The sequence below is a fragment of the Cimex lectularius genome, unplaced genomic scaffold (genome assembly GCF_000648675.2).
Source record: "Cimex lectularius strain Harlan isolate CLEC.00 unplaced genomic scaffold, Clec_2.1 scaffold298, whole genome shotgun sequence".
Classification (NCBI taxonomy): domain Eukaryota; kingdom Metazoa; phylum Arthropoda; class Insecta; order Hemiptera; family Cimicidae; genus Cimex; species Cimex lectularius.
Window position 1 is genome coordinate 2048 of NW_019392861.1, and position 125094 is coordinate 127141.

The 125094-nt window shown below is 35.3% G+C and overlaps 12 protein-coding genes, 3 long non-coding RNA genes and 1 other non-coding gene across 20 annotated transcripts; 10 read left to right on the forward strand and 6 right to left on the reverse strand.

The window, feature by feature from the left end:
- The first annotated feature begins 6946 nt into the window (after positions 1-6946).
- LOC106665176 (general odorant-binding protein 56d-like) lies at positions 6947-31001 on the forward strand. 2 transcript variants are annotated; one of them, XM_024228795.1, is made up of 8 exons: positions 6947-7048; positions 8311-8362; positions 27137-27215; positions 27285-27340; positions 27426-27461; positions 27536-27647; positions 30697-30761; positions 30821-31001. In XM_024228795.1, exons 1-8 carry the CDS (start codon positions 6951-6953, stop codon positions 30836-30838), a joined length of 516 nt encoding a protein of 171 aa, XP_024084563.1. In that variant the 5' UTR covers positions 6947-6950; the 3' UTR covers positions 30839-31001. The 2 variants fall into 2 exon arrangements, with proteins under 2 accessions (XP_024084563.1, XP_024084564.1); XM_024228796.1 differs by lacking the exons at positions 6947-7048; positions 8311-8362 and adding an exon at positions 22740-22894.
- On the reverse strand, positions 15506-21926 carry LOC106665171 (dynein intermediate chain 2, axonemal-like). The gene is made up of 12 exons (XM_014391416.1): positions 21683-21926; positions 21492-21611; positions 21276-21437; positions 20944-21211; positions 20772-20881; positions 20559-20702; positions 20350-20493; positions 20085-20293; positions 17665-17800; positions 16016-16162; positions 15787-15948; positions 15506-15730 (listed from the first exon to the last, which is right to left on the reverse strand). The coding sequence occupies exons 1-12, from the start codon at positions 21833-21835 to the stop codon at positions 15590-15592; spliced, it is 1896 nt and encodes a 631-aa protein (XP_014246902.1). The 5' UTR covers positions 21836-21926; the 3' UTR covers positions 15506-15589.
- A 149-nt stretch (positions 31002-31150) lies between the features above and the next one.
- On the forward strand, positions 31151-32628 carry LOC106665175 (general odorant-binding protein 19d-like). Its single transcript, XM_024228797.1, has 7 exons — positions 31151-31747; positions 31817-31880; positions 31941-31993; positions 32057-32092; positions 32149-32269; positions 32349-32425; positions 32514-32628. Exons 1-7 carry the CDS (start codon positions 31694-31696, stop codon positions 32544-32546), a joined length of 438 nt encoding a protein of 145 aa, XP_024084565.1. The 5' UTR covers positions 31151-31693; the 3' UTR covers positions 32547-32628.
- Positions 32629-34908: 2280 nt separating this feature from the next.
- Positions 34909-45882, forward strand: LOC106665174 (general odorant-binding protein 19d-like). 2 transcript variants are annotated; one of them, XM_014391420.2, is made up of 7 exons: positions 34909-35015; positions 45100-45166; positions 45250-45302; positions 45361-45396; positions 45452-45572; positions 45629-45720; positions 45781-45882. In XM_014391420.2, the coding sequence occupies exons 1-7, from the start codon at positions 34932-34934 to the stop codon at positions 45808-45810; spliced, it is 483 nt and encodes a 160-aa protein (XP_014246906.1). In that variant the 5' UTR covers positions 34909-34931; the 3' UTR covers positions 45811-45882. The 2 variants fall into 2 exon arrangements, with proteins under 2 accessions (XP_014246906.1, XP_014246907.1); XM_014391421.2 differs by lacking the exon at positions 34909-35015 and adding an exon at positions 35269-35340.
- A 1318-nt stretch (positions 45883-47200) lies between these two features.
- Positions 47201-47860, reverse strand: LOC106665177. Its single transcript, XR_001340275.2, has 2 exons — positions 47443-47860; positions 47201-47287 (listed from the first exon to the last, which is right to left on the reverse strand). It is a non-coding gene; the product is annotated as an uncharacterized LOC106665177 (long non-coding RNA).
- Positions 47840-67514, forward strand: LOC106665169. Its single transcript, XM_014391406.2, has 2 exons — positions 47840-52609; positions 66744-67514. The coding sequence occupies exon 1, from the start codon at positions 47853-47855 to the stop codon at positions 52569-52571; it is 4719 nt and encodes a 1572-aa protein (XP_014246892.1). The 5' UTR covers positions 47840-47852; the 3' UTR covers positions 52572-52609; positions 66744-67514.
- Positions 58014-58701, reverse strand: LOC106665178. The gene is made up of 2 exons (XR_001340276.1): positions 58237-58701; positions 58014-58097 (listed from the first exon to the last, which is right to left on the reverse strand). It is a non-coding gene; the product is annotated as an uncharacterized LOC106665178 (long non-coding RNA).
- LOC106665168 lies at positions 58695-65208 on the forward strand. Its single transcript, XM_024228789.1, has 2 exons — positions 58695-60318; positions 60355-65208. Exons 1-2 carry the CDS (start codon positions 58785-58787, stop codon positions 65142-65144), a joined length of 6324 nt encoding a protein of 2107 aa, XP_024084557.1. The 5' UTR covers positions 58695-58784; the 3' UTR covers positions 65145-65208.
- Positions 67515-68444: 930 nt separating the features above from the next.
- On the reverse strand, positions 68445-68517 carry Trnav-aac. Its single transcript has one exon. It is a non-coding gene; the product is annotated as a tRNA-Val (tRNA).
- A 4678-nt stretch (positions 68518-73195) lies between these two features.
- LOC106665300 lies at positions 73196-74475 on the forward strand. Its single transcript, XM_014391627.2, has 7 exons — positions 73196-73308; positions 73383-73455; positions 73527-73582; positions 73644-73679; positions 73949-74063; positions 74141-74217; positions 74312-74475. Exons 1-7 carry the CDS (start codon positions 73249-73251, stop codon positions 74348-74350), a joined length of 456 nt encoding a protein of 151 aa, XP_014247113.1. The 5' UTR covers positions 73196-73248; the 3' UTR covers positions 74351-74475.
- A 2895-nt stretch (positions 74476-77370) lies between these two features.
- LOC106665306 lies at positions 77371-78961 on the forward strand. Of its 2 annotated transcripts, none has more exons than XM_014391634.2 (7): positions 77371-77478; positions 77549-77621; positions 77696-77751; positions 77852-77887; positions 78502-78616; positions 78674-78750; positions 78808-78961. In XM_014391634.2, exons 1-7 carry the CDS (start codon positions 77419-77421, stop codon positions 78835-78837), a joined length of 447 nt encoding a protein of 148 aa, XP_014247120.1. In that variant the 5' UTR covers positions 77371-77418; the 3' UTR covers positions 78838-78961. The 2 variants fall into 2 exon arrangements, with proteins under 2 accessions (XP_014247120.1, XP_014247121.1); XM_014391635.2 differs by having other exon boundaries at positions 77699-77751.
- A 3288-nt stretch (positions 78962-82249) lies between these two features.
- Positions 82250-88088, forward strand: LOC106665193. The gene is made up of 7 exons (XM_014391452.2): positions 82250-82354; positions 85405-85477; positions 87429-87484; positions 87546-87581; positions 87641-87755; positions 87819-87889; positions 87973-88088. Exons 1-7 carry the CDS (start codon positions 82295-82297, stop codon positions 88000-88002), a joined length of 441 nt encoding a protein of 146 aa, XP_014246938.1. The 5' UTR covers positions 82250-82294; the 3' UTR covers positions 88003-88088.
- Positions 88089-99386: 11298 nt separating this feature from the next.
- LOC106665283 lies at positions 99387-100548 on the reverse strand. The gene is made up of 7 exons (XM_014391607.1): positions 100439-100548; positions 100133-100208; positions 100009-100064; positions 99913-99948; positions 99737-99854; positions 99591-99661; positions 99387-99531 (listed from the first exon to the last, which is right to left on the reverse strand). Exons 1-7 carry the CDS (start codon positions 100499-100501, stop codon positions 99487-99489), a joined length of 465 nt encoding a protein of 154 aa, XP_014247093.1. The 5' UTR covers positions 100502-100548; the 3' UTR covers positions 99387-99486.
- A 5313-nt stretch (positions 100549-105861) lies between these two features.
- Positions 105862-107014, forward strand: LOC112127609. Its single transcript, XR_002910650.1, has 2 exons — positions 105862-105941; positions 106018-107014. It is a non-coding gene; the product is annotated as an uncharacterized LOC112127609 (long non-coding RNA).
- Positions 107015-110260: 3246 nt separating this feature from the next.
- Positions 110261-112999, forward strand: LOC106665202. 2 transcript variants are annotated; one of them, XM_014391460.2, is made up of 7 exons: positions 110261-110338; positions 110394-110475; positions 110535-110590; positions 112014-112049; positions 112448-112562; positions 112620-112693; positions 112747-112999. In XM_014391460.2, exons 1-7 carry the CDS (start codon positions 110282-110284, stop codon positions 112789-112791), a joined length of 465 nt encoding a protein of 154 aa, XP_014246946.1. In that variant the 5' UTR covers positions 110261-110281; the 3' UTR covers positions 112792-112999. The 2 variants fall into 2 exon arrangements, with proteins under 2 accessions (XP_014246946.1, XP_014246947.1); XM_014391461.2 differs by having other exon boundaries at positions 110394-110466.
- A 6217-nt stretch (positions 113000-119216) lies between these two features.
- LOC106665299 (probable protein disulfide-isomerase ER-60) lies at positions 119217-120680 on the reverse strand. Its single transcript, XM_014391626.2, has one exon. The coding sequence runs from the start codon at positions 120678-120680 to the stop codon at positions 119217-119219; it is 1464 nt and encodes a 487-aa protein (XP_014247112.1).
- Positions 120681-125094: the final 4414 nt, after the last annotated feature.

Sequence of the window (125094 nt, forward strand, 5' to 3'; positions counted from 1 at the left end):
TAATAAGAGTTGGATTCGATAGCAAATAATATCATTTAAATTGAAACGTTTTGTATTTATATTGAACTAACATCAGTTCCTTCAACTTTGCTTAATAATAGATAAAATCAAATTTCTAGCACTGATTATCCGAGCAAAACCGTGTCTCGTTAGGTCTAGAACACAAACAAAATTAAATAATGAAATAAGATGTTCAGAACCCAAAGTGTTTCATACACAGGAAATGTATTTAATTGCATTCATCCCCCAGTCATAACTCACAGACTCAGAAAGGGATGGGCCATTTTAGCAAACAATGGAAACTGAGTGAAGAAGTACAGGCAGATGCCAATCAATGCCACTACTCCAAAATATAACTTTACTCAAAAGTACAAGGAACTGATGCCAGAACGATACGAGTGGGCCTAAGGAACACCTCTAAGGGCTAATTCCTACTGGCACACTGACGGCTCAAAAACTGATAAGAATACGGGATCTAGAGTCTTCGGGATGAATCCGAAAGCTGAACTGATTTAAACTTAGTTTTCAGTCAGCTACAGTTTTTCAGTCTGAAATCAGAGCAATTGAACACTGCTCCAGAGAAATAAAAAGACTAGGGACACATTCCATTGTCTTGAGAGCCATCTTCTCTGACAGTCAGGCAGCACTTAAGACTGTACCTCATCCGAAGTGAAGGCAAAATTGTATGGAAACTTATGGAAGCCCTGGCAACAGTCAGTGGCACAAATGGTCTGACCCCTGGCATGGGTCCTGGGGCATAAGGCCATATAGCCATAGATTATACATAGGTAAGTGTAGGTACACTTGCAACCAGGAGCAGAAAAGCCGCAAGCAAGACTATCCCTCTAAGGAGACACTCTGCCCAAAAAAGGAGTCAATATGAAATTCTCTAGGCTCTGAACTACTTGGCCTTATCCCAAAATTATTGCCACATCCAAAAAAAAGGATCCTTTCTGAGTCCAAAACCTGGTGTAAAATCCCCCAAGAATGAGGTTCCCGAGAGATTCATAGAAGGGCGACCTGCATACCTTACAAAGAACAAATAAGTCTTATAAAAAGATAGTTCCTACTCACAGTTGTTTTTAACGACCCGGATTTCAAGCTTCTAGCTTATTTTATTACAGTACTTACTAATATAATATTTAGTTGTGTTATAATTCCCGCGTTTCGCAAAATTGAGCGGCATTAAAAATCAGCTTTTCATTGGAACGTCACCGTTGGCGAGGGTTCGGCGGGTTCACTCGCGTCGGGAGACATGGTTGCAAATTCCTTCAACCTGATGATGCTTGAAATCCGGATCGATGAAAACAACTAACTGTGAGTAGGTACTATATTGTTATAAAGAAAAAAGACAGACCCAGGATTCTGGTTGGACTCCTAACAGGGCACTGCCCCCTAAGAAGACGGAAAGGACTTCAGACAGAAGAAATACTGCCAAATCAGAGCAGATACTGCCAGGAAGAAGAGGAAACCGTGAAAGAAGCCTTGTATTTTTGTGAAGGTCTATGTAAGTGTAGACTCTTGCAATCCAGGAGATGAAAAACAAGACATCGCCTCTAAGGTGCGACAGGTAATGCTATGGAGGCTGATTAACAACCTGAAGCTGGCCAGTGAGTCATAAAAATTAGGGGAGGACAATAAATATATTTAGGTCGAGGTGCAGAAGGCCCTGTGGCCGTGTCTTTTATCCCTATCCCTATCTCCACTTATAAGGGTAAACGATAATAAGAATCCTTGAAAATTTTAATCTTAAGATTGTCGAGTAATCTTAAGTGCCATTTAGAAACTCAACATCACTGTCAAAGGAGCAAACTGCAAATAATTCAATTTATCAGTTGTCTACATACGATCCAAACGAGATAAACTAAGATGTAATAATAATACAGAACTGAATAATACATCTCAGAAGCCAGAATATGCAAGAAGTTGTTTTTTTTTAACCAAGGAAAATGTAATGTTAAATCAGATTTTCTAGTAGGCTAATAGGCCAATTTGCTTTTTTGTTTGCATCAGAATCAAGAGCATAAAGTAGTTTCCCAAATGGAAACTACATATTTTCGGATGGAATGGTTACTGCTAAAGGGTTGGCTACAATCCAAAAATATCCTAGATCAGTGCATTGATCCAAATAAGTTTACAATATATGCAGCGGAACATACTGAGATAAAGGCTCTGGAATGTGATATCACGAATAGAGAAAGTTAAGTAATGAAATAGCAGGAAGTAACACTATCTTCATCGCTGGCCATACAGGTTGTGTGTACTACGGGTTGTGCAAGAAATGCAATCATCCGGTCAAGAGGTTTCTGCGGTATGGATTCAATCCCGTGTGGGTATGAGTGGAAATGAAACGACTAGCAAAGAAGCAACAGATTCTGGGGGTTTTGTCTTAACTAGTACCGAAGTCTGATCTTAAAAGGCGATGAAAATCACGCTGCCCATTGACTGGCAATTTTCAAATACATCTTCAGGGGCGGGACAGTTTCCTCTATTAGTATAAGACTGGATTTTGTGATAGAGCTCAGGCAGCGGTTATTAACAGGCTACTTACAAATCATGATGTTTGAGGAAAGTATCTGCGCAATGTGGGTAAAAAGGATACCTCTATATAGAACTGTCGATTATCTCTCTCTGATGAATTATGGAATTGTAAACGCCAATATGAAGAAAGGATTTCTATCTTATCAAAAGAGAAAAGCAATTTCAGTTACCTACTATCCCAATAGTAAAACATACTAATTTGAAAAAAAAATGGAAATTTTCGTACTTTTTTTTAATAAAAATTTTTTTTTTAAGTTCTCGAAGCGTGTACTCGTAAAGGAAATTTATCGCTCTTTTCAAGGCTTTTTTGGATCTCAAAAAACAAATAGTTCAACAGCTACGAATAAATTTATGACGAAAACCGTAGATAGTAGAAAAAAACGTAAAATGTTGAATATATGGGAATGGGTTGAGAATCGGACCATTACGTATTTTTTCGACACTGGAGGTGTAAAATTCGTTGGTAATCCTGACACTGAATATTATACATAAACAAATTTAACGATTTCAAAAAATAAATTGGTATAAATAACGAGTGAAATCTGTAAATGAAAGTATAATCAAAAGACAAACTTCAAAATATCCCATTTTGTAGATTATGATAAATTAATATTGGGGACAGATTAGTAACCAAACAATCGAAAAAACTAGCACCTTATTTAAGCAATAAACAATTGTAAGTCTGCGTACTTTTAATTATTTTTCTCTTTTAATCAATGTTAACGCGTTCAAATTCCAAAACATTTCAGCTTCAGGTTAATAAATGCAAGCCGTAGCTGAAAAAATGAATTTTGAGGGCAGGTGAGTCACAATTGTAAATACAGAATACAACAAGGAACAAAAACGTAAAATTAATAATAGTAAGAATAATAATATAAACAGCCGTGTACCGTTTATTTGGAAACAAAAATAACCAATTTAATGTATCATATTTGCGGTAAATCGGTCGATTTAATTAGTAAATAATCAATTATTAACATAACGCAAATAGTAGGAATAAAAAGGTCTAAATTAAAACTCCAAATCTTTCCAGTTTCAGATCAATAAATGTAAGTCATTGCAAATCAATCAAATTTTCCAATAAATCGATCGTTTTAATAAGTGAAATGTCAACAGTCGATTAACAATAATATATAAATTACAGGAATGTCAAAGGACTAAGTTCAAACTCCAAAACTTAAGTCAAATCTCAATAGTCAATTACCAACACAATGCAAAGTACAGGAATGTAGGTCTAAGTTCAAACTCCAAAACTTTTCGGTTTCAGGTTAATAAATGGAAGTCCTCCCATACAAAATTATAATAAATCGATCGTTTAAATAAATGACATATCAACAGTCGATTACTAGTAAAATATAAATTACTGGAAACAAGGACTAAGTACAAACACCAAAACTTTCAGTTTGAGTTCAGTTCGCATAAAAAAATTATATTTTGCAGTAAATCGATTGTTTTTAACGGAGGTAAGTAATAAGTTAAATGCTTATAATCAATTAACATAACAACAGATAGAAAAACTATTATTCAACTAAAAAACTACTTTATCTAGAAAAATATTATTTAAAATATATAGTAATAATTCAATATAAATGGTTGACTAGTAGGCCTACTAATGTAAACGAGGTTAACTCTAAGATAAACATATAAATAATCAATTAAGACCATAAGGCGAATTCTATCAAAATCAAAGCTCCAAATTTGTTTTTAGGTCAATAAATGCACGTCTTTAAAACAAAAGCGAATATTGAGGACTGGTTAATATAACAGTTGAAAAATGATGTAACTAGTTAGAAAAACTTGAATTATTCCAAGAATTATAATAATAATTAGAAGAAAAGTCTGGGTAGCGTGTGGGAAAAGTTATTTTTGTAAAATATAGAAATCTTTAATAATTTTACCAAATTGCACAGTGGATCTACCCAGTTTTGAATGGGGTATTTTTAGACAAATTTTGGATTATTAGTTTGTTTAAAAAGGCGAAATACCTGGAGTTGGATTGCGCAAAAGATGTAACAGGTGATCCGCTGAAGCAACAGGTTGCATTCAAATACCTGATATTTCAAAGTATCCAAACAGCGTCTGAGAACATTCCCGTTGAAAATCACACTCTTTGTAAATTTTCCAAACACAATTTGAACAAACTGGGGAAAAATGAACTTTTTCGAAAGGGAAAAATCACAGAAATCTCGTGGGATCGTACCGTTCTCGGTTGGTTTTCGTTCTAAACTGTTAAGTCCCGTAATGTCTAGTCCCGGAGGCGAACTTAGTGCCGGTGCCGTGTTCTGCGGCTTTATCGAGCCGATTGTCGTCAACTTGACACGATGACAGTTGGCGCGGATGGTAAACAAAGGTTGCGACGATCGCCAACAGCAGAAGAAGGTTAAACACTGACAACATGGCGAGGCGGAGCCATGGGCGAAACGACAGACCAGATGGAGCCACCGCGCGGAGCCACACTTTCACCACGGTTCCCTGCAGTTAGAACTATCTCTAGTTCCCTACCACTCTGATTAACAGAAAACTGTTGCCCAGTCTTTAAAATTTCAGTCGGTTTAGAAGAAAAAAGGGTTAAAACCACTAGAAATAAGATATGTTTTTCAGTACACAGACATTATTTTTAATACAAAGATTTATTACTTTGATTATGATTTTGTTTTTTATGTAATATAGTTATAATGTTTTATATGAATTTCAAATTCAATTCGAATCAATCAAAAATGACAGTCAGTCAATTTTTCATTGATTCGAATTTATATATATATATACTTTGCACTTTCTGTTTTATTTGCAATGAAACCAGAGTTGACTTACCATTTTGGTCACAAAATGGTTATATTTTTCCCCTTAAATGTTTCAACTCAATGGAAATATAGCAACATTTGTGAGGTACCTAGTCACTGTAACCTAGCAGATGCCGAACAGACTGGTTTACATAATAACATATAAAATAACCAGCTTTTGAAGAATTTATTCCTTTATGTTAAATCAGAGTTATGGGAACCATAGATAAAGGTAATAAAAAACATAGGATCAACGATTGTAGAATTCAAAAAGGAAGAACGTTTCTTGTAAGAATCGGAATAGGTCAAAAATAACTCACAGAGAGGAATTTAGTGTGTCAGGATTCTCCCTTGATTTGTGAAAGGTGCAATGAGCCTCTTACAATTAAATCTATATTTACCTTGTGTAACTTATAAAAAGCATGCACGTAATATTTTTTAGGTTGTAAATGGTAAAACAATGGGGTTAAAAATTAGAAAATCCAGGAAGGCAGAGTCTGTCCTTGCAAGAAATAGAATAGGCCAAACATGACTCACAGATAGGCATGTAATGTGTCAAGATATTTTCCCAATATTTAATAGGTGTAATGAGCTTCTTATAATTAAATATACCTTTACCTCATGTGTTTTATATAAGGAACATAAAAAATCTTTGCTTTGGTAAATGGTTTAGAAAGAGTAGAGGTTAGATGGGTAGGTTACATGATGAGGGCCTATAAAATTAACAAGTTTTTTTATTTAAAATAAAAGAGGCCACCTAGATTTTTAATTTCAGAACAATGAACAAATGTAATTTTGCCAGCTTTTTCCTCCTCCTGTTTGATGACACAACGGTAGTTTTAGTTTTTATTACTTCTTTACACACCCCATGTTCATTTGTGTTTCTAACCTTTGTCGTTACATCAATGTTATTAAAAAGTATCTATATAATAACTAATTGCTGATAATAACTGATTATCATTAAATTTAATGCAGCACATTGAGAATTGTGTTTATTCTCCACTTTTGAAAAAAAATTGAAACAAAAAATGTATTTATATGAAATTATGTTATAGTTGTACATCATATATTAGTTCGTCGGTTGTGATAAATATTTTTATATGAAGTACATTTAATTTAAAATATATTTCATATATTCATTGCATTTTTATTTTCCGGGAGGTTATGAGCAGTACGTCATCCCTCCCATTTATTGAAATAATAAAAGTTGGGTGAGTATGTAGATTGATTTTTGTAAAAGGTGGTTCTACTCACAGTTTGTTGTTTCCAGCTAGTCGGATTTTGAGCTTAAAGCTCATCTTCGGGTTGAACAAAGTTACAAGCACTAAGCTGTAAGCAGTAAGCACGCCTCTCGACACGAATTGTAAAAACGAACCCGCCAATTCATCGCCAACGCCTTCCAATGAAAATTCCCTCCCTTTTACACTGTTGTATTTAAGATTTAAATTGTGTTCTGGTTCATTTAGATGGCCCTTAAATTCCAAAAATTTGTTCGATTTAGGAAACTATTCTTTAACATTTTAATTTCTCTGCCTCTTTCTCCTATATATTTAATATCGCAATCATTACAATTAAGTTTGAAAATCCCGCCTTTTGACAAGTTGTCAACCCTGTCTGGAGTTTGACAGTATGTTTCTAAGTGAACGCGTAAAAAGCAACTCTAAACCTTTAAGTTTAAGAATTTTACATACTTTTTCTGATAGTTCACCAATACTGATTCAATATTGGTAAGGTGGCCGAGTCCAATAGCTGTTCCTTTTAAATAATTATTCAGAGATCGTGAGATGCGGTCTGATGTGATGTAGGTTTCAGAAAAACATTTTTTTTACGTGCCACGTTTCGATCTTTATTGAGATCATCTTCAGGGCCTGGGATTTACAAACATTGTTTACATTTAATAAATACATGTAGAATGTGGAAAAAAGTGAATTTATACAATGCAAAAATGTATTTGTTAAATTAAACAATGTTTGTAAATCCCAGATCCTGAAGATGATCTCAATAAAGATCGAAACATTGGCACGATAAAGAAAATGTTTTTCTGAAACCTACATCACACCAGACCGCATCTCACAATCTCTGAATAATTATCGATTAACAGTCACTAATCGCTCCACGTTTCTTTTAAAGTTAATTTTTTTAAATTTTTACTAGCAAATTATCAATAATTCTCTTGATCCTATACTATATCTTGATATCACATAGTTTTTAGCTAAGCTATAAATTAAGGTGGTCCTAAACTCTTGATCGGCAGTTTAGCTGCTTCTCACCTCTGCTGGTAGTCAGTTTAGGACACATGCTAACATTAACACAACACTCCAGCATTTTAACTCATTTAATTTTGGTTTAATCCTTTCTGTTACTTTTACAACCCCCTCGCCACAAGCACAAACAACCAATAAAATTTAATCTATAATTAATTAGTCTTTTTTAAGATAGTTCCTACTCACACTTGTTTTCAACGATCTGGATTTCAAGCATATAGCTACATGAATTCATGTCGAGAGACGTGGTTGTAGAAATCCTTCATCATTATGATGAGCTATAACCTTGAAATCCGGATCGTTGAAAACAACTTACTGTGAGTAGAAACTATTTTTTTAAAGATTGAACAACTCACTCACTCCACCATTTATCATTTCTATTAATTAATTAGTCTACACTACTTTGAAAACAGTATTTTTTCTTAACTTCAACATTTTTAGGTTATTTCTCTTCCACCCATTTCTGTGGGGTGTAATTTATTTCCAATTTTTACGCGAAGATGATTGAAAAGAAAAATTAGTGTCACGAACGGGATTCGAGCCCACGAGCCCAAGGTGACCAGCAGCTAAAGGTCGTGGGTTTGAAACACGCTAGTGACAGTAATTTTTCTTCTCAACTGTCTTTGCATATAAATTGGAAATAATATTAATAATAATAAACAGATAACTAATTATATGAATATAATTTAAAAAGTGTGCAAAGTTATTCCACGAGTGTTAAACAGTTTAGCAGATTCATCATCCCTGTTTTACCAAGAGAATTGCTGTCTTCAGAAGGTAAATTTCATTTAAATAAAACATTCTGTTTACATGTTTGTTTTCTACCATTTAACTTAATAATATTGCAATAAATTGGGTTAAATTTATGTTATTCATTACATAACTTTTTCATCTCAACCATGACCTTACATAAAATAATTAATTGAAATAAGTATTTCAATTAACTATTTCATAACAATTATGATACTTCTTCAGGTTTTATATTTAGTTTAGAAACTAGGTATCTAATGATTTTTTCCCTTTACATAGCTATTTTTGCAATAATAGAGGTCCCATATTGGGCAATTTTATTCCAGTACTCGTCAATTATCAAAATACATAAAACATATATGTACTCATATATTTCAATGCTCGGGACCATGGTAGCTGAGTGGTTAGTGTGAGAGACTCTCTGCTCGTAAACCCCCATTTCATGGGTTCAATTTTCACAGTTGCCTCTGGCCCTTTTTTTCACAATCCCCCTCCCCCAATATGTATACGGATAATAATCATCTCAGACCTTGGCTAATCTTAGATCATAAGGCCATTAAAAAATATATGTATATTTAAATATTTAAAGTAATATTATATCACCTGATTAGATTATTTAATTCTAATTGTGTCATAACACAATATTTTAAAGATTTAATCACTATGTACACTTTTAAGTCTTCTGCAAATAATTTAATCTGCTAAAAAATTGTTTTATGTCATGTATAAATGTGTTAAACATAAGGGGTGGCAGGTGCCGACCTTGTGGTACACCAGGTGTCACTGGGATGCATATCGAAAGACATTTGTTTATAATTAATATTTGTACTCTATTTATGAGGTAGTCAGCCAACCATTTCAATTCACTTCCTCTTATTCCTATTACTTTAGATTTGAAATAAGGGTGTAGTGATCTACTTTCTCAAATGCTTTTCTTAAACTTGTACAAATTGCATCTATTTGATATGAATCTTAACAAAATAACTGGTTGAAAATTATTTGGTTTCTTAAAGTAGATTTTTTTAAAAATAAATTCTTGTTGTTCCGCAGTAAGAACATTTGTAAACAGAGGCTTTATTTTATAACAAATCAGTAGTAAGTTATTTCTTTTTATACTTTTATGATACAAATGACAACAATTGATTTTTCACTAGTTCAGAAATTTACCAAGCCTCATAGAGATAGAAAATATGTAATATATTGGTTTAGTTACACAGATGGACTAATGGTGCATTCGATTTGTTCCATTATTTCCAGTATATCTTCCTTATTAATATTTAGATTTGACAGATCATCTGTGTTATTGTAGATGGTTCATATTGCTCAGATATTAATGAATAGAACGCATAGAAATTTGTTATAGTACTTGGCACATATGAGAATCTTTCTTTATATTGCAAGGAAGAAGAGAGTTTGATCCTTTTTTCTTGAGCATGTAAGCTCTAAACGCTATAGGGTTAGAAAGAAGTTGATTTTCAGTCTGTTATAAAAATTCCCTGATAAGAGTTTTGTCAATTGATTGTAGAATAGTATGAATCGTTTATAATTGTTTTTTGACTGTGATTTTTTATATTTTTTTATTTACACAAAATTATTCAACCTTGTTTTATTTCCAACAAAGCATTGCAATAGTACAACATAAGTACACCTTTCAAATACTAAGTACAGTATTTGGTAAAGAATTTTGGTCATGGCTAAATTGCTTCGTACTGGTGTTATTTTTGCTTTGAGCAATAAATAATTCATATTTAGTGTACTTTTTCCCATAAAACTAAGTTGAGCGATTCGAAATCTCGGTGAAAAAGATACAGCCACTTCATTTCAGACAACATCCCTGATCCAAATTGTTAATCATTGATGGTGAATAATTCTCCATGTAGTACAACTTTAACTTAAGATTGATGGATTTGAATGTTATGTAAATATAAGTCCTGCAGGCTTTGTTCTTGTTGAAATTAAAGTTGCAATTGAAATTAAGCCCTGTTTTTATGTTTTTGATTGTATCACTAAGAGTACATTACAAATTTTTAGTTCATAGCATGCACCCTGCATTGAATATTAGATTAGATTTATGTAGGTTCAAATCCACATGTGAATGTGCATACACACAAGTGCCAAGTTGAGCCTATTCACTTCTAATAATCCACTGGCAATTCCAGCTTTTGCTACTTACAGTAAATTTCCAGTAGACTCGAGAATCTACCCGTTTATCCACCCAACCACCTTGGCTGGGTTCTGGGGGGGGGGGTCAACAACTAGGTCAATTCAGCACCCAACTCATGCAGTTCCAAACCCATTCGTACTTATGTTCATTCTTGAATACATTCACTCCTACATACCATTAATTCAATTAGGGTAGTGGAGTATTCTATATTTCTCCATTGAGCCTCTCACATCACACATTCACGCTAGTAAATACATTCATTCTTCAAACAAGCAAGATATACACAACTATCATTACTGTATACAATAGAACAACCCTTTTTCCACATCCCCACGGTGGGGCACATCGAGTAACCTTTCTCTGGCTTTGGCCCAAAAATAAGTGTTTATGTGACAACCTTGCCATGGCTTATTCTTAATAGGGAGAGGATGACCCTTCTTGTATGATTAAGATCGCTCGAGGGCCACCCACCGACAATGCTCTTGATATGTCTTCTTTTAATCGAGTTTTTCCATTGTATTGTTAGCGTGAGAGGGCCAAAATATTAAGTTATCTTAAATAAATAATTAATTTATGTGAATTAATAACGACGTCATATATCGGAAAGTTTAGCTTATCCTTATGTATTTGAATTTGTCTCAAAATTAAACTATTTTAAAACTTTTATACTATTAAAATTGTCCTAGGTTGTGTCATTGTAGCAAAAACTGTTCAAAACCTAATAACCATATGATTTAGACTAGTGTGAAATTAGAATTCAAGCCATGACCTTTTTATGCTGTTATTATAGTTATGCTTCTTAGCAATGTTCTAATAATATATTTTTGTGTTTACATTTTGTGTGAACATTTCTCTATAAATTGTCAATATATGAAATTTGTGTTCTGTGCATTCATGTTCAAAACATAAATCAATTGTACAATCAACCTTGTTTCTTTAGTATTTGTCTTTGATTACTCAGGAGTCTTTTTTTGCATAAGATGGTTCAAAGTAAAAAAATTGGAAAAATTGCCAGTGTCATTAGATCTTCATCCAAGTGAATCTTGACAAGAATGGACCAGTAAATAATTCATGGATTAGGTGCCGCCACTCTGGGTATGAGGGCTTGTGTGAGGTCAAAGATCACTGCCTAAGGAAGAGTATCCTCTGTACAATTTTGATGTACCTAGACTGGAAAGACATCAACAAGAAACAATGGTTGATGAACAAAGGTGCTGAGTGAACATTAAAAATAAGAAGCAGAAAAAATTTTCACAAAAAACAAATAATAAAATGTTGAATTTTCATGTTTGCTTCATTGATTGTCACAAGTACATATACAATTTCAAAGATAGCTTGAAACCGCGATATATATATTATTTTTGTAAAGCCTGATGAAATTATTCTCTTAAAAATGATAAAATAAAAATAATAATAAAAAAAGATAAAAGATAAAAATAATAAAATGACTGATAGTTTGTCTAATTTTATCGAAAATATTGCTTTTGTTTATTTTAACATGTAATATATGATAATGTGTGGTATGTAGTGACCATTAATTAATGATTATTTGGAGATCGTGAGATGTGGTCTGGTGTGACATAGTTTAGAAAAACATTTTCTTTATAGTGCCACCGTTTCGATCTTTATTGAGATCATATTCGGGGCTCAAGGTGTTTGTTTTTGTGCAGTAGTGTCATTACTGTGTGTCATGTTAAGAGTGCCAGTGAGATATTGATTTTTTTCTGAGGTATTTATGTGAGACATGAGGTTATGAACCAGTTGATTGATCGTCTCCAAACATTTTGATCTGCCTATTTTTTCTGGTTACCCAGGAAGTCAAAACTGTACTATAATGCACTTTTTCATGTTTTACGTTAACTAAACAAATAGGTAAAATGAAATACAAATCTTGCAATTTATCTGAATTCTGTTTTCTCTGCTATGTCTTGTTAGTGTATGCGACAGTGTAGGTTGGGTAAGTTGACTAAACAAAGGAATGGTTTTATCTTTCCATCAGGTTTTCTTAATACTGTTCATTTTAGTTTGACTATTCTAATTAATTTAGAAATTAATTAAAACTATTAATTAAAACCATTTTTATGATGTAACTAATGCCAATTTGGCTTCAGGCCCATGCATTCTACTTGCATGTAGCTGGCCAGAGATGCTCCATAATTTTAATGTAAAAAAAAGCAAACGGTATTGGTACTTATTCACATGGAGAAAACGTTTGACTTGTTTGGCACATAGGTCTCATATTTTAACTCATGTCATACCAATTTCCTAATGATCTAATACATTTAATTAGTAATTACCTAACCAACAGGAAATTCTTTGTACAAATTATTGGCTTGAGGTCACCTTTATGAAGTATAAAAGCTGGAGGTTCCTCAAGGGTCTATTCTTGCATCAACCTTATTTAACATCATTACCAATGACCTTTGCAAGCTAAAACTCACAGCTGACCTGGCTCTCTTTGCTGGTGATATGGCGTTTATAAGAGTCTCCTATAGGGTTGATTCCATCTTCAGAGAATTATCAATGACTGGATATAGTTATTATAAATATTTGAAAAATGGAGAATCAGGCCTAATGTTAACAAGAGTAATGCAATACTGTTTACAAGGACAACACATTGCCATCATGTCAAAATACATAGCTCGCCAATAGCATGGGCTAAAAATCCTTGGAATGTATCTGGATTTCAGACTTAATTTTAATTACCACATTAATTTAAGTGCCATTTAATTACTTCAAAACTACCACATTGCTACTACTAGAGTGCATTCTGAGGAAGCTAAAGGCCATCTTTCCATTTACACATTACCTTATCCTCCAATCTTTCCTAACAAACTTATACTTTCAAGTAACCCAAGGCACTTCTTCCTCTTCTATTTTTCCCATTTTAGCCAGTATCCCTCAGGGAAATATACTTGCTCCCTTATTTTACTCCTTCTTTAAAGCTGATCTCCCATTACATTCAGAAACCTTAACTTTCATATACTCCGATGACATGGCAATCAGTCTCCAAACACCTATTCTGTTACTTTTATTTCCAACCTCCAATCCCATTCAAGCAAAAAAAAAAAAAAAAAAAAAAAAAAAAAAAAAAAAAAAAAAATATATATATATATATATACGGGTCAGCCAAGTGTTCCAATCTTAACTAAATCATTCCGATCTCAACATACCCTACATACCAAATCTGGCCCCCTCCCACTACAATAAATTTCATGCCAAACTATCCTCTCTTGACAACCCATTGATCGCAAACTGTCAAGCCCAACTCTTCCTTCTAACCATCTTGGAAGACTGAAGCGCAGGTGGCCTCGCCTAGGTTAGGTAATTACTAATTAAATGTACCTGGTTTAACCAATTGCTGTGATAAGAAGTGTAAATAGATGTTAAATCCATATCTGTTTAGTTAGTTTTGTATAGCACGTACTTGAATATTATTGTCTTATTTATTTATTGAATTCATGTACGTAACTATTGTTTTCCATATGTCTGGATTTTTTGTTGTATATTTTCCCCTAACTATTTTATGTTTAATGTATATTTTAACATTAAATGCTTCTTATATTCAATGTAGACTAGATGAAGAAGGTGTAAATTAAAAATTATATGAAATGATTTATTTGGAAACTTGAAAATTTGTTTATTTTTCGTCCTCTAGTTCTAAATTAATATCTTGCTATTTGTCAGGTCATAAACAAGTTGTCAAACTTCCTAATAACAAACTCTCATCTGGCCTTTCTGTTAAATTTGGCCTTCCCCGAGGTGAAATTTTAAGTCCCTTATTGTGTTCAGTGTTAATTATTGACCTTCCTTCTTGTTTAAATTACTCCACATTTCACATATATGCTGACAATATCTGAATCTATAGACAGTATCATCCTCATTTAATCCCTGATTCCATTCACCTAATTAACAAAGACCTTTCTATCTTCGTAAATTGGGCTTCAAACAATGGTCTTAAACTTAACCCACTCAAATCTCAATTGATAATTATTTACAATGCACATCTGCCAACTGAGGATTTACCTTGCATTACTCTTGGTGGCTCTTTAATATCCTCCTATAACCAGGTAAAAAACCTTGGTGTGACTTTTAATACCAGATTATTTTGGCATGTTTATTTAGGCTTTGTTGCTAGAAGGGTGAATGGGAATTGAAATTCACTTTGGAAATATCATATTGATTACCTTAAACTGCGATATCTTATTTACTTGTTTAAAATAAAAAATAAGCTTTGCCCATCATACTTATTCATTATATTCGACTTTAATTCTTCCCATAGTTTAAATATTATAAAAAGCTTGCGTCACAGGGCGAATTTCTGTGGAATTCTCTTCATTGGCATTATTCCTCGGTACCCCCTTCGGGTTTTCAGGCATGAATCTTTCAACTTTTTGCAAACAATCGATGATTTGATCAAACTAACAAGATTTAACATGATTCTATTGAGTTGCTATTCACTTTTCTTCTCTCTTTTACACTTTTCCTTTATACCTACTTCTCTCCTTCATTCATATTCAACTATATTAATATCATTCATATTTTGTTTATTAATTATTATTTCTTGCACCTTTTTGATAATTATATTTCCTACTTACTGTGGCCCTAATGTGAAAATGTTTTTTTGTTAAATATATTTCTATAAATAAAAGTTTACATATATCGTTACATACATGATGTAAATTATTGCTGGGTGTAACTGATTCGAGATGTCAATTTCTTTAATTTTCCCCTTTTTCCGACTCCCAGCTTTTGATATAATTTACAACAATAATCCGTACAGAATGAAGCAATTTGGCACTAAACTAGAATTGTGTTCACGTAATGAAATCTACCGACTTTGGAAGAAAGCCAAGGGCCGAAAGTCCTCTTTCGGGCTGACTTCGCAAACTTGCTGAGGTGCGTCGGCCGAATAACGGCCGATCTGAAGAAATTGGATTAGTACTGCCCCATAGGAGATTAAATCAAATCGGCAAAGCAATCACCGTACAGAAGAAAACCCTCGATTTATGAGTAGAGTTTTATTTTCACTTCTTATTGGGATAGGACAAGGGATTTCTGTTCTGTCCATTCATGAGATCGTCGCCTCTTCATGCAGACGTGGTGGATGGAAATGATTTATCGGCACCGATGGAGATCGATCTATCACCGATCGTCGACGATTTCTCATGAATGTTAACACTACTCATATCCATGTTGCTCGCAATGCGACTATTCAAATCCATTTCAAACTGAAAACAATATTTTTAATTAATGACTTATTGCTTTTATTGTGATAAAAGAGTACTTTTTCCAAGCGTTGATTAAATTCGACGAAAGCGTTGGTTCTCATTTCCATAATCGGCATTTTCGGTTTTTCTGTTTCCTCGCCAGCAGTCCTCGCTCTTAATCTGACTTCTCTGTTCTTCGCCTCGATCAACTTCTCCCTATGTCCTTCCAGGTCAAAGTACTGCAAGAATTATTAGAGAGATTGTTACATGCCTTTTTTCTGGAACAATTTCTTAATCTAAACTCACCCCGTTGATATGTGCCCTATCGGCTTTGTCCATTTCTGTAAAATGGTCAGACATTTCGACGAGATTAGTGTTGCCATTTTCGTCGCCGATGGCCAAATGGGTCCCATCTTCGTTTTCTTTGAGACAAGTGAAAGGCACAGTTCCTAACTGAAACAGAAAAACCAAAACATTGCTACAGCTGAAGAAACCTAGATATTGGCTGTGGCCATGTAAAGACGCGTTTTGATGATTCAACTTTACAATTAGTGTTGTTGTTCTACTTTTGTTTATAAAATAGACAAAAAGAACCTTTATTGCAAAAATGAGTAGAATTTTATCCTAAGCATTACTATCTTTGGAACTGCCGAAATTGTTATTGCAAAATTAAGTCGTTTGCCTTTTTGCAATTACCGAGCGATGCCATGTGGCGAGAATTTAATTCTAAATTTCTTCTTTTTTGAAAATTGAAGAGAATTTTCCCGAAATTTATGATTTACGGAGCCCGCGGTCTTATGACGACGCGACTTGATCAGTACTGATCATATAACAGAAAACGTATTGAGTAATACCGTAAAAGAAATTGAAATTGCCTGACTTAATTGTTCATTAGAAAAACGAAATTCTGTTGTTGGTCGGTTGGAAACATGTATAAGAAGGGATATTCAATGCAAAATCAAAAGTTGATCAATTTTTATTAAAACGTGTGAACAAAAACTGAATGAAGCCGAACAACAAAAGTAGAATCGTGAGAACGCGCCATAAATGGAACTTTTTGGTCTGTTTAGTCACGCTATAACTACATAGCCATCGTTCCAGGAGGGAAAAAAGCCAAAGCAGCCTAACAGATTAATTTTTTCTTTCAATCTTCTTTCGTACCCACACAAATCTTAAACAAAAAATTGTAAAATACAAACATCTCACAATCATCACAAATCTTTACAAAGTTATTCAGATATCGTGAGATGCGGTCGGGTGTGATGTAGGTTTCAGAAAAACATTTTCTTTATCGTGCCAACGTTTCAATCTTTTATTGAAATCATCTTCAGGGCCTGGGATTTACAAACAATGTTTACATTTAACAAATACATTTAGGAGAAGAGAATTTATACAATGCAAAATAGAATTTATATTCAAACAAAGTATTTCTACTCACTCAAAGTGTGTCTTCTGTGTAATTGTGCCATCCTTGCATGTCGTGTTGAGAGTGCCAGTGAGATTTAGCTGTTTTATGTTTATATATGTTTGGTTTTGAAGGGGTGGGGAAGGAAGTCGGTATACAAAAGACAATTTTGTGTAAGGCGTCGGCTTCTTTCAAGTGAAAAAAGAAATACTTTGTTTGAATATAAAATATATTTTGCATTGTATAAATTCACTTTTCCACATCCTAAATGTATTTGTTAAATGTAAACATTGTTTGTAAATCCCAGGCCCTGAAGATGGTCTCAATAAAAGATCGAAACGTTGGCACGATAAAGAAAATGTTTTTTCTGAAACCTACATCACACCCGACCGCATCTCACGATATCTGAATAACTATCGATTAACGGTCACTAATCTCTACACAAATCTTTACAAATATTAAATTTTAAAATTAGGTAAAGTTGTTAATTTAAAGTTACTTTGAAGATTACTATCACATATAAATAACTAGAAGTAACGTCTGCATTTACTTTATGAGTTATCATAGGTACATCTGTCTTGTACAACAGGTCCCACACGTCTAACGACGCATCTTTTTTGGCCACGTAAAAGACAGACCCTCGATTAGGAGCCCATGTACAACCAGCAATCTGAGTAGTTTCATACCTAAAATAGAATAATATTTTTGTAATACTTGTCAGTTATGTTAAATAAATTATATTATAAAAGGTAAACGTGTCGAATGCAGATAGCCAAAGTTTCAAAACAGGTCATAAAATAGCGTTATCCTGGGTCACTGACCTCAGTGAATTGGGAATACAGATATAGACTTAAACTTTGATAATGCGAATGATTGGCTGATAGTGTTTAATAACTTATATAAGGGTATACTTGGGAGGTACAGACAAGAACTGATAAATGATATTCAGTCAAATGAAAAATATCTATCTTATAAATAATTAATTATATTTCAGATAAAGATTACTTACGTAAACATTTTACTCTAAACTCTATGAGATGGATAATGAAAATAAATGGTAAAGCGTTGAAATGATTAACCCTTCTAACCCTTATAGTCCTTCTTATTTGAGTAAAAATTAATTGTGACCGATTTGTACATGGTTTATGCAAAACTTATACCATTTTATCGCTATATGCCTTCGGTTTTCAGAAGGGTAAAGTGGCTAGGCTCAAATCAGCTTACTTTTTATTTTTTTGATTTATTTAAATTTAATATATTTATTACAATCTATATACATTCCAATTAATTATTCTTTTTATTTAAGGTTTTTGGCTGAGATGAGCAATTAGTGTCACAAGCGGGATGCGAATCCACAACCTTCGACCCAATACTCCGCTGCTCTAACCACTTGAGCTTTTGGGATTCCAAACCCCTCGGACACTAATTTTTCACCACAGTCAAAAACCCTAGTTAAAAAGAATAATTAATGTAGGAAAATTACGACCATTAAGCAAATATGGATTAACTTATATACGCTTTGTAATGAGCTAGTTTCATAAATGGCATAGTTCATGTGGAGGTAGTTAATAAGCATTGTTGTTCTCCCAATTATACGCGAGGACTAACTTTCGTTTAGTAGGTCACAAGGCCATCTCCTTTTCAGTCATCTGATAGCATGATAAGGTTGGTTTCTATTGGAAAAGGATCGGATTATGGAAAGTGGAAAATGTTTCGGGGATTAGTTTTTGCACGGGAGGGATTTTGAGGATGTTGGAGACGTAGTAAGGAGCATCGACTATGGTTCTGAGGATTTTGGATTGTAAGTTCTGTATTCGTTCGATGTTGGAAGGTTTAGCAGTGCCCCACAGTCCTAGCCCATTCAGATTGGTTTTATTAATATCTTGTAGATTGCCAGGTTGTTTTTTGTTGAAACCTTAGATTTGTGTGATTGCATTCTGTAAAGTTGTTCTGAAATGTTTGTTTAATCCCTGTCGTTTAGTCATGTGTGTTGGTTCCAGGTTAGTCTTGCGTAGTCCGTTTTTGGTATGGGAGTATTATTGAGGAATATTCACACTTCGATTTGCTTCGAAGTGTGAACGATATGGGTGCTTTTGATTCGTTTAAACTTTATACGCAATATATTGTTTGCTACATTCGGCTATTCGGAGGACATGTACCTGCCTGCTCCTCCGAAGCAATTGTGGAATCGGGATCAGAGCAGCAGATAGCACAGCAAGGTATGCAAGCATGGTGGCGGAGGAAGTTATTGATAGCTACGGTTTAGAGGAGGTAAAGGATCGGAAGTAAGATCTGAGGTACTCCTGCTCCCAGAGGACATAGGCTACTTATTGGTCCGTCTTTTTTGGAATTACTCAAGTGGACGGACCCAATAGCTAACCCAGTGTCGGTTCAACATGTGTACACCGACTTGCAGATCTATACTCACCATCATCGTTAGAGAAGAAATGTTTTTTTTTTAGTATCTCTTCAAACAAAAGGACGTTTGAGAAATTTTTGTTGATTTTACCCTTATTTTTCTTAATTATAATGACGTTGAGATATTCTTTAAGTTATTATTTATCATTGTTAAAAAAAAATCTACTGAGATCATCACAACTTGTATGGACGTAAAAAACAATTTTTGGTTATTTTGGATAGTTTATTATGTAAGTTAAAATATAAATTATAATGTAATACAAATTAGTTGCCAAATGTTCAAGTTCTGCTCAACTTAAAGTAAATCAAGATTCCTCATACGGTTTAAAACCATAGAGATGTCATTAAACTATTATTTAATATTATATTTTACATTATGTATCATTCATAAAAATAATGAAACTATCAAATAAGAAAGTCCAAGGTTGAATTTAAAGTTTGAAAACAGAAATTAATAACAAACAAGAGGGCGAAGGAAGAAGATGCGGATTGGACAAATATTCAAGAGTTAGAAAGCTGGGGTTTAAATTTAAATAATGTGATTTGGCGTACCTAGTTGAAAATATTTCTTGCTCTTTGCAATCTTCTGACCAAATCTTCACTCTCCAATCACCAGCAGTCATAAAGATTTTCAGATATCCTGGATTCCTTTTGCAAGCTCTGATTGGAGTGTGGTGGCAGTTGAAAATCGTTCCGACTTTTTCATTAAGGGTTTTACCCTTCCTGTTCAACACGACTAAACTCCCGTTTTCTGTGCCTGCCTGAAAGATGGAAAATATTTGGTAAAATGTTTCTAAACCGCTTTTGTCTTAGTTACCATGAATTTGTTTGGCATGGTGTGTTCGTATCCGAGTTTCGAAATGCCAGTGGCTCGTGGGAACAACTGTTCATCTGATTTTGATAGATCCAAAAGCAATTTGTCTATGGGTTCTTTCAAGCTTCTCGTGTCCCACCAAAGCACCTGTTCAACCGTTCCGCTAAGTTCACTCACTCACGAAGAGTTATTGTAATCGTTAAAAATTTCACCTGACCGTCACTCGCCGATGAGAAACATTCAGTTCCCGTTTTAGAATTAATCCATAAAACACATGTCGGTATGTCTCGGAATGATTCGTAAATGTTACTGAACGCTACGGGCTTCGACCCTTTCCTCGTGTCCCAGAAGCACATCTGTAATAGAACAATTTGCCATTATAAAAAATGGAGTTTTCGTGTATAATTAATAAGACCGAAAAGAACCTGCCCGGAACAAAGCCCTCCGCAGATTATCCGCTTTTCTTTTGGGTTAAATTCAAGGCAGGACGTCTGCATACCAGCGTCGAGAACCAACTCCGGCCTGTTCGGATTCACTGTCAACCAAAATAAAGCGTTTCAGCAACATAAATTATAAAGAATTCTCGTTTTAACTAACTTAGGTTCCAAACGTAGGAGTAGGTGTCTCTCGTGTAATCGACTCTACCGAAATCGAGCACGCAGTGTGCCGAAGCTAGTCGGACCTCGCTCCCTGGCTCCCAAGCGACGTCCACAGTGGGCCGAAAAGGCGTCATGGGGTCTTTAAACGTGTACACAGTTTTCACTTTCAGAGGACGATTCGGAGCTTCCTCCTCGAAATGCGGAGGTGTGAAATACCGTTCATACAAATCCGTGGAATTGTTTTGATTCAGGCACCTTTCCATCCTCTAATAATGACATTATTGGGTTAAAATATTGTCATTTGCTTTAGACCATGTTCAACATGCTTACTCCTATAAGAATAGGTAAGACTCTGAAGAGCTCTTCTCCTTTTCCCTGTTTCTTTTGGTACCTAACGACCATGTCCAAGTCGGCCGTGTTGACTTCGATCGGATAGCCTCCCTCGACGTGTTTTTGTGTTCTTCTCGTGTAAGGAGTCGCTTGAGCATCTACCTGTTACTAATTATCGTTATATAACGGAAAAGATAGAATTTGATAAATACCCACCTCGTGAGCGGACATTTGAAGTTCGACCTGCGTGCTGATCGGAGCAGGTTCCAGTCTGATGTGCAGCTCCTTCAGTTCATCGTTCGGGGGCATCTGGACCAGAAATTTCGGCGCCATGGGCTACAGAAACCGGAGGAAATATCGACATGTTCACCCTTTTATAAACAAAAACGTTAGATAGTTAAACTTACAGTGAGTCGCAACGGGCGTCCGAAATTTTTCCTAACTCTCGTGTAGACGTAACTTATTTCCAACCTGAAAGGCCGGTCTTCTCCTGCATCCGGCAGTGAAGTCGTTTCAAGTTTAGTTTCCGCATGCTTTTCCTCACTTTCTTCGCCCTCCATTTTCGTCCCAAAATCCCTATCGATTCTATTCTACGAACAGTAATATCTAAGGTACCAACTAACAAACATATGATTTTTAAAATTATTTATTCACCCAGTCTATAATCGATTTATGTAAATGGGATTTGCAAACCGGTAAGTAATTAATTACATTTCAAACTTCTCCATTTACAAACATATCTATTTGAAATCCATTTTATATTAAGGGTTCTTTAGTAGAAATGCACTTCTTCAGCTGAATCATTAAATAAACACTACAGTTCCTTGTATTGTATATTTGCGTACAATGCGGTTTAGTTTTTATTAGAAGTCAATAATTTCAATTGTAAATTGAACTCAGTTCTTACTAACTTAATCCACTAAATCGACCACAGACTATCTCCCATTATTAAATTTGGTTGAGCCACAGATTTATCTCACAGTTGTCACTTTAAAACAAATATATTTTCGGAAAAGGCTTTGGTTGAGTTTGAATTGCATTTACATGATAGTCAAATAAACTTGAACTTACCTGAAAAATTGTTCCATAGAACTGTGCTCGTGTAAAAATAATTGAAACAACTGGTTCATCATCCTCCATGGGGGAAAACTAACCGTTTATCTAAAAATTTGGCTTGCCGTTTGTTTTCTTGTATCAAAACTTGAAAGAGAAAATAATTGGCTTAAAAAAGCTAGACAATAGAGCCACATTTCCTGTTGTTCTCAACACGGGTTACCACCCTAATTGGCAAAGTACACATTCAACTAAAAAGTTCTAATCATCAATTTGCAAAATTCTGTAATTCTGGATAGGACATAAAATGAATGTTTCCTCAGTACGAGTAAAAACAATGTAAAGAAGGCGGTCATTAGATAAATTAATTGTATACAAGCTTTGGGAGTTGTGGGCACGACCTTGCAGTCCTTTTTGATACCTGTGTTTAAGAGTTAATGCCTGGACAAAGGGTAATCTATAAAGGATTCGCTGTCATCGCTGACAGTTTAGACATGGATCTGCAATGGAGGTGCCTACTGCTTCTGGGGCTTACGATTTACCTCCTAGTCCCTTATACCGAAGCCGTAAGTTTTAAAACTATAAAGTAGACTAGTGCTTAAGACCAATAGTGTCCATTCAAGAAAAACAAATTCTGGATAAATACTACGATAATGAACTTGTGTTGTTACGTTGAATGTAGAACATATTAGCTTAACATCGCAGTAAATAATTTCTAGGCTTTTGTAAAAAGCCCATTCTCCAGAAAAATTCAAATATCTGAAGGAAAAATTATCAAGGTCCTTTTAAAACGATTACTGTCATATGTGACACCAAATTTCTGCGCTAATTTTCCAACGACAATTGTACTTTTTAAAAGTGAAGGATGACACCGTCTATTAAGACATACAAGCTAACTCCAAACTGTTCAGCCCAACCGAAGGGTTTTATGAGAGTGTTCGTTTTGGCCATTCTTATTGTCCCCTCATCACTAAGGGGCTCATCACCCTTTGATCGTACATCCACTTTCAATCCAGGGCCATCAGGCCAATAGGAATTACTTAGGAATTTCTGTAGGAACTTCGGCTAAAGAACTATAACTGAACCAGCAGTCGGGGTGGTAAAGTGATACTAAGAGTTATATTAGTTTGTGTAATTTTATACCACCATTTTTCTAATCCTAAATTGTTTATTTATGAAAATTTATCTAAGACAGTTTCAAGTCGATAACAGATTATGTAACATTTTACTTTTTTTAAATTAACTTCACATTCGTTTTACTAAAATATATTATTTGTTTAAAAATGTAACTAATAATAATAAAGCCCGCGCAGGTGGCACTTGTGCAGAGAAAGGTTGCTCGATGTATCCCATATAATAGAGGCGTGTTATGCCTTGGCTCCATACAGAGAGCGTGTAGGTATGCCGCCGGATTTAAGAATGGTTCACGGACACGTAGCGAGTTTCAGGGTTTCCTGTTCTGCTTTTTAGGGGAATTGGGAATTTTTTATTATATATAGCCATCTGTGCCTTTGTTCGTTTTGCCGCCCCTAAGCCATATGTGGCTCTTTGAAGCTTGTTGGCTTCCGCTGCTGGGTAACTTTTTGGATTAGCTATGTTCTCTCTTGTGAATATTGGACTCTAATCTCTACTCCATCTGATGAACTCTTTGTCACAGTTTTTTATTCCATCCGGGACGGGCCTCGCGGAGCCGGCTCGCTCAGGATATTCAGGTGGAAGAGGTATAGGTCTTATTTCTCTAATTTTATTTGTACTTTCAGACATGTCTGCCATCCTTTCTGCCTCATTACGCTTTTCCACATCTTTAGCGTTGCGTTGAAACCCGCCCGAGGGCGATCGCTGCTCTGAGGGCCTCCACGGTTGCTGTTTGCTCATTAATCTCAAAGAGGCAGCTTACACGAGGAACGATGTGGTTTTCGCATCTAAATACGAAACGTTTTTATTGTATATAGCCGTCAAAATATGTGTTTTGTATGAGTGAGTGTATTTATTAGAGTGAATGGGGAGGGGCTGATGGTGAAATAGCATCCCATCACCCCTCGACCTGTGTACGTGATTTGGGTCGATGGCGGAATTTTTATAAAAGTATCCTATCGGCCCCAATTAGATTAGTTTGTTATTGTATGCAGGATGATGGAGGAATATTGTGTATTCCATCTACCAAACAGAATGTAAATAGGTGTGAATGTATTTATTTGTATGAATGCGTTTTGAATGTGTGGTTATATTTCGCATGCGCTCGGAGCTGAAATGGCCAAGCTGTCTGATGGTTTTAAAAATAATATTTAAAACTTTTTGCTTTTTATAATACTATCACTTGTACTGTAGATTGTTGAACAATATACTGCAACACGGAATATTCTTTCTTAAAAGAATATTTTCGACTGACTTGAATCCTCTTCAATGTTAATTATATTTGGATATCCTGTGGACTTCACAACAATGTATGCATTTATTATTTGTCTAGTTTCTCAGTAACTTAAAAGTTTTGATCTAACTCTCCAGCATAACGTGACGCGGATATGAATTTAACTATTTCCAATAGGCAAAATAACTTCAGCACCAGGTTGAATCGCGCTTTAATGAGCTACATCCAATGCGTCCAGTTAATCAATGTTATTTAAGAAAATTGTTGCGAAATTATTTGTTTAGATACCATAAGCAAGTTATTTACTATCAATTGAAATGATAAATAAATAATTTTATGATTGGTTGAAGAAGTTGGAGGTGATTTCAAGAAGCAAAGGAATTTTGGCGAATAAATTGAGAACGGTTGCTTCAAATAAAAACCGTTTAGACCGTAGAATTCAGCCTCAAAGCCCATTTTGAAAAATGTATATTGAGGAGTACGTTGTCATTTGAAATAATTAAGTCCCTATTTGTTTGTTTCATGAGAAAGAAGAGAAAAAATAAAGTTTACGCGTCCAGGATTCCCTCCCCCCCCAAAAAAAAACAGAAAACAACGCCCTAATAAACAAAATATAAGGGGGCAGAAGTTAACACACCTATCTTTTACGTGAAACAATTGTTATATTTGTATCATTATAACAAACATTCGTATGTTTTACTTTTTTTTTAAATATAACAATTTTTTACTGATTTATGTAAGTTCAAATATACATACGCTTGTACACACTTGTGTGCACAGTTGAACCTATCACTTCTCGCCACATTGGTTTAAATAATTATTTGATCTGGAACATCTGTCGTTGTTAACTGACGTGTTCTTTCTGATGCAACGAGGTCGACTTTTTTGATATTATAATGCAGTAAACGTTTTGTACGTACATTTAACATTTAAAAAAATATTATGAATAATGAATTTGGACTGAACCAGCGTTGGGTCACTTGTTTGTTGAATTACTCAAACGCGTTTTGACATTGCACAATCTTCAATGAGGAACTGTCAGCCACTTTGTCCTAGTAGGACTTACATATATGTCGTTAGGGCAGAATCAACTCTAATAACGAATATGTGATATTTTAACAAAAAATATCTTAACATATCTTAAGATGATTGGTTGGAAATAAATAGTCTTATCCACAGGCATTTATTTCGTCAGACGGGTTTCCATCACATGTAGACCATCTTCAGTNAGGTTAGCTATATCTCTTCTGAGTGCTATAAAGCTCTGACTCCAAACATTCACTCGTAAACTAATTTATCCTTATCATTTATATTATTTATATATAATATTATATATATTATATACCAATTATATGTTTTTATTAATACCATAATATTCATTGTACCAAATCCCCGATTACACCAAATATAGGGATATATATTGCGGCCACAAGGTCTATTGCATCTCGACCTGAATCGATCTCCTCCAACAGTGCTTAAAATATATACATATTCACTTATATGTTCACTTTAATTTTACAATCGGTAATTCTTGATGGAAAAAAAAACAAATTCAAACGTTACTTTCCAAGCTTTGTCATCATCTGGGCAAAATAATCTGAAATATGTCTAAAAATTGACATAATTAAAGTTTTTAATAGATGGTTTCAAATTTCTTTGAAGAACGATTCCCTCTTAACAATGCAAAGGATTCTCAATTTTAATAATTAAATCTAATTAATTAATAATACAGTTTAATAATTTTACAATGATTTCATAATGACAATAATGCCTAAAAGGAAATTAAGAGGCTGACAAATAAGCTGCGACGACGCCGCTTGACCGGGGCACCCAGTCAAATCCCGCGGCGTAACCCATTGAAAAGATTAAGCTGCAATGACTGTCAAGTCGGCTGGACTGATACGAAAGAAAGGCTATATTTAGCGGAACTTTTGGTCCAGGAAAACATGAAAACGAGAGAAAAAAATTCTCCTGTGATTGATTATACCTCACGTACTTGCGAAATTATATGGTTTCTAATATAAAGAATGCGTGCAGTGTGCTAGGATGGCTAGTCATCAGCATAGTATCAAATACCCTAGTACCTCCCTAATTTTAATTGCACATCCGGCCTGGATCTGGAAGGATGAATTTATTTGCGTAAGAGCTAACGTGCCCCCCCCCAAAAAAATTTAAAATAATAAATATTAATAATGCGCAATGGCTCTTAAAGGTTCTAAATTCTTTTATGAAGAGTGTATGTGAAAAGGATTGAAATATGGAATACCGTTCATGACATAGGTCAAGAATACGTCTCAGGCATTATTTTTTAAACAATTTTTTAAAGTTTTATGAACTGTCCGACTTATGAACTTACTCATCATACCTCGCTCTTCAAAATTAATAATTTTAATAAAGTGAAAAAGACTAACAAACATAACATTGTTTTATTTGTTAACAGTACATGACCCAGGCGCAAATGAAACAGGCGATGAAGACAGTCAGGAACGTTTGCCTGCCTAAGTCTGGTGTCAGTAAAGGTAAAAGCGAACTAGTTCAGAAATTACTATTTTTTCACAATCTCTCAACATGATTTATTTATTTTTCAGATGCATTGGCAAAAATGTTAACAGGTGAATTTGATGCAGAAGATAGAAAATTGAAAGTAAGTTGGTCGATACGAAAGTATCCAATTTACAGAGTTTCAAGGTTGAACGAAAATTTAGAAAATTATTAACTTTTTGTTCTAGTGTTATTTGGGCTGCGTACTTGGCATGATGCAGGCTGTTAGTCCCGATTTTTTTTTCTTACTTTGGTTAAAATAAATTCATCATAAGTTGATTAATAACGCGATTTTTAGGTTAAAAACAACAAAGTAAGCCTAAATATGATCAGGAACCAGGTGACCAAGATGTTAGCACCGGACGTGAGCAAAAAAATAATGGCTGCATTCGAAAGCTGCGAGGGATCAAGTATGATGATTACTTTTTTAATGCTTACATATTAAGAACGGATTCTTCAAATCGGAAGTTAAGAACATGTATGAGTACTGATGTTGTATTGGATCTTCTTGAGGTCATTTTACAGGTGAATAAGGAACATCACTATTGGGTTTCACCAAGCTTTCGGCGATTGTTCCGCCATCTTCATGGCTTTACCCAGCCGATGTGTCTCAATTTTCGTCAAGTTCCTTGTACATAGTTGTAGATAATTAAATTATAATTTTAAGTTAAAAACAGTTTAGAAGTTGTATATATATATATACGCACACACATCTTAAGAAACCAAAACGCACACGCAATACGGTATATATATATATATATATATATATATAACGTATCTGTGANGAGAGAGAGAGAGAGAGAGAGAGAGAGAGAGAGAGAGAGAGAGAGAGAGAGTGTGATCTTGATCGAGTGGCATACACATCTAAACAACACACCACAGCGCAAATCGCGTGCAGACATACATTTTCCCAAAACAGCTACTACACAGAACACGAAACGTACACATGTAACCCGCACACACATCTTAAGAAACCAAAACGCACACGCAATACGGTATATATATAACCTCATAACTCTCATGAACGAAAACAAAGCCTAAAGCATAAACATATAACACGACATGCAGCTTGCATCGCGCATTAAAAAAAAATCGCTTACATACAATGCGACAAACGTAACACACATATCTCCACAAGCGACAACACATTCACCCAAGAATTATGGTAGTAACGAGAAAACGAACCCTCTTTATTAACGAGAAAAATGATATTTAATGCAAGACTTAAACGTAAATACTTCCTTATATTTTATTTAAACCAATACTGCACATTTATTGCAAATAGCACCCCAATCATTTTAATATTATGGTTTATAATCTTTTATTTAACGAATTTCATTTCTGAGGTAATTTGAAAAATAACTTTAACTTTTATGAATGCTTCGTTAGATTAACATCTGCAATTTGCGGATGAGGAAATAATTATTGTTTTCAATCTGGAGCGAAGTGGGGCTAAAGGAACTAATGACAGGTTGACATCCGGTTTGTGTCTGCCGGGAAAGTCAAGGTGATCATAAGGTCGTTTTTATTTTGTTATAAAACTTATTCAGTAAATTTGAACTATGGCGTACTTACGAACGAACGATTGAACGTTTCGACTTTAACGATAAAATTGTATGTCCATTTACGTTAAAAAGCCGGGGTTTTGGGAGAAATATCGAATGATGACGATGTTGAGGAGGAATGTCAATACTTAAGTCAGGGCTTCCCAGACTTTCTAGCCAGCGGACCCTTTTCATTCAAGTATTTAAAATTAGATACTTATAGTATATGTGAAATCAATTATAAATTAGCCAGACCATTCCTAATTACATGACGGAGGGGATATCACAATGAAAACAACTTTTGATTGACATACTTAACTTTATATACAAAATCCGGAACACGAAAATCAAATTGGACAGAACGGAATCAATAGTCATGTAAAACTCGAGCCAATTTCAAAAGTAATAATTTGAACATTAATGAATAATGTATTAGTTAGTTTTAGCCTGTACAATTGGGAAATGTTGAGTTTAATTTTTGATAGCTGGAGAGGGATGTCCGGTTCAGCATCTAGACAGCTTCGGTATTTAAGTTTGGTTACTGTACAGAAATACAAACCAGATTCGCATAGGTAATTTGTGGCAAATTGAAGAAGAAAACTTTTGGCTTTTTCAACGATGGTTGAAATTTTTTGTTTTCCAGACGGAGTAAAAAATAGGAGCAAGAATCGAACTCGAAAGTAGATTTCAAGGTGGAGTCTGAAGTAATATCTATAAAACATTTAGTTTAAAACATTTAGATAGATATTTTTTCGAAACAGAAAACGGTTGGATCACTCATTCATGGTCTTGCAGGATTTTATCTCGAGCTGTTGGGAAGCAGTGCTCAAAGGACATCTCCAAACTTTAAAAGTGTTCACATATTTCATAAATCAGCGTGTCGTTCGCAAGCACCAGTTTGTTTTCTTTTAAAAAATCATTTAACACAGGAAAATACTCCACCTCCATCCCAACAGATCAAACCCAAAACTGGATGTTTCTTTTGAAGGCGCTATCTTTGTCATTAGCATGAAAAGTGGTGATACTCTTCTCTTGCAAAGAAAGACTAATCTCATTCATTTTCATGAAAATATCTGATAATACGACGATACACATTGTTTCTCATAATTGCAAAATCACTGAAAACTTTGGCCAATTTAACGTTGAGGTCTATCAACGGAGATAATAGTTCAGAACGTATTTTCTGTAACCAGGAAAGCGCTTTCTCACCTCACTTATGTCTTGAGAAGCAGGGGATGGTGAAGTTTTCTCATATCGTCACTTAAGTAGTATTGTAAAAAGTCTTGACTTAAGTGACCGCGACTTGATATTTTAATTTTTAATTTTTTTTAAATTTATTCATTCTACGTTTATTTTTGAAATTATTAATTTTTCTCAGTTCGCCGCGGATCCACTAATCAGGGTCGGAGGGCCCAAGGGACCATAGTTTGGGAAGCCCCAACTTAGGTTATTCTGCTCTCTTATTAGAAAAAAAAATCATTTGTCTTTACTAGAATAAGCAACTTATATTTTTGTGTTTTGCTAACTGCCTTTAAGTTAAGAAGTTTCTATTTGAAGTATTAGGGTAAGTACTGACATGATCAAACTCACAACCTTGCTTACTGAAAAATTTTCAGTCATCGTTGTTATTGAGAGTAAATAAAACGTTACTTGGGACAATTGGTCAGAATAGCTTAAAAATATAAAATAAGTAGTAAATCTAGGGAGAAAAGTCGGAAATACACTTGACCTCAATGAAAGGAAGCTCAACGCACAAGGAAACAAATGAAGGCTGAGGTTTAAATCCTGTCATAAGACTTTGCAATTTAAAGTCTCCCAACAATTAAGCTCATTATCTAATTTAAAATGAAAAAATAACCTCTCTGAAAATTGTTTTATACTTAATTGATATATTTATATATTTAATTTTTTTCAGCTGGCGAGGACAATTGTGACCTAGCATTCAACTTCGCGAAATGTGTTTACGATGCGGACCCAGAGGTAAAGGAAGCCCACATTAGCAGAATAATTAATTGACTCATCTTTAACGTTTATTGCAGAACTTCTTTGTACCCTGAAACCCTAGCTGAAAAGACGACAAGAATTGCAGGAGACGCAGCCAAATTAAATTGCTAAGCTTAGGATTAGAGTTTTTGTAAATATTTTTTTAAAGGAAAATTTAAATCAATGTCTGTTGTTTCACCTATACGAAAGAAAACAATAAATACTCTTTTTCCTGCATGTATTTTATCAATGGAATATAATAACGTTTTTTTTTTATAGAACGTCATATTGAGCTTTTTTGACTTCTTGTTTAGAAAAGTCCAAGTTTCCCAAACTCCACTCAACTCGTTCTAATTTTTTGTTTATAATTATCAAGAATTTTAAACATATTTTTGTATGTTACGGCGGTATCACCTATTAAGGATTATCTCAACTTAAATACTAACAGAATATGAAATGTACAGCGAAGATACGAGGTCCGATTGTCTCATTTTTCTACTCTAAAAATAAACCATAAGCACACTTTATAGAGAAAAGAATATTTCCTGTTTTAAGCAACAACATGATGTTTTACGCAATGATCGCATGACGTTTGTAGAATAAGATTGATAACCTTTGTATTTTCAACCGAATAAACTGTTAATCGAAAATTATAATATAGAAAAGATCGTATTGCTTGATTGACAATTATTACATAGATTATAGTTAAAAGGTTTTTTCAAAAGTAATTACTGCGTTTTAGTAGGTTGACGTTTTCACAATTTAAAAATTATAGAATGGTCCATCGCATAATTCTGTCAGCAAATTAGACTAGGAAGTAACAGAGAGCATGCGATATGCATCTGAAAAGGTATAAAACCGATTACATTGTGTCCAGCCGCCTTTATATATAATTTCACAAGAATACCCGTCCAATATTTTCGATTGGAATGGACAAAGCGGTCGCTTTTTTGTACGTGGCAGTAGCTACTATCGGGGCAATTGTAAACATTTATCTTTTCTTTTCGACATATTACGAGCTTTATGGTTAATGAATGGTGTCACGTTTCTAGAGTGTTCCGTTCAGCAAAGAAATGGCTGTGCTAGAGTGTAAATCGCATTTCGCCGTTACAAAAAGTAAGCTTCAGATCTATTTCGATAAATTAGAATAATTTTTAAATGTATTGTGTTTTACAGACGACGTAGAACTCATACGGAACCGTAGGATGCCCGAATCTCAAGAAGGAAAGGTATCAAATAATAATACACAATCATTTCAAAAAAAGAAAACTAAGTAAACAATTTATTTATAGTGTATGATGGCCTGTGTGATGAAGAAAATGAAAATTGTAAGTATTAACTGTTGATCTTTCGTGATCAATAATGACTTCTTTGGGTTTTATAGATGAACAAGCATGGTCAGTTTGACCTTCCACGTGTCAAGAAATGGATGCGCAATACTTACAAAGGAGACACAGCCAAATTAACGAAGGCTACCATGATCGCTGATGAATGCGCAAAAGAATGTAATATCTGTTCCCTCAATTAAGACAGTCTTGAGTCTTAAGACAGCAAAAAAACAAACAAAAAAACTTTTATTTTCAGTAATGACTGCCACTGCTTTAGATGAATGCGATATGGCCGTACAGATTATGAATTGTACGAAGAAGAAGGCTAAGCTTGTAAGTATAACTACGATTTATCATATATATATATGTTTATACAGTACATTTTTTTAATAATTTGAAACAAATTATGATTTATTTTTAGGCAAAAAAAGCAAGTGCTGATGTTCGAAAGTAATCTCTAATTACCTACAAACCACTCATTATTATATTCAATATCTGCATTGTAAAATTTTACGTCAAATATAAATTTAACTATATTTTCGACGTCTAACGAAATTTTATGAAGTTTGTCCTGTGAAAAATAAGTCGTACTAGTGACTCTAAATAGTAGTGAAAATGCTGAAATAGTCTGTCCCAGTGAAAACTGATGTGTGATATAGATCCCAGTGATATAGTTTGTACGACAGTTTTTGAGTATTATGAACTAGCAAGAAGTCATGGGCGGCTTCTTTGTGCTCCTAAAATTAGTTGGATTTGGTTTGTATCATAAATTTGGAGAAGGTATTGACCAAGTGTTATTCAACGAAAAAAAAGGAAAAACATTTGCCCGGCAAAAAAATGTCCAGTACAATTTGTATGACCGTCTAAACATGTTATTCAGGTGATTCAAGTTAAAAATAATTCACTAGTTTCGTGGTCCGCTTGACCAATTAATATCTTACAATTAATTAAGGTTTTCAGTTGAGATAAAAAATGTCAATGGCACGAGGGGGATTCGAACCCACGATATTCGGCTAGATACGCTGCTGCTCTACCACTTGAGCTATCGTGACCTCGATCCATCCAGTTAGTGTCCGAGTGGATCGAGGTAACGGTAGCTGAAGTGGTAGAGCAACGGCGTATCTAGCCGAAGATCGTGGGTTCGAATCTCGCTCGTGCCATTGACTTTTTTATCTCAACTGAAAACCTTAATTAATTGTTAAAAATAATTGTAATCGAATTGCTTTCTTTGTGCCTGTTTTGTCGTGCAATGGTTTGAACTTTTTCCTTTAAAAACAATTCGGAATGGGGACGAATTTAATCGCGAAAGGATAAAACAATTGTTTCCTGGGATAGCATAATGTTCAAAATATTTTCTACGATCTTCTAAACTTTTATCGTTTTATTTTGACTCATTTGCGTTACATTCTTTTTTGGGCCCCTTTGAACTGAAATTTGTTGGATTTCACCCTGCAAGAATTAGTCACAACATGGCAGGTTCTTGATGAATTTTAATCCAAGGAAAAAGGCAAAAATATATGGTGCCAGTGAGAAAAAATCTCTGTATTTTTATTTCAAAAATTCGAAAATTGGGGTCCTAATGAGTTTTAATCGAAAAAGAAGAAACAGTACGTCCCTCAGATAACATGTTCAATATATTTTTTATAACCGTCAAAAGTTGTTATATTTGAGTGATGTGAGTTATGTTCCTTTTGAACTATAAAAACTGCTGCATTTTTTCCGCAAAAAAGCCTAAGTTCTGGGCTCGGTATTTAATGCATTTTAGTGGTGGAAAAAGATACAAAAATATTTTATCGCAGCAAGGCAAAATGTCCAGTACAATTCTTTATGACCGTCAAAAGTTTTTATACTTGGGTGATGTGAGTTAAAGCGTTTTTTCTGCCAGGTTTGAACAGAAATTGGTTGGATTTTGTCTGTAAAATAAGCTTAAATTTGGAACAAGGTACATAATGAATCTTAATCGAGGAGAAAGACAAAAATATTCGATCCCAGCAAGAAAATATCCAATACAATTTGCATATGACCATCTCAACTCGTAATTTTTTGAATAATTTGAGTCATAAAAGGGTCGTGGGTGAATTATTTTCTTTGAGCCTGTTTTCTACTACAATTTGGCAGTGGGATGATTAATTATAATCGAGAAAGGAGAAAAGATTTGTCAGGATAACGTATTGCTCAGTATATTTAAATTTATATTTTAAGTGAGTTTTTGTGCTCATTTTTCACTGAAATTTTACCTATAAAAATTACTCAAACTTTGTGAGGAGGTATTTGATGAATCCGATTTTGACCAGTACTACAGCATTCATAATTTTGCAATTTAAAAAAAATCTTAAAATATTCATGAGTTGCATGTTGGTAATAGCTTAATGCTAGGAAGAATGTTCAGTATAGCCATATATTTGTTATGTTCTATTAAGCATATAAATATGAAGTAATTGTTTTAATTTGGTGTGCTTGATTAAAAATAAAAAATGGACAACAAAAACCTCAACACTGCTAAAAATTTTGTCTGATATTTGTCAATTAAATTTTAAAAACACTAGTATCTTTGGTAAGATTCAACAAAACTATTTTTTTAGTCGCAGTCAGACAGTTTTTGTTCAAATTGCTATGCAATGGAGTTAATATATCCGATTCTCACGCCGACAGGCTTGTCATTTTAACAATTAAAAAAAACCGCTTCATTTTTGTTGTATGACCCAAGGTTTTCCCTTTATTGTAAAATTTCGCACGACTCAACCGGATGGAATTATCATCCGCACTACTTCCGACTGTCTTTCCGGAAGTGTAACCTTTTTTATAAAATAGGACCGGTAAGGATTTTAACAATTAATTCATGTTAAAATTTGTGCAAATCATAAGCATCATGAAGTCTGCCGTCATAGCAAGCATATTCCTTGCTTTGAGCCATTTCTCTCAGGTAAGTTTTTTATTTTTACTATGTAATATTACATCATTGTTTCGTTAAAGTTGACTAATATTTAAAAACTTACATAATGAAAAATTAATTGAAAGAAGTAACTTGGTCAATTAGGCCACCAGTGGTCCGCTTGACCAATTAATATCTTACAATTAATTAAGGTTTTCAGTTGAGATAAAAAAGTCAATGGCACGAGCAGGATTCGAACCCACGATCTTCGGCTTGATACGCCGCTGCTCTACCACTTGAGCTNCGGATTTGCTCCGGGTTGAGGCCTTAGCTGAATGAATCCGAAATCCCGGCTCCTTTGTCGCAAAAGCGGAAGGCAAGTGTTTTATTTTATGAAACGATTTTTTTTCTTTTCTTTCTTCAATTTCAGTTGCCACACATACAAAAAGAAAATGGACAGTTTCGGAAAACACTGAACCCGACGCTTTTCGGACGAGTGGCTTTGCGTCGAGAAAGAAACTCCAGTTTGCCATCGCAAAGCAAGTAATCAAATCTTCTCGTCGATTGTATTCCCAGTAGGTGGCGAAAGGAGAGAGCGCCGGACGTGTACAATGCAAAAAATGGCCTAGGAATTTCGTACCGTTCTGAAAAGGTGAATAACAAATGATAACGTGTGAGAAATGCTGCGCTTAATTGAAATAAATCATTTGTTCGAAATCGAATCAACTGTTTCAATAAAGCAGCAATGGGCCATTTTAATATTCACGTCTACATGTCGAAATATTAAAAAATATACTGATGGGTTCTAAGAAAAGTGTGCTGAAAAATAATCAAACCATTTTAGATAAAAACGCCAAAAAGACTATTAAAAATGTCTTCACAAAAGTTAAGCGTGTTTTTAAGCAAAATATTCCTGATAAACCTTTCGAAAGAGAGAACGAAAAAGCCCATAAGAATGATGGCAGTTTCAGTAAAAGCCCTGTCCAACTGAAAGACAATAGCATAACTCCTGTATACCGTATAAAAGATAATAAAACCGGTAACCGTAAAGTTTGTGAACACCTATACTACGAAACGGTATATGGAGATGAAATAATAAATTATTTAAAAGAGCAACCTGAAAAACAATGCGGCTCTAAGAGTTGTACTAATATCATTGCAGCGAATAAAACAAATAGTCAAAGCATTCAAATTTCTGAACCCTCTCGTAGAAAGAATCATCGAACCGTTTTGACTTACGACGGGGATGCTACAGAACGTACAGACTCAGTGCCGTACAGTTGTGATAATGATTTGTCAGACATTGATATCGACGCACCCAACCAGTTTAATCTTGACGACGAATTTTGTTATTTGATTGGTGAAAATTTCAGCGTCTATCAACATCCCTTTACAGAATGTCTTACTCTCACACTTAGTGAAGAAATATTGAATTACATGGAAAATAATCAAAGGTTTGTTACGGACGACGAAGTCGGCGGGACGGCTAATAAAGATATTGTGGAAAGCTGGTTTCAAAATAGCAATACTAAAATGATTAATCGGTACGACCTTTTAGACAAAGCCTGTTCGACGAATCCGGCTTCGGATATTATCGGTCCTGACAGTCTAAACGTGGCATTCGTTAAAGGAATGATTTACAGAAGGGAACTGTATGGTCCCCCTATCGAACAGGCCGGTCAAGCGGGACCGAGCCAGCCGCCAGTTCCATTCGGTACTGAAGAATACGTGATAACGAAACGATACAACTACGGCAGAGATGATCCCCAAACATCAATGCCAACTATTAACAAAGGGTTTGGATGCACATGTGTACAGTCGTGGAGTAACAATTTTGGACTATGCCCACCAACTTCTTCAAATCATTTACCTCTATCTAACCAACCGCTAAAGAAATTAGACAACAGTAAAAATGATATAGGACCAGAAAAAAAGGTCAAACCTAAAAATAAATTAAAATTGTCGGGAAAAAATAATAAGAAAATGGGACCTGTGAAAAAACCCGCAGTAAAAAAGGTAATTTCAAAAAAGGGCAATGCGAAAAAACGGGCGCCTTCAGCTAAACCAAACTCACCCGCTTCGCAGAAAATAAATTCGACCAAACCCGCAGGAGCGGGGAAAAAGCTTGTTAAAAAAGGACCAAAAACGGTAAAAAATCATATGGCGAGGAGGAGCAGCCGAGTGAGTTTGTTACCTATCGAAAGTACGGAAGAACTTCCTCCCATAATGGAAAATTGGAAACAATCGGAAAAAGTCAGTAATAACATGATCTTTGGGAAAAATAAACCACCTGTAGTAAGGTTGTCACGAATTTCCTTAATTGAAAATTTGCCAATAAGGAAAAGAAGTTCAATTAAGATTATTGAAAAGGACGCGAATACGATTAAAAAGCTGGCAAAGAAGAATTCTAGTAGACGTAAAAAAACTTCAATAGAAAGTGACGATGGTGAGCTTCCTTCCACGTCTAAATCAACATTTAAAACTAAAGTAAAACAGGATGTTAACGCAGACAACAGTAATAAAAAAATTTTGTCGGAAAAAGAGGGACCTTCGAATATCAGAATAGGCGTTTCAAGACCTGATGATTCAGGTTACGATATAATGTTCAGTGACAAAGGAGATATGAAAGTTACAGTGGAACAAGTCGTTTCTGGGAAGAATAGGGTATTTACCTACAATTCAGGCAATGAAGCTGCCATCGCGGTAAAGGATATCGAAGAAGACCCGAGAGAGGTAAAAACCGCTAAAACGGAACCATTCCAAAAGATCAACAGTAAAAGCCCGGGGATGGAGAATTCAAAAAGTCAAAAGAAAAAACCGATTAAACTTGGAGTAAAAATCCCAAAACCTTTGGATAAACCAAAGAAAATTACAAAGGGTAGGTCTATAGACAGTGGCATTATGAAATCTAGCTTTCTTGTGCCGAACACCCCAGCCGAATCTTCTTTTGTGCATCCTAGCGCTCCGGCAGCTCACAGCAATAAAGATGATATTGCGAATAAACAGGATCACAGAAGGAAAGACGCAAACATAAGTTTCGAAGAACATGCAAAACCACATCATAATTCAGAAGTACGGAAACTGAGTCCCTCAATGGTTCAGGAAAGTCTTCACCCCATTCTTGAAAAGTTCCACCCAAGTGATTCGGGTTCGCCTGAAGAACCCAAATACACAGCTGAGGTTCAAACAGACAAATGCATTATGGAAGGGAACAAAATAGAATGTTTAACGTCAATTCCTCACGTTAAGGTAGTTTTTGACATTCCAGGTACTCCTGGAAACAAAATTGAAACACACACTACAAAGACGAAAATTGCTTCTTTGCCGAACGACATCCACGTTGACGTTGGGCTCGACCGAATTGGTCCAAAATTTTTAGACTCGATCAGCCAAAAAGGAGTTCGATATGACTCTTTAGTGTCTAACGAAAATGTATTGACTAAAGATTCTCAATTTACTTTTCGCAAGATGGAGCAATTAGATGATGGGGGTCACAAAATACAACCAAAAATCTCTCAATATATGCAGTCAATGGCTTCAGTTCATTCCGTTGAATCGAACGTAATTAATACCGATTTGACAGACAAAAAGAAACAACTAAATGAACCGAATAAATTCAAATCAAAACTATACGATGCCAACACATTGTTTGAAATTAAAGAATGTCTTTCTAAGATGAAGCTAGAATTAAGAAACGATTGTCCCTGCATGGCAAGCCGCTTTCAGGACAGATTGGACAACGAAGATAAAAACGTAAGAACGGATCGAGTGATTATTATTCGCACAAAAAGAAGAGATGGAAGTCAATGTAGTGACGATTCTGACAGTAGCTATCAGAAAGAGACAGCAGATCGTCTTCAGAGGTTGGCGAACGAAATGTTGGAAAGCAATCAAAAAAGCAAAAAACCCATATTAACTAAAGAAGACGTGCAAAATAATGAGGAAAAAGATGAAGAGCAAGAATCTCATCCTGATGCAGAAAAAATCAAACACGTAGAAGAAAGTAATAAAAAAAAGTTGCGGAAGCAACACGAGCGGCAAAAATCAGTTCGAGGTTCGGATGACGAAGCGTTGAACCATCCAGAGGTGAGTGATCGTCGCTACCAAGCGAATCCACCAAACGATGAAGAATCATTTTACGCAAATAGAATCAGGAGGAAGAAAACTTTAAGCAATGAAAATGGTCGTTCTGTATTGAGCCATCCCGAGAGTACAGTAATGGAGAGTGACGCCTTAATGTCGAAAACTATCAGGAAAACTGCTTTGGCATCATTTAAAAATACTCAAATTGAGGATAGTCACGTTGGTTTTAAGAATGTCACTCCTGAAACAGAAGTGGAGGAAGAAGAATTGACATTGCGCATGAGAAATCCAACTGGTATATATTTTCAAGGGCAGAACCTTTTGAAGAGAACGATTACTGATAACGACTCATCTTCCACATCGGATGAAATGGACAACAGCAAAATCGAGATTTCCGAACCTGGAGCAATGAACGAAACAATCGATACGAGCGAAGGGTTCGATGAGAGACAAGGGCCTTCTTCTATGCAAGAAAAAGACTTCTACCAGTCTGAAAACTGGGAAATGGATCATCCTAACAGTTCTGTACCAAACCACAGCCCTTTACGGGAAAAAAATGAACAAGAATCCACTTTAGGTTACAAAGAATCGGTTGAAAACATGTCACATGATGGACACGTTAATTTTATTAACGTAGAAAGTAGCCCATCTAATTCAATACATGAGAGACCGTCGATTCGACCGAGAAGCTCAACTGGTATTTATTATGAAGGGCAGAACCTTTTAAAGGCAAATATTTCGGACGAAGACACGCTTTCACAAAATTACGAAGAGGACTATGAAGAAAATAACATCTCCGAACTTGACACAAAGAACGAGTTCAGATCTAAAAAAGAAGGATATAAGAATGGCGTAGAACCATCTTCTGCGCGTGATAGGGGCGTCTACAAGATGATAAACGTAGAACACAGTGTGAATTTCTCAAACATAAGTTCGACCCAAAACGATCGGGAGCCAGTACGAGATTCTAATGGAATATCCGAAGGGACACGTTCTAGCAATAAAAAAGATTCAGGTAGAATAAAATCAGATGGAGCTTATAAACAACTAGATGGTGGAGAAGAAGGACATAAAAAAACGTCAACGAGAGAATCAGAAAAATCTGTAAAAAAAATCGAAAACAATCGAGAACAAGCCGACGTAGAACATGAACTATTGACCGACCGACAAAGGTCTTTTCGAGAGAAGGATTACGATGACTCATTGAACCATCCGGAATTGAGTGAGCGCAGCCTCCACATAAGTGGCCAAAACGGGGAAGAAGCCTATCTACAAGATAAAGGCAGAAGAAAGAGGATATACCGAGAAGAAAGTGGACGTCCGGTATGGGATCATCCCGATAGTTCGGTAACAGAGATAGACGCCTTAATGACGAAAACTATAAGAAAAGGGTCTATCGTACAGAAATTATCGAATAAAAAGAAAATAGGTGGCAATGGACGAATTGGTTTGAGAAAAGTGGGTAATTTCTCACCTGAATCTAAAGATAATAGACCATCATTGCAGACGAGAAGTCCAACTGTTTTATACAGAGAGGACGGCATAAAAAATAAAATTAAGGAACATGGTACAATGAAGGAAAAATCACGTGTAAAAGATGAATACGACAAACACTTAAAACTGCCTTCTGTACCTCATAAGAATGTATACCAAAATATAAACGTAGAATCGAGTGAGGATCTGATAGACGGAAGTTGTATAGGAAGCATGGCTCAGCCTGTACGAGATGATGTAAAACAGAAAAAGTATGAAACCGGTTCAAGCAAAAAACGAAAGAGCGACGAGGCCAAAGCAGGTTCATCAGTAAATCGGCCCAAGATTGTAACAAAACATGACTCTACAATGGCGAATACTGTAAGAAAATCTTCTTTCGATCACAACGCACTGAATGAAAACGTGTCAAATGACGATGGAAAAGTTGTTTACAAGAGTTCTGGTAATTCCCATTTTATGTCCAATGGAGATAGATCATCAATTCGTACGACAAGTTCAACTCGAATTTTTTATGATGATCAGGACCTTTTAAAAGGAACGTTTGTTAATGAAGATTCGTCTTCCCAAATGTACGAAGTGGACAGCAATGATAAAAAGTTAGCTAGAAAAGAAGGACCGTCCGCTGTACCTCGTGAGGACGTAACCGAGAATCTGTCAGACGGAAGTTATACAGAAAGCGTCGGTCAGGGTACACAAGCTGATGCGGTTCAAACGATATCCTCTGAGACCGGCTCAACCGAAAAGCCGAGCGAGGAAGAAGATCATCCGGAAATAAACAAGTCCGACAGTCCTGTAGTAGATCATGAAACTTCAATAACGGGGCTTATAAAAGATTCTGATTCCGATCACAAAGAATTAGATGTGAGCATGCCAATTGAAAACGAACGCGTTTCTGACAAGAGTGCAGGTAATTCCTTATCTACGTCAATTGAGGATAGATCATCAATTCAAACAACGAATTCAACTCGCGTTTTTTATGATGAACCGAACCTTTCAAAGGGGCCTTTTGTTAATGAAGATTCAACTTCACAAATGTACGAAATGGGTAGCAGCGTAAATAAGATGTACGGACGCGGTGTAAAGAAGGAACAATTATCAAGAAAAATAGAATATGACAAGAGGTTAAAAACGTCTTCTGTACGTGGTAAAGACATATACCAGACCAGTAGGAACAAAAACCAGATCGAGGCTAAAGGCCGTTCGGTCATTCAGCCCAAGAGTACTGTAACAAAGCATGGCGCAGTGAAAAACATAAAACAAACGACTTTGGATTACAAAGTAGAGGATAAAAACAAGCCAAATGAAGAAGGATACTTTGATTTTAAGTACGTAGGGGTGAATTCCCAAACTAAGCCCAATGAGGATAGAACATCAATTCGAACGGCGAGTTCCGCTCGTGATTTCAATGACGAACAGAAACTTTTTAAGGGAAAGATTGTTGAAGAAGTCGAAGATATGCCTTCTCATACGAACGAAGAGGAGTGCGACAAATACGTATCCGAACCTGGCGCAAGTAATGAGATAGTCTATAGAAAAGAAGAAAATGTCAAGGGACTAAAACCGTCTTCTCTACATGATAAGGTCGTTCCCAAGACAATTATCGAAGAAGCGAGTGAGAATGTTTCAAAGGTAAGTTCAACCCGAAGCGGCGGCCAACCGAGAGATTATGCGAATAGAACACCCAACGAGCAAAGTTCAACAGAAAAACAACATTCGAGAAGAAACAGCATATCAGATGAAGCATATCAATCGTCTGATCGCCAAAACAAGAGTAAAATCCGAGAAACGGAACGAAAAAAAGAAAATGGAACAAAAAAGGAACTCTCCCCTCCAGGCGTTGCTATGAGGTGCTGCTGTGGCACTGTCTGCCCACCGCGGAGTGCCGATCTTCAGCAACGCCGTTCCTCTTCGCGAAACTGGGACAAATGAAATCGAAACCGGCAAACAGTTTAAACAAACATGTAAATACATTTTTGGACGGTTTTTGGTTTATTATTTCGAATTACAGACTAGTAAATATTTTTTGAAGTTTTGATGTTTTTTTTGTCTAGTAGTACCAGGTTTTTACCCGCGCCTTTGTCTACGGGGGACTCTGTTTTAATGTACCTTTCTAATGCGATGCAGAGTGCTAAAATGGGTTCTAAATATCGTTTCTGAAATTTTTCCTCATCCAGTTCACTTGGGTCTACAGCGGTAAAAAATCGTCCATATGATCCCTCAGGGATGGAATTTCAAAAATCCTTTCTTAGCGGTTATCCATGTATATAGGAATGCACTGTCGAAATTTCAGCCCTTTAGATCCAAAGGTTTGGTCTGTGCGTTGTCTGTCAGTCACGGAACTGTTTTATACATGGTGTTACAGGTTTAAATGTCTATATTGTCATGATGGATTCACTAAATGAAACAGTTCAGTGCCGCCAGAACAAGGTTTCTATCTTGTCTCTTTCCTGAGATATTAACATTTTTGTGACTTTAGTCTAAAATCAGATTTTTTTTTAAACATAAAATCGTAATTTCTCAACTTCAGCGTCATTAAAATACAAATCTGACATGGCCCATGTATGAATTATTTTTATGAAGTATGAAGGTGGTATAATGAACCGAATAGCCCTTTACATGTGAGTGAACAGTTTGTTGTGTAGAGTGGAAAATTTTCTTGTGTAATATTTTTTTAGGAAAAGGATGTTTCTGTATATGGTGATTAATGAGTACTCACTTGCCTTCGTTGAATAAACAGTAAAGTAAGGGTGCTAATTGAGAACTAGTACTTAGTAATGAGTATAAAAGATAAACAAAGAATCCTAGCACAGTGTTGGAATAATCACCCAATGTAACGCATCTGTACTGAAGAGGGCACGAGTAAAGGATTCGAATATATTTTGAACATTTTCTTTGTAATCATTATTATTTTATTTGTAGAAATTCGTACATAATGCAAATGTGATTGAAAAACTTTTTTTTTACACGGTCACAACACTAACACTAATGCCACAGCGCTGCACCCGTAGGACATATGCCTTGAGAAACCAGGTAATCGACGTGGCGGGTTGAATGTGTAGCGGGGGTTCGGGCAGTAGGGTGAGGATAGGATGGATCGAGAGGTTGGTGTGAAACTTTCGGAATCGGGAACGGATTCGTTCGTTGACAAAAGGATTGTTGTGGATAATTAGATTAGAGATTATTAATAAGGAGCTTTGACACTTTGTCTGAGAACTTTTCATCGAAATGATTGGATGCGCTGGATGTTGGGTGGCTTGGCAGAATCCCACAGCTACATTCCAAAGTGGTCGCAGTAAAGTTTTGTATAACGTGAGTTCAGTTTTAACGGTCAAGGCAGATTTTGGTCCTAGAAGTCTTCGTAGTTGTCAAAGTTTTCTGTTGAGTCGTTGTCTCCTGTCTAGGTACCGAAGTATTTGACTTGAATGGAAGTCGGTATCTCTTAGTTGTTGATATACAATGGAGGGCAAGACTGTTTTTTCAATATGAACGTACATTTTTCTTCATTAAGTCTTGTCCTCCACTTTTTGCACCAGTCTTGCTTAAGCTTAAGTCAACCTTGGATGTTGGAGGTAACTTGAATAAGATTAACAGTAGAGGACAAATTTGCGGTATCGTCCGCGTAGGTGGTGATGACGGTATTAGGGTGTATAGGTAGGACAGCAGTATAAAGGATGGGACCGAAACTGCTCCCTTGTGGGACGCCGGCTTGTATATGTCTGACTTCCGAGACCTTGTTTTGAAAGTAAAACACTAGTTATCTCAACGAGCCAGGTCGTTCACTGTCAAGAATATCAACACTTCCAAAAATAAAGAAATATTAAAGTCTAAATTAAAACCAAACTAAAAAATAACTAAATAAAATAAAAAAAAACCAAACTCTAAATTAGATATGCTAAATTAAATTATGAATTTAGGATAATTAATCTTAAATAAAATCAAATAGATAAAATGTTCATTTAAAAGGTAATATAATGTTCCTGTTCCATGAAACATAATAGCACTAGAGTGTGAAGAATCCACCCAGTGGTGACCATTCCCAATATCATCAGGTGGCAAGGCCACTGCCGATTTAAATTCCCGGGATGTTTATTGGCTTAATTGACTTTTGGATCCACTAATTCCGTCTGTAAAAGAAGGAGAATGTTTCATCGACAAATAAATCAAACTCCGTGATTAGATCTCGCTGGAAAAGCGCGGACTTTGCAGGAGGCCACCGTAGACCTAGGTGACCACTTGTATCATCAAGTATTTGGTCCGGGTCTGGAAATGTGTTGCTTCACTTTTTTAAAGTTCCTTCTAGCTCAATCATCGTGCAAGAGGCAGTCAATTTGGTGTCCTGTGACTGTACCGGTCCTTCATATCCTTCAAACGATTGTCCAGCAGGACACAGATTGTTCGAGCATTGTACATTTTTACATACAAAATTTTATAGAAATAAATATTATTTTTCTCTAACCACCATCTTATGTGTTTCTTTTTTCTGGAACGATACTGCCAACTTGCAGGTTAAAAAATAAATAACCGAAATCAAGATTACATGTGAAAATTTTCATTGCAGGCGTCTTTATTTGATAACATGATGGACGACATTGCTGAATGTAAGAACTCGACTAACATTTCTGACGGTAAGTTTATTTCTCCATATTCTCTTTATAATTACACGAAACAATCCACTAAACGAGAGGAGTTGCGCCGTTTTATCTGTCAGATGAGATGACACGAATTGCCGAAAAGAAGCTGCCAGAGACACCCGAGGGAAAAGTGAGAATTATGCTCTTTTCCCCGGCGAACCTTTTCTAATCACTTTTTTCTCTTTTAGTGTATGATATTTTGCATCATGCAGAAATTCGACTTGGTATGAAAACAGTAATTTGATCGTTTTTCCTCGTTAAACACATTTTTCTCTTCAGGTCGATGAAGAAGGCAAGATGAACGTCGCGGGTATGAAAGCGATGTCTCAAGAAACCCCAGGAATGACGAAAGATGACTTACCGAAGCTTGATGCCGTCATGGACCAGTGTGATGCCGAGGGTATAATTTGAAATAAAAACTTAAAAATATATTCGACGTCGTCAATTTTTTTACAGTGGCTACGAAATACAAACCTGTTGTTGAGGATGTCGATAAGTGCGAAAACGCCTGCACAGTGTCTGAATGCGTTGTACGGAAATCCAAAGAGGTGCATGGCATAATTACGCCATCGACGACATTTGGTTAACTACTTTTATGCTTTTTTCAGGCCGGAATCAAAGATCCTACTGCATCTTAAGACGTGTTAAACCCGGCTCGACTGCAAACTGTAAAATCACAAATACATATTATGTTCTTATGTACAACTATACAACTGCTATTTTTAATACCAATTTCCAACTTTCTAGAATTAAGCTTAGCAAACCGATCTCTCCATTATTTTATAAATTAGTGCAATGGCTATCAAGAGACAAGTTGTAAAAATTAATCTGCTTGAAACATAATCCAAGGTACAGTTCAATGATTAACTCAATGTATGTTACCAGTAATTCTTGTAATAAAAAAATGACATTTATTTATTTTACGGTTTCCCAGTTTGGAATATATACAATAAAACTATAAAGATTATAACTGTACATAAATTTAGAAGTGTCTATGATAAAAAACAAAACAGTAACAAACAATTTAAAATTAATTGAATCAATTTAAATGAATTAAAACTATGTAATTATTAATTATAACAAAAATCAATATTAATTAGATACATTAATGGTACAATATTTAATTTTCTAATGATAAAACGTGCTTAAATTTACTTAAACTGTCATTAAATGTTATGGGCCTCTCCGTGTTTTCCTTCTTTTTCTCTTCTTTCGCGCATATTTTATTTTAAACTTTGAGCCTCTCGATCTGGTTACTGACTCTCTGATTTCAAATATATACTACGTTGATATCCTAGAATGCTAGTCTCTCGTTTGTACCTCAGGTTGTCAAATACAGAATAAGAGCAAAAAATACAATTTATATATAAATCACCTCAAACATAGATGTCTGGTAACATTCACTCCCCCAGATTATTCGATATTCCTCGGTGCGGGGTTATAAGCAACCCCTTCCTTTCACGCTAATAAATTACTAATAAATTTAATGGCACGAGAGGGATTCGAACCCACGGCCTTCGGCTAGATACGCCGCTGCTCTACCACCTGAGCTATCGTGACCTGGATCCACTCGGACATCAACTCCCCATCTCAACCCCACCTTATGAGTTTTCCCTCCCTAATCCAAACCGATTACACGACATTTGAAAAATGGCAAAAGGAGGGATAACTCATAAGGTGGGGTTGAGATAGGAAGTTGATGTCCGAGTGGATCGAGGTCACGATAGCTCAGGTGGTAGAGCAGCAGCGTATCTAGCCGAAGGTCGTGGGTTCGAATCCCTCTCGTGCCATTAACTTTTTTTATCTCAACTAAAAACCTTAATTAAGTGGGAACATAGTTTAGAGGAATATTGAGCACCCATCGACTCTTACTCTTATCCATGTTAATTGCAAAACTGTTTTCAAACATTATCAATATTAGTTAAACCATAGTAGGATTAGTTAAATATTAGTTAAATAACAAAAGAAGACGTTAAGTCAGACAGACATAGTATTCTTCAATTAAACAAAAATTAAATCAAGGCAGCATATGAATAATTGTTATTTATTGTATTTCCAAATATATGTGGTTGACAATTCTTCCTCCTTTAAGTTCATTCGTTACATATGGTGTCCCTGAAATGGAACAAAAGTGGGATTTATGCATTTTTGTTAATATTTCATATGTGAAGGTACAAAAAAAATCAGCCCATCAAAATGTAGTCACATTTGTTACACCTAAATTTAAAAAACAACAAAAAAAAAAACGCAAACATCTAAATTCGATTTACCTGCTGGTGCAGCATGGCCCACCGAGAGGAGGACGTTCGCCACGACGGGTCTCGGATTTGCTCCGGGTTGAGGCCTTAGCTGAATGAATCCGAAATCCCGGCTCCTTTGTCGCAAAAGCGGAAGGCAAGTGTTTTATTTTATGAAACGACTTTTTTCTTTTCCTTCTTCAATTTAAGTTGCCACACAAACAAAAAGAAAATGGACAGTTTCGGAAAACACTGAACCCGACGCTTTTCGGACGAGTGGCTTCGCATCGAGAAAGAAACACCAGTTTGCCATCGCAAAGCAAGAAATCAAATCTTCTCGATTGTTTCCCCGGTAGGTGACGAAAGGAGAGAGTGCTCAACGTGTACAATTTAAAAAGAAATAGTCTGGAAATTTTGAACCGTTTCGAAAAAGTGAATAACAAATGATTACGTGTGAGAAATTTTGTCAATTTGAAATAAATCATTTGTTCGAAATCGAATCAACTGTTTCAATAAACCATCTATGGGCCATTATAATCTTCATATGTACACGTCGATATATTAAAAATATAACACTAATGGGTTCGAAGAATAGCGTGTTGAAAAATAATAACACACCCTCCGGAAAAAATGAAGGAAACACTATTCAACACGTATTCAAAAAAGGATACCCCGTTAGTAGTCCAAATATTCCTGAAAAACCTTTCGTACCAAATTGTAAGGTGAACGAAAAAAGCCACGAAAACGTTGGCAGTTTCAGCGAAAAATCATTCCACATAAAAGATAGTAACGTTTCGAATATTAACCTTAAAGATTGTGGAAATCTTGTTTCTGAAGTCGGATTTGGAGGTGACATAATAAATATGAAAAAACCCACAAAAAAACATGGCTCTAAAAGTCGTTCTCAAATCAGTGCTACGAATAAAGGAAATGTTCATATTTCTAAACCATCTATAAATAATCCTCAAAAAGTTTTGGCAAACAACGGGGATACTACAGGAAATAAATATGGAACTGAAGAAGAAAAAGAACCGCCCAGTTGTAACACTGATTCGTCGGACCTAGAAGCCGATGAACTTGATGACGAATTATATTATTTGATATTTGGTGAACATTTCAACAGCTGCCAACATCCAAAGACAGAATGTCTTCCTCTTAGTCTTAGCGAAGAAATATTAAATTACATAGATAAAAATCAACGGTTCGTTAACGATGATGAATGCGGGTTTGTTAAGAAATGTTTTATGGAAAACAAGTTCGGAAAGAGCAACAATAGAATGATTAACCGGACCGACGTTTTAGACAAAGCCTGTTCGACGAATCCGGCTTCGGATATTATCCGTCCTAACAGTCTAAACGTGGCATTCATTAAAGGAATGATTTACAGAAGGGAACTGTATGGTCCCCCTATCGAACAGGTTGGTCAAGCGGGGCCGAGCCAGCCGCAAGTTCCATTCGGTACTCAAGAATACGTGATAACGAAACGATACAATTACGGCAGAGACGATCCCCAAACATCAATGCCAGGTAACAGAAATTTTGGGTGCTCGTGTGCAGGGTCGTGTAATAACGATTTTGGAATGCGACTACCACCAACTACAAATCAATTGTCTCTATTTGACCAATCTCCAATGGAAGATCACAGCAGTAAAAATGCTGTAAAACTAGAGGATGTCACCGAAAAGAAAATTTTTAAACTCAACCAGTCCAACAAAACTTCTAATAAAAAGGTATCTGGTAAAAAGAGGAGCTTAGTGAAAAAGGTCATTTCCAAAAAGGGCATCGGGAAAAAGACTACTACCGCACTAAAACCAAAGCCACTCGCTTCACAAAAAGGAACCGAGAGAAACATTAAAAGAAAACAGTTTACAAAGAATGCCACCTCGGCAAAAAAACCGACAAAGAAAACTAAGAATTATAGTCGAGCTAAAAACGTGGTTTCTGACAAAAGTGTCGACGATGAGCTTCCATCCACTAGCAACAATTTGTGCGGATGCAAATGTGAATGGCCTTGGGGTAACGATTTTGGACAGTGCCCTCCATGCCCTCCAAATCATTTATCTTTATTTAAGCAACGATTTATGAAAGAGGAAAATTGTAAAAACATAATAGCACGAGAGAAACAGAATGAAGCTGACGATGAAAAGAAGAATTTTGACTCGGTCAAAGGTTATAAGAAAAAGTCTAGTCGAACTATGATTGAGGAACCTAGCAGAATTGACGACGAAGTGGTAAATTTGGAACAGTTGGACAAAGTTAGTAAGAAAAAAGCCGATAGAGAAAAGAAACCCGCTACAGCGATGTCAGAGTCACGAGCTTCAAAGAAAAAAAAATCTAGCAAAACTACAAGAAAACAAGGTGAAATAGACGAGAATGCGTTTATAAAGTTTAAAAAGAAGTCTAGAAAATCAAAGGAATCGTCTCCAAGCAAGATTGAGGATGATGAGCTTCGTTCCATGTCTAAATCATCATTAAAAACTAAAGTAAAACCTGTCAGCATACCAAACAATAATGTTGTTGATCTTATTAACAAAAATGATTATGGCAAATCAGAAAAAGAGGGGATATCAAACAGAGTTGGTGCCACAAAAACTGATGATTTGAAGTACGATATATTGTTTAGAGACGATGGAAATATAAAAGTTAAAGTGGAAAAATTTATTTCTGGAAAGAGTAGGGTATTCACCTACAATTCAGGAAACGACTGCGAGGAAAAGTCAAAAGAAGAAAAAACCAACCAAACATTGCCGCCTCAACAGAACACCAAAATATCCGAAATTGCGGATTCACAAAAACCAGCGAAAAAATTAAATCTTCAAGTTACAATCCCTAAAAGTCTATTCAAGCAAAAGAATATTACGAAAGTTAGGTCTATTGACAATAGCATAAAGAAATCCAGTTTGGGTCTATCGAACAGTTCAGCCGTATCCAACGATTCTTCTTTACTTCATCCGAAGGCTACAACGACGCTCAACAAACCTGCTTTTGTGCATCCTAGCGCTCTGGCCGCTCACACAGATAAAGATGATGCTGCGAATAAACGGGATCAAAGAAGGAAAGACACAAACATAAGTTTCGAAGAACATGTAAAACCACATCATGATTCAGAAGTGCGTAAATTGAGTCCCTCAATGTTTTACGAAAGTCTTCACCCCATTCTTGAAGAGTACCACTCAAGGGATGTGGGTCCGCATGAAGATCCAAATTACACAGCTGAGGTCCATACAGAAAAATGCGTTGTGGAAGGGAACAAAATAGAATGTTTAACATCAATTCCTCACGTTAGGGCCGTTTTTGAAATACCAGGCACCCATGCAAAAAAAACTGAAACATACATTGCCACGCCGAAAATTGCTCCTTCGCAAAACGACATCCATGTTGACGTTGGGCTAGACAGAGTGGGTCCAAAATTTTTGGAACAAATGGGACATAAAGGAGTTCCATACGGCTCTATAAAATCCAACGAAAACGTATTGGTTAAGGGAGATTCACACAATTTTGTCCCTAAGCCGGATCATATGGAGGATGAACACTACAAAAGGCCCCTTAAAGTTCTCCAATATAGGCCTTCACTACATTCCGTTGAATCGTCACAAATGAATACCGTGTTTACAGAGAAAAAGGACCAACTAAATGAGCCGAATAAATTGAACTCAAAACTATACGATGCCAACAAATTGTATGAAATTCAAGAATGCCTTTCTAAAATGAAATTAGAATTAAGAAACGATTGTCCTTGCTTGGCAAGCAGCTATGAAGTCACAAGGAAAAACATAGATAAAGATTCAAAAAGAAAGAACGGAAGCAAGGAATGGTATACCGAGTCCGATAGCGGCAGTGACAAGAAAAAAGGAGATCTTCATAAGCTGGCCACCGAAATGTTGGAAAATAAACAAAACCAAAGTAAAAAGAATATCTCCATAATTGAAAATGAAGAAGGAAAAAAATATCTTGAAGATCGAGATCCGAACCTAAAGCAAAAATATTTTTCTGGTTCAAAACAACCCCATGACGATTCCTTGGACTCAGAAAATATCAAGCGGAAAAAATATGTTCAGTCGATAAATGATAAATCGAAACTTCGCGAGAGTAATGTAGCTAACTCGAAATCTTTAAAGAAACCTAGTCTTGATCAAAATAAACCGAATGATTACGTTACTTTCAAGAATGCAAGTAATGGTATTAAAGATGCCGACGGAAAAAAAAAATTAAAATTTCGGAAGAGACAACCAACTGGTATATTTTTTCAAGAGCTGAACCTTTTGAAAAGATCGATTCTTGATGACGACTCTGTTTCCACAACAAACGAAGAGAACAGCAGAAGATATAAAAGGTCTGAACTCTCGGGTGTGAATAAAAATGGATCATATGGGACGCGTATAAATAGAAAAATCAGCAAAGGCCGTTCGACAATGAATCATCCGAAGAGTACTGTAACAGATATAAAGTCATTCGGTAAGAAAACGTCGGGTAAAAAGAAGCCAAGAAAAGATGAACGCGTTGCTGAAAGTGATTCCACATCTGACGACGATGAGCATATTCTGTCATTTCGGAAGAGACAGCCGGCAGGTGTTTATCATCAAGGTAGGAACCTTCGAAAGGGAGCGACCTCTTATAACGATTCACGCAAGTATAAAGCCAAAACAATAAAAGATATAAATGAAGGGTACTCCTCGACTAGCCGATTAAATACAAGAAAAAAGAAAGAATATTCCAATACAACGTTTGAAAAAGAAATACCTCGTTATTCAAGTAGAGTGCAAAGGAAGACAGAAAGAAAGAAATTTTCTAAATTTCTCGATATGTCAAACGCTGATACATTAAACTCTTCGGATTCAACAACTGGTAGTAGAAAGCTTGCCAAAGTTGGTCGATTAAAAAAAGGCAAAACAGCTGAAAGCAAACTAAGAACTCCGTCTGCTCGTCCCAGAAAAATGAGTCAGGAAAAGAATAGGTCCAATGGGGTTACCGTCGACAAATTATGGGCCGATCATAGATTAGAGAAATCGATTCTTACTGAAAGATTCAACCAAACCAAAAGAATATTAAACTCGAAATGCCCTTCTCCGGACATGGCGATGAAGTGCTGCTGTAGCCCAGTGTGCCCGCCGAAGGTTTTGATATGCCAGTACCGCTGTCCTTCGTCATACAGGCCGCCCTAATGAAATCGTCACCGGCTACCAATTTAAACAATGCACATGTAAATACATTTTTAGATGGTTTGTATTTATTTTAAATTATACATTCTTAAAGGTTATTTGGCTTAAGCTACAACTTCACTCTAATTGCCGTGGTAATTTTGTTTTATATTCATAAATTTAGATAAATCCACACACGGTTCAATAATTGTTTGGTTATTTAAAAACGTCGTGGAAAAAAGAATTTTTTATATAGCTAATTAACTAATTAATAATTTATAACAACAGTGCAACTAAGTAATAATGAATTGTGTAAAGATAAAAAGTCAATGGCACGAGCGGGATTCGAACCCACGATCTTCGGCTTGATACGCCGCTGCTTTACCACTTGAGCTATCGTGACCTCAATCCACTCGGACACTAACTTCCCATCTCAACCACACCTTTTGAGTTTTCCCTCCTTTTTGCCATTTTCCAACCTTAATTAATCGTATGATATTAATTGGTCAAGTGGACCACGAAACTAGTGAATTTAATGAATTAACTATGTTGATCGATTAGAACGAGGATATGTAAAATTCGAAGCAATCGAGGCAAGGAAGACACAAGATGTGTCTTTCATGGACGCTAGAGGATCTCCTCCAAAGAAAAGAAATGCAATGGGTAGTTGTTGCCACGATGAAGAAAGCCCCAGCCTAGGGAGTTTGCAAAAGGTGGGTGCTACCAAAAGCACACCGGGCAGCCAGTACTAAGTAGATGAGTTGAATTGACACTGATCAGTTGGCCACGAGTCAGTTACAGTTTAGAGTTTGGAGTTACTGATCAGTTAGAAATCGGATATGAATGCGACAGTTATTGATAGCAAAACGGGAGAGGAGTGTTGCCAATGACTTTGGTGTGAACCAATAATTGCACAGACTTTCCGTAAAGATGTACTTTATTTACTCAAGTGAATATATTTACACTGATTGCACTCGGGCAAATGTTACTTAGTTCACAATCACAGGAGATCAAGCTCCCCTCTGGTGCCGAGTGAAGAACGAAGGCTCGACAAAAGATGCTGTTGTCGCCAGGTCAAAAAAGAAGAACTTGGCCAGAATGCCCACAACGGAAATAGTATTTTTAAGCTTATCCTTAACATCCGCTCTGTTATATTTTTCTGGAGTAACGTTAATAACATCAACTTAACACTATTTCTGACCATTTTTTCTCGTGCTACTTCCAACTCATCTTGACGTCTATCAATTTAGCTGTATCATTATATGGATGGTATAATTGCTCAATCAACGGTACAAGTAGAGATTTGAGATAGCCTTTTGATAGATTCTGTAAGAATGGTCGTTGCTCGGTGCTGTTAATATCGCCGCTATATCAACACCCATTTTCGGAAAATCACTAGTATATAGCAAGTGAATTATAGGATCTAGTATGCTTCTTTTAGACACCATCGTATTTATTTTTCTTAGTCCTTAATATTAATCTTTTATACCCCTAACAAACCTGTCAATTTTCACGGATGGCTCAAAGACAATGTATGGCACGAAGTATGATCTCCAGCAAGAAAAAAAAACAAAATGTATAAAGTTCCGTTAAATTTGAGCAGTTTTTCAGCTAACATAGCAATTTATAAAGCTATTTAATATGAAAATCAAAACAACGTGAATTGCTAAAAGATTTTAATAATGTCAGACTCGAGTAGCGCGGTGGACGGTTTGAAAAATGTAAATTTTTTTATGGTGTCCATAATAAGATGATGGGTATGAAATAATCTTTTCCACAGTAGATGTAAAAGAGAATTTATTTCCTACCCATCATCATATAGATATTAAATTTGTGAACAGTTATTTCATCACAACAAATATTATTTTTTCGTTTTGGAAAAAATAAAGGAATAAAAATTACATTATTTTGGGTGAGAGGACACTCGGGTGTCTAAGAAGGGTAGTATCTTACTATTCCTATCCCTTTTCAAGACGAAAAAGCATCGGGTTAAGATCAAAGTACCTCCATAAACCCTAATACTAACAGGATCCCTGGTTCCACTGTTGCGGCATGACAAAAAGGACTGCATAATAAATAACAAGGCTCAGAGCAAATCAGTGGGGTGTATCTATACGAAATCAGGCAGAGCGATGATAAAAAAATGTGATAGAGGATGATTCCGGAAGTGCTGGAAGACATAATATTTTGTTCAAGACATACAGGTCAGAGAGAAAATTGGTTTGAGAGAATGTTCTGAAAGAGGAGCGGTCAGAAACTTTTCATTTATAAAAGCTTTGCTAGCAACAAATGATCGAGAAATATATCGTTGTACGTTGGATTTTATATACTGGTGCGCGCGCGATAGTGATTTGATATAGTTCTGAAATGTTTTCTTGTTTTACATTTGTAGGCCCTAAACCTTGCGTTGAGGGGAGGTCTTCGGGAGGGTGTCTGGGGGGCGGTCTGTCTGGCGGTTTCCTTTTTGGCCGGGGGAAGAGTCTCCAGAAGGAGTTTTGTTCCGGGTCTCCACATTAATTCAATGTTGGTGGTTTTATTCAATTTTATTAACTTACGTAAGACCCTCGTTACGCAAACAAGAAAGAGATTGATTATATTTCTTCAATGAACGGCAGTCCCGTTGATCCTGTCGGCTAGGTAGGTGTCTCATTGGAAGTCTAGTCGTTTTCATCCTCTCATTTGTTTAAAAAAATTAATATATTTTTAGATTTGATTAAAGTATTGTTAGTTTGTTGGTTGATAGTTGCTGCTTTATATCCAGTGACTAATATGGTAGCAATAAAATAACAAAAATACTATTATAAAACAGAGTAAATAATATCAACTGAGAAAATATTCTTATTACGTTATCTATAAAAATAAGAAAAAAATTTTAATGAAACTTTCTCCACAAAGAAAAAGAAAAATTAGTATTGAGTAAGTGAACTAAATAGATTTTTTTAAATTATCTAATAAGTAGACCACCAGGTGAAGCGTCACGGATGTAGGCCAAACATTTTTAGTCATCAAACACTCCAAAATATCGGACACTAGTTTCACCAATAAAATTGAACATTGAAATTTCCTGTTGTTTAATATTTTATTTATTTCGCCGTTCTACTTGCTCAAATGAACTTTGAGAATATATCATTTTACAGCATTTTTTATCTAGGTTGCAATATTAATACAGTAAAAGTTATCAAAGTTTATCAATAACAAAAAATTCTAAAAACCAAATATTTTTCAAGTAAACTAAACCATCCAATTTCTTCGTTAAACTAATATGAAGTTTCGTTTTAGCACTTCTAAGAGACCTCTAAATATAAAGTTTTAATTGAATTTAAATTTATCGATTTTTGATCCTTAAAAATTTTCCGACTAGCCAGTCCTAGTGCAAGCATCATTTTTCTCAAAAGCTAGTGAACCAATTTTCATGGTTGATAATTTGTTTAAAAAAATTCCTGTGTATTTTATTACTGTATCAAACATTAAAAACGGGGTTAATTTCTGACAAATAATTTTGCTATTATGTGAATTTTCTAATAGAAATATTTTATGTATTTTTATGGTACATACATCGTCAAAAAGCTATTACTTTTCTTTCAAATGCTCCGTTTGACGTTAAAATCCTTTTAGGAATTTTTGAAATATAGTTTATTCATTCAATCAAATATTCCATCGACGACTTCAAAAAAATCGAAAAAAAATTCAGAAGTAAAAAAGTCGATAAATTTAACTTTAAACAAAAATTTATATTATCTGTAGAGGTGCTAAAACGAAATTTCATATTAGTTCCAGGAAAAGACGGGTCTGGACAGCGTCGCCGTACTCGAGGGGTTAGAAGGGATGATGCTTGGCCGGGTGTCGAGCAGAGTTGGGCAAAATCTAACTAATTCAATCATGATTAAGAATTTTGATTGAAGTTTAATCATGATTGAATTAGTCATGAGTAAATTAATCATTATATGATTTAATCATAATTAATTCAATCATGAGGTCTGACTAAATCATATAATGATTAATTTACTCATGACTAATTCAATCATGATTAAACTTCAATCAAAATACTTAATCATGATTGAATTAGTTTGATTTTGCCCAACTCTGGCTACAATGACCAACTTACCAAATTCCAACCTACTCCGGATAAAAATTTTGAGATGAGAGTCGTGCTCAAGGCCAACCTTCAAAAATTGTTATCATAGACGAAAACCAAAGTTACATAATTATTCTACATGTCTATTTTATTACGATCAAGACCCCTAGATGGAGTATTTTCCAAATAATGTAGAAATCTCTCCTTTTAAGTGGAATAAATTTTAATTCAAAAAAATATTTTTTCCATTGATCGGTTATGTAAACATATTTAATTTTCAAAGCGTAGCTTGTTATAGGATTTTTTTATTTTATTATTATTATTATCATTATTTTTTGGCTTTTCATAACGACGAAGTTTTACTTATAATTGGAAGATTGATTTTTGTTAAATAAGATGTTGAAGGATTTTCGTTTTGATGAAATCAATTTCTGTTATAAAATTTTTTAAAAGTGATGAAGTGTATTTTTCATTTTTTGAGCACCCATTTGAACATGATTTATCGAAATTTAGTCATGACTAACTATATTGTGACTAAATTAGTCATGCCTCGTATTTAATTACTAGTCATGACTAATTTAGTCATCAATCACATATGGCGACTAATGACTAAATTAGTCACTTACTACAAATCATGACTAACGGTCTGAGTGATCAATCATTAATCATTTGACATGACTAATTTTTGCCCAACACTGGTGTCGAGGCTGGGCCTCAAGCCTCGATAGAAAATGGACCTGGTCAGGGGATATATGATTCCGAGGAGGCTCTACCGTCTGGTGAGACGATACCCGTCTATCACTGCGGTGCCTAAGCTCGCTGGGGTCATTCGGCATTGCGTGAAGGAGAACTTTCATCTGCGACCCACTCCGAATGACCTCATATACGCCAGCAGCAAAGACGGCTGGCGCACGCGGTCCCTGTGTCACATCTACCCGCCGGCCTGCCTCTTGTTGACAGTTCTGACCGATAATATAACAATTTATTTCAGGGCTTTGATCATAAAATTTAACTAATAATTTATTACATTGTTTTGCTCATAAAATTACACCATTTTCGAGTAGCGTCAGAACCGGACACATATTTTTTGTAGTTGTTTTCAAACTATGTATATGTAATTTCGTGGTTATATTAATTACAACAAGCTTATTTTAATGTAAACCAAATTAAACAAGATCAAAAATTCATGAGTTTTTATAAAAATTATTTAATTATGTCGGTTAGGAAGAAAATTTTTCAAAACATCGGAATAACTTTATTTAAACCAATTAAATTTAACTAACAATTTAATATATTGTTGTGCTAAATAAGGGTTGTTATATTCAACTAATGTTGTTCATACAGTTGCGATTAGATTTAGCAATCTTAAAGCAGTGAAAAAACTAGAAAACGGATGTGTAATTAGAATTTATTGTATTTTAAAATGTGCTTGACAACTCTTCCTCCATTAAATTCATTCGTTACATGTGGTGTTACTGAAATTGAATAAAATTGGATTTATACATGTTAGTTTTGTTCATATGTGAAGGTACAAAAAATCAGCCCGTCAAAATGTAGTCACATTTGCCACACCTAAATTTAAAAAAACAACACAAGCATCTAAATTCAATTTACCTGCTGGTGCAGCATGGCCCACCGAGAGGAAGACGTTCGCCACGACGGGTCTCGGATTTTCTCCGGGCTGAGGCCTTAGCTGAATGAATCCGAAATCCCAGCTCCTTTGTCACAAAAGCGGAAGGCAAGTGTTTTATTTTATGAAACGATTTTTTCTTTTCCTTCTTCAATTTCAGATGCCACACAAACAAAAAGAAAATTGGCAGTTTCGGAAAACACTGAACCCGACGCTTTTCGGACGAGTGGCTACGCATCGAGAAAGAAAATAGTTTGCCATCGCAAAGCAAAAAGTCAAATCGTCTCGATTGTTCCCCGGTAGGTGTCGAAAGAAGAGATCGACGGACGCGTACAATTTATATAAAAAATGGCCTATAAATTTTGAACCGTTTCGAAAATGGGACTAACAAATGAATAAGTGCGAAAATAAAATGCTGCCGTCTATTTAAAATAAATCATTTGTTCGAATTCGAATCAACTGTTTCAATAAAGCGTCAATGGTCCATTTTAATATTTACGTGTACATGACGATATATTAGACAAAAATTCAAATGGGTTCGAAAAATAGTGTGCTTAAAAGAAATAAAAAAACCTCCGAACAAAATGGGGAAAACACTATTAAAAATGTATTTTTAAAAAGGAACCCTGTTCGTACAGAAAAGGTTCATGAAGATCCTTTGGTACCAAATTGTGGGGAGAACGAACAAGCCCACGAGAGCGTTAGCCGGTGTGGGAAAACTCCGCCAGAAGTACATGACAATTGTATAAACTCTGAAATCCTTTCAAAAGATAAAGTGTCCGATGCCGACCTTACGATTTGTAGAAATTCAATCTCCGAATCTAGATTTAGAGATGAAATAATAAATGATCTAAAAACGCCAGCAGAAAAACCTGAGCGTTCCAAAAGTTGTTCTCAGATCATTGCTACGGATACAACCAACGATCAAAATGTTAAAACTTTAGAGCCTTCCTCTAGAAGTAGTATTCAAATAGTTTTGGCGAACAACAGGGACACCTCAGAAAGCCAATATGGCACTGAGGAAGAACCCCAACCGACCGGTAGTGAGACTGATATGTCTGAGGTGGATGTCGATCCGTCCAACCCGTTCGATCTTGACGACGAATTATATTTTTTAATTGGTGGAAATTTCAACGATTGTAATCATCCCATACCAAAATGTCTCACTCCACGTCTTGGCGAAAAAATATTAAATGACGTTGGAAAAAACCAACCTCTCATTTCTGTTGACGTTGACTTTGCTAAGAAAGGTTTTGTGGAAAGCACTTTTGGAAAGAGGAAGAATAAAATGATAGAACAGTTTATGTTAGACACAGCTTGTTCGATGAGTCGAACTTCGGACATGGTAGGACCTAGAAGTCTAAACGTAGCCATCGTCAAAGGAATGATTTACAAACGGGAACTATATGGTCCCCCTGTCGACCAGCCTGGTCGAGCTGGGCCGAGCAGGCCGCCGGTTCCCATCGGTACGGAAGAATATGTGATAACGAAACGATTCAATTACTGTAAAGATGATGCTCAAACGGCTGACAAGAAAGCGTTTGGATGCACATGTATAGAGTCGTGGGGTAAGGATTCGATGCTGAATCCACTATCAAATATCAATCAGTTGCCCTTATTTGACCAACCCCTAAGGGAAGAGCAAAATAGTAAAAGCGTTATAAAACTGAAGAAAAAAGGTTCAGTCAAAGATAAAAAAGTCGAACTGTCGAAAAAAAGAAGTAAGAAAACGGGCTCTGTGGCAAAAGGTTCCGCCAAAAAAGACTTTTCAAAAAAAATCAGTTCAAAAAAGGGCACTTCGAAAAAGATGTCTAGTTCAGAGAAGGCGATGTCCCCTTTATCGCAGAAAGAAACTTTGGGCAAAATAACAGGTAAAACATCCAAAAACGTTGCGAAAGGAGTAAAAAAACCGAAAAAGACTAGTCGAACTGATATTCTGACTCCAAGCGAATGTGACGAAGTTGAAATTCCTTCCACGTCAAAACCAATTAATCCGAAAGTCAAACCTACAGTAAAACCTACAGTAAAACCAACAGTAAACCCTACAGTAAAACCTACAGTAAAACCAACAGTAAACCCTACAGTAAAACCTACAGTAAAACATGACATTAAAAATACAAATGATCCATCAAATAATGTTAATTTTAAATTTAACCAAAACGATAATAACTATATGTTTGTCAACATGGAACAATGCGGTCCTTCAAACATTCGAGTTGGGGTCTCACGAACTGATCAATCTGGCTACGATATAATGTTTAAGGACGACGGGGATATGAAAGTTAAAGTTGAAAAAATTGTTGCCGGTAAGAATAGGATATTCACCTACAATTCAGGCAATGAAGCAGTGATGAATGACGCAAAAGAAAAACCAATTGAAGTGAAAACAACTCAAACGTTGCCAACTCAAGAATACAAAAACACATCGCCACTTGCGGATTCACAAAACCAAGCGAAAAAATTAATTAAAATTAATGTAAAAGTTCCCAAGAATCTAGATAAGCAAAAGAAATTTATGAAGGACACGAATGACACGAAGGATACGAAGGACAAGCCTACATTTAATGGCGAAGCGAAATCCAACTCTTTTGTACCGATCCCTATCAGAGAACCTCAAGTCTATCCTAGGTCTTCAGACGCTCACCACGAACCTCATTCTTTGCATCCTAGCTCGTTAGACGCTAGCCACGAAACTCATTTTGTGCATCCTAGCGCTCCAGCGACTCATCACGACTCTTCTTTTATCCATCCTAGCACTCCAGGCACTCACAATGATAAAGAAGATGTTGCAAATAAACGAGATAGAAAGAAGGAAACAAACAAAAGCCTTGACGAGTACGTAAAACCACGCAAAATAAGTCCCTCTTTGGTTCATGAAAGCCTTCAACCCATCTTTGAAAAGATGTACCCCAAAGATTCACATAAAGATCCCAATTATATTGCTGATGTTCAAACGGATAAATGCACCGCTGAAGGGCACAAGATAGAATGTTTGACATCAATTCCTAACTTTAAAGTAGTTTTTGAAGTTCCAGATGCACATGGGAAAAAAATTGAACCTCACACTACAAAGTCGAAAATTGCTATTTCGCAGTGCGACATCCACGTTGACGTCGGTCTCGATCGAATGGGTCCAAAATATTTAGAACAAATCAGTAATAAAGCAGGTCTTTACGATTCCATAGTATCCAACGAAAATATGATTCCTAAAGCAGATCCCCACAATGCTGCACGCAAGATGGAACATGCAGAAGATGGACGCAACAAAATACACCCAATAGTTCCCCACTATATGCAATCAATGGCTTCACTTCATTCCGTTGAATCGGGAGTAACTAATACCGATTTGTCAGACAAAAAGAACCAACACAATGAGCAGAATAAATTTAAATCAAAGCTTTACGATGCCAACAAATTGTTAGAAATTAAAGAATGTCTGTCTAAGATGAGATTAGAATTAAGAAACGAGTGTCCTTGCTTGTCAAGCCGTTATCAGGACAAAGTAGAAAACAAAGATAAAAACGCAAGAACGGATCGAGTGATTGTCATTCGCACAAAAAGAAAGGAGGGTGGTGAGGAATGCAGTGACGAGTCCGATAGCGAGGGAGAGAAGGAAAAAGAGGAAGCACTTGAAAGGTTGGCCAAAGAAATCTTGGAAGAAAAAATAAACATAGATAAAATAAAGGACATCAACAGTGGCAAAGAAAGAAACAACGAAGAAGGAGAAACTAATCATGAAAATCGGGATTCGAAAAAAGACAGTGTTCAAAAAAAAAAATACGACGCATCCGATGCAAAAGGAGAAAATAAACATAAATTAGAGAAAGAAACCAAGAAGTCTAAAAACATAAATGACGACAAAGCAAAAAGAAAATCTGGGCGGCAGACGGATGATGAATCATTAAACCACCCAGAGTTGAGTGAACATCAAATGAAAAATTCGAAAGACGAAGAAACCTATCTCGAAACTAGAGGCAGGAGGAAGAAGGGACACAGCGATGAAAAGGGGCGTTCGATATGGAACCATCCCGAGAGTAGTGTAACAGAAGAGGAGGCCTTATTGACGAAATCAATATTGAAAGGGTCTATGAGTAAGAAAGGGTCGGAGAAAAATATTTTAATGGACGATAGTCATGTTCTTTTCAAGAATGCAAGTGGGGATTTATCTGATGTTATCGAGAAACCACAAATACTTCGACATCCCACTGGTATTTTTTTTCAAGGACAGAACCTTTTGGCGGGATCGATGTTTGATGACGACCATCCTTCCTCAACGGACGAAATGACAGAGTCTAACGCGAAGGAAGCTAGAAAGGAAGGATTAGAAAAGAACTTAAAACCGTTTTCAAGTCGTGATAACGATCGAACAAATAACGAAGAATTGAGCGAGCATCTCTCAATCGCAAGTTCATTCGTTAGCCAGCAGGTGCAAAATGAAGCGATACAGAAAACCGCCTATGGGATTCACCCAAGAGAAAGCAATAGCGGTTCGGTATTGAATCATCGTCCTAATGATACCGTAACCAGACAGACGGACATAACGACAGAATCCACCAATAAACGATTTGATAAAAAGATGCCAAAGATGGAAGGCCACGTTGAATTCAATAAAGGAAATATTGAAGAATATGAATCCGAGGAGAAAATATCATTTCGGAATAGAAGGCCAACTGGGATTTATTTTCAGGGAAATAACGTTTTAAAGGCAATGAGCCGTGAACACGACACACCTTCACAATCGGACGATGTGGAATATAGCGAAAATGATACGTGCGAACTCTCCGATTCCAGTGCGAAAAATAAAAAATTCGCTAGAAATGATCAGAGTTTTAAACCAATTTCAGTTCGTGATAAAAACGACTACATTGACGACGACTCGAGTTCCTGTCCCTCAGACGGTAGTTCTGTCCAAAAGGGCGTCCAGCATGTACAAAATGAAAAGATTAACAAAAAACCATATGGGATAAGACCGAGCAAAAATACCAATAATGACAAAAGCCGTTCGGCAATGAATCATTCCAAGGATACCGTAACAGTGAAGAAGGAATTGATGACGGAAAATATAACAGGTAAGAAAGCATTGAATAAAAAAAAGCCAAATGACGATAGGCCCGTTGCAGGCGACGCCGTATACAACTCCGTCGAGCAAAAACACTCAATCCGTAATGGACAATCAATTGGTAGAAAGCACCAGGGAACTACCGCTTATGACTACTCATCTTCGCAAACAGCCGATGTGAACGAATCAACTAGAAATGACGGATTACACAAGATTGGTAAAAAGAATTATTACTTGTCAAAATTAGAAGAATCGAGTGATGGCCTCTCGGACCCAAGCACAATCGGAAAGCGCAGTCAGCCAGTACGAAATGAAGCTATTCAAAAAACATCCTACAGGTTACGTCCAATTAACAAAAACATTGAGAACAAAGGCCGTTTAACAATGAATCATCCCGACAGTACTGTAAAAGAGCATGACACTCCCATGATGAAAAATATGACAAAATCGGCAGTCGATAAGAAGGAGGCGCTGGATAAAATGAAATCGGGTGCAGGTGCAAGTAGTGGACCACCAGATGGAACTCATGAATCATCTAATCACCAAAAACAAGAAGTGGAACAAATAAATGCCCAGGGGGTGCACCGATCGTCTGATCGGTCATATAAAATCAGAAAACAAGTTCCACATGAGGAGTCTAGTCGACTGAATTCAAGAACAACAAAAACCAATTCCGATATAACAGGTACAAAAACAGCGCTTCATTCTTCCGGTATTTCAAAAAGAAATGCGGAAGCAAACGAATCAAATGGCACTCGTGCCCAAGTCAAATCTGATAACCGCGGATTTAAAAACAATTCGGAAGATCCCATTCATTCCTCTAGCAGGCCGAAGGGAAAGGCAGAGGTCATTTCGAGTGAGCATCTTGATCGGGTAAAACCTGATACGTTTAACTCATTGGATTCAAAAACAAATAGTGCCAACCTACCCACAGTCTGCCGGTTAAAACCAAATTTAAAAGAGGCATTTCTTTATGCTAGTGTGTCAGAAGGTATATTAGAATCCACGCAGGTAAAGTCCGATGCGTTGGACCCTTCGGATTCTAAAATTATTACTAAAAAACAACCCACCTCCAGCCGGTTAAAAGCAAATGCAACAGAAGTACTTCATTCGTCGGGTGTGCCAAAAGAAAAAGACGAAGCATATGAATCAACAGACAGCCTTGCTCGTGTAAAATCTGACGCGTTGAACCCTTCGGATTCCAAAATTAGTACTAAAAAACGTTCCACTGCCTGTCGGTTAAAAGCAAATGCAAAAGATGCGCTTCGTACTACGTCCAGGCCAAAGGGTAAAGAAGAATCATTAAGGAATAGTCAAAAAGAAAAGGCAGATGCGAATCTATCAAGTAGCACTCTTCATTATACAGACTCTGACGCGGTAAACCTGAATCGGTTGGAACAAATCAAAGAAGAATCTCTTCATTCTTATGGTAGGCCAAACAGAAAAGCAGATGCGAATCTATCAAGCAGCAGTCTTGATTATTCAAGCTCTGATGCCGTAAATCTGTTGAATTTAAAAACTGGAAATACAAAGGATCGCCGGCTAAAAAAAGCTCAAACAGATGAAAACAAACGAAAAGTTTTGACAACAAAGCACAGAAAAAGCAGTTCGGAAAAGTATAGTGATTCTGGGGTTCCCGTCGGAAAAGTTTGGGCCGATCATAGATTAGAAAAAACGATTCTTACTGAAAGATTAAACAATATCATAAACTCATTGTGCATTAAATGCCCCCCTCCTGGCGTCGCGGTGAGATGCTGCTGTAGCACCGCCCGCCATCCGAGGCTTATACACTGCCCGCCTCGCTTTAGAAAATCTCCAAGCCCTCGGAAATGAAATAGTCACCGGCGAACAATTTTAACACATGTGCAAATACATTTTTAGACTTTTGTATTTTATTATTTTCAATTATATATTATTATTGATTCTTAGTCTCTGAATACTATTTGGCGATTTTTTAAAATACTTTTTGGATCGTTCCTCATTTTTTGATTGAATCTTTATTTTGTGAGACTTCTTCCAAGATTCCAAGAAACAGGGTTGATTTGTTGTATATAGTTTTGCGTCCCTGTGTTGAGAGTGCATGTGTTTGTTAGCGTGAATGTGGAGTGTGAGAGGGTTGATGGAGGAATATTGAGTACCTCATGACACTCAATCAGGTTAGTTATACTATAAGTGTAAAAGGAGAGAGAGGAATGTCGAATGCTTCACAATCCTAAGTGAATCTAAAAATAGGAAAGAATGTACTTAAGCGTGAATGAGAGTTTGGATTTAGGAACTGATTGCATTCGGTGCAGAAATGACCCAGCTGTTGATAGTACCCGGAGCCCAATCTTGGTCGGACAGTCTAACCCCGGACTGCCAACACTTGGGGTGGGTGATTGTCAAGGCCTGTCGATAATTTATTGTAAATTACAAAAGCTGAAATTGCCAGTGGACTGTGAGAAGTGATGGCTCAACTCTATACACATGTACATTTTGGCATATATAAATCAGTAATCAGTCGACGCTGAAACTGATAGATTATACCAGCGAGGATCGGCAGGCCAAAATGTTCGAAAACGATTAAACAACTTTTTATTTGTCCAATGAAACAAATTTTGTTATAGCTTTTTGTCAATTCTTATTCAGCAAAACATATTTTTTTAATCGTAATCCAACTTGTATAAGATCGCAGAAGGTTCTTCGGCTTTGTCAATTTGAGATTGGACTTCTTGAGAAGTCTACTGTTTTAATCCTCAACAAGGGCAGTAGTACAACACCCTTTGGTTGTGCTTAATACGATGGCACTCTCCCATCTTCTACATTAGCATTTCCTCCGTGATGTGCAATTTACATATATTTTTTTCGATGGAAACCATTTAGGCCATTATCCAAAGTTCTTTGTGTGTTGAGAATTAACGGAGAATTCTTTAGCGTTACTAACTTACTGCAGGTAACCTGATCTAAAGCAGCTCTCTTCTCGCCCTGTTAACCTGATCATCTAACTTTTCAGTGCTTTCAGTAAGAGGAATGTTACGACTATGGTCTGTCAGACTTACTGACACTACCGTACGCCGTGTGCGGAACTTAAAAGTCAATCCGAGACTAATTTTCCATGACCAGAGTTTGGGTGATGAACTCTTTTTCTTTAGGAAAATCGCTAACACAATATCCATTTTCCGTAAACCGATATGAATAAACAAAACAATAAAACTCTCTTACAATGTTTATGTCATTTCACTGTACTAGGATCGGAGCGAATCACACACAACACGCGTCAGAGAGAGAGAGAGAGAGAGAGAGAGAGAGAGAGAGAGAGAGAGAGAGAGAGAGAGAGAGAGACATAGAGACAGAGAAAGAATGATATAGATAGACAGACAGAAAGACAGACAGATAGACAGACAGACATACAGGCACACAGACAGAAATCATCCGTATTCTATCTTGTTACAGATTTGCTGGGAAATGCGAGAAGGTTATGTGAAAGTGTTGATCAGATGGTAGGATGGACGCAAATTTGCTGAGAGTTTTCTTAACTATACGCACACACTCACGCATACACGTATGTTGCTTACATCGTCTATTCAGATAAACAAATGTAAACGTGTGTACACAGCAAAAACCCGTACACGGCCAAGGACGGCCACTCCAACGACCCGTATAATTGCAATGACGTAAGTGCGCTGCAGAAGAGGAAGTAATCACAATAAAAAAGTACGATGTAAAGGAGCAAAAGGAGGTCTCAGAGACGGCCTGCATTTGGCCCAGAATTTCAATGCCACAAAAAAAACCGTGTGGCTATAAAGTAACGTTTTATTCTTGATCCTATCTTTACCAAATCAACGGACGATCCAGTGGAAACAAGCTGAGAATAGAAAATTTGCATACATTTAGCCGCTTTGCATTAGTCCTCACTCGAGTTGCCGAATTAAGTTTTATCGTCCTTTCCATTGGCTCTGTACGAGAAGAAACTAAACAAGTACAGAAAACAAACATTAATTATTAGTTCCGATAAATCATTCCTGACCCAAAACCAATTATCAGCACACTTGTATAACGTATTTGCGAGCAAATATTCTTTTTATCGAGTGAACCAGATGCCCTTGCTTAACAGCCTCCTCTATAGGAAATTTACCATCTCGCGAGAATAAGGAAAAAACTCATCGATGAATGGGGCGACTGAAGATTATCATTATTACATTACCAGTAAATAAATAAGTAATTAAATCGCGTTGTTATCTCACTGTTGTTTAGTTTAATCTAAATCCAATTAAAAATGCGATTTATTTATTATTTATATTACAATTTGATTTTTGATAAGGTTTTGGATGTTGATAAAGAGGATTATGATTTAGTTTATAATTAAACAAACTTGACCGAAAAAACAATAGCTAACCGTTGGAAACTGTTGGTCTCCCAATTGATCTGACTTTATTTGTCTGTTAGACGAGTTTTGGCTTTTCACAATCTGCAGTAAAGTAATATTTTGTTTATCCTGGTAACTTTTAAAGTTAATTAAGGGTGAAACACGTTATATTGGTTTGTCGTCTGTGGGAGGTGTGGATTTGTGCTGATTGTAAATTATTAAGTTATATTTTTGTTTGTTCCAGTCGGTTCTTGAGATGTTACATCTTTTCCATTTTAATTTGTTTAATGTTTTGAATGGAGTAAATCATGTTCGCTGTTGATCTGTGCTTTTTTGCCTTTCCTGTGGACTGTTTTGTGTAAATGAGATGCTAAATTAACAATGATGTCCATATTTCGTTCTTTCTGCACTCCATGCAGAGATTTCAGTCCTATCACTCCCCTAGTACTTTTACCATGTCACTGTTGCAATGTGGTTGCCAATTTTGGTGAGGATTTTTTAATCATGAGTTAGCCAGATATAGTGCACCTCTGGAGACCGTTCATTTCTCTTTTTGCTTTGTGTGCATTTATTCTTGAATTGAGGAATCTGTTTGATCTTATTTTCCACATAATAGCCAGTGAGATTTTAAATTATAGTTTACATGCCGTTTATGCCTGGTGGGTTATTTTTGTCGATATTTCGTTTCAGGAATTTTAAAATTATTAAATTCACTAATTTCGTTGACCGCTTGACCAATTAATATATTGCAATTAATTAAGGTTTTTTAGTTGAGATAAAAAAGTCAATGGCACGAGCGGGATTCGAACCCACGACCTTCGGCTAGTTACGCCGCTGCTCTACCACTTGAGCTATCGTGACCTCGATCCACTCGGACCAACTTCCCATCTCAACCCCACCTTTTGAATTTTCCCTCCTTTTTGCCATTTTTCAAATGTCGTGTAATCGGATTGGATTCTCGACGACAAATGAAATGGCCACGGAGAGCTTTAGTGAAGTATACTTCATTTTAAATCATTAAATTCACTAATTTCGTGGTCCGCTTGACCAATTAATATATTACAATTAATTAAGGTTTTTTAGCTGAGATAAACTCATGAACAATTATATATATAAATATATTATATATATAAATGCCACCCCATGAGAATTGCCCCTTGTTCTTGGTAGAAACAGGGTTGTTTTATTGTATAGTAGCACTAATAATTTTGTGCACCTATCGTGTGTTGAGAGTGAATGTATTTATTGGCGTGAATGTGTAGTGATGACAGAATACTAAATACCTCATCGACGCTCAATTACGTTAGTTGTAAAGGGTGATGGAGGAATGTCGTGTAACTGTGTACTTTGTAAATGATTTGTAAAAAGGAAAGAATGCATTTAAGAATGAGTGAGAGTATGAGCCTAACTTCAGCAGCTGGGCGGGTAAAACTATCGAAACTGTTATTATGGAGAATCTAAATCAAAAGCAGTTTTGGATCTGGGATGAATTTATGAAAATTGAAACTGACATTGAACACAAACCACTGGCCGTTTTTTCCTGTTGAGCTGATTTAAATGACAAGTAATGTCCATTTAACTTGTTTTTAAACTTTTTTTTTTAAATAAATACTATAAATTGTATTTTATTTCAATCCGGTATTTTGTTATATTGACGTACGAGTTATGAACTCAACTAATGTTGCAAACAGTGGTTTGACAATATTCTCTGTACTGATCGCACTTGTGCTTTAAAATAAAATAAAATAAAAAATATTATTTAAAGAATTATTTTTTGTAAACAAAGTACGGTCCTAGGGAAAACTGTGCAATAATGGCATTCCATAGTGTACATATGCTCCTAAAATTAAATAAAATCCACTAAAAAATTTGATCGACTGTATCAAATATTTATTGTTTGGAACAAAAGCAGCAAGAATTTGCTTTAAATAATTGATTTTTACCTGTGCTAGTTTAAATATTCGTCCAGACATTTATCACATTATGTAGTACCACCCGGCTTGGAATTTCTACCTGGTTAAATCCGTTATCTATTCCACTTCGTTCTTGGCTTTATTTTATTTTTTTAACCTCTGCTTTTATATTTCTTATAAAAGTTTAGTTAAAATAAAATTGAAATATTTGATTTGAAACACGAAATGTAATTTAAGGGTGGGGCTTCAAGCAACAAAAAACTGCAGATTAGATATGGTCAAATATGTTATTTGGTGTCCTCGGGTAGTTGACCCTGTTGTCTAGAATCTAGAGATTACGGATTAATTCTAAACAAAACCCTAATTATGATTCTTTTCCTTTATTTTTAATTAATGTACTTAATATATTTTTACATTTTATATTATAATGTATTTTATCAACACAATTAAATAAGTAATAAGACAGCTATAAAAACGGATTCTATAACACTTAAAAAAAAGGAATGATAATTTAAAAGCGGAAAAATAAATAATAAATTTATATTTTATACATTTTATGAATATTTATATATTTTATATTACAATTATATATATATTATAATGTGTATTTTATCAACACAATTAAATAAGTAATAAGACTGCTATAAAAACGGATTCTATAGCACTTTAAAAAAAGTAATAATAATTTAAGCAATTTATGAATATATTCTTATAATTACGAAATGAAAGGCTGATTTGTTGAATCTTAACAAACCATATATTAAAGAAATTGTTCCCTCCAATCTGCGTGTTTAGAGAATTTAGAGAAATTTACTTAGGAAAAAAGAATTGTGAGAGTCAGAACTCATATCCTTTTTAATGGAAATTATTGAGAATTTGTGTAAATGTATAAAAATAGCAACAAATTACAGGCAATTTTTAATATCCAAGTTCAATTATTAAATACATTTAATGTCGAATACATATGTGTATTATTAATTTTTTATTTTTTTCTTTGTAGTTTGTATATTTTATAATATATAATTTGTAAATTTTATATCTACCTTATACGTATATTTGTCTTTTTTTAGCATAATTTTTTATTCTTTTACTTTTTTACTTTCTGTGTTTATTAAATATGTAACAAAGCAAAAAAATGTTTTAGTTTTGGATGGACGGAAAGTATTGAGAATTTGTGTAAATGTATAAAAATAGCAACAAATTACAGTCAATTTTTAATATCTAAGTTCAATTATTAAATTCATTTAATGTCGAATACATATGTGTATTATTAATTTTTAATTTTTTTTCTTTGTAGTTTGTATATTTTATAATATATAATTTGTAAATTTTATATCTACCTTATGCGTATATTTGTCTCTTTTTAGCATAATTTTTGATTCTTTTACTTTTTCTACTTTCTGTGTTTATTAAATATGTAACAAAGCAAAAAAATGTTTTAGTTTTGGATGGACGGAAAGTATTGAGAATTTGTGTAAATGTATAAAAATAGCAACAAATTTTAAGTAATTTTTAATCTCAAAGTTCAATTATTAAATACATTTAATGTCGAATACATATATGTATATTATTAATTTTTTTCTTTGTAGCTTTTGTATTTTATAATATATACATTTTATATCTAGCTTATACGTACATTTGTCTTTTTTTAGTATAATTTTTTATTCTTTTATTTTTTCTATTTTCAGTGTTTATTTAATATATAACAAAGCAAAAAAAAAGTTTTAGTTTTAAGATAGTAACTATTAGCGATCACTTTTTTTGTGTTCTTGGAATTTATGAAAGCAAATGTTTCTATAACTATTTTAATTTTAATTTACTGTATTGATTACTTTAAAAAATTAGCTCAACTCAGAGGGGGAAAACCACATCAAATGAGCTTTGTATTGTTTAATTTTAAAATTATTTATGGAGTAATATTTATTTATAAATAAAGTTCGTTATCGATCTATCTAAATTAAATATTTTATTGTCATTACGTTTTGTCCGCGAGCAAGCGATGGAGCTACTTATCAATATGCAATACATAATTTATGACCCACAGGAAGGGTAAAATATTATTATTTTATTTTAGCAAGAAAAAATAAATAGTTATTCGTTTTTTGCCCCCAAAAATCATGGAATAAAAAATTTGGGTAATTCAACAATTAATATTTTTCTGGAAATCTTCCAAATGATTGGCCCAATCCACAAGGAACTAAAATGGTTTAAAAGAGTATAAATCACATGCACGTAGTTTAATGGCACAATTTCGTGCATTTTAGAATCGGCGATTAAAAAATAATATTTAATAATTTATATTTTATATATCTAATGTCATTTAATGTGACTTATTACTTTCTTATCCTACAAAAAATTGACTAATGTATTATTATTATGATCTAAAAACATACTCATAACAAAAGAAAACCATATTTTAAAAAAATTGTAAATAATAATTATTCTTTTTAACTAAGGTTTGTGGTTTAGTTGAAAAATTAGTGCTGAAAATATGGCAAAAAGAAGGAAAATTCGAACGGTTGTAGGTTGAGATGGGGAGTTGTTGCCTGAGTGGATCGAAGTCACGAATGCACAAGTGGTATTGAACCGAAGGTCGTGGGTTCGAATCCCGTTCGTCACACTAATTTTTCATCTCAACCAAAAACTCAGATAAAAAGAATAATTAATTTGTCCTAATGTAAATTTGATTATATCAATTTTTTAACGTTAAACAAGCAAAATACAAAATCAGTTAAAAGATAAACTTCAGAGTTCTTTTATAAAGTTCGAGTAAAATTTTCTTGGTTCTGTAAATACTGACAGATATAGTGCATATAGAAAAGCTGCCCCTATTAATGAGAATTAAATACTTGTACTTAATTTCTCAAAGGTCAGTTATCATCAGTGTAAAATTAACGATTAATTTCAAAAAATTTGATTTTTAGGTTACAAACGATTTAAATATATTATTCATTATGATTTTGAAACTTTCATTTAAAAAAAATAATGAAAGTAATACGAAGTAAACAAAAAAAAGACTGGTTCAAAATTGAACATGAGCAAAAACGACAACCTTCTAAAAATTAAATTTTAAAAATGTCCAGCTTATTGAAGAATCCAAGCCTGGGATTCGCTTAATTTTTAGAAGCTTGTTGTTTTGCCTTGCTGTTGTCTAACTACCTGTTTATCATATATATCTGGATCTATTTTCTATATAAGTATCTGTACATATGTACATGTACATATAATCTTTTCAGATATAAATATACTAATATATTTTTCCGTACATACGTACTTGATAACAATTCTCCACAAATCAGTTTTTAAACATAGGCTATTGTTTTTAGGTATGCACTTTAAATTATGTCGGAATCGAAAGATATTTGAATTTTTTTTATCCACTGTTTTAATAGCAATTACACATACACGACCCTTAACCTTGTAATCGGAACTCTAGGCAGAAAAAAACCAGTCCTGATAAAACAAACAAGACTAAAAAGAAATTAACCAGGAATTCTTCTTCGAGGATAAAAAAAACAAAAACGACCTCCCACCCTTCAGTATTTCTTTTTTCCCACAGTTCTATTATTCTAAATCTCTTCATCTTAAACGAGGAGGGGTAGGGGTAGCTATTTGACTAAATGTATATAAACCCACTTAGCAAGGCGCTTACAAGAAGAGGTGCAAAACGTCCGTTAAAATGAAAGCATTCTTTTCTCTCGTAATCCTCGGAGTTGCCATCGCCCTTGTTAACTCCAAGGTACCTCATCCGTGAACAATGTAGTGATCAGCATTTTTCGAGAGTTTATTTAAATGTTATTCCTCTTTTAACAGGCCACAAAAGAGGTTTCGGAAAAACTCAGGGCTGCAGTAGCCAAATGCACGAAAGAACACCACCTGGACTTAAGTAATTTTTGATATATTTTTCCATTTTAATATATATTATACAGAATATTAATTGTTTAAATTTTCTTATAGCTACAGTCGAGGAATATGTCAAATTTCATAAACTCCCAGAAACCGAACATGGAAAAGTAATGATTTGCATTATATATAAACTAACTATTAATTAATATGGTTTATTTTTGTTCTCAGTGCGCTGTCTTCTGCTATTTCAAAGAAATGGGATATGTAAGTAACTTTTCTTATTATTTCGCTGTAGAAGTTGAACCGTGATCAAATCTAAATACAAGTCTGAAGTACCTTTTAAATTTAACCAAACAATACATTCTTAAATAGATTAATTACAGTACCTAATCTATCAAGGATCTTGTAGCAAGATTTTTATGAATTTAATAAAGTCTATCGCTCAAAATCTAATTGTTCATTTAAATTACTCTTGCTACTCTATAATAATCGTTTCCTAATATTCACCATTAATGCACTCATTTTTAAAACAGGTGACTGATGGAAAATTCAACGATGCAAACGTAGAAAGTACAAACAAATTAAAATGGGATAACGAAACAGAAGCTGCGAAGGCAACTGAAGTTTACCATACCTGCCTTAAAGAAAGCAAGTTTTAAAACTCCATACACATATTTTAATAATTAATTATAGAAGTTATTTACGTTGTAAACTTTTCTTTTCAGCCAGCCTCACTGACGTCACATTGGACTGCGAAGCCGCCGTGAAAATGCTCAGTTGCCTCAAAACCCATAGTGAAAAGGTGAGATTGTTTGTGGTTTATGTTTGATTTATCGATTAAAATTCTCATTTTTCACATATTTATTTTATTCTGACAATAATTTATTTCCTTGCAGCATTCGCTCCCACTTCCGGAACTTCACAAAGATGAATAAATTTTGTAATGTGAAACGGCTCTTACAAAAATTTTCAACAAATCAAACATTGACCCTGACCGATCTTCAAGACATCGTAAAGTAATAATGAATATTTTGATAAAAATTCAAAACTAATAAACATTTTCAATTCTGTTTTCTTTTTACTACTAATACCTTATTCAGCTACTTCAAATTTGGACACAAGCAAATTCTGATTTATTAACATTGTCAGCAAAAGTATACGTTCCTTCAAATGGTCTGTTTGACGTTAAAAAAATTTTAAGCAGTTTTTGAATTATTGCCGTTTCAATCAGATATTCCAATAACGATTTCTCAAAAATCGGAAATTTTTCTAAAACGAGGATAAATTAAAAGTATTTGCCAGCACTGCACCTGCTTTGAAGAGCCAACCATTGCTCAACATGACTCAAGGAGGTCGCGAGACCGTAGGTTGAGGCGACGTGACGGGTTGTCATGAGAGAATGAGTGAGAAAGCTCGAGCAGTATGGTTAGGTTGGTTCGATAGGATGGTGAGGACGGTTTGGAATCTGGACCGGAACTGTTCGTTGACAAAAAGAATGCTGAGGTCTTTGTGAATAGTGAGGTTAGTGACATAACAAGGTGCTTTGACAACAAGGACTTTCGATTGGAAGGACTGGATGCGCTGGATATTGGATGGTTTGGCAGTACCCAACATTCCACTCCGTATGTCCAAAGTGGTCGCATTGAAGTCTTGTATAAGGTGAGTTTAGTTTTGACAGTCAAGGCAGATTGAATGATATAGTTGGTGCGGAGTTCAATCCTTTTTAAAAAGGTGGATTCCTACTCACAGTAAGTTGTTTCCGAAGTACTAAAGGGTTCGAAATCCGGATTGTTGCGAAACAACTTACTGTGAGTAGGAACCATCTTTTTAAAAAGGATTGAACTCCATCCCACTCCATCATTCATAATTTCTATCACAGAACGTTGTTGCTCGCTCAAAAACACTTTTCTATCCTACTTAAATAATCTTCGATGGGATGGATGTAGAAAAGTTTGATGAATACGGATCTTCACAAGAAACGTTCTTGTGCCTAAGCCTTATCAATCAATTATTGTAATATTAACATTCAACCATCATAAAAATTATTGTTAGTACTATAATGTCATTTATTTATTCCTCTGCATAATTATTATCATTAGGTTTTAGGTTTCATTTGCTTGAAAAATGGTTTCATTTGATTGAAAAAAAGGTTTCATTTGATTGAAAAAAGTTTCATTTGATTGAAAAAGGTTTCATTTGATTGAAAAAAGGTTTCATTTGCTTGAAAAATGGTTTCATTTGATTGAAAAAAAGGTTTCATTTGATTGAAAAAGTTTCATTTGATTGAAAAAGGTTTCATTAGATTGAAAAAAGGTTTCATTTGCTTGAAAATTGGTTTCATTTCATTGAAAAAAAGTTTCATTTGGTTGAAAAAAAGTTTCATTTGGTTGAAAAAAAGTTTCAATTGACTGAGAAATGCTATACGTCCGACGATATTTTGTAGTAAAGAATCACCAAAAAACGTTTGAACCAAATCCGTGACCCACCAACTGGGGCGGACCGACCACCCGTGGATCCAATGTATGCGAATGTATTCGGAGGGATTAACATGATATACAACTGGGCATCAGCCGATAAGTAGAACTTTGGTTTCAGCCTTTTATCGAAAAATGTTCTTTTAATACGAAATTTTCGACATCACTATCTTTTTGGAATAATTTTATCACTAATTTAATATTTAAGAGTTTAGTTCTTATTAAATAAAATACTATTTTCGTTTTCTCATCCACTCGTGTGTGTTTTTGTTTTTTTAATTCATCCTTGGGTGAGGTCAGCGGAGGTGAGACTCCCTAAAAACTGAATTCTCTGAGATATGTGATAATGTAGGAATCAAATTTTATAAAAAAAACAGCGATAAAAATAAAGGCATAAGATTACCCGAAATAAAAATCTTACTCCAAAATGACAAGGCCAAAAAACATCTAATAATTTTTGATAAAAATAAGTTTACTGTATTTCTTTACTGTTATAATACAAGAATGTATTAATTTTTTTATTGCTACTGCTAATTATGGGTGCCATAACGCGAGAAATAAGTAGCCGAAAGCCCCCCCAGGCCCGACCAGGCTGAACGAAGACTACTTTGAAGATTCGCCACATTGCTGTTGAGATACTGATCGAGGAAGATTAAATCAGTATGGACTGATGTCTTTTTGCCCCTTAAGAGGACCGGTATTGACCAGTAACAATTGACATTTTTTTAAAACATTTTTATACAAATACTCAATTTTAAACGTTAAGAAACGTAAACATTGATTAATATATAAAAATATTTACGAATCAAGTTATATTGCAAGTGATGGAATTTTTTGACTGTCAGTGTGTATTAGTACTTATGAACGCAGCATAATCTTGGGTAAGTATAAGCCTGGAAATCAAGTAGCTAAACTTGTTTTTTTCTTCTTGATTTTTGTTGTTAATTCTATTTTTGTGGCATATCAATTTTTTATTGGCCATGATATGGCCTTGTAATCGACATTCTGCAATAATATTTTCTTTGTTTGTAGGTAGAACACGCGTTTAAAATGATTTTTTTCTTGATAAGTTTTTATAAGGCAAGGCCAATTACTCCTTTATTATCGTTAATAAAGTATATGATTTCCATTGACTTGACTAACTTTAACATCCCAATTTTGGTTCATTTGAAAATTTTTATCTTAAAACTGCGTTACACATTTATACAGTATATTATAATTTATAACTTGTAAAGAGGTGTTGAAATTTTTAGAAAGACTTGTGAAAAAAAGGTTAATTCCTTTCCGATTTCAAGCCATTTGCATATTTGAAGAAGACTGCTGAGCTGTCCAATTTTATAGTAACATTTGACGAATAATATCAATAAAATTAGAATAATTATAATCCTCTAATCGTAACCGTACGTAAAACCAATAAAAAACTTAGTCCGATAATAAAATGAAGATAAAGCAAAAATTAGCAATTGAATTTGTAGAGGGGCGTGCGTTTTCTATATAAACTGCATTTGCAATAAAATATTGTAAGAAAAATGAAGACTTTCTTCTGCTTCGTATTCTTCTTGGTTTCTGTCACCTTTGTTAACACCAGGGTACAACTGCTCTATATACAAAGGTAAAGTTGAAAATTTCGTATGAATACTATTATTACACTTTTTACAGCCATCGAAAGAGTATACGAATAAATTCAAGGCCGCAGTGCAAAAATGCTCCCAACAATTCAACCTGACTCTAGGTAACTTTTTGTTGGTTAAAAATAATATGTCCTATTAACGTCTAGCCGAATGTATATTAATTTTTTAATTACAGCAGACGTGGAAGGATATGCAAAGTATCGTAAGCTCTCAGAAACTAAAAATGGAAAGGTAAATAATTTTATTGTTTAAGTATTTGCTATAAATTCTTTCAAAATTTAATAATTAATTTTTTAATACAAATTAATATTTTTACTTATGTTCACTTCAGTGTGCTGTCCTCTGTGTTTTCAAAGAAATGGAATATGTGAGTAGATTTTATTGTTTCTGTTTCCTCTATTAATTACTTCGACTTTAATGTTTCAACGGTTAATTTCATAGTACAAAGCCATATTCAAATATTTGATATGACCAGCTTATTTTTATTAAGGCTTTAGATGTTTTTGTCTCTTAGAAAGACTTTAAATTTGACTTATTATTTAGTCCTGCCAATAAAATTGATATAAGCTTTCGATATTATAATTTTATATTCATCAAGACTTAGTGATGTCAAGGATGAAAATATTAAAAATTTGAATTTACAGATGCTGAATGAATTTACAAAAACTCGTTTGACGTTTAATAACGTTTAATAGAAGAATACGGAAATTATTTTAGACAAAAACAATACTGTCTGCAGGATGAACTTACTAATTCCTAATTTTTCGAAAGGTACAAATGTAAATGTACAAGCACAGTTCTGGCTGTAATGTTTACGTCTAGTTGTTAAGCTTTTGCTGGACCGAAAATAATTGACCTAATTTAAGATTATTATATCATACAAAATTTAGCATTTATACCTATAATTAAAATAGAAAAGCGTGTAAAATTAATATAAAATCATATTCATGTAAAAAAATAACATGCATCTTGCTGTTTAAGGTGACAGATGGGAAATTGAACTTTGAGCACGTTGTCAGCTCTTCCAAACATAAATGGGAAGGCAGTGCAGTCATTGAGAAGGCAAAAAATGTTTACTCGACTTGTTATAAAGAACGTGAGTTAAAAATGGTATGTTTATTTACTTATATTAACTAATAAAAATTTATTACAGTAAATTTAGAAAACGACACGTTTGACTGCGACAAGGCAGTAGAAATGCTAGGTTGTCTCATGAAAGGAAGCAAGGAGGTGAGACATGATAATTTTATTTGTATTTTTTATTTTATTATATGTTTTCCATTGCAGCATTCCATCCCTGCTCCATATTTGTCATAATTAAAACAACGAGTTTCGGCCAAACCGAGAGATAACTACTTTCACGGCTTACCTGAACCATAACCAACAAACCATCACAGTTACTTTATTTAAGGAAAATAAATATAATCTTTTTTTTAAATTATGTTGTGTTTTACTATACCACCAATTTTAGCTTTTTAACTTAAAAAATGAAATTTGAAGAATGAGGTTATTTATCCGAGAATGACAAAAGATGAACCTCGATTGACGTATTGACTTTAACAAAACTCAGCATCCATTGAAATATATATAATAATAATAATAATAATAAATATATATTTATACAACAAAGTCTGACCTCTGTCCAGATTTTCGTCGAGTAGCGTCAATTAAGTAGAAGACTAACTCATATTTTGATTTCAAAATGTATGTAATTTTGTCGTTATATTAATTACAACATGCTTATGCACGTCAATCAAATTAAACGAGATCAAAAATTTATGAGTTTTTATAAAAATTATTTAATTATAATGGTTTGGCAGAAAATTTATCAAAACGCCTGAATTTATAGATACATAGCATGAATTTAACTAGCAACAAGCAATGGCTTTGCTCATAAAATTTAACGACAATTTATTACACAGTTTTGCTAATAAAATTTAACTAACAATTTATAACATGGTTTTGTTAATAAAATTTAGCTAACAATTTATAATATGGTTTTGCTACTAATATGCATAGTTCATAACGCCAAAAAAAAAAAAAAAAAAAAAATGGTTTTGCTCTCATAAAATTTAACGAAAATATATTACAATTTTTCTAATAATAATGCATTAAGAGAAAAGAGGTGTTGCACTGTGTGACTGTCCGTGGCGTGCGCTTGACGTCGAACGTTGCGTTGCATCGGGTTAATGTGTTCCCTTCTAGGGGGTTGACACGGCGCTCATCACTGAGGTAAAGGTCCCGGGTTCGAATCCAGCCGCCTTGCATTCAAAACCGAAATACTTCCAAATGGGCTTTTTTCAAAAACACCGTCATCCCGAGGGTTGATATGACCTCTGCCGTTGCGAACCCTCGTTTAAAAACAAAAGTAAAAAATTAAGAATTAAAAAAATTAACAATTTGTGAGTTACGTCAACCAAATATGGTAAAGATCTCTTTAAAAATCCCAGCGGGCAAATTTCAGCCCAATTGCAACAGTATGATAAAATAATACATGGAGATGGAATCAGTTCCATGATATGCCGATAAAATCCATTGTTTCAGGTTTTTATTTTGACCCGATAGGGTTGAATTTTCCATGCATAATGGGTCTTAAAAAGCTCTCGCTGTCCATTGGATTGCACCGCTTGTAAGCAGGCATCCTGGTGAAAATGGGCTTTGCAATGAAACTTTTCAAGGAATTATCTTGATGTAAATGATGTCAGCCTTAATATTATCATTGTGTATAAAATTATAGAAAGTTGTAATGTAGAATGGGCAGGGTAGACTCGTTCACTCTACTATAATATGATAAACTCAAAAATTCATTATTACTGAAGCCAAACAATAAACATATATTTTATTTACCGTATATATTCTCGTTATCCGCATTTTCAATCATCCGCGCCTCCCTAGTTGAGTCCGGAGAAAAATTGGTATGAGTGAATCAAATTGACCACATAATAGGATGAAAGAATAGCAGAAAATAGAAGAAAAACATCAGTGGAGAAATCTTTCGATTAGCTCAAAAGTTGAAAGACAAAATCATAGAATATGACCCAATAGTGGCCGAAACATCAACGTAACAAGACTGCTAGCTAGCTCAAACAATCCACCCACTCAAATTAAATTTCCACCAGTTGACCAATCAACAAATCAGACAAAGCGGCCTCTTATTACAATGTTGTTTAAGACAGCTAAAAGCGCGTACTTCGCTAATTCATCTCCATCTACTTTTAGCTGAGGAGTTAAATTTAAATTAAGGATTTTTTCTCATGCGTTTCGATGTCGTGCATACTTGTTGGTGTATGTATATTCGAAGTGATTATTCGGAGATCGTGAGTTGCGGTCTGGTGTGACGTAGGTTTTAGAAAAATCGTGCCAACGTTTCGATCTTTATTGAGATCATCTTCAGGGCCTGGGATTTACAAACATTGTTTAAATTTAACAAATACATGTAGGATGTGGATAAAGTGAATTTATACAGTGCAAAAAAATATTTTTTATAGTATTCCTACTCACTCAAAGTGTTTGTTTTCTGGGTAGATTTGTCATTCTTGTGTCGTGTTGAGAGTGCCAGTGATATATTGCTGTTTTATGTTTATAAACATTGGATTTTGAAGGGGTGGGGAAGGAAGTCGGGGTAGAAACACGTTTTTCTATAAGGAGTCGGAGGAGGCGAAAGGAGCCGACGATGGGAAAAACGTGGGTAATGGTTCAGGCCGAACCACTATGTGAGTACAGATACTTTGATTGAGTCGAAAATTTCCAGCATAGTATAAATTCATGTTTTTTGTTTAATTTAAACAATGTTTGTAAATCCCAGGCCCTGAAGATGATCTCAATAAAAATAGAAACGTCGGCACGATAAAGAAAATTTTGTTCTAAAACCTACGTCACACCAGACCGCATCTCACGATCTCCGAATAATCATTGATTAACGGTCACTAATCACCACACACATATTCGTATTGCTTTTCTGAATGGAATAAACTTTAAGTACGTTATCGTTTATATTTTTCTTATTGGAAAACAAACCTTAAACATGTATACATAAGTTCATACATAACATTGACGATAGGCACACCTAATACACAAAGTGCCTGATTTTAATGGCATACTTACTTTTTTTCAACCATTTTGCGAGTGTTAACACTAAAAGTCCAGTTTATTATCGAAGTGTAAACCAATGTATGGAACATTATTTTTCTAGGTTGCATTATGTAACCAGCTAATATAAAGTTTAATAAGAAAGTTTTAACAAATAGATCATTGATATCAAAATATCAAGATTATAAGAGAAATAAGTACTTGTGCAAGTGAGAAACCCTAAATTTAATAAGTCTTGTTATTATATTTAGTAGTCTTGGATGGATCTTATAAAGTGACACAAACAATAAGATGACTTTGAATACATTGTTTAACATTTTAACTGAAATTTCAAAAATCATACAACTTACAATTTACGGTATATTATCTCAATCTACTTATCCAATAAATAAAATAATATCCGGCCAAGCATTTCAAGGTGCGTGTGTCCTTTGGAAATTTCTCAGAGCATTAAACAAATGTTACAAAACACCAACACTACAAATTGTACTCACAGGCTAAAATTGCAGTGCAATAATCATCAGGCGTTGAGTATGGAGAGATCATTTGCGCTGACGAACACGGGTAATTAGTTCCTAATTCTTGGACATTTGCCTTAAATAAATAGTGGGGACGAACTATATAAAGCTCGAAATCTGCAGAGCATAGGTGTACTTTGTTGCGAAACAATTTCCAATCGTCAGACATGAAGTTTCTCTTCGCATTGGTCATTGTCGTTTCGGCGATCAGCATTGGCTCCTCTGCAGTAAGTATCAGTCAACATAAAACATTATTAACACTGTGGTCTTATGATAGATACCTGAACGAAGAAATTCAAAAGATTCAGGTTATTGCTTCATTATTAGAAAGTATAAAGTGTATTGCCTGGGTGCAGTACTAATGTAGCACAGGCTTTCGGTAGTGTCCGGCACCCGGACATGCTTTATAACCTTAAATGCTTCCTACCCACTTCAAAGTGAGGTGCAGCAACGAGTTCTCGGAATTCAGATACATACAATCCGGCGTCCCACAATGGTGTATTCTTTGTACAATTCTTTACAACATTTATGCTGCTAACCTACCTAATACCATCCTTACCAACTATGGGACGGTACCGCAATTTTGTCCTCTAACTCTAATCCTTTTCAAGCTACCTCCAACGACCAAGAACCCCTTAAGCTTATCGAAGGCTGGTGCAAAAAGTAAAGGACAAGACGAAAAAAAAATGTATGCAATGTAATTTTACATTGAATAAACAGTTTTGTGCTCCACTGTACACCAGCAAGTCAAACACTTAGGACTATACCTAGACAGCAGACTGACGAGGAATCCCCACACAAGACTTAACTTAACAGAAAATTAAGACGACTCGAAGAACTCTAGGACCGAAATCCGTCTTGGCCGTCAACACTAAACTACCCTTGTACAAGACATTACTTTGACCACTTTGGACATACAGAGTGGAACTGTGGGGATCTGCCAAGCCATCCAACCTCCAGCGCATTTTGCGACAAAAGGCCTCAGACAAATCGTCGAAGCTTATTACTACATCACTAACCTCACTGTCCACCACGATCTCAACGTTCCTTTTGCCAACAAACTGATCCGTTCCCGATCCCAAAAGTTTTACACCGACCTTTCGGTCCGTCCTAGTCCTACCGCTCGATCCCTTTCTACACATTCTCATCCCGAGAACCCGCCGCGTCGCCTTAATCGACGATACCCTCGAGACCTCCTAACCCTTTAATCCCTCACACTGTGTGCCAGCATTGGCTGGCTTCTCGTGGCATGTGCTCTCCGCTAACATTAGAGTTAATACTGTCACTGCGTGAAAAAAAGTACTATAAAAACATTTGTAATATGTACAAAATGTATAGGCTACAAATAAATTAAATTTTCAAAAATTATTTTCAAGCATCATTCTTCATAACATCATTTCTATAATTATCGCTTTATTAAATACCAGTAATAAAATTAATTTAAACGGAAAACTACATGTCAAATGCCTTGAGTTTTGTTTTATTCTTAGTGATTTGACATTGTCTGTCTGAATTCCTTTGTATATTAACATAACGGGTGGTTCGTTATGAAATTTAAAAAAAACTTTTGTGTAACTAGATTGTAAATGGAGTACAACGCCGCAAAATAGGTTTTCTAACTCACTCCGTTGATAGACAGATAGTTAAATGTCTTGATTATTTACTTTTTGTTTACATAATACTGTTGTATAAAAATATTTACAAAAGTAAAGATATGCATTACCGCTGGTCGTGCATACTGTTGTGAGTTGACCTAGTGTCCTTAACAGAAAATAAGTGCGACTTAATACAGATTTTTATATATTTATTTATTATTATTTTTTAATGAATTAATTGTTTTGAACTTAATAATAATAACTATTTGATTATTGATTATTTGGGTATTTTTCATTTTTTTAATACATTTTGCTATACTATGTAATAACTAATAAATAACTTAATTACCATCTGGCACTTAGATCGTATATTTAATTCCAATTGATGTTAAAATTATTTTTTATTAAATCCGTTAGGTTTCGCGGCCTGATTGACCAAATAAATTCTTTACAATTAATTAATCTTTAAGTAACGTATTGGTTGAGATAAAAAAGTCCGAGTGGATCGAAGTCACGGTAACTCAAGTGGTAGAGCAGCGGCGTATTTAGCGAAAGGTCGTGGGTTCGAATCCCGGTCGTGACACTGACCTTTTATCTCGACCAATACTTTACTTAAAGATTAATTAATTGAAAAGAATTTATTTGGTCAATGGGACCACGAATCCTAATGGATTTAATAAGCAAAATGAAGTATACTTCACTAACGCTCTCCGTGGCCATTTCATTTGTCGCCGAGAATCAAATAGATTACACGACATTTGGAAAATGGCAAAAAGGAGGGAAAATTCAAAAGGTGGGGTTGAGATAGGAAGTTGGTGTCCGAGTGGATCGATGTCGATAGCTCAAGCAGCGGCGTATTTAGCGTAAGGTCGTTGGTTCGAATCCCGCTCGTGCTACTGACATTTTTATTTCAACCAATACCTTATTTTTTATTATTACAGAAAAACCGAATACCTACTAAAGATTAAAATTAAAATAAAGACGTTTTGATAAACAAAATAAAAAGTGTACATTATAGCTTTCGAAGTCTATTCCATTAATCATCAGTCCTCTCACATTGCATAGCACATTTACACATCTCTTTCATTGTCATAACGAATGTTAGCATTCCTTGACGATTTTGGTTGAAATCACATTAAACGTTATATATTTTTGTAGTAGGACTGATAGTATAAAAATCAACTTTTTTGTAAAGAATCAACAATCTGACATCTTCCACACCCTTGAGCTGTTTTGATTCGTTCAAGTCAATTTTTATTTTCAATTTAATCGTTGTATCCAGTTTTTAATGAAAGAAAACAATTCTACCACCGATACGATTTAAGTCTTCCCCTTCTTTTAAAATCTTGATTTTCCCAGGATACAGTTTTTACTATCACCCCATCTTTTTAGCATCTAATAGCCAACCACTCTGTATACTGAAACCTGTCATTTTTCGGATAGATTTATTCCCTCAGTTGTACACTTTTTTCTGAACTCTCTATCTCACAAGCATGTATAATTGTTTAATGTATTCGATTGTAAACAGTTTTTGATTTTTCGGTTCGAAAATTAAAATCTTCTATTTGTCCTCGAAAACTGACTGAACTTTTGTTGAACTAAATTAATAATGTTGTACCTATAACTCTAAGGGTTTGTAGGGTTTCTTCTGTAATATGTTTTTTATTCATTATCTCTTTCAGATAAATAAAGATCTTGCGGCTAAAATCATGGCAGTGAGCCAGCAGTGCAAAGAAGAATACAAAGTTGACGATGGTAATAAAAACAGACAAGATTTAAATATCTTTTGATTTTATATGGATAAAAAAATAACTAAAAATGTATTTACAACCTTGTAATCACAATTTGATTTTGCATCACATCTTTCTACTCTCTTAAGTTAATAGCAAAATGGAGATACCTTGAATCGAAGGGATTTTACAGCAAATATCAGGCGGGATTCCGTAGGGATCGCTGTGCGGTGGATCATGCATGTCTGCTCAAAGGAGCTGTTCAGGACACCTTTTTGAAGAGAGAACAAGCTCTGGCTGTATCTTTGACCTTGAGAAGTCATATGACACCCTGAATATCTTGATACCGTGGAAATGCCAGGAAATCGGTCTCTCAAGATAAAATATCGCTATTTATTCCCAGTTTTTCGAAAACAGGAGATTCCGAGTCAGGCTTGGGGTCCGTGCAATCTGGGAATTACTTTCAAGAGAACGGTATCCCCCAGAGATCGGTGATGAGTGTCACGCTCTTTCTGTTGGCAGTGAACGGGATCGCCGACTCCATTCCCCGGCAGATAAAAAATGTTGTATGACGACCTCTGTTTGTACCTTTCTGGTACGGATGTGGCTGAGGTCGGAGGGGTGATGCCTTCGGAGATCAACGCTGCGACTGCTAGCGCCGAGGAAACCGGTTCTACCTTCTCTTCGTAAAGACCGTGTGCTTCCACTTTGGCAGGCTGCGGAGAGCCCACAATAATCAACCTCAACTATGTTAGGTGAGAGCGCCGGTGAGGCACTTGAAGAGAATGCGGTTCCTCAGCCTAATATTTGATGAAAAGTTATGGTGGCAGTCACACATCGGATTCTTGAGGACGGCCAACGGGCTGGATCTAAACGCGCCTGAAACAGCTCGAACTCCCTGATTGTAGAGCCTGTCGAGCCGCAAGAGACGGGTTTTTCGGGCCGAAGAATAGGCCTTAACCCGTAGAAAAGTCTTGAGCAGAGCAAGGCTTCGAATACTTTTTCTAAGGTTTCCCAGTCCTCTCACCACCTGAAGTGACGAATATACTGCGACTTGGAATGCTGCCGTTAGAATCCCGGGGGGAGCTTCTTACTCTCGGCTCTGCGGCGGGTTTCTTGGCCAAGGCGGACACCCCTTGACTGGTACGATTCTGAAAAACAAGCATAGCCATGTATAAGAGAGATTCCGAACTCGGACGCGACCCCTAGGCATTCGCTTCGGCTAAGCCAGAGAGAGAGAGCCGGCTCTCACATTACACATTCAAGCTAATAAATAAATTCACTCTCAACACACGCTAGGGATACAAAACTGTCAGTGCTATATACAAGTTTTCCCTGTTTCCTGACAATCGAATCGGAACAGAAGACCAGTATACTTGCTGCTGTGTACGAGTCTCATCGGGTGGCATTCCCGTTTGCTGTCTATATGGAGCCAAGGAATTGCACCCTTCAACCAGGTAGAGAATATGGAGCAATCTTTCTCTACAGCAGGACATATATGCGGGTTTTGTCCCAAAGTTAGTGTCCGTGTGACAACCTCGCTTGGCCTATCCTCAATCTGGTGATGATGGCCCTTCTACCAGTCAGGCCCTTCGGAAGCTCTTGCAGACTATGCTCTAGATACGCGAGAGGTTCTGTACCGATCTGGCCCACCGACGCTGCCACATTCTTTTAATCATGTTTTTTATGGCATTTTTAGCGTCACGAGGCCAGATCGCGGTGGCCCCGCCAGGGGGTTGGGACGTCCGTCCTTAGTCACCTCGTCCTTTTCCGTTGCCTCCAGACCTTGTATATTTATATTATTATCCTCCATATTGATATATATAAGATTTCCTAATCGATTAGCGTTTCATTATTATTCTCTTTTTCTAAAATTTTAATCTCTTCAAAATTTAAGCTACGGCTTGTTTTAGAAGATATCTAAATAATAAAATTTAATGGTTTATTATTGTAATAAATAATTATTTTCTTTACAGAGACATTCTCAAAGTTCATGAATTTCGAAAAAGCCCCCGAGAGTGAGGATGGGATGGTAGGAATAAATGCTAGAAAATAATCGTAAGAGTAAAATTTAACACAATTAATTGTTTCAGTGTATGGTGGCCTGCTATGTAAAGAATATGGGCTATGTAAGTAATTTTTGAGGATAAAATTAATGTTAAAATTTTATTGATGGGTCTTTTTGCAGTTCCACGACGGCAAATTCGACATGGATGTCATTAAGGAAGGAAACAGGCAGAAATGGGATGACAATGCAACCGTTCAACTAGCTAATGAAATCGCCAAGGACTGCATCGAAAAATGTAAATAAATTTTTACCCAACATTATAATTATTTAATTTAAAAGAAACCGTAATTATTCATAGTTGGGGCCGACGATAATGAGTGCCACCTGGCTGGGAGAGTGTTAAAATGCGTATTTGACAACGGATACAAGGTGATAAGAGCATGACTTAAAAACCTTTTATGTTAATACAGAAACAGACATAACTTATTACATTTAATAAAAAATCTTTTTAGGGTGAACTTCCAAAACCTCAGAGAACATGAAGGCGACTTAGCTGATCGAATATGACATAACCTGGGAACATTAAATTGTAATTTTTATCATAATATAAGTTCACTTCCAAAACGTTTTCTGCATCTATATAAAAATACCTTCTCCCTAAAATATTTGAGCTTTGAAGATACACCACCCTGCTGTTGCGGATATGCATATCAAATCCTGCACGATCAGCAAATATGGTAGCATAAATCCCATCTGGCAGGCAAAAAATTCCACCCAATTCATTTTTTTTTTCTCGATAAAAGAAAACCTTACCACCTCATTGTTTTTAGCAATAAATATTTGTTTATGCTGTTTTAAATTGGTTATTTCAATTAGAAGTAAACACCTTAATCCTTAATCCAAAACAAGTATAAAGGATTTTTCAATGTTTACTTTTAACGGAATTTAAAATGTTTATTCAGCCTCATTTGAATTCTGAATATGAAACTGTTTAGTTTTCACGTTTGTTTTCTTAATTTCAATTTTTAGACTTAAAAATGCCACTTAGGCTGAGGACGTAGCGCGTGATGTGACACATTGATGATGGACGTTCCATCGGGTATGCGGGCTATTGCCATCGGAGTTCCCTAGAAACACATAACGTTTTTGAGAAACGGGGTCCTACCATAGAACCCCTGGACGCCCTAAAGTAACAGAATCACAGGATGATCGTTTTCTGACTGAGAATTTTGCGAAACCGGCACCTTACTGTTGGGCACCTGACTGATGGCTTTTCGCCCCAATTGACCAGAACACACAGAGTTGCACGGCTCGCATTTGCTCGAGAACACAGCCATTGGTCTTTGGACGATTGGTCTGCTGTACATTTTACAGATGAGTGTAGAGTTGCTCTACCATATCCAGTTGGGCGTGAAAGAGTGTGGAGAAGGCGAAAGGTACGAAGACTGTAATTTTTCCCGGATCCAACTTTCTCAACGTTCAGTGATGGTGTGGGCTCTTAGCATGTGAATGGAAAGGCGCACAGAGTTGGTTGCGGTTCGTGGAGTCAGACGGCCACTCGCTATGTGGATGAAATTTTGGAACATCATGCGTTTCCTATCATCGATGAAATCAGCGACAATCCTATTCTAATGCACGGTAATTCCCGGCCGCATTTCGCTCGCGTAGTACAAACGCACCTTCAACAGCACAATATCAGGGTCTTAGCCTGGCCAGCCCGTTCTCCAGACTTGAACCCCATCGAACATTTATGGGATAACCTCAAAAGACGAATAAGAGCACGCCCATCACTTCCTGACACACTCCTCGAGAAGAATGGGCTAACCTCCTACAAAGAGACATTTCCAGACTTGTAGCAAATATACCGAGGCGTCTTGAGGATGTAATTCTCGGCGACAAATGAAATGGCCACGAAGAGCTTTAGTAGCCAACTGCATTGTAGTTAGTACGGCTGGCGTTTTCTTTTAATAAGCCAAGGCCGCCTGTTTCTTGTCCCTGAGTATAAAGGCTCCAATTAGCTTTTCTCAGGACCCAGCGTTCATACCCTTAGGATAACATTTATGGAAGCTGGTACTAATAACTATACCAAGGTGGTCAGAGCCCAGGTTGTTCTCCAGGTAAAAGAAGGAGAAAAGAAGGCTGATGACAGTGAGAGGTCAGGAGCTGAGGGTTTATTTCCAGGTATCGGTATCAATGTGGGAGATCCATCATTCAGATAGCATAAACCGAGTTCATCTATGATATATAGTAAATTTCTACCAGGTTTATCCGAGTATGGTGGTGATGCGCGTTGAAGTCTCCACATACCAAAAGGGGATGGAAAACTGACCGAGCACCATGCTCCACTCCCGTTCAGAATGGGATGTCTTTGGCTGAATATACAATGATAGGATCGTCAGAGATATAGTAGGAAGTGACTGTGACAGTCACCATCTGGATATTAAACTGAAAGTTGTTAACAACGTTTAGCTCCTGGAACTCGATCTTTTTGTTAATTAATATTGCACAACCCCCATAGCCATCAGATCTGTCATTGAAATCTATCTGTCAACCAGGTTTCAGAAAGTATGGCTATGTCTATGTTTTCTTTTGTCAATAAGACCTCTAGGAAAAGCCTATTTTTAGGGAAGGAGCAAATATTCTACTGTAAAATATTGAGGTTTTCAAGATGAATAAACCCTTGATTGTTCATTTCATTTATTTAAAACAGAAAAAAAGGAAAAAAGAAAACTCATAACGAACTGAATGCCGTCTAGGACATAAAAGAAATTATGCAAAATATGTAACGACGTTAATATCATAGCAGCATTTGACGTGTAATAGGAACCCGACATTATATTTAATATAGCTATTTGGTTAAATTTATATACAATGTTATGGCTTCCATGTTCTGAGAGGGATGCGTATTTATTGGTTAGAAAATGGATAATATAATGATTATCTTGAACAGTATTATATAAGGCTGACCCAACTGTATCGATGTAATGGAATAACCAAACGCCCCTCAGACCAACACGTCAGCAAAGTCCGGCGGGTCCAGACGGCCGCCCATCATCTTAATCAACATTTCTTTAAACTAGTATAAAAACCATAATCCCCAAATATCCTTGCCTTACTCTTACGATAACCTTCTGCCCGTCACTCTGTCGGTTTAAAATTAAACATTGTACAGTTTTGACAATGAAGTTTCTTCTTTTGTTTTAAATTCTTCTTCAAGCGATTATTTAAATGGCGCCCGGAACAGGGACCGCGAATAGCTAAAGTTTTAAAGACGTGACCATTTGTCCCGCAGTTGCGTCCATTTGACTCACCGGAACTTTTAGCGTGCACATCGTGCTTTGATCGAGGTTCAAAGAAACTTCTCGTTAAGTCAAGACTGAAGAAATTTCTGCAGCTACCATTCGTCTCATGCAGGAGGAAACATCTTGAAAATCGCCAAGGACAGAAGAACCAGCAACCTGGAAAAGAAGAACACTAAGGTAGGAATAAGTAGCCATCTTTCGCTTATTAAACCTTCCAAATTAATCTTTCCTTCAAGCATGTCTCCAAAAATTAATTATAAAATCACAGAAGAAGACTACAATCACATTCCTTTTTTTCGATGGAAACCCTGCAGAACTAGCCTTCTTTTGTGAAATTTTGGAAACTGCATACGGCGTATTGTATGCAGAAAATATTATTGAAAGAGATTACAACCATATTTTTATTCATAAAAACTAAAAGCAAACTAATTGGACCTGCCAGAAATGTACTTATTTTGCATGATATAAATCATTTACTAACTTTAATTTGAAACATTTGAACATTTGAAACAAAATTTCTCTGATTCAGGGTAGCATTCAACATTGTACAGTTTTGACAATAAAGTTTATTCTTTTTATAAAAAGTCTTCTTCGAGCGATTACTTAACTTCGATGATTTGTTTTTCAGACAAGTTATTCATTCGAATATCAGTTAATTTTTTAAGGAGGGTAATATATTTTTCGGCTTCACCAGGGGCATACGGATTGTGTCCTAGAGTACTAGAAGTGTCTGTTGGGTCTGATGGGGTATTGGATGATGTTTTGGTATGCATTGTCCCCTTTTTGATTTTAAACCAGGATTCTTTGGATGGCTTGACCGTCCGTTTTACGATACTGGTGTCGAGGAGTTATACTTTGAGAAAGGGGAGGAAAATTTTCATTATCTTGGGAGTCATCAAGGTTAGCCAGAATATCGAACCTATTACTAAAAACCACCGACGCATAAGAAGTTTGAAAAATTTTTCCCGTTTTCTTCCTCTATTTTTTTTTATAGAATTCGCATTTCTTACTATTCGCAAATGGCTCTTTCGATAGAGTACGCAAGACGGATTATCGTCGGATTTTTGACAATATTTTATTAGGTGTTCGTCTCCACATTTTAGACAACGTAGCTTGCTTCTGCATTGTGCCGCCGTGTGGTTAAAACGTAGGCAGTTACCGCACTGCATGACTGGAGGAATATACGGGCGGACAGGTCAATAACTACCATATACTGTAACTGCCTCGGGCAATTTTTTGCCTCTGAAAGTTATTAGGCATGTGAGCATGGGAGTGACTTACATTTATCATCAATTTTTTCCCATTTGTTCATGCGATCAACTGATAGCGTTGGAACAATCGGCCGAATATTTAGCCAAGTCTCTTGTTCACTTAAGCTAGGGTCAACGTGACGAATAATTCCTTTTTTCTTTATTAAAAAATCGGGAATATATGTGAACAAATTTTGTTTTGTGAGAGCATCACATTCCATTAGGTAATTGGCTACCTGCCCATTTACAGTATCAATTTTTATCCTATTTTTTCCTACAATACGAATCCCCATAATGGACTCATTTCTAATAGTACTATTTTGGAAAAGCCATTTCCCAAATAACATGGGATCAACTTTACCAAGATTATTGTTATTGCCTTCTACAAAGACGAAAAAGGGGCAGGAATCTTCCTGTTGGAAACGGTTGTTGGCTAATTGTTGCTTGAATTCTTGACGTTTCATATCTTTATGTAAGGCTTTGCAAGGAGAATTGGGAGGGTTCATCTGGTAACTTTTCATTATGTTAGATGAAGTTTCTTTTATGAAGACATCTTCGAAATTATTTAAGGTGATAATGTCAGTTTTTCCCGAGAGGGATTTGCAAGGTTGGTCACCCCAGGGGGTTTGCCTCCACTGGAGTCACCCATACTTGGCTGACGACTTAGATGCCTATCACCAGTGGCTTAAAATAAATGAGAAGAGAGATAATAGGAAGAAAGAAAAAATATGAAAAGAAAAGCCAGGAAAACCTGACAATTAAAAAAAATTGTTATAATATTAAAACCGTAACCATAAAAGGAAAGAAAAATTTAAATAGAAAAGGAAAAGTAATTAAAAGTAAAAAGTAAGTTTTATATATATATAATATTTATTTATTTAATTATTTATTTTCTTTTTTTGACATTTGATTAATTATAAATTTTCAAATGTTTTCTTGGCAAACAATTATATTCCATATTGAAAATAAAAAGTTAAACGTTCGTTAAATATACAGATATTTATGTAGATGAGACAATAAAATGGATAAGTCAGACTAGGTTTGAAATATATAAATAGTAGTTATGATAAATGAATCGTTATGTATTTACAAGCTGAACGATATTGCAAGTGGTCAGATGGTTAGATAGTTGTATGAAGGTAGTGTCGTGCGGTACCAATCGATATGAGTAAAGTATCGAGTATTTTCTTTCGATACCGAGTACTTTTGGTATAAAATATACTCAAATAGATTTTTAGTCGAGTGTTCAAGTAATATTGAACTGTTATTTACCGTTCGAAACTTCCCTTTCATCAAACTGGGAATTGACTAGTTACTGTTAAGAGTAAGCCTACTAGCGGCATGTGCCAACAAAGTTAACCGAGATTTTTAATTGGTGGTTGGTAACTCTGCTGATAATTCTGGTAACTCATAATTCTTTCCCACGTCGCACGTCGCACCTCGCACTTTCAATTTCGGTCATTTCTTTTAAAACGTTTTTGTCTTCAAGACCCTAAAATGTATTCGCCTTCCTTCTCGTAGGTAGATACCTAATCATATCTCCTCCCAAAATTAAAGCATGAGGTTATTTTACTAAGAAAACTGAATCGTTTAATAATACGTCTTACCTTTTCAAGCATTTGAAAACCAAACACTCGTTGATCAATTTTCTCAAAACTGAATAACGATAAAATTGAAATATCAGTTATTTTGAAATGTGTTCGCTGCTTTTCCTAGCTCTTCCCTACGTGCCCACTGTTTGAAAAAATAATTAAAAATGAAAAAAAAACCTGCAATTTCTTGATTATTTTAACGTATGAGCGTATTTTAACCAAAGTTCACAATAGTAAGTTGATCATTTATGAATAAACAAAAAACTACTCGTATGAGTAAATACTCGTTATTATCGGATAATTTCTGTCGATACTTGAGTAGTATCTAGTACTGGTATCGAATATTTTCTGGTATCGCAAGTCACTATATGAAGGTAGAATGATGTTATGATGACGCTAATATTAAGCTAGACACCTAGATAAATGAATAAATATAAATAATGATAGGTTGGTAGATACATTTACGTGTTGATACATTGGTATAACATTAATATGCTGACAATTGGTCGATGATTGAAAATTTCAAATTTATAGGAATCTAGATAATTTAGATAAAACTGTAATTTAGATAAGTTTTGTGTGTGTGTGGGGGGAGAAGTCAAACAGAGAGCTAGAATAAAAAAAAGAAAAGACATAGAATATAGAGAAATTTTAGAAAAATTTCTGGAAGTTAAAATAATAATGATTTTTTTCTTCCTAAGATTTAAACAAACTCACTGTCATATTTCAAATAAAAATTATCATATTCATTTTAATATGCAAACGGCATATTGTCTTTTGTAAAATTGTATTGATGCAAGAACACATGTTATCATGATTTGTCCTTTTTATCTCAATATTTGTTCGATTTCATCATCTCTTTTCGTTGTAATTTTTTTTTTCACTTTTTCCATTCAATTTATATTCTTTTACCACTTTTATTTTCGCAGTTTAAACAAAACTCCATTACACGTGCACATTTAAATCATTTTTTTTTTTTTTTAAGGCATACATCCACTAAGGGTCATAGCTGCCTTAAAGCATCAACCAATGCAGCCGCCCCATCGCGCGAACCGGAGGGGCCACGGCCCCAGAAAGGAGGAGGCCCGGAGGGCCAGCCGCATTGCAGAGGGACAAGCACTATATAAACAGCGTGATATTATCGCTGAAGCTGAACTAATGTTGTTTCGGCTCCTCCAAAAGGATGTGCATGGGCCCTCAAGAGCCGGGGTATTCTTATTCACCCATATGCAAAGCGCTTGACCCTCCGCCGCGCCCGACCCCCGGCCGCCACCCGCAGGGAACAAGGCCCCCCCCGCCCACACAAACGGCAAAGGCCACACTAATTTATATCCTGTTCATTAATTCAGCAGTCTTAAGATATTGGAAAAGTTGATCTATGGTATCTGGATCGTCTTTTAGAATGTTATAGAGGGTTTGCGGATAAGAGATGTGGTGTCTGTAGGCTGAGTAGATTGGTCAGTGCANTGGGAGATAGGTCGTTTAGTACTTATATTTTCCAAATTTAACTTTGGATTCTTTGAGATTTTTGTAATCTGAGCGTTACCATTCAAGGAACCATTAGAACAGGAGTTACTTTTGGGGGGTATAGATATGACAAGTTCATCTTGTGGAGATTGAGGAATGGGAAGCATATGTTTGATTTGAGGTTGAGGCGGTTGTAATGTAAGTACTTGATTTGCGAGAAAATGAACAAGCTTTGTGAGTTTTGAAATTTCACCAACCAAGGAATCAATTGTGTGTTTTTGTGATGGGCAGGAAGCGGGGGAAGGGTGTTGAAAAGATTGACTTGAAGGAGATTGAAGAGTGGGAACAGGAGGAATTGAGGTTGTGGTGGATGAAGAAGAGGGTAGAGGGTTACTAGATACACTAGAAGCTGCTTGTGCATATGTAGTTAATCTATCTTGAGGCGATGAACGCTGTTTGAATAAAATTTCAGCCTGTTTCACTTTGACGGATGTTTTCTATTTTCTTTTCTGTAATTGGACATTGTTTGCAATAAGCAGGGTGAGACCCATTACAATTTATGCAACAAGGCTCATTGGAGCAGTTAGCAGTTTCGTGAGACGATTCACCACATTACCATTTGGTGTGAAAATATTTACCTAAATGCCTATATCGAAAACAAGAGTAACATTGCATTGGGTTGGGACTAAACGGGCGTAATTTGATTTGAAGCAAATCTAAGATAATTTTCTCCGGGATTTCAGGCTTCTGAAATGTGAGAAACAATGGGTAGGGAGGGGTTTACCATTTTCAGTTTTCATCACTCTTTGTACTTTAGATACTCCTTGAGATTCTAGCTCTGATAAAATCTCAGCTTCAGGACAAGTTAGCAACTCAGGAGCAAACGCAACCCCTCTAGAAAAATTCAGCGAACGATGTAATGTAAACTTTACTTTTAAGTTTTCATAGGTGTTGATATTTTGGAGAATGAAGTAGTCTTTTTCACTGTTTACGTCGAGAAGGACAGATCCGTTTCTTAAAAACTTCATATTTATTGTCGAGGCATAACTTCTGACAAACCGACAGACCTTAAAAGGACTGAAGTTGTTAAACGAATTATTTTCTTGATCAGACTCTAAGGACATGAGAACATATTTTCTGCACCATTTCATTTTGGTTTTTATAAATAGGCCTTTGTCCGGGGGATCAGTTTTTAAGATGGATTCATTGATTTCCATCACAAAATTAAAAATAAAACAAAATTTGAAAAATAAAATAAAACACTTCTAATTAATATAAAAATTATTATAAAAAGAAAATTATTTAGGTATGAAAAATCTATATTATACTCCCTGATTTAATAAGGATGGAAGAGACAGCACAATCAAATGTTTACCGGTCAAAGGACAAACACAGACTGATTTAAATCATTTAACATTGTAAACAATGTTAAAATTATTCCTGACACGAAATGAATTAAAGTTACTAAAGAGCAAAAAATTACCATATATAAATATTTGTTATATTTATTTCCCAATAAAATTTAATAAAAACTTGGGAAAGAAATATTGTATTATATCAGATCGGCTAGACATCACCAAATTATTCGACCAGAGATGTGGTCACATGTCAACTCCTCAATAAATTAATATTTAATATCATATTCCCAACACAGCAACATGAAACCATTTATGTAAATTATACACAATATGATTATACATAATACCATTTAGCCATTACAAAAAAATCTTGGTGATTAATATAAAAGATGATTATTTCAGTTGTAGTAGATGATACACCGATATCAGCAATTCTTCCAAAAACATTCAAAAGGCTTGTAACCGTATAGTACAAGTATAGACGATCATGTTCTACTAGGTCAACTATGTGCATATAAATTTCACAAATAAAAAAGTTCAACATGTATCTATCTATCATCGATGAAGTAATTTACAGCTAAATAGCAGGTGAAGAAAAATAGAAGAAAATTGGTCGGACAAATAAAGCACTGGCTTTAAGCATAGACTGATAAGTAAGTCGTAGTTCCAACCTTACATACAAAATAAAATTGTAATTTACAGTTAAAGATACATGGAATTCAACTATGAGATTGTACCAAACCAAGTAACATAAAAATAACACAAACGCTCCAAAATGAAATAACAAAAGCCTAGCTAACGTGGTCATGCACAATGGTACGTAAAGAATGAGGACTTCCAATTGGATAAATGCTCCTAAGGCCTATTGTATTCTAGCGAGCCCTCAAATCGCGGCGTTTGGAACCCCTCCTGCCTGTTGTTTTTAATGGTTTCTATACGTATCATCTGAAACGCGAGACTTCCCTTCGAACAGCGCGTTTGAGTGTAGTTAGTTTCAAAATAAACCCTCTTCAGGTGGGATGTTTTACGCGGATTTTATTGTTGAAGCAACTTTGAATATTTAAAAAAATCTGTATTTCTTTCCAACATTTCGTCTTCACCTTTCTATTTGAATATCCTTTGAACTGATTGCCTAAATAGGTGGACGCAACTCTACCTCGCAAATGAATTGTACGGTGTCGAAAATCACGACATAAATATGCACATAGACATAATATCCTCAATATCTATCAACTGTTTGCCCACATTCCTTATCCCAATGCACCAATCATATCGCAAGCCTTCATCACTCCTCCAAAACTTAAGCCATATCTTTCAGAACTGCAAGGGGAGAATTGGAAGAATTTGCTTTTCCGGGAAGTCCATGCCATCTGAGTTTTTGAAAACGACATGAAACATCTCCTTTTCTTACCTCTTCTTATTTTTCCCTCTCCTTTTACCTTTTTTCTCTTTCAGCTTTTCTTTCGTAATTCGGTTTCATCATACGACTACAAATACAATAATCAATATTTTAAAGATTATATTATAGTCATTATTGTTTTGTGTAATTTATTATATGTTTTATTATTATAATTAATATCGCTCTTATTTTACTATGTAACAATTAATTTATACCTAAATTATGTACATGTAAGGGGGCATAAAGTCTTATTTGTACTGTTATACACATACAAATCAAGAAATCAGAGACGAACGTTGCGTTTGAATCGCCGAGATGACCAACGTTGGTAAACCCCTAAAACGTCAAAAAATGTACGCGTTAGAAACGCTCGTCTTTGTTGGATCAGTCTTTTTCTATACAAATGCTTTGAAAAGTGCTGTTTGCGTTAACACGCGTTTTGAGTGGCTTTCCACAACCAATGCATCGCCAGGAGTTTTAAAAAGACAAAACCTGTTTGAATTTACAGTCAATGATGGACACCACGCATTTTCCAAAAAGTTGGAACCACACTTATATATTACGCAGGGCGGGTGACCAGGACCCGAGGGGTTAAAAGCCTAGGTAGGCCCGTACCCCATCCCTAAAAGGACCGGGACCTGGTCGGCTCACGAGTCCTGCATAAACCTTTTGGACCTATTCACAAACCCCAAGATTTTGGACCATTTTATCTTGGGGAGTGTTTTTGGTTATGTCCTCTCCTTCGAAAGTTTCAAATCTTTCCCTAGCATACCTATCACATTCTGCAAGGTAGTACCGAGCCGTTTGTTCCTTTGTTTCACAGAAGCGGCAGAAGGGGTCTGGTAGAGTACCCATTATGAAGAGGTGTCTTCTCAAGGGGCAATGGCCCGTTAGGATACCAGCAGCCTCCTAATTCCCCTCCGAGAGTTAGAGAAATAACCATTTCGTTTCTTTTGGTTTGATTTCCTTCAGAAACTCCTTCGATTGCCTGTGTCCGGGGGACATATTCCATTCTTTAAGGAATTGTTTCATGCCCCAGCAACTAATACTCTCTTTCGCTGTGTTTATAGAATGGGGTAATACCGGTTGTGGCCCGACAAACGCAGTATTTGATCCTTCTTTGGCCAGGCTGTCCGCCTCTTCATTACCATAGTGCCCCTTATGAGCAGGTATCCATATGAGGGTTACCCTATTCTCGTCCCTAGTGTTTATCCTATTGATAAGTTCAACGGTTTCCTCTACCAGCCTAGATGTAGATAACTCTTTTTGTAATGACTTAAGACTAAAAAATTCTAATATCTTTTCCCTTAGTATTATTATCCATGAGTGTTCTACAGCAAACATTGATGGCCCAGACCTCAGCCTGAAAGACTGAGGTGGAAGCACACTTACGTTGTCATGATAAAGTACCTACAGGAAAACTGAGGAACCATACGGACACTGGCCAATAAGACTTACACTCTCAAAAACATTCGGACATAGTTTATATTTAGGTTCTTTTTCATAAGGTTAATGGAAGTCATATCAAAATAATAAAATGTAATCGAATAAAACACAGTTTTGCAATGAAAACAAGGAAAACTTTATTCAAACATAACGTTTAATTACAACTTTTATCAATAAACATCATGTAATTCAAACAGGCTGGTACAGAACAATCAAACCGTAGCATCTGGGTGATATTTCGCGAACTTAAAGCCTTTCTGCAAAAAGAGAAATTACAATAATAACAGTTTAAAGTTCATCTGTAAAATCCACTTACTTCCCTGGCTGTCGTCGCCCTACACACGTAGAATGTCGTTACGGTTTTACAATCATCAGTCACTGATTTGGCTGTAAAATAACAATAAATGCATTAACATAATGGCTTGAAAGGTCTGACAAATTCACCTGACCAATGAAATTTACCTTTCTTAACACAGACGTCGTCTATCTCGTTGGCAGTACGGAGATTCTCAGGAATCTTATATTTTTCAGCGTTATTCGTTTTCAGTTTTACAAGGTCCAAATTACCAGGTCCCTTATACTATTTAACAATATATTCATATATATGACTGTGGTGATTTAATACATGGAATACTTACGTATCCCCTTTCTGTGGCATAGCACTTCGCAAAGCACTGAAAAAGTAAAAACAATGTAAGTTATTTTTAATAAGTAAGTGAAAGAATATCATTTACCTCTTGGTCTCTCGTGGTTGGCAGTTTTTTATCGGTAATCAACGATCGGTAATCCTCTGAAATAATTTTGAGTATTATTAGATTAGTAATTAATAACAATTTTATTACCCTTGTGTTAACAAACCTTCAGTGATGCTCGGAAATTGTGCTTTACATTTGCGTAGTTCTCCTAAAACTGCTTTCGAGTATTCCAAAGACAACTAAACCAAATTTTTGCAAGTTTTAAGTTTATTAATTGAAATTTATTTCATTAGATGCTGAAGTGTATTGTTTTTTGATAAAAAAAATAAGTATTTTTATATGTTCTATGTTATAATATGCTAAAAGATTTAAATTCTAATAAGTTTAATAAAAAATTGATTAAAAGTTTTAAAAAATTAGTTATATATATCGTTATTAAATCGCAAGAAAAATGACGCCTCTTTTTTACCACTTCTTGCTCAGCAGCGTAACTAGTAGCGACCAAAACGGCGAAAACCAGAAGAGCCTTCATTTTGCTGTGAAGTCTTGTTACGGACTGAATATGTCTGATCGATAAAGCTTATATACGATTTCGAAAACACGTTTTCAAAGGATGGAATTCTAACATTTGCACAGCTGTGAACAAGACTGTCTCCTTGATTCCGGTGTACAAATAACGTAATAGAATAAATAATTCCTATGGACGGTTGAAAGATTTAAATAAATTTAAACAGGTTTAAACATTAATTAAAATGTAATAAATTAAACAATCTTAAACATTAATTAAAACATCTATAAAAAAGAAATTCCAAATTGTTCAATAAGAAGTAAAATAAAAGGTTGTGTTCAAAATTTGTAACAAGGGGGCAACGCGAGTCTCTTTTGGATTGGCCTCACTACTTAAGCTTTTAAGACATTAATCAAAAAATAAAATTAGTTGTTGTTTGGTAGGCGACCAATAGAGATTGGCCCCATCAGGGGGGGTAAAAAATTTCACGTATGCCAATTTTTCCCGTTAAGGCACAGTGGACCTAAAAACGTGCATATCCAGAGAAAACTCTAAAAGTCGTTTTTCGTCCCAACGCAATACTTTCCCCTCCTTCAAAGGTAAAAACTCAACAAAAAAATAATAACTTGATTTCAAAGTTTCAATAGTTTAAAAGTTCAGTGTTCAAAAAGGGACATAATTTTCATAAGTTTCCAAAATATTATTTCGTCGTAGTCTGCAACGCATATATTTTAATTACCAACATTAACGATTATTAATTAAGGTTTTTAGTTAAGATAAAAAGTCAATGTCACGAGCGGGATTCGAACCCACGATCTTCGGCTAGATACGCCGCTGCTCTACCACTTCGATCCACTCGGACACTAACTTCCCATCTCAACCCCGCCTTTTGAATTTTCCCTCCTTTTTGATATTTTTCTTTAGTAACTGATTTCTGCCTCTAATCTTCTTGTGGCACCAGGACATGTCTAATCACGAAAAAATCACCCTCTGCAATATAATTTTTTAGCACAAAACATAACGACAAAAAGAACCCCTCAGGGAAGTAAGGAGTGAGAGGTAGAATTCTTTCTTTTGCGAAATCAATCCAGCGGTGCTAAAAATTTGCCATTTTAAAAATTATAGAATAATTTGAACCATGGATATAAATTATTATTTATTTTATATAAAACGTAACATCATAAACATATTGCAATAGGATAACAAAATTAATTAAATGTTTTTGTTTCTTATTAATAGCTAGCGTTAAAGTAAATTAGATACGAGCCATTTTTTCCTAGACCACAGAAAATAATGAAAGTATAATAATGGTTTAAGTTAGTTAACTTCCTAATTTGAAATTTTATTTAAGCTATTTAATTTATTATATTCTTGCGTAACTTCACTATTACTTTTTGCTAACGAAGTGAGATTTCCGCAAAAAATACGAGTGATGGCCACAGCATATTTTTTAATAATATACAAAATTTAAGGGACATTTGCTTTTTACCGTGATTTCTCTTTTAATTTAAATGAAATCTTGGCATATTATATATATTTCGTAACAAAAAAATTAAAACGCCTACAGTTTCAATTTATTATTAAAAAAAATAGATTAATTTGACCTTTTAAAAGAATGAAATTAGGTTTGAAAGTACCCTATTTGAGAAAAAACCCAGATTAAAATTGTGATTTTTTTTAAATTATGATAAATTTTAAAATACTGCTTGGATTTGAGACAAACCGGGCTTACAAGTTACAGGAAGAATTCAGCTTAAAAATAGTACCAAAAATGTGAAAAACCGATAATGAAGGACGGAGCTAGGAAGTAGGAGGGAGTGAAGTTAAACAAACCGAGCTCGTTGTTGTGCAGGAGAAAACGCAATAAAGGAAAAATTTTGATTGAATTTTTTACTTTCATTGTCTATAACTCTGAGACCCCTAGTCGATTTGGCTGAAAAACATCCCAACCATCCTCTTAGGATTATTTACCTCCCTGCCAAATTTCATTGCATGCGATCAAAAGTGCGCCGATAGAGAGCGCTAGATTTTTGAAAGAAATCTACCTAAAATTAAACATCAATTTACAGGTTTCTTGATATCGAATCGATGATCAAAGTATCAAACCGGGGGACAACAAAGCCAAGCGAGATCAGTTAAGAAAAAATTGATTTAATTTAGGGAAGTTTTATGAGAGGTAACAGAGTTTATCTTATCCTGAAATATAAGCCTCTTCGCTTAATTAAGGCTAAACTAACACATATTATACATAACAAATAACATCATCACTTGGGGGGGGGGGGGTTGAATCCGCCACGACGGGCTGTAATGAAGACAGAGTTGGGCAAAATCTAACTAATTCAATAATGATTAAGAATTTTGATTGAAGTGTAATCATGATTGAATTATTCATGAGTAAATTAATCATTATATGATTTAATCATAATTAATTCAATCATGAGGTATGACTAAATCATATAATGATTAANTCTGAGTGATCAATCATTAATCATTAGACATGACTAATTTTTGCCCAACACTGAATGAAGGTACGTGGTATCTTTTATTCGGACACTGCCGAAAAATAATATTCAACAGATCCTTGCTGTGCAGTGGAAATAATACAAATAAAATAAAATCTGAATTACAAAAAAAAAATTATATTCCTTTCTAAAAAATAAACAAACAAATTCAGAATAAAATATAAAAAAATCTCAATCAAAATAATCATACAAAAAAAATTAAAATATTTTCTTTTGCCAACCTGTTATCGTTAAATTATACGAAATAGATGCTACGACTGCCTTCAAGCTACTTCTCGTTATGGCGAAAGCGGCACTAGTTTTTCTATTTGTTTGGCAAATTAACTATTTACATTTTTATATAACAAATCAAAATAACAAAATTTTCTTGACTTAACAATTTAAACAAATATAAAATAAGAATTTTTTAAATTGTTTGTTTGAAAATAAAATAACATTTGTTTCATTGTTAATAATAATTATTCGGAAATCGTGAGATGCGGTCTGGTGAGATGTAGGTTTGAGCAAAACATTTTCTTTATTGTGCCAACGTTTCGATCTTTATTGAGATCATCTTCAGGGCCTGGGATTTACAAACATTGTTTAATTTAACAAAAACATGTACTAGTACAAGATCCACTAGTACTAACAATACTACATCAAATCTATCAAATACAAACAAACCAACATACATTTCCATACCATTCATTGGCGGCCTACACATAAATTAAACACATTTCTCTCGTCCGATAACTTTAAAACAGCTTTCAAAAATTATAATACAATTCAAACACTTTTTTCCAAAATTAAAGATCCCACACCAATAACGAATAAATCTGACGTAATATTCAAAATCAATTGTTTAAATTGTCCTGCAACTTACATCGGTCTGACGTCGCAATATCTGGACAAGAGAGTAAGGCAACATATCTATGATTGCAAAAAACCCAAACAAAATCCTACAACACTCGCTACCCACCATTTGAACGCAAACACAATTTCGACTTCAACAATCCAAAAATACTACACACAGAACAAAACAAACATAAACGTACCTTTTTAGAAATGGTTTTCATCAACAGAGATAAACACAGCATCAATTACAGAACAGACACGTGTGAACTCAGTCGCAGCTACGCTAATATCATTAATCAAATTCAATATCAATAACATACATAACATCACATCACACAAAACATATAATACAACATATAAAATATTCATCACATTCCACACATCAAACATTTTTAAATAGTCTAATTTTTGAACAATTTAGCTTTCCTTTTCTTATTCATCCCCGTGTATATAATCCTGAAAGGATAATCTGGCCGAACCATTATCAACGTTTTTTTCCCCTTTGTCGGCTCTTTTCACCTCAAAGAAGCCGACTACTTATACAAAAATGTCTTTCTATACCAACTTCCTTCCGCACCCCTTCAAAATCCAACGTATATAAGCATAAAAAAGCAACATCTCACTTCCAACACGACACGCAAGAATGGCACATTACGCAGAAAACAAACACTTTGAGTGAGTAGAAATACTTTGATTGAATGTATAAAAAATATATATATTTTGCATTGTATAAATTCACATTTTTCCACATCCTACATGTTTTTGTGAAATTTAAACAATGTTTGTAAATCCCAGGCCCTGAAGATGATCTCAATAAAGATCGAAACGTTGGCACGATAAAGAAAATGTTTTTCTCAAACCTACATCTCACCAGACCGCATCTCACGATTTCTGAATAATCATCTACAAACGGTCACTAATCACCACACGTTAATAATAATAATTTAACTTGAAAATTATAACATAAAAGAAATATAAACAAAAAGTCAATTAATTAAAAATTGTCGTGATTTTCATGGCAAGATGGCCACTCTCCAAGGAACACGCTTTCCCAGGCGCGAGGGGCGAGTTGTTCAATCGCAGTCTTGAAAGATATTGCTGACTGGACAATGGTCCTCGTGACTGGTAATTCAGTTCATCGTCTGCTTGAGAAAAGGATGTCTTTTTTTGTGTGCTTGACTGTTTACTTGGCAATTATTTTTTTTTAACAAGTTAAATCAAACTGTATGTTAGATTAATTGAGATACACATAATTTGTTTGTTTACATGTATTACTTACAATTAGCAGAATGCTATGTGATCTGTTTATCGGTTCGGATTTCTTTACCAAGTTTTGTTTACAAATAACTTATTCACAGTAGTCAGTTATCGTTTAGGCCCTTCTTCAAGTGTCGGATTTTTCTCCCATTCTGATATCCTTGAAAAGGTAATTAGTGAACTACTTACATTTTTCTATATATATTCCGACTTCCTTTTTGTATCACCCATAAATCTTTTTATTTGGGTCACATGAGGTTCGATGGTACCTACTTGCCCATTGCAAAAATAAAAGCACTTCTGTAAAATATGCCAACTGAAAACCTGCAAAAGGAAGTTGGGCGAATGACTACGGTAGAACGAACAGTCCTCATGGGTAGCATATGAAACTGAGTTCGTTAATAACTGAGAATTTACATTTTCTACTTCCTTAGGATTTTCAGTGATAGTTTACTGTTGTACCCCTCTAGATTTTATTTCGGTGATAGAAGAATTAAAGATACTCTCCGAACCGTTTTCCGACCACTTCCCTCTTCACCTTATGCTTCGCATTGGGACGGCACTTGATGATGCGGTTTTACCTTTGATTCCTCGGCTAACATGGATAAGTAATAAGAGTGAGCAATACAGCACAGAGAACTTGAAATCCATTATTATTAACACCTTGTGTTTCCTAGTTAATGTGCAGGATCTATAGAAGACGTTGATCTCCTGACCTCCCTCTTATAGAAGACGAATCCCCTTAACAACGTTTCCTACAGAATCTTTAAGAAAGAAAGTCTAGTTTGGTGGTCATTGTTACCAAGCTCGAAGAAAAGCTTTTTTTGTTTCAAAAAACCAACTCAAGAATTGTAAGTGCGGCCTACAAGGATGCCAGTGCCTTATATAAATTAATTTATTTGACAAAAAAGAGAGTTTTTTTTTCAGTCCGTCGCAAAACAGCTTGACGGTATCAAGAACTCTAAGGATTTTGGCATCTACCTACTACCTTCAAAGGTAGAAAGCTTATGTGTGGTAGTGGCATATCCTTGCCAATGTGGACTTGTCAATTTAGCGAACTGTTAGAAGAGAAGGGGCTAAGAATACAACCTTGCCTTACGCCTGATTCCACGTGAAACCAGTCTGAAATGCCTGTTTCCACGCACACTGATGAGATGCTTTTGTCGTAAACAGACATAATTATATGAATTAATTTAGAATATTGTTGTAAGATTTGGTGAAGGCTTATCGGAACCTGTCCACAGACGATCTGCTAAACCTCAGGGTTCTCATTCTGGTGCGATTTTATTTATTTTTTAATAACGTCACCTCTGCTCTCATTAGTTTTTCATTCTCACTTATGGAAGAGGTGGCGGATGGACTACCTCACCAGTTTACAACCACGCCCAAAATGGACTGCCAACCATCCTAATCTAGAACCAGGCACCCTCGTTCTAATAAAGGATTCGGCTTCCCCTCCTTTATCTTGGCCAACTGCTCGAGTGGTCGAACAGTATCCTGGGGAAGATGGCATTGTAAGAGTTGTCAAACTAAAAACACCTACCGGCCAGTATGTGAGACCTGTTTCCCGCCTTGTACCTCTTTTTCCGCAGCCTGATTCTGAGCACGTTGAAAAGAGGCATGAGAACAGTTCACATTCAATAAAAATTTTTCCTTATTTTTGTTTGTAAAAATTTGGTGGGCGGAATGTTGACGCCCCAAGAAGCTTTCATTTTTTTTGTTGTTTTCGGCTGACCAAGGTTCGCCTCGGAGGCCCTGTTTAACTCGCTGAGGCCCCATTGTTTTTATTTTGGCAAGCGATAACGCCGGTGTCTTCGGCCTTTGCACGGGAGCAAGTTAGTCTCTCGCTTGCCTGGGTCAGCACAAGACGCACCGTTCACCATATCGATTATCGAACCTTATATCGATTCCCTTTGGCCATTCACCATCGATTTCTTCGATTCAGCACCTTGTCGTCACATCACCGACCTTACGGTCTACGTCAACGATATCGTCATCCAGGCTCCACAGGCACCTTCGTCGGAGTGGAACCCAACAGGAACCTCCAGCTCAACACCGCTTATTTCGATTGCTGGGAGAAGCGAGTCGTCAACCCAACAAGTACCTTTTCGTTTCGTCTTTTATTTTATTTTAATTTTTTTTTTTGTAAAACCAAAGCGAGTCATCAGCTCACCCAGTACCTTTTCGTTTTTTGTTTTTTTTCTTGGTTTTCGTAAAACCCTGGCCAGTAGGTTTGATCATAAATAATTTTGGATAATTAAGGAAATTTCTTTTAACTTTTTTTCTTAGTGTAAATATTTAATTTTGTTTTTAAAGTATTATCAATCTCCCCTTTCTTTTTCCCAAATCCCTCTTAAATATAATAGTGGCCACCTATTTAAAAGAGAGAAAAAACAGAACAAAATTTAATTGTACCTTTGAAACGGGTACGGAAGTTTGCGGGTCAATTAAGATCCGCCCTTCCCCCCAACAGCTCCGTTTTAAATATGTGTACAAAACGCTAAAACTCCCTGGTCAATATTTGATCAGTGATCTCGATTTCATGCAGACGACGGATATACCATTGCTGTAAATACTTATGTTTTTTAAAAGGGTATGTTTTGTTATTTATATTAATTGTCAAATAAAGTAAAATAATTATATTATTATTAATAATGTAATCTAATAATGTCATCCTAAGACCACATCCCTGACACCAAAACAATGTTCCACAGCTGGTCGTTCAACACGCCTGAGTTATAGACTGAAGAGTTCAGTCCAATATAATTTTATATAATTTAATTGAATTAACTGTATTGTAATGAGATACTTTTAATACGTTGATCTCAATTGTCACTTATCGGACAATATAATAGACCTTGATTTTTATACTTACATTTTTTTCAAGAAACTAGCAATCAAACACTTCTAATGACCTAGTAAAATTGATATACAAGTTAAGTAAAATTGAAACTAATAATAAATAATATTTGTATGTTACTGAAAAGATAGTTTAAATTTTAGCCTTCTTAGTTCTTTCCATAATACAACTAAATTGATCCTGAACAAACAATTATTACGAAGGCTGAAATTATTTTTATTTAATCGAAAAAACTTAATAATTGAAGATACTTTGTCAACGAGAAGATTTTCTTGATTTTATAGAACATAATGATTGATCTTTCACAACAAAATAAAGAAATAAAGAAAAGGCATACTTTTCCACAAAACCTTGTTGTTCTTTCCTTGGTTGATGATGGAAAGGGCGCAGATGGCGAGAAAAATAATCAGCTTCATTTTACGACTCGTCCTGGATAATCGTGATGACTTTTGAATCTTTTATACTATTTAATACGCCTTTAACTGTACTTATGCGTGAAATTTAGTGTAAAATTGACATTACGCTGATATTCCAAAACGTTTTGAATAGTAAAATGAAGAAAGCTTGTATGCTGTTTAGTAAATTAGAAAAATATTTAAAAATTTTAATATTACTATAAATTTGAGCATAGAGGTAGTCAATTTTTTTCATACACGATTTTGCAGCCTTTCACTTTTTTGCGAAGAATGACATCCCATTTTGTTTTCATCGTTTTGCGTTTCCTTTTCCTTGTTATTATCTCTAGTTTTGTTATTCTTTTTATTTTAAAAAAAACTTATAAAAGCAATAAATAAATTTTACTACGCTAATGAAAAAATTCATGTTTTTAAAAATAAGTAGCCAATGTATCTGATAGGAATGTAGACTGGTACGTATAGATGATAGGTATATAGATACCTACTCAACCCCTAGCAGGTGGAAAGGAAGTAGATAGATATAATTACCTCCTAATGGATGAGAATTAGGTAAGTGGAGGTATATGGGAAATAACGAAAATAACATAATAAATAGATTGGCAAGTAAAAGAATAATAGATATGTAGGTACGCCGTGGTAGTTGGCAATTAGGTAGGTGGTTAAGAAGGTAGATTGCTACTAGTAAGCTGTTAGGTAACATATAGATAGGTATGTACATAGTCATTGTTTATACAGATATGTATTTCTTCTCCATCTATAACCCCAAGATTTCCTTCTCCATAATATCTCTGTTCGGACCTTCAGCTTTATAAACAGATCTTCTTTTTTGTATTGCATTGCAAGTCGACGGCAATAATTCCCGGACGATTCTATTTGACACAGGACGCATCCTGTAGCATTTGTTCATATCCGAACCTGTGATTTCGTTGCCTATTTTCTGAAATAGCAAGACTAAAGAGAGATAGAGAGAAATAGGACAGAAGAGAATGGAGTGGAGAGAAAAAGATGTGGATAATAGAGAGAAGCAAAGAAAAAGAGCTCTCTTCTGGTGAGAGAAAGATGAACAATGATGAGAGAAAGATATCGGAGAGAGATAGAGAGAGAGAGTAAGGGAGAGAGAGAGAAAGAGAAAAGGGAGCGTGATAGAAAGAGGGAGAAATATGTGGATAATAGAGAGAGCATTTTCTCTTGCAAAATAAATATTAGCGTGAAAAACACTAATTTCATAGTGTAAGCGACGGCAACATAAAAATACAAGCATAATGAACTTCCTAAACGTAAACAAACTGTATTAGCTTATTGAAATTTAAAGTAATCCTGATTCATCGTGGCTTCCTTCTAACATTCGTTCACAACAATAACGTCTATAAACAAAATGAAAAGAAGATCATTTTGTTTGCTTATGAATGTACATGTATAAATTCTAAGTATAAATAAATCAATTATTTATTTTTTCATTGACGATGCAACTGATCAAGAACTGATTAAAAATTGCAATTTAGTAAACATTTTGCCACGTCAAACGATTAGAAGGATAGGCATTATCTATCAATCCTTTCAAATATCTTTCAATTTAAAATTTTATTCTTACATGGAACTACTGCCTACTGAAAAACCAGTCATATTGTTAAAGATATAAACCTCTGGTGTGCCACAGTAGAACGCACTACGTTTCTCAATGGACAAAAGTTAAGTTCTTAATAGGACAGTTGTTACACATATTTATTCGGAATTAATAAATCTCGAAACCTTGGCAATCCTGGCAGAGAGACAATGAAAATGAGATTAGGGGAGTAAAATTATGGGGTTGAGAAGCCTGCAATTTTCCTAATTGACTATCTACGATAGTAGGTGTATAAAGCAGCCATAATAGAGAAAATTCTTTCTTTTCCAGTTTTTCATCAAAACCGTTAGCATGGTACCAGCCGTTTGCATATTTTTTCTTGCTTGTTTTAGCACAGTTCGCGCTTCGGTGAGCTGGCTGTCGTTATTAATTTTAGACAAAATGTAATTTTTTTTTCTTTAAGCCACCTCAAAATATCGTCCTGACAGTGGTTAGAGCAGTGTCTAAATGCAAAACTGAGTTTAGCCTGAATGAGAGTAAGGAGAGTAAGCTAGAAGAAAATGTAATGACTGCACACATTTTTATGAATATTTAACATTTTTAGGTGACTTCAAAGAAATGCTCCTAAAAATGAAAATTCCGGACACTGAACAGTTCAAGGTAAAAAAATATATTATTACTTACATCAATATTTGATGAGAATAATCGCTGTTTCTGTTAATTCTGTTTTTCGATAGTACTCAAATTCTTTACTGATGGCATATTCTCATTATTATCAAATTTTCCTTATTCTATGTTCATCTCTCTCTCTCTCTCTCTCTCTCTCTCTCTCTCTCTCTCTCTCTCTCTCTCTCTACCTCTATCTATCAATATATGTATCTATCTACCTATCTATCTATCTAAATATTTCTTTCTGTTCTATCTATCTATATATGTATCTGTATATNTATATACCTATCTCTCTTTCTATTTCTATCTATCTACATATGTATCCATCTATCTACCTATATTTCTATCTATCTCTCTACCTCTCTCTATATATATGTATCTATCTATCTATATATCTACCTATCTATCTATTATCTACCTATCTATCTTTGTATCTCTATCTATCTATCTACATATGTATCTATCTATCTACCTATCTTTCTATCTACCTATAATTGTATCTACCTATCTATATATCTACTCATATATCTTTCTATTTCTATCTATCTATCTACCTCTATCTATCTATCTATTTACCTAACTCACACTCTCTCTCTCTCTCTCCCTCCCTCTCTATCTCTCTCTCTCACTCTCTCTCTCCCTCTCTCTCTATATATATTTATTTCCGTCTTCCTCTCTCCCACTTTCTTGTTCTCTTTTATACCCTTTCTTTTTTATTTAACTGTCATTTTCTATGGAACTGCTCTGTTTCTACCATTTATGTGTACTCCACTCTTCTCTCTCCTATACACCCTCTTCTTCTCACACTATCTCTCTCTCCCTCTCTCTCACTTACTCTCTTTCAAACTCTCTCCCTCTCTCTCACTTACTCTCTTTCAAACTCTCTCCCTCTCTCTCGCTTACTCTCTTTCAAACTCTCTCTCTCTCTCTCTCTTTTTGTCCCTCCTCCACTTGCTCCGCTCATAGTCTGGTTACTTTCACATTGACCACCGTTGGAACAATACAAATAAATTACCAAAAAGAGGTGATCTATCGTATGGTAATATTTATTCTCGGTAATGGTCCGAAGGTGATTTTTTACACAATGGGTTTTGATTTAATTAAGAATAAAAATATGCACTGGAAAATTAACCCAGTTTTTTATACGTTGTTTAAACTCTGTTAAATGTGGGAAAGATTGTAATCAATTTGTCTCTTTTATAGTCCACTTCCTTTCATTATGGAATTAAAAAATTTATTTGTAATTTTATAATCACATTGTCCAATGCCCCTTGCCTGTGATTCATGATGTCTTTAAATAACTGTTAGTTTTTTAAGCTTACTGTTGCACTTTGCACTATGTTGTACATAATAACGTGTAATTTAAAATACATGTATATTAAACTGATTTTTATGTTAATACTAAATGTTACAGTGCATGATGGCCTGCTTATTGAAGGAAATGGGGCAAGTAAGTACAGTTTTATTGAAATTATTTTTCATACTTCATTGGGCGAAAGATTTTACAATTTTATAAGGTAAAGCAACCGGTTAGATGATCCTTGCAGAAGCTAGTTCATCACGATGACCTTGATTCACGTCATTATCTTTCAAATAGACTTAAGTTAATGACGGTTATTGTGTTTCCAAGCGAGTAATCTGTATCAGAACCCAAACGTCAAAATATGCTGAACAGATGGTATTGAAGTATGAAGTATTGATGTAGTAATTGTAACGCGTTTTCGAAAGGATTTTAGTAAATAAGTCATGATGCAATAAACTATTATCACCGTTTTTATTTTCTTGGATGAGAAATGTTAATGTTGTGGTATAATTGACTGATAAATCTTTGCAATTTTGCCGCTTAAGTATCACGACGGTCAATTCGATTTGGATGCTTTCGAGAAGTTCAACAGGTTGAAATGGAGAAAAAGGGATCAACTCGAAAAGGCGAGGGAGGTGAATGTCGTGTGCACGCAAGAAGGTAAAAACCTGTGAAAATGTTTACAATTTTTTTTTTTTTTTTAATGATGTAATTTAGCATTGCAGGATAAAGACAATGAATGCGAGATGGCGTTCAACCTGATCCAATGCTTGCTGAGAGAATCCCAGAGGGTAATATCAGTTATTTTCTTTTTCTTATATGCTTTATAATCGTTTCTTTTCAGGTCGGTTTACCTGTGACCTTTACAGGACAGACGTCATTGCTGTGAATAATTGCATCCTCTAAATAATGAGAAAAAACAAGAAGATTTTTCGCAATTAAGAATTCAAAAGATTTTATTAACTTTACCTTTCATTTAGGCGTATGTCACGCTGTAAATCAAAACAATTCAATTACATGTTCTAACGGATGGGAGTGTTTACGTCAAATTTAAGTTGTTCAAATGCATAGGAATAATAAACGTATCCTGAATCTTTCCCAACCTCCTCTATAAATATATTATTCAACAATTAGGTAACGCCATATTAATCATTAAATCAATACTTATATTTTTATATAGATAACTTTATTGGACATACGTCATGTACAGTTTGGCAAATAATAAAAAATATATGCAATAGCTTTAACAGTAATTGACGTGAAGCATGTGAGGAGGTTTCAACCCAGTGGCAGTCCTCTGAAGTTTGGATTTTTTTTTAACTGTATTTATTTACACAGCAAGGTAAGCATGATGGCTCCTTTTTCTAGCCTTCTAAGTTCTCGTGTGGGGCGCAGCTACTGGACAAAATCAATAAAGATGGTATTGTGGTGTTCATTGTCAGTTATGCGTTGATACAATTTCACATATGCTTGTTTCAAATTTCACTGCGGCGACATATGGCATATTAAGTTTCGAATATACCAAGGCGCACCCTTGATAATCCACAGAACTCGACTTTGGTGGACTTGGTGGTCGAAACCTATAAGAACCATTTATGTTTTCGTGTTCAATTGACCAAGTTACTTCTTTCAATTAATTAATTATTCTTTCTATATAAGATCTTGGTTGAGATAAAAAAGTCAGTGTCACGAGCGGGATTCGAACACACGACCTTCGGCTAAATACGCCGCTACTCTACCACTTGAGCTATCGTAACTTCGATCCACTCGGACACTAACTTCCCATCTCAACCCCACCTTTTGAATTTTCCCTCCGTTTTGCCATTTTTCAAATGTGGTGTAATCTATTTGATTCTCGGCGACAAATGAAATGGCCATGGAGAGCTTTAGTGAAGTATACTTCATTTAAATTCATTAAATTCACTAATTTCGTGGTCCGCTTGACCAATTAATATCTTTCAATCAATTAAGGTTTTTAGTTGAGATAAAAAAGTCAGTGTCACGAGCGGGATTCGAACCTCCGGCCTTCGGCTAAATACGCCGCTACTCTACCACTTGAGCTATCATGACTTCCATCCACTCGGACACTAACTTCCCATCTCAACCCCACCTTTTGAATTTTCCCTCCGTTTTGCCATTTTTCAAATGTGGTGTAATCTATTTGATTCTCGGCGACAAATGAAATGGCCATGGAGAGCTTTAGTGAAGTATACTTCATTTAAATTCATTAAATTCACTAATTTCGTGGTCCGCTTGACAAATTAATATCTTTCAATTAATTAAGGTTTTTAGTTGAGATAAAAAAAGTCAGTGTCACGAGCGGGATTCGAACCTCCGGCCTTCGGCTAAATACGCCGCTACTCCATCTCAACCTACAACCGTTCGAATTTTCCCTCTTTTTGCCTATAACAACCTTTTATTGAGGAGTGAAAATGAAAAATTCTTGTCAAGAACGGGCTGGAAGACCGATTCGGCTCAAAATTTAATCAGATCGCAGGTATGTTTGGAATATGGTAATATTTTATCGAGTATTTGGAGATCGTGAGATGGCGTAGGTTTAGAAAAACATTTTCTTTATCGTGCCAACGTTTCTGTCTTTATTGAGATCATCTTCAGGGCCTGGGATTTATAAACATAGTTTAAATTAAACATGTAGGATGTTAAAAAAATGAATTTATACTATGCTAGAAATTTTAGACTCAATCAAAGTATTTGTACTCACATAGTGGTTCGGCCTGATTATTCTTTCAGGATTATATAGACGGGAATAATTGGGGAAATGAAAGCCAAATTGTTGAAGAATTAGACTATGTCGAAATGTTTGATGTGTGTCATGTTATGTATGTTTTGTATATTATATGTTTTGTCTGGTGTGATATTGATGTATGTATGTTATCGATATTGAATTTGATTAATGATATTGGCGTAGCTGCGACTGAGTTTACATGTGTCTGTACTGTAATTGATGCTGTGTTTATTCCTGTTGATGTAAACCATTTCTAAAAACTTACGTTTGTGTTTGTTTTGTTCTATGTGTAATATTTTTGGCTTTTTGAAGTCGAAATTGTGTTGGTGTTCAAAGTGGTGGGTAGCAGCAAGTGCTGTAGGATTTTGTTTGGTTTTTTTGCAATCATAGATATGTCGCTTTACTCTCTTGTGCAGATATTGGGATGTAATACCGATGTAAGTTGCCGGACAATTTGAACAATTGATTTTATAAATTACATCAGATTTGTTTGTTACTGGTGTGGGATCTTTAATTGTGGAAAAAGTGTGTGAATTGTTTTATAGTTTTTGAAAGCTATTTTAAAGTTATCCGAAGAGAGAAATGTGTTTAATTTATGTGATAGGCAGTGAATGAATGGGATGGATATGTATGTTTTGTCTGGATTTGATAGATACTGTTTTAAATTGGTTATATCAACTAGAAGTAAACACAGTTAATCCTTAATCCAAAACAAGGACAAAGGATTTTTCAATGTTTACTTTTCACGGAATTTAAAATGTTTATTCAGTCTCATTTGAATTCTGAAACCACAAACGGTTTAGTTTTCATCTTTGTTTTCTTAATTTTAATTTTTAAGCTTAAAAATGCCACTTAGTGGTGAGGACGTAGCGCGTGATACAATGATCATGAACGTTCCGGCTGGACGCCCTAGAGTAACAGAACCACTGTTTTTAGACTTTGGCAATTTTGCGAAATCGGCACCTTACTGTTGTTCAAGAGATTCATCAGCTCCAGGAAGTTTGGGGTGTCCAAATTTCTGAACGCCCTGGTCGAAGAATATTAAATCAGTATGGACTGATGGCTTTTCTCCCCGTAAAAGGACGAGAATTGACCAGAACACAGAGTTGCACAGCTCGCATTTGCTCGAGAACACACCTTTGGTCTTTGGACGATTGGTTTGCTGCACTTTTTACAAATGAGTGTACATTTGCTCTACGATCGCCAGATGGGCATGAAAGAGTGTGGAGAAGGCGAAACGAAAGGTACGAAGCCTGTAATTTTTCCCAGATCCAACCTTCTCAAAGTTCAGTACTGGTGTGGGCTCTTAGCATTTCAATGGCAAGGCGCACAGAGTTGGTTGTGGTTCGTGGAGAGTCTTTGACGGCCACTCGCTATGTGGATGAAATTTTGGAACATCATGCGTTTCCTAACCTCGATGAATTCAGCGACAATCCTATTCTAATGCACGATAATGCCCGGCCGCATGTCGCTCGCATAGTACAAACGTACCTTCAACAGCATGACATCAGGGCCTCAGCCTGGCCAGCCCGTTCTCCAGACTTGAACCCCATCGAACATTTATGGGAGAAAACCTCAAAAGACGAATAAGCACGCCTCTTCCTCTTCCTTCCACGATCTTGAAAGAACTCTTCGTGAAGAATGGGCTAACCTCCAGCAAAGAGACTGGTTGAAAGAATGCCCAAGTGCAGTCTTCGAGATGTAATTAAAGCAAGAGGAGGAAATACGCGATATAGAAATATTAATTAAAAATCTAAAACAAAGATAAAACAAATTTTATCTGTCCGTCTTTTCAAAAAAAATTTTATTTATTTTTAATTTTCCTTAGAAACTTACATTTTTTTATTGGCGAAGACTCAATTATTAAACGTTAAAAAACGTGAAACTTTGATTGATATATAAAAAATATATACAAATCAAGTTATATTACAAGTGGGCGGATTTATTGGCCTGTGTATAAACACATTTACTCAGAGAACTTCCAACGTTAGCAATTGTTTACTCAATTCGCGTCATCTTGGACAGGTGGCAATAAAACAGTACAGATATTCCTCTTCATTGTCACAAATGGCACATTTAGTTACACAAGTGTTTAAATGTGTTTTATTACGTTTTAAAACAGCCATAAGCCAACTAGGATTATAACACATCTGTTAGCATTTTCTCCTATGATTATTTATTGTGAACAACATTGGATTTTTTTATATTAAAAGCCAACCGGGAAATGTATTTTCACCAAGCAATTATGGAGAGATTATAGAGCATAATGGAGGACTTCTCAGGAGTACTTCTCACGTTACCCTCATTTCCACGACAAAAATAAATTTTGAATTTGCCTTTGAAACAAAGAGATGAAACAGAGATTAGCCCGTTTCATCGGCCAATTCGGTTCCAAACATTATTCTCCTTCCGGGAAAAATTAACAAAGACTTTTTCCAAGGCTAGAAGATAGATTTTCTCACTAGATTTCACCTTTCCTCCCGTAAAACGACACTGTTAACTTAAATTACAAGGGAAACTAATTATGATATTGCTGACGTTTTTGGTATGACTGAACAACATTCAGGCCAATCTGAATAAGTAATTTGTCTAGCTTGTCAATGTCGGTTTAAACGACACTGAGGGGTAAATAATTGTATAGTGTAGACATATAAGCAGTTACATTGATATACTGTTAGCAATGGATCTAAATAACATAGAATTAATAGTATAATATTGGAATATAGATTGTCCTTTTTGCCATTTTTCAAATGTCGTGTAATCGGATTGGATTCTCGGCGACAAATGAAATGGCCACGGAGAGCTTTAGTGAAGTGTACTTCATTTCAATTCATTAAATTCACTATTTTTCGTGGTCCGCTTGACCAATCAATAACATTCAATTAATTAAGGTTTTAAGTTGAGATAAAAAAGTCAGTGTCACGAGCGGGATTCGAAAAATGGCAAAAAGGAGGGCAAATTCAAAAAGGTGGAGTTGGGATGGGAAGTAAGTGCCCGAGGGGATCGAAGTCACGATAGCTAAAGTGGTAGAGTAGCGGCGTATCAAGCCGAAGGTCGTGGGTTCGAATCCCGCTCGTGACACTGACTTTTTTATCTCAACTTAAAACCTTAATTAATTGAATGTTATTGATTGGTCAAGCGGACCACGAAAAATAGTGAATTTAATACCATATAAAGTACTAAAATTATTGATATTATTTTTAATCCTAGAGATAAGCACATCCTTGTCAAATAAATTAGACTCCATGGCAAAAATTGTATAAAAATTTTAAAAAAACTATTAGACGAATATCAATTTAATTTTAGATTGTATTGGCCAAATACATAAATATTGAAACTTTACTCATATCTATTTTAGATCCGTAAATTTCAATTGAGGAAATAAATGAATGTACTCAGGACTGAAAGAGTGAATTGTACAAATCTCTTATTTTTAGTTTTTTAAATTATTTTTAGTTTTTTATATCATAATTAGTACATGTTTTATTGTATGCATTTTATTAGTTTATTTTTGGATTATTATTGTTTTGATGCAAGCTCTATTAAATAGGTTATACATAATAATAAGCATCCGTGAAATATTGCATTTTTGTATTACAAACAATTTATAGAAGTATTGTAATATTATTAAACGTAAATAAATCATGATATTAAATTACATAATCTATCTATAACTATAAATATATAGTACATTATATAATCATGATCTATTCACGCAGAGTACTGAATGTTTTGTTTCAAATAGGAATAACAGTTTATACTACAGTTTGTAAACAAGCAATTCAAAATCATCCTTTACTGATCAAACTTCAATTTCCTTTATGTATTATAACTATAAAAAAATATTTTAATAAATAAATACAAAAGACTAGAATTTTTACGAACAAAGTGTAATTTCATTGCGTACTTTAAACGAATAAAAGCATAGGGAAAATTAACATTATAAGAACATTAATACATATCATTAGTCTAAATGAAATAAGTGAGAATCTCAATTTAGAAAAGTTATTGTAAACGTAATATAGGCGACGTCTTATCGTTTCTGCCCGTTGAAACATGCCCACCGAGAAAGGATGATGGTCATTAACACATTTGAATTTTAACTTCCCGCTGTTGTTGAGTGACTTGTTTTCAATTTATCAATCGTCAATGTTTCTTTTGTAGCAGTGGAGGTCCGAAGTGGCTGTGTTTAGTGTCGCTTCGTGAAAGCGTCACAACGCCGAAGTCTGTAGACGAGCGAAAGCTAGGTCACAGCAGTCTTCTGGTACTCTTCAGGCCACAAACTTGACCTCTCTAAATTTTTATTCAAATAATTATTAATATCATAAAAAAGACCAACGAAATGTTTGTACACCTACATATGTAAATTCCTTAACTTCTTTTTCCTGGACCTCTTATATAAATTCCATTCGGTCATTATAAGCCGTCAATGGTTAACAACTTTAATAAAAAATAAATAAAAAACTTTTTTTTAGTAATATATTTACAATTAATAATACAAAAAAGGTATATTCAAACGCAGCTTTTGGTCATAAAGGGTAGATTAAATTGCATAAAGGGAAAATATTTTAAAGATCTTCCTTGCTCCTGGGTTGGCCAGTTCTTCCGTAATTTTTGAGCTCTTCAGACGCATGTCCTCCAATGAATCTCAAGAGAGAGTTTAGATCCGATCCTCCTTTGTAGAGAATTTTTTCGTGTTTCTTGTATTTTGGAATCCAGTAAGTTGTCGGAAAATCTGAAACGTCAAAAGAATAAGGAACGTCGTTGCTGACGGCGTCCATCTTCATGACGACGATGTCTTCGTCGATAAGCTTTTCCGCCAATAAACTCAGTTTATCGCTCATCCTTTTGCTCAACGAGCACCAAGGGGCGTAGAACATTATCATGACATCTCGATTTTCCGAAGCCAGTACCTGTTCGATATTTTTCCCCACAACCTGTTTTACCAGGCCGTCCGATGCCTGTGGGACTTCTTCCGAAAGGACGAACGGTTCAAGTCTTTCCTCAAGGAGGTCTTCCAAAAAACCCGACATTTTTTCGACAGAAAAGGTGTCGTTCATGACGTATTTCCTGTTGTTGAACTTAACCGTCACAAACGGACGGTTTGCTTTCAGATCTTCTTGAAAGCCGTAGTATAGCAGCTCCTGAGGATACTCTGCCATCGAGCTCAGGTAAAAATGAAAATGATCTTTGAATTTCTGTGCAACTTGGAGGATTCGATTCCTCAAGTAAAGAGAATATTTATCTTTGTTAGAAAAATCGATTCTGAAGTAGGTCATTACTTTGGGTTTGCTGTCTTTGAACTGCCAGTCGTTCTTGACTCTCCTATAGCGTAAGGTCCCGTGTTGGTTTTCTTTAATCCATTCTTCTAGAGCGTATTCGTTATTTTCTCCCTCGTAATTAACAAAATTTGGTTCCAAGCTGTTTCTGAACATTTTCGGCTGATAAAGAGAAACAGAGTTGAATGAATCATTTGCTTGAGACGACGCGACGATCGCAAAATTCAGCCTTTGCCTAAGTTTATCGGCGACTCTCAAGAAGGGTTCTTTCAGTGGAGCATCGCCATCGAAAAACCCGACAGCAGTCGTTTTATCAGAATTGTCGTCGAAATAGTTTTCCAATTCGTCAGTCGTTTCGAACTTGTGGACATTGTTTAACAGCATTTCATCAATGAACTTGAGGAATGCCCGTTTTTCCCTCTCTTCTCTGTGCTCTCCGACGTTAATGCCGTTTTTAAAAAACAGGAAGTCAGGGTTTCCGAAGACGTTATAACTCTTACAAGTGTTTTTACCCGTACCCGAACAGTCGATCTTCGCAAATTGTACGTCTTCCGGTCCGGAGGCAGCCGCCTCTTCGAAGCGGGGTCTTATCAGAGAACAGTAGCTGTGCGGCTTCCTGAAGTACATCAGAAACACCTTACCGTTGTTTTTCATGAACTCGTCGTAATTCTCGTCATTGATCGTTTGGACATTCGATCCGAAAACCGCCCCGAGATACACAGAGACAGATACACCGATCAACCAGAGTAACATTTTTCGAACAGCACACGCTTTTCAATTTTTAAGAGAAAATCGGTTTTAAAACAAAAATCAGACGACTGATCCCGTTCGATCACATGTTCGAAACAAAGCACTTAATATTAAAGCTTTTAATAAACAATTTAATACATTCTTAATAAATCCTATTACCAATACAAATAATTAATCATTATACTGATTGATACTATTTGACTTATCCCACAATTGTATGTACTGTTAAATTTTCAAAAGGTAATAGGTATAAGTTACTTTGTTTTTTTAAATTTTGAATTGATCCAAAAATTTAATTTGGTTACAAATAGAATATCTTCTAAATTGTTATAATAATTCATCCCTAACAAGAAACCACCATTTTGTGGTGGACCAAGACTCTTCAGGTCAAAGAAATAAGGTTGTTAAGTGACACCCAAAGAAAAGCTTGCCTCAGTGTCACTAGAAGCAGGAGCACAACGCCAGCTGCGACCCTGGAAATGATGTTAAACCTCCCACCACATCATATTCTAATCCGAGAAGAAGCCCACAGACTCATAAATGGACAATCATCTGCAAGGATAGGCCGTGTAAACAATGGAAACTGAGGGAGGAGATACAGGCAGATGCTATTCTAGACTATGATGCCACTACTTCAAAGTACAAGGCAGTCCTACATCTTTACTAAAAAGTACAAGGTACTGATACCACAACGGGAAGACTGGGCCAAAGGAAAGGTAAACTCCTACTGGTATATTGACGGCTCCAAAACCGACAAGGGTACGGAAGCTGGAGTCTTCGAGATAAACCCAAAGTCCGAACTGACGGTAAAACCTAGGTAAATATGAAACAGTTTTCCTGTCTGAAATCTTAGCGATTGAACAATGCGCCAGATAAATAAAAACGCTAGGAATACATTCCCGTAAGTTCATTTTCTCTGACAGCCAGAGAGCACTTAGAGCCCTAGGCCTCTTGCGAAGCGAAAGCAAAGAGTTTTTTGGAACTGCGGATAAAAGTCAGCGACACCAATGACCTGACTCTGGCTTGTGACCCTGAACACCGGGGCATATAGGCAACGAAAAAGTTGACATGTTGGCCAAAAATAGGGCCAGCATGGACTCTCTAGGTCTTGAACCCTACTGTGGCTTCGCAACCTGCCACAAAACAGGATACATCTTAAAATGGATACTTAATGAGTCCAAAACATGGTGGAATAACACCACAGGTATGAGGCACGCGAAGAGATTTATAGAAGGACCATCCGCAAAACTTACGAAAGAATTACTGGAAGGCAACCGCAACCGAACCAGGATTCTGGTTGGACAGTGCCACTTAAGAAAGCACACGCACCGGATAGGAGTATAGACAGGAACACTGAGCAGATACTGCCAGGAAGAAGAGGGACCGCAGAACATATTCTATGTTACTGTGAAGGTCTATTAGGTGCAGATTCTTGCAACTAGGACAAGAAAAACCACAAGCAAGATCCTACACTAAGGAGGATTGCCCCACGTTTCCTTAGATTACATGGCAACTATGATTTTCGCGAAGTAAAAAAAAAAGTTATTGTAATTTAATAGATTGTTTCACAGTTTGATAGATTCAGCATCAAATAAATGTCGAACAGAATAGCAAAGGGACCAAACAACTTGTGACACATATTTACTCGAGTAAGATACAAAATGATATCCAATTGACTAGGGGGAAAAGTGGGCGGCGGAAAATAGAGTCAACATCTAAAGATTCCCGATAGTAGCTGGCTGATGGAATTCTGAATTCAACCTACATTACAAACCACCTTCAATATTTACTGGACACGAGAAAAACCGCTCTTACCTCTGTCGATTTCATATTATAGATGACCTAATATGTCAATGCAGAAACCACACCACACAAGCTGAATTCGACGAACGAAGCTCCTACGCCTACCTGACCACGTCTTATTGTGCCTAATGGAGAATTTATGGTCGCATATATTAACCTTGAAAGATTTGGATTTACGTAAGCTCAAAGCTGCGTATGTGCGCAATAGGCGTATAAATACATTCACTTTCAACACTCGCTAGAGATACAAAATTATCATTATTATATATTATAAAACAATTCCGTTTCATCCAAAAATCAGAACAGAGATCCAGATCGCTGCCGTCTCAAGCATAATTCTCATATCCGGCGGCCTTCCTTCATGCTCTCTATATGGAGCCAAGAATTGCTTCCTTCAATTAGGTGGGACACATTGAGCAACCTTTCTCTGCAAGCTGGACACATACGAGGGCTTTCCCTCAAAAGATCTTGAAATACCTAGCTTTATTTTTGTGTGTATGTATTGTTTGGATATCTCAGTTTAATTTCGTTAGGGTTAGGATAAGTTTTGTTGTTTTCTAGATTGTTTGTTTTCACACTTTTAAATTTAATAAACAGAATACCAAACTTTCCGTCCCGCGCAGAGCTAAACTCCTGGCATTTTGTACGCTCTTTGATAGTTGTGTTAAATGATTTTTTTAAAGAAAACAAACGAGCTTGCGAAAGGCTGATGAAGTACATATCTGAACACCTTCTAACTTTCGAAATGTCCTTTGAGCACTACTTCCCAACAGCTCGAGATAACGTTTTCTATTTCGACAAAGCCAACCAATTTATCTTCAAGAGAATGTATAAGAATGATATTACTTCAAATTACAACTTGAAATCTACTTACTTACGGTACTTAACCCCATTTTTCGCTTCGTTTGGAAATCAAAAATTACAACCGCTCGTTGAAAAACTGAACCTTGTTCTTCTTCCATTTTCCACAACACGAAAAGGGATTTTCTGTCTATACCGAAGTTGCCTAGATGCTGACCCGACATCCGTACCCAGTTACCAAAAATTAAACCCAACATATCTAAATTGTAGAGACTAAAATAACTTCAAGTCCCATTAACCTTTTATGTTCAAATTATTACTTTTGAATTTGGCTCGAATATTACCTACATATTGATTCCCTTCTGTTCAAATGGATTATTGTGTTCCGGATTTTGTAAATAATGATGTGTATCAATATAATGTGTGTTTCTATAGTGATATACCCTCCATCACCTAATTACGAATGGACCGGTTAATGCATGAGACTTTAATTTACCACATACTACAACTATCTAATTTCAAATAGTTGAATGAAAGGGGTCTGCTGGCTAAAGATTTTGGGAAGACGTGATCTATGCCATTTAAACATTTTACAATCAACTTCCTTACCAGTGATGCTGTTGATGCCACTAAAACACTGTGTATGTAAAAAGAAAGTAATGTAGTTGAAGTGACAGTTGATCTTTAAATTAATACAAGTGAATTATTGCTCGTATTGTACATAAAGGTCTACGAATGCTAAATTCAATTACTGCTTGAAAATAAAAATCTCTTAATCAAGTACTCAATTTTACGACATGTTTTCATCATTAAATGCACCAGCATATCCAGATAATGTTTAAACTTTTATATTATTAAGGGTCATATTAAATTTTATTTACATTATTCTACTATTATATTATGTATTAATTGCTTTTAGTATATTGAACTTTTATTATATTGCTTTATATTAATAACTATATGCATAATCGGAAGTAAAAACATTAATTAATATATTTGTAATAATATTTCTCACCACTGAAGCAAAACAGCTTGTAGCAATGACGGCGAAAACACTAGTTAGTTTTCCTAGTCATAGGAAATAAATGAAGAAGGCCTTTCATTTTTGTAAACTTTTCTACAACAATTGATATTTCCTTTAATCGGTAGCATGTTTTTTATTAATTTTTCGGTCCCACCATTTCGGCTCAGGTGTGAAATTTTTTTAAAAATAATTAGTTGACCTATGCACCTGTCGTTGTGCACTGATGTGTCTTTCTGATGCAATAGTCGAGTTGTTTTATTATATTACAATGCAGTAAATGTCTTGTACAATTCATTTGCATTAAAAAAATATTATAAATAATGACTTTGTGCTGGACTGGAGTGGAATTGGGTCACTTATTGGGTCAGTCTTTACTCGTGGATTTGTTGAACTACATATTCAAACGCTTTTGTGTATTGCGGAACCTTCTATCACGAAGTACGAGTTGCGCTTACAGGTCATTTGGGTCAACATCAACTCTCATAATGAATTTGTCATATTTTAACAAACAACATCTTAACTATCCTGTCATTCTTATCAAATGGAATCAAAAGCATAAAGTAATTTCAGCTCGATCTGTTACTCAATTTCAGTCACAAAAAATGAGTATTCGGTTTGCTAAATAAGGTTTGTTAATCGTTAAGAACGTAATTAGATAAGAAAAGCCGGTTTTGGGCCAGCTACTGCCTCCGCTTCACCACCTCATCACACCTCCACCAATCCATGTTACAAACAAATAATAAAAAAGTAATTAATTAAAAAATATAAATAATAATAAATAAAATAAAA

Excerpts from the sequence above, each read along its gene's own strand:
- LOC106665176 (XM_024228795.1), top strand. The coding sequence starts at position 6,951 with ATGTTTCTAAGTGAACGCGTAAAAAGCAACTCTAAACCTTTAAGTTTA. Across the intron at positions 7,049-8,310 it reads CCAATACTGATTCAATATTG|TTTAGCAGATTCATCATCCC; the intron begins GTAAGGTGGCCG and ends AGTGTTAAACAG. Across the intron at positions 27,341-27,425 it reads CAGAAGATAGAAAATTGAAA|TGTTATTTGGGCTGCGTACT; the intron begins GTAAGTTGGTCG and ends TTTTTGTTCTAG.
- LOC106665171 (XM_014391416.1), bottom strand. The coding sequence starts at position 21,835 with ATGGAGGGCGAAGAAAGTGAGGAAAAGCATGCGGAAACTAAACTTGAA. Across the intron at positions 16,163-17,664 it reads TACCTATGATAACTCATAAA|TTAGGAACTGTGCCTTTCAC; the intron begins GTAAATGCAGAC and ends TTTCTGTTTCAG. Across the intron at positions 15,731-15,786 it reads TTAATCAACGCTTGGAAAAA|TTTGAAATGGATTTGAATAG; the intron begins GTACTCTTTTAT and ends TATTGTTTTCAG.
- LOC106665175 (XM_024228797.1), top strand. The coding sequence starts at position 31,694 with ATGGACAAAGCGGTCGCTTTTTTGTACGTGGCAGTAGCTACTATCGGG. Across the intron at positions 31,881-31,940 it reads GCATTTCGCCGTTACAAAAA|ACGACGTAGAACTCATACGG; the intron begins GTAAGCTTCAGA and ends TGTGTTTTACAG. Across the intron at positions 32,270-32,348 it reads TGATGAATGCGCAAAAGAAT|TAATGACTGCCACTGCTTTA; the intron begins GTAATATCTGTT and ends TTTTATTTTCAG.
- LOC106665174 (XM_014391420.2), top strand. The coding sequence starts at position 34,932 with ATGTTAAAATTTGTGCAAATCATAAGCATCATGAAGTCTGCCGTCATA. Across the intron at positions 45,397-45,451 it reads TCATGCAGAAATTCGACTTG|GTCGATGAAGAAGGCAAGAT; the intron begins GTATGAAAACAG and ends TTTTCTCTTCAG. Across the intron at positions 45,721-45,780 it reads TTGTACGGAAATCCAAAGAG|GCCGGAATCAAAGATCCTAC; the intron begins GTGCATGGCATA and ends TGCTTTTTTCAG.
- LOC106665169 (XM_014391406.2), top strand. The coding sequence starts at position 47,853 with ATGATTACGTGTGAGAAATTTTGTCAATTTGAAATAAATCATTTGTTC.
- LOC106665168 (XM_024228789.1), top strand. The coding sequence starts at position 58,785 with ATGGGTTCGAAAAATAGTGTGCTTAAAAGAAATAAAAAAACCTCCGAA. Across the intron at positions 60,319-60,354 it reads AGTAAAACCTACAGTAAAAC|ATGACATTAAAAATACAAAT; the intron begins CAACAGTAAACC and ends CTACAGTAAAAC.
- LOC106665300 (XM_014391627.2), top strand. The coding sequence starts at position 73,249 with ATGAAAGCATTCTTTTCTCTCGTAATCCTCGGAGTTGCCATCGCCCTT. Across the intron at positions 73,309-73,382 it reads TCGCCCTTGTTAACTCCAAG|GCCACAAAAGAGGTTTCGGA; the intron begins GTACCTCATCCG and ends CTCTTTTAACAG. Across the intron at positions 73,583-73,643 it reads CAGAAACCGAACATGGAAAA|TGCGCTGTCTTCTGCTATTT; the intron begins GTAATGATTTGC and ends TTTTGTTCTCAG.
- LOC106665306 (XM_014391634.2), top strand. The coding sequence starts at position 77,419 with ATGAAGACTTTCTTCTGCTTCGTATTCTTCTTGGTTTCTGTCACCTTT. Across the intron at positions 77,622-77,695 it reads ACAATTCAACCTGACTCTAG|CAGACGTGGAAGGATATGCA; the intron begins GTAACTTTTTGT and ends TTTTAATTACAG. Across the intron at positions 77,888-78,501 it reads TTTTCAAAGAAATGGAATAT|GTGACAGATGGGAAATTGAA; the intron begins GTGAGTAGATTT and ends TTGCTGTTTAAG.
- LOC106665193 (XM_014391452.2), top strand. The coding sequence starts at position 82,295 with ATGAAGTTTCTCTTCGCATTGGTCATTGTCGTTTCGGCGATCAGCATT. Across the intron at positions 87,485-87,545 it reads CCGAGAGTGAGGATGGGATG|TGTATGGTGGCCTGCTATGT; the intron begins GTAGGAATAAAT and ends TAATTGTTTCAG. Across the intron at positions 87,890-87,972 it reads TATTTGACAACGGATACAAG|GGTGAACTTCCAAAACCTCA; the intron begins GTGATAAGAGCA and ends AAATCTTTTTAG.
- LOC106665283 (XM_014391607.1), bottom strand. The coding sequence starts at position 100,501 with ATGAAGGCTCTTCTGGTTTTCGCCGTTTTGGTCGCTACTAGTTACGCT. Across the intron at positions 99,662-99,736 it reads CGACGTCTGTGTTAAGAAAG|CCAAATCAGTGACTGATGAT; the intron begins GTAAATTTCATT and ends GTTATTTTACAG. Across the intron at positions 99,532-99,590 it reads GGGCGACGACAGCCAGGGAA|AAAGGCTTTAAGTTCGCGAA; the intron begins GTAAGTGGATTT and ends CTCTTTTTGCAG.
- LOC106665202 (XM_014391460.2), top strand. The coding sequence starts at position 110,282 with ATGGTACCAGCCGTTTGCATATTTTTTCTTGCTTGTTTTAGCACAGTT. Across the intron at positions 110,476-110,534 it reads CCTGAATGAGAGTAAGGAGA|GTGACTTCAAAGAAATGCTC; the intron begins GTAAGCTAGAAG and ends TAACATTTTTAG. Across the intron at positions 112,563-112,619 it reads TGTCGTGTGCACGCAAGAAG|CATTGCAGGATAAAGACAAT; the intron begins GTAAAAACCTGT and ends GATGTAATTTAG.
- LOC106665299 (XM_014391626.2), bottom strand. The coding sequence starts at position 120,680 with ATGTTACTCTGGTTGATCGGTGTATCTGTCTCTGTGTATCTCGGGGCG.